Source organism: Pinus tabuliformis, chromosome 3_2, assembly GCF_031772625.1.
Source record: "Pinus tabuliformis cultivar Carrire ecotype Pingquan chromosome 3_2, CPIR1, whole genome shotgun sequence".
NCBI lineage: Eukaryota > Viridiplantae > Streptophyta > Pinopsida > Pinales > Pinaceae > Pinus > Pinus tabuliformis.
In genome coordinates this window covers 734,030,088-734,174,266 of record NC_142302.1, presented here as the reverse complement: position 1 = coordinate 734,174,266, position 144,179 = coordinate 734,030,088, and the positions used below count along the sequence as shown (strand labels likewise).

Here is a 144,179-nt window from a genome sequence, read left to right as displayed (position 1 = left end):
CTGCCATTTGTCCACTCTCATCCATCGCACCCCATAGACGGTATTTTCAGTATGCATCGCACCTCCCGTGTGCATTTAGGTGGGATGAAGTGCACTTTGACCACGGAGCAGGTGAGATGGTCCAATTTTGACCAGTTCTAAGTAGTTTTTCATGGAGAACTTCTGGGAGATGATGTAATCAGCTGACCTTGTTCTTTTAGGGGTTGGAACAACACTTTTAGGGACTTAAGAGCCCTTGGTTTCTGGACATTTATGATTGGGGTTGCAATGCCCAAAAATGTCTATAATAGTTTCCCCCTAAAGCATGAGGTCGTTCATCTTTTGATGTTGGATGAAATGATTTATCATGAGGATCCGAAGTTTTTTCGAGCTGGAAGGCGACCTGTAATAAGATACAATACAACACATTATATTCATTATATTTTCATGATTATTCCCATGCTCAACTTTATAAATTCATTTTCATGTCCATAAGACAGAAAATTGTCTGAGTGCAGACTGATGATTTTGGTAGAGCCATCATCCCTTGGATTGGATGATTATCTGTGCAGCAATGATGTAAATTTGATGTATTTATTTTCTTGAATATATATAGCAGCTCGGATGGATGAAACTAGATCTGGGGTCTTCAATCTCGTTTGATCTTCACTCAAAGTACAAGTCGATCCATGTGAGAGATGTTCTAGAGTCAAACATGGAAAGACATTCCCTTATTACCAGCCAATGATGTAAGCCATTAATAGGCGTGAGAGGAATCACTGATAATGGTGATGACCCTCAAGGTACTACAATACAATTCACGTGGTGTGAATAAGGGACTTGGTGTTGAACACCACACAAAATCTTTCGGTTGAAGGCCATTGATGTAAACCTATCACCGGAAGTGAGAAACTTGCCATTGAGGCATGCAAGCTTCAAAGTACTAAAAGGGTTGTTCCTAGATCGACTTCCTGGATAATGAGTTGATGTCGACAAGAAGCAATTTGTCATAGGAGGGCCTTAGTGAATACCACATCAATGACACGGAACGAAGCAAATGATTTTAGTGAAGGTGAAAATGATCTGATGACATAAGGTTCAGGGTGGCAGTCATGAAAGAATGGACCGTAAATGTATTGCAATGGATGAGACACAGGCGAATTCTCTGAGCGACTTCTCTTGAACATACCAGCGACATTGACATGATTGATTGGTAACGTTAACACCAAATATGGATGGTGTGTTGGACCAATGGAGATATGACCAGTGAACAAAACAACCCAACTCGACTCGGATGCAGACTGAAAGTGTCATGTTCAAGAGCAACTTGCTACCAATAAAGTTTCTTGAAGTTTTCTTCCCAATTTTTTCCCCAGTCATCGCTGAACAACACCTCTTTATTTTTTTCAAGCTTGAGGAGGATAACATATGCTTGTTCTATAATTTTCCCTTAGGGTAAACCCATCGCTATGTTTTAACAAGCCTAGCGATAGTGAAACTCGTTCTTGTCTATATGGACAACTTTGTCGCTATTCGGTTTTAACGAGTTTAATGACAAGGATAACTCGATCCTTTTCAATTTTAGAGAGTCTAAAAAGGTACGTAAAGAAAACTCCAATAATCCTTTTTCGTCATATAATCCCTTGAGTCTGAAAAAGTATAAAACAATACAAAAGGGATGAATTTTCGGTAATTTTAACGGGCCGAACAAAACAAGAGCTTGATCGTTTTGTTTTATAATCCCTCAAGTCCAAAAAGATTAAAATCTAAAGGAGGGATAGCACTTCTGGTCACTTTAACAAGCTGTAGAGGCCAATTACTCAACAATCTTTTCATATTTTACGAGTCAGTTGAAAAGAGCTTAAAGGAGACTCATTTTTTGAGGAACGAGTGATAAATTTGGGTAGCAGCTAATTCCAGGTAAGGTTTGTAATTTTCCAATCCTGGCAGTGTCACAAGGATGGCTAACCGGATCACTCTTCGCAACTGTTCCTCAAAAAGGGTAAACAATCAAATGGAGGTGAATGATCGGCCAAAATAGAGTGGAGGTGATGATGAGAACATGACCAAGGCTTCAAAGGCTGATGATAATACATTCACAATGGTTATTTACCGGAAATTGGTTCATTTTTTAATGAGCTTAAACTCTGGGGGAACGTTTGCTCATTGCTTATGTTTATTTTTTAATGAGCTTTAATTCCGCGTTAAAACTGCTCGATATAATGGTCATTGATTATCTTGATTTTACCATTGACAACTTTGTTCATTCAAACGTTGTACTGCCTGCTCAATTGCTTTATCAAACTAGTTAGAAACAAATAATATATGTTTGAAAAATGAGTCAAAACACTAATATTTTACTTGAATTACGTGAAAAGTAATTTAAAAGTGGTTTTTACCTCTCATTTTACCATTTTATTTGAACTTTGGTTTGTTGGAGCTTTGGAGGTGTTTCCCCCCTTGATTTTCACCAGCTGATTCTAGGAGATTCTGTGGACGATTCTTAGCGTCGTGTGGACCAGGTAGGAGCTAAACCTGAGCTCTTCATTTTCATCCTTTCCTTTTTGAATTCTGAGAACGTTTTCTGTTTTTTCTGAGCCTCTGGGGTTTGAAAAACTCGCCCTGGCTCCATCGTACCTATTCTATATCGAAAGGTGCGATGCATGCTAGCTTGGCCATTGGCCAGTAAACATGCATCCCACCCAAAACACTGCTGGGGGTGTGATGGGCGCAACGAGGGAAATTTGTGCATAGTTTTTCATGAAAATTTTTTCCTGTTTTTTGCCAAATCAGGATCCTGACTCTTCACTTGTTTGTTTTCAGAGATTCATTGGAGCAAAATTCCTGTTACATGGCAAGAACGTGAGCATGAAGAAGAGGACATGCTTGCTTCAAATGATCTGGTTACGGTAAATGCACTGGGGAACTGTGTCCTGTTCAAGTTTTTCCGCATCTCTAGCATGAGGCAACAAATCAACTTGTTGCAATATTTTCTCGATGCATTGGATCCTACCACCCAGGTGTTCCAGATCAGGGGCAAGTCCATCCCCTTGACTGTCGTGCACATCTATTTTTTGACTGGCTTATTGAGGCGTGGTGCCCCTATCTCATTATCAGGTTTGGCCCATGGTGGTGAATCTGTGAGAGATTACATTCGCAGGTATTGTAGAGAGGGATCTCAGTCGAGTAAGGATGACAAGATCAATATCCGAGATGTCACTGACAGGTCCCTGAGGACCATTCTATTCACTTTTTCTAGACTGGTTGGTAGTGTGGCTCTTCACGTGGCCAACAGGTCTTATATGCAGTATGCCCTGGAATGCCTTGAACCAAAGGTGTTCAACTGGTGTGATGCAGTACTCTTTGTGATGAAGGAACAACTCACCAAGGTGGAAAACGGAATATTGAAGAACTTTGGATATGGTCCTATTTTGACCGCTTTTTCCTTGGAAAAGATCCCACTGATGCAGCCGCAGTATGTTTCACTTGGTTTACCTCCACCGACTGAGCCACGGATGCAGAGATGGGTTGACCTTATTGCTAAACATGCTGATCAGTCCCAGGTTTCCTTTTCTGATACTTTCTTCGAGTGGTTCAATAATCAGGATATGGTTTTTTCCGAGTATCCATATGCTCGTATGGATTTTCGGGGTGATTCGGATTTGGTACTACCGGCTGGCGAGCAGTGGGGTGTCATCGGTAAATTCTCTGACCATATCTCTGTTCATTGTTTCTTTTTATAATGTTCTTGTGCTTTCTTCTATCAGGACTAATCAAAACTCATGTGCTCCTGCAGATGTTGGACCAGTTCCGCCAGTAGTATGCCTGAGAGTGCCAGCTACCGCTCCAGCAGGAGAGGCTATGGGAAGGGCTATCCTTCGTGACCTTGATGTGGCCGAGACTCTCTCAGCATTGCAATATCAAATCAAAGGCCTCACTCTTGGTATTCCGGACGTGAGGACTGATGAGCTGCCTCTGAGGTTGCAGCTACATACTACTGGCGTGTCGAGTCGATGGACTACGCTTTTACGCATGATTGCACAGGCGGTGACTTGTTATCACCAGCATCATTAGACTAGGTTGCCCCCTAGCATTTTGAGTTTTGGGTCATCTGACCAATTTTTGTCTTGGTTACAGAACATTATGTGTAGACCATAAACAGTTATATATATATATATATTTTTTTTTTTTTATTTTCGGAGCTTTATTTTGGTTAAGTTACATGATCCTGATGCAAATACAGATGAAATGCTTCTTTTTATAAATGTTTCAAATGTCTAACACATAATTTGCCAATGAATCCGTTAATGTGTTTAAGTTTCTAGAAATATGCTGATATTGAATAAAATCAAATTGCCTTTCAAAAATCTTGACCCTTAGGAACATGCGATAGATAGATGGATTTTGGACGGAGTAGATACCAGTGAGTTGTAGCATGACGAGTTGTGAGTTTATCCTGATGACAATTCGGTGTATGCCATGTGTGATTGCATCAGAGAGGAGTTCTATCAACGCACTATATTCAGCGATATTATTTGTTGACCGACCAATACATACCCCTCTGAAACTTACTAACTCGCCGCTTGGATCAAAAATGGCCCAGGCCGCAGAAGATAGGTTCCACGAACTACAACTCGCTCCATCGGCATATCCAACAAAATATTCCAATAGGTTCGACATCTGCGACAAATGTAAAAAGTGGATTACTCGACCAAAACAATTACTCTTAGCGAAAACAAAAATGTAACAAAAGCATAGGGGTAACTACACTGAATCATGCGTAGTAATGTTTAAGGTGCAACACGTTACTGGGTTGCGCCAGTGGAATCCTGTCATAATCCACTAACTCATAGGCTCCTTTTGCTAATACATGTTTAACAATATAGGGGCCCATCAACAAAGACTTGAATTTTCCTGCTCCCAATTTATCGGATTCTTGGTCGTAAAGTAAGACCAAGTCACCTTCTGAGAAGACACGGGGTTTGAAATTTTTTTCGAACTGCACCTTGACTCGTTTCTTATGGGCTTCGTTAGCCAAAGAAGCATCACGATGGGATTCATCCAATTGGATTAGTTCCAAGAAATGAGCCTCCTCTTCTGAAGTTCCAGGGAGGAGGTCGACTGCGAGTTTGAGGGACGAGATCTCACACTGAACTGGTAAGGTTGCTTCTAGGCCATACAGCATTTGAAAGGGTGTAAACCCAGTTGCATTCCTTACCAACGTTCGGTATGCCCACAAGGCTGAGTACAGGATCAGGTGCCAACTCCTTTTGTGGACTCCAATCATCCTTTACAGCATCCGCTTCAGGACTTTCTTGATTGCTTCAACTTGTCCATTGGCTTACGGGTAATATGGGGTAGAGCTGTCATGAGACAACCCTAATTTGGTAGCCAATTCAACCATCATGTGATTGCGAAAATGTGATCCATCATTTGTGACTATGGCCTGTGGAACGCCAAATCTGGCAACTACATGATTGAAAAAGAAAAGGGCAGTTGTTTCGGCGGTGTTGTTTAATGTAGGCATCGCCTCAGCCCATTTCGTAAAATAGTCTACCACGACTACGATATACCCATGCCCCCCGTCGAGGTGGGATTACACGTCATAAAATCTATGCCCCATTTAGCAAATGGCCCAGCAGCAACTATGGGCTACAAGGGTGCAGGTGGTCTTCTGGTTTTGCTATCGAAAATTTGACATGCATGGCAACTTATGACTGCGGTTATGTAATCTTTGAACATTGTTGGCTAGAAGTATCCTACTCGTAAAAGTTTTTGCACCGTAGCGTAACCCGATTGATGCCCCCCATATGCGCCTGAATGGCAATCATTCAGGACTTTTTCGGCCTCCTCATGGGTGAGGCACCTCCTCAGAACTGTATCGACACCACGACAGTAAAGCGTATCACTAACGATCATGTAGTCTTTTGATTGGTATCGAATACATTTTTGTTTCGAGCGAGAGGTATTAGACCTATATTTTTGGGTTTGTAGATAGATGATTATATATCTATACCACGGATTGCTTGAAGATATCAGAAAAAAGATTCATCCACCATGGTTTCTTCGGATGTTTCATCGTTGGACGATGATGGGAGATCACATAGTAATTCTGCGAAAACCAGGGATTTCTTCGATTTGGATTTTACAAATTCCAGATCAAACTCTTGAAGAATTGCCATCCACTTTGAATATTTCCCCCCCCAGAAACTGTCGCGACAATATATAAGTCATGGGGTTGCAATCTGACAAAATGGTAGTTTTTGGAAAGAGGACATAGTGTCAAAATCTCTATATCGCTGTGTCGTATAACCTTTAGCAAGTTCGGCATAATTTGGAATTAACATCCTTAGAATGTTTGCTTTCCCTTGGAGTTTTTGAATCTGAAGCAAATTTGGTGGAGGAAAATTTATGATTGCCTGAACCTTACATGGGTCGAGATGAATCCCGTCCTTTGAGACTACAAAGCCAAGTAAACAACTAGAACTGACACAGAACATACATTTGCGTGGATTGAGTCATATCTTGTAGTGTCGGCAACATAGAAATATTGCTCTTAAATGCTGCGGATTATCGGTCCACTTTCACGAATGAGCCGGAAGATCGTCGAGATACGGTTGAGCGATGTTTTTGATGTCATGGAAGGCATAATTCATTGCCCTCTGAAATATTTCCCCTACGTTCTTTAAACCAAAAGGTAACTTGCGATATGAAAGTGTGCCCCATGGACAAATAAATGCAGTCTGTGACTGGTCCTGTGGGCGGATATTTATTTGATTATACTGGGAGAATCCATCCATAAATGAAAAGATTTCACATCCGGCGCATTCGTTAATTATCTGGTAAATAAAGGGTGTAGGGTAATTGTCTTTTGGACAAGCTTGATTTAAATCCCTATAATTGACGCACGCTCTAATCGTTCCTTGTTTTTTCATTATAGGAACAATGTTTGATACCCAATCGGTTAGAGGATCCGGGTAAATAAAACCAACATGGAGAATTTTTTCAACTTCTGCCTTGATGGCAATGACATTCTTGGGGTGCACCTGCCGTAGCCGTTGTCGTACTGGTTTGACATCTAGATACATCTTTATTTCGTGTTCAACTATACTCGAGTCAATGCCCGGCATTTCATCATATGACCAAGCAAAGAAATCTCTGAATTCGCGAAAAAGAGCGTTATATATTTCCAGTTCTGAAGGTGAACAACATTTGCCAACATAAATATTCTCTGCAACATTTGTTTTGGTCGAGATATTTATGGCCATATTCTCTTCAATATTGGACAAGTTTCGCTCGGAATCCACCGTGTTTACAGTATTTGATAGGAAATAAAAAACTAAAGGATGATGAAGGTCATCAGGAGTATCTTCTTGACAATCTGGAAGATGGGAACGATGGTGGTAATTTTCCCATGGTGCCCCGTCAGTTATCATTGAATCAAGAATTCCTTCATCGGTGTAATGCACTTGTGACCTAGGATCTGAAGGGGTGCCATATTCCTTAGACCTATCTATCCAAATGCTTGATGAGCATTGATTTGGGTCTACCTCCCATGCCAAAAATATTGATTGCTACAATATTTCTATTGGGCTTGGAGGCAATACCTGCAGATGGTCCATGTTAATATCGTTTTCTGAGATCTTCTAAATAGAAGATATCATATTGTAGGCTCCTACCATTGCCACTTCCGCCAGATTGATTGGAGGCGGGAGGGAAAAAGTCCCCATTAATACATGGTCTTTTAGTAGGCCTACTCCGATATTTTGAAGCGAATGGGAGCTTCCATGGATCATCAGAATGCTTCCCGTAACTTGGGAACTATTGGGGAGAAATGTTTGTTGGTCGAAGATTATAATTCCTCCCTAAAAGGGAAATGCAATCTTCCTAAAGTAGGTCGACACAACCGCAACCATAGCATATATCCAGGGCCTTCCCAGTAGGATGTTGTAATCGAGGTTTCCGTCGATTACTTCAACATCTATTTCTACTGTTTTCTCCCCTAGTTCAACTTGCAAGTTACTTAAAATCCCATATGGGGTATATGTTCGTCCATCAAATGCTTTTAAAGTTGTCGAAGATCGTGACAAGGTTGGAGATCCTAAAGTTTTCATGCAACTCATCGACATAATACATGTAGATGCCGCCTCATCAATAATTGTTCAATGAACATTTTTGTTGAGGGCTTTCACTTGAATGAGGAAAGCTAGCTGAGCTGGTAACTGAGGATCATATTCTTTGTGATTAAAGGACAAAAGATTAGAATCCTTTGGGTCAATCCCACCTATTGCTGATAATAAATCCTGCTTTTGGGAGGGGCAATTTTGTAGTACCTCAAATGTCGACATAGCAGATGGCGATTGGGATAGATATTCCACTATATTATAATGTTGTGCTACTCTAGTACGCGGATTAAATGTCGACTTGTGTGCTACTCCCTTTTGCGGTTTTACTGTCAGCTCTGGAATGATGGGCGACGCAACTTCTGTCAAAGTTGTTGTCGAACTACTAGGTTGATCATTATCCTTGTCCAATGATCCACATCACATATAAGACATGGACGATTTGATTTCTTATCTCCATAAGGGTTTGCAAAAGATTTTTCGGGTGATGATTCCTCCTGTTTCTTCTTCTTCCCTTTTTTTTTCTTCTTTCCCCCTAGTTGCTTGGTTTCTTTGCCTTTGTCAGTTGAGACGGGATTTACTTCCAAGGTGAGAAGTTCTTCTTTTGAATTTTGACTAGAAATCTTACGGGCCTTTTTAGATGTAGCCTTTGTTGATTTTGTGTCTGTTGTACCAATCACGCCATCGCCGGCATGAGAGTCATTGTTCGAGTTAGGAGGAGAAGGAATGGTAAATTCTGGTCTGGGAGCGTCAGGGATTTTATCGTACAGCGTGCCAGACTGAGTATAAATCAAGTCTATATATTGTGCACGAGCAATAACTTGCTCTTCAGTGACAACCCCCCCCCCCCTTTGCCACATCTTCTGTAATAGAAGGTAACAATGACTTAATAAACCATTCAGCTAAAAGCTGATCAAGAACATACGTTTTTACCATTCTACGGTGACATCGCCACTCATGAATATGATCAAATATGTGAGTGGCCATCATTTGTTTGAAATTGGTAAGAAGTTTTGTTCCCATTTCGTACCTTATGGGTAACTAAAATCGGTTAAAAAGGTTGTGTCTAGGGTACTGAAGTTATCAAACGAAGCTCTAGGTAATTTGATATACCATTTTGCTGCCAGACCAGTTAACATTCTCTGAAAAAGGCAAAGCCTAATCGAATCATATTTTAGGGTGTGTGATGAACACCACAGATGAAATTTCATCACATGATTCGACGGATCTTGACCTAGATTCCCATTAAATTTAGGAATATCTGACGGAAGTTTATGCGGAATCGCTGGCCACCAAGGGGTGTAAGAAATTGGATCGTTCGTTGGCTGATTTAGATCCGGTAACTCTAAAGTTGCCACGAAGGGTAACTGTTGATTCAGGTTTCGTGAAGCATACCCAGGATAAAATGGAATTGCCTAAGCAGTTGCTCTTTGCATACCAACATAATGCATTTGATGCTGGTAACTTTGATAAGATTGATGGGCATAACCATTGTAGAATGGTTGATTTTGACTTTTTTGAATATACGGTTGCCCATTATTTGCAAATATTTGTTGCTCAGATCCTTGGTAAACTTGTTGGAATTACGGTTTTTGATATTGCACCAGCCATGGTTGTGAAGTCATGTGTTGTTGTCCAATACTGGCTGTTTGACCAAGATGAGGTGTAATTGTACCCATTTGGGCCTGTGTCATTCCACTAGTTGGCAATTTTGGTTAAGTCACAGGGATAAGAGGTTGTTGCATTACAACCTGAGAAACCTGAGGTTGGCATACAACAGGCAACACTTGTACTTGCGACACAGTCACAATAGCCATCGTAGTTGGTATATTTGACATAGGTAAACATTGTTGCATCGAATATACAACTCTTGGTTGTTGAGGTAGTATTGGCACCCAACCGCTAGAAGTAATTCCAATATAACCTGAATTTTTTTATGAACTCTCGTATGGTTGTCCTCCCGGAGGAGACAATGAAAGGGTATATTGTCCCCCATACGACGGTAATCCGGTACTCAAAGGAATGGTTTGTCCTTGAGGACTAGACTACCCAAATTGACACTGTGAAGGATCAATTTGCTAAGACTCAACATAAGAGTTCCCGGATATTATTTTGGATGAACAAACGGTAAGGGACCATACTGTCGAAATAGCCCCTAAGTTGGCCCCATCTAGCAATTGAGAGGTAGTTGGGACAGATGGTATGCTAACAAACATTGTTGGAGTGACAACAAGAAGTTCTGCCATTGCTGTGTCGGATGACACAGTCCTAGATGTCGACAGTTGTTCAGACATTTCTAGTCTATCGAAAATATTTCCTAGCAATTCTACAAGAGCTTCCAATATCGATAGACTAATTTCTAAAGAAGAAGGATATAGTGTGATCCCGACTCCAAATTGCGATGGAGTACTAGATGGAGGATCCTCCACAATCTCTTCTATAGCAATCAGACCAGGTGGAAGAGGTAGACTGTCAGGTCCGTAAAATATTTCTAGTGCCGAAGAAGGTTTAGAATTTGCAGTGACAGATGTTTGGGGAATAGCACCTTCCGAATCAGCCGTACATGGAGCTGGTTCAGTAATACAAGTGTTTACCTTCACAGTAGGATCAGATCTACTATCCTTTGGTTGCTACAGAACTTCTTCTGTAAAGGCAGGGATACCAAAAATGTTTGGAGTAACCAGAGTCTCCAATGGTGTCGGAACACTTGTTCTAACTTTACCAGGGGATTTGGAACTGGTTAAACAAGTTCGCTTTGTCCGTAGCAGTTTTGATTCTGGAGACAAAGACGGTTGACTCGTAAGCCTCCATGAACGACGGGGTTTCAATTGACTTTCTTCCACGATTGCGGATTACTTGACCAGCTAAAAATGAAGGGGAAATATGTTTCTGAATTAAATGAATTTTAGATGCTTTGACACAACATGTTTTTTCAATTTTTAAGAGTCGAGAAAAAACAAAAGATGACTCTAGTCGCCTTTAATTTTTAATGAGATTGAAGTGACAAGTGCTTAGATGGACCTTTTCCTTTAAGGAGTCTGAAAAGGAACGAAGGAGACTACTCTGGAAATCTAGATAGAGGGATTACCAAACCAATCGAAAAACTGCAGAATACTTTTTACGGTACGGCAGTCAATATTCGCGAATGTTGTGTTCAGTGCATTGCGATCGATAGGGCGGTAGACATGGCTTCCTATGGATAAAGGATAAAGCCTATTGTGGTCTCCCAATATATACTCGATGGTACGTGGGAGCACAAGTCCGTACTGGCACTTATCGTCTCAAAGTGGAGGAATCACCCAACCAGCAATGAAAACAACAGTTACCAGGCTTTACGACGCCAGAATAGTCTCTAGCCTAGACTTCTAAATGTTTACATTAGGTTCCAAAGTGTTTTCAGATTCATTAAATTTATTTTACAGTTGATCTTGCTTAAGAAATTTTCCTTTTAGGTTCACCACATTTTGTAGATATACAATTCCTAAAATGCAATCTAAGATGATAAACAATCATTTAATCTTCTTTTTGCAATGAAAATCCTAGCTACTAAGGAAAGAGAGATGATATTCTTTTAACATAAAGCAGAGAGCACACACTATATGCACTGTCCTAAATCAAACCAACAAACAGTCTAAATGAAAATTCACATGCATGTATTTGTTTTCAGCCTTCTTAATGTGTGAATGATAGAAATAAAGCTAAGCGCAAATCTGAATTATTTTTCAAAGTGACATTACTAACAAGTTTCTTTTCAAGACAAAATGAAGACAATGACGACACTTTGCGATTTGGAATTGAAAACTTGCTTTCGACACTTGAAAAACTACTAATTCAAATCAAATATCAAGAACAATTGGGTTCTCTTCTATGACTGAAAATGACACTTGCGACACTTTCAAATCAAGAAACGACAGGTCATTTATGCTACTTCTTTGTAAAAGAGAACTGAAAATGCCTCACAATACATAAAAAGTTTTACAGTTCTTTGCACAATGGAGGCTGAATAATGGCAAGGAAGGGGGTTTCCAATAGAGGTATACTGACTACAGACAAAAAAACTCCTGAATAGAGCTGAAAAGAGTGAAGAAAAACCAAAGTCTGGAAGCAAAATTAGCCTTTTTTTATTAGCGCACTTGTTACACAGGGATTCCAGTATGCATCCCACCTACAGCACATGGGCAGTGTGATGCATACTGATATCCTTGAAGAGAGGGTGTGATGGTACAGTGTGAGACTTTTGATCCAGTTCTTGATCACAGTTTGCAACACAGTTCAGGGATTTAGGCCGGGCAATTGATAATCAATAATTAAATCACAGGGGTAGATCTAAGGAGGTTACTAGAGCCACCACAAGGGAAATTAGAGAGTTTGTAAATCGATTTTTCAGTTCATAAACAAAACCCATAGATAGACTGAAGCAACATTGATCTACTTTGCACTTGCATAGCAAATGCAGTTTGAAGGCTAGCTGGCTTGACTTCAGGCTCCGTCTGTAAGTTTATAAAGCAAACAAATATAGACAAACAAATAATCTATTCCCTCCCCAGTGGAGTCGCCATTTTTTTATCAGGAAATCTGGTGTCTATGTAGAGCTTCTAGTCCCACTAAGGCTGGTAGCTACCTTAGAAACAAACAAACTAAAACCACTTTTGTTTTCCTTTATGAGAAGTAGATAAGAGGGGAACAAAGGAGACCAACCTCTATCATGCGCTTGGTTCCTTGCTTGATTCCTCTCCCTTCTGATAGATCTTTGCCACTTGCTTCCTTGTCTACCTAGTTTCAAAGAGCACATGTGGAATCAAAGCACCATAATACTATCCAAGAACAGAGATCTACTATCATAAACAATATAGGACCATATATATATTGACCACACAAATGCATATATCATCAATCATACAAGAATGTGGAGGAAAACTTGAATAGCTTTATTAATAATCAAGAATAGCAAAGAGGATTACAACGAATTGTTCTGACCCAGTGTCATCCTCTCAGCAAGAAAGCCCTTCTTCACCTCATGAAAAGCTTAGATCACCCAACACTATGATGTTACACCAAGAAACTAGAAGCACTTCCTTACAAGATACAAAATTCCAGCCTCTGGATCTCTGGGATGAGGGATCCATATATAGATGTTTTTGCAAGGGGGGTGAGTTAGCTTTTGAGATTTGATTAGTGTCCTCTGTCTGATAATTCTTGATTCCACTTGGAGATTGATGATCTCTTACTCATCCCTGGGCAAATGCAGAGAGGCAAGTGTCACAGGAGAAGTTTCTGGAAGATTCCATGATCCTCCACCTCGCAAATTGACCCAGCCATTTGTCTACTCTCGCCCATCGCACCCCATAGAAGTCATTTTTAGTATGCATCGCACCTCTCATGTGCATTTAGGTGGGATGCAATGCACTTTGACCATGGAGCAGGTGAGATGGTCCAATTTTTACCAGTTCTGAGTAGTTTTTCATGTAGAACTTCTGGGAGATGATGTAATCAGCTGACCTTGTTCTTTTAGGGGTTGGAACAACACGTTTAGGGACATAAGAGCCCTTGGTTTATGGACATTTATTATTGGGGTTGCAGTGCCCAAAAATGTCTATAACAACCAATATACCCCTCATCTCCAATTGAAAAACTGTGTTGGCTTGGCTTGGAATGTATGTCGACCAACCAAGAGCTTGGAAGATGCTGCATCTTATAGTCAAGCAAGTGTGGAAACCGAGATGAACATAGAACTGAACAATACTTCCGGAGGTGTTAGACTTGCTTTTCACAAACAAGGTCCATTCAGAAAGATGGAGTTCTACTAGTGTGTCACCAAGTGTTGTAGTGGCGACAACCACCCTCCAAAGTTATTCCTTAGCTTCGTTTTGGAGCCTCCCTACCAACCATCCTCAACAACATGCCTTGCACTGCAAAGTACACAAGCTTTAGTGGTTTTCTAGTAGCATGATAGCCGTGCATGATAACTTGTTGCACTACCCTGACACACAACTTCCCTGGACTTGGTCCAGCTGCTGGCTGGGAAAAACCCTCAAGAAACTCTGGAATTATGGAGGGGAACCATTCTTCTCTCCAGAAATTGTGCAAATCTTACTAGCAGCCTGTTAGGGTCAGAAGTTGCGCAATCCTATCAGTCAGCCTTCCCTAAGAAATTTGCGTAATCTGACCCAACAGGACTTCTCAACTTAGAAATTTTGCAATTCTAGGCAGTAGTCAGCTACTCACCGCAGAAGTTATGTAATCCCTCTAGGAAGCCAACCCAACTCCCTATTAGAATTCCTCAAATTTCTCCCTCACTCAAGCAGGCTATTGCATGTGAAATGAGGTTGACCAGTTCCACCCTTGACTGAGAAAACTTGACTTGCATGCATGGGCTTATTTTTCCCGAAATAGAAAAAGGAAACATGTAAAAATCATCGCTAGACTATCGGGATCTATTTTTACCAGATGGAGGTTACATGCAAAGATTGTTTTAGAATCTTTCCTCCAAGTGTCGCTTTTTCCTAGATTTGTGGCATGCACATCATGAGCATCAAAATTATTTAGTTGATACTTCAGAGCTCACATATTCACATTGACATTAAAGCTCTTACATCCCACAGCACATCCAGGAGTCTTCGACACATCTAGCTTAGCCATTTCTGGGTAAGTCCACTTAACCTGTCTTTTGAAGCATTTCTGTTGCTTTTTTTGTTTTGTCTTATGTAAGTGTTGTCTTCTTGATTTCTGTGAATTCTTGTTGTTGTTTACATGCATATTAGTTTCATGAGCACCATTTCAGTTTTCATTAGCATCTCACTCATGTCACATGCATGACACTATTTTGCATGAACAGTCATCAATTCGATGAATTGCTTCACACACATGCATATTGTTCCATTTTCTCAATCTTGCATTCATTGTTTGCATGCATGATCATTCACTCTTGCTTACAATTAGTATCACCATGCATTCAAATCCCCATTTTATTTGAGTTGCCCCTCAGTGGGTCTGGGAAACCTTGGCCTGGACTCTGCCTCACTAAGATAGCATTATGTAATCCTAAGAGGGAGGGCTCTACCTTGCTCCCAGAAAATGCACATTTCTACCCAGTGACTATCCTCTAGTCTTGCATTGTGCAATTCTGAGGGGCAGTGACTGTTGGCCAAGAAAATTGCGCAATGTAGTCACTGGGTCTGCAACCCCTGCCAGTTGAAATTTCACATTGCGTAATCCCAACAACCATTAGGCTAGTCTAGACTTTTCATTGCATAATTCCAATAGTCAACTAGCCTCCCAATAGTTCGGACTACCTTTTTCGCAGTTCCAGCAGTGAGTCTCCTAGCCTCGCAAGAAAAATTGTGCAATCCTTGCGAGTCAAACCCCAGGTATGTTGCATTTCATTCCTCAAGTTTTCTTTGGTTTTAGCTAATCGATTTCTTTCCATGCATGTTTCCATGTCTCCAAATCTAGCAGTTGTTCATTTTCCTCTCAGTAGTTAACGATCAATGACCTCCAAAAGAGCAGGATTAAAGGGCACCGACAGAAGTGCAACTAGACTAGCAGTTGAGCAAGTGTCTACAAGTTTGACGATCTATGAAGACACTAAGCTGATTGTAGACAAGGACATCAAGTTGAAATGGTGAGAGCTCAACGATGCATTCGAAGATATATTTGGGGAAGATCTCGAAGGCCGCCAAGTCTATGTAAATATTGACAAGTCCAGCTTGTACTAGATTGTATGTAGGTATCTTGTGTTCTCATGTGTGGACATGATACATTTCATCGCCTCACACACTGATCCCAAGATGATGACACTGAGCAATGTTAGCGGGACAGAGATTGCTACCTATAGGGCAGAAGATTATGAATAGATGTACCATATGTGGAAGCTAATGATCTCCATGGACACACGCTTTAGCATACCCAACAACAATGCAAAATCCAGGGATATCTTGAGGAACTAGATGAAGGAGCTAGCCAAATTTAGGATGACACCCAACCATGTTTACAAGACAAAGATACTATAGAAGGCATCTCAATACTTGGTCATCTTTTCATGTCCCTTGTATGGCCAAGAGAGCATGAAAACCTTTCTGCAGACTTGGGTGATCTGGTTGGACCATTCTAACCAATGAAAAAAGCATGCAACTGGTCCGACATGTCATATCACAGGCTGAAGCAACATGTAACAAGATCTTGACAAACCCCCAAAGGTCAGCAAGTAGAAATCTACATGTCATCTTACATCTTGGTTGCAATCTATGCCCGTCAAGAGTTCTGAGGCTTGAAGTGGGCATGGATGTCAATGAAGAACTTTGTGAACACATTGTAAAATGTTGTCAAAATGCATCTTTAGAGGATTCGTCACACAACTGTCATATCATTTTTTTCACCCCGCTATATAGGAAGATATTTGAGCAAGATCCACCTTGCATGTTGAAGGTAGCAATCAAGGCACTAATTGAAATAGCATATTGCTATGCGCTAATTTTGCCGAAGTTCGCCATGGACAAGCTTATCATGCGAGAAGTATCATACCACATCTTGGCAGGATTATCAGCTAGGCTGCACTGGAAGAAGAAGGCACCTTGACTTGCTCTTAAGTTATGGATCAGGTTAGATGAGATATGTAATTTCAAGTACGTGGATGTCGAAGTAGAGTAAATCAAGAAATATTCATTCGATTCCCAAAGCTACAATCCGTATGACCCACATTGTTTTGTAAAATATCACTGCACGAGAATATAGTTTCAGTGGATCCACGGGGCGTTTCATTAGGTGGAAGAGGATCCATGGAGATATTGTTAGAGCTTCTCTAGGCCTAATGGACCAGTCGAAATCATTTTGGAATGGTTAGCGAAGCAACGTGATGCAACGTCTAAGAGAGCACAAGTAGTAGTAGTAGCAGAGATAAAAATACTAGCGCATGACCAAAGCAAGAGGAAGATTTTTGACAGCATGGAGGTAGAATAAAGAAGCAATTTTAGAGCAAACCAACACGTGCGGAAAGTAGCTTTGGAAATAGAGGTGAAGAGGCAACAATGTGGTAGGAGGAACACACAAAGGCAGAGAGAAAAATGGAGAATGGTGGAAATAGAGAAGGAGTTGCATAAGTTGAAGGAGTAACTCTGGAATGAACAGGAGTTTCACAAATAGGAGAAGGAAGTGCAACAAGAACAGGTACAATAGGTGGCGCAACATGTAAAAATAGATGAAACTCTGCCTGCATAGGTAGTGGACTCATCTAAACAACTAGCACTAAGTAGACAGGGTGAGGAGTCACAGGAGTAGGAATTTGCTCAAAAGACTGAACAAGAACTTGAGTAGATGTATATGAATATGGAGCAGAGGAGTTACAAAAAGACATTGACCTCATGCCTTATCATCAAGAGGTTTACCCACTAGCTTCACTAGATTTGGAGGCAGAGCAAGTCCCAAGCAACCAAGGAGACACTAAGATCCTTGGAGATCAGCCCGAAGGAGATATGCACAAAATATCATTCGACGAATCATAGCATAGAGTTTTGAAATCTCATAGAGTGTCCACTCCAGATGATCACACATATCTTGTGCAATTTGAGGAATGAGTGATCGTGTCTAACCTGTGCAAGTAGCTAGCAACATTGGCTAATGCTACCAGAGAATATGTTAAAGCCACTAGCTCAAGCATTGGATTCTTGATAGCTGTGAATGAGTGAATGGCTAAGGAGTTCTAGACGGCTAAGCAGAGTTGTAAAAAGAAATACTAGATGAAGTATTGTCCCTTGAGACAGTCATGTGAGTGCTGTATTCCAAGATTGGCACCGTGCATAAGGAAGTTGTCCATCTCAATAGTTGGCAACATCGATGTGCTTTGAGAGAATGTATCTTGTCAAACATGCATGCTATTGTTGATCACATGAAAGCATGGACGATGAGATACAAGAGAGCCCCATTACACTTTCCCAAGATGATGAAGCCCAGAGCGATCGAGCTGAAGGCACGAATCCAGAGTTAGACATGGAACTATGAAAATCTCTCGTAGCTCATCACTAGTCTACAGGCTTCCCATGCGCGAGAATTCAGGAGTATGGATGTTGTTGCTTGCTCACACATGATCCCATCTATTAGGACACTCACCAAGGCAAAGAAAAAGGCACAAGTTTGACTAGAGCTTGACTCGTACTTTGAATAGTTGATGCGCATAGCCAACAGGGCAGACTTGTTGATCAGTGCAGACACCATGCATCAATATGTCACTAGTCGGACTGCACTCAAGACAATGGTGCACATGCTATCAAATGATTTGGACAAAGGAGCTCGAGAAGTGTACCTGGATGATATGGAGGCAACAATTTGTTTCTAGAAAGATGTCACCATAGAGTACACCGACACCATCGTAGACTACCAAGCATGGCATTAGTTCTCCATCGTCGACCACCATGAGGATGTTGAAGAGCATGTATTCCCACAGTTGTGGAGTCATAGTGATGTCTTGCATGGCATTCTCAAGCCTATTTTGTCTCACATGGGTACATGTGCTTATTATATGTGATGTCTTGTCAAGTGGAAGTTCAAGTGTCGATAGTTGGATGTAATAGTCGTAGAGTAGATGAAGAGAAATGAGGATAGATATACATTCACAAAGAGGAATGTCAATGGCCACCCATCCCTTTGCTATATATAGTTCCTCATAACTCATTGTATGGGCTTTTGGTCAGCCAATCTTCCAATAGGAGTATCTTAGAGAGAGCTTGGATAGTATTGTAACAAGCCTTGGCTTGTCCTCTATGCAAAGCTAGTATATCTCTTTGGAGGATCAAGCGGCAATGATTGTAACGTTCCGCTATCAAAACTAGTGGTTTCTCATGGTCGTATTGTATGACTGGAACTTACACTTCCTAATATAACAAAGCTAGCATGTTTCATGCATATGTCGTATTGTATTTCATATATCTTGTTTAATCTAAATGATATATGTATATGTTTTATTATGCATGCATTGTAGATATTTCTTGTATATGTATGTATGAATTTTATTAAAATTTGTTGTTGGTTTAACCATCACTTTGGATTGGCAGCTCACTTGCCTTCCAGTTTGTGATGCATCTTAGCCTCTGTGTTCCCTTCTTAACTTCATGTTTTCATAGGTTTCCAAGGGGTGCACACACCTCACCCTTCATGTGTTAGAACCTGTCATGCACCTTCCTTAACTTACTACATATGTAAGACCCTCGCTACAAATAGGGACATATTACTTGCCTCTGTGCGAAACTGTGGTCAAGGCAATACTGCATGACCCAGTGCTAGGAATCCTACACCAAACGGTTTGAGGTCTAGATGGGAATTCTTACCAAGGATATCCCCTGACATGTTGGTGTGTCTGGCACCGTCAACACCATGTAATAAAAAAATCTCTAATATTCCCTTCATGTGTCTTCCTCTCCCACTTATTATTGTCCTCCTACTGTGTGACGTCCATCTTCATCATACCCCAATTAGTGAACCGACCCTATGTTGTGCTTTGCTTCCTTTGCCAATCCTGCACTGCACCTTACCTTTCCCCTCGTATACACCTCACTCTTGTTGCGCAGTCCTACTATGCCAAAAAAATTCAAAAAAATTCTAGGTCCCAACAGTTCCCTGACAAAAAATGTGGCCCATCCTTAAGACACTCTATCCTTATTTTACCACCCTGGATATAGGTCCTCCATTATCACTAAAGTTGTTTATTTTCCTTTGTTACGATTGTCACATGAAGAGACATAGGATTTGGTCACCTTGGAGCTCTTAAAACACCCCAAGGGGAATCAGCCAAGTCCTCTTCCCAGATAATGGTGCTCTAATCAGATGGTTATTTGGGTGCATAATGGTGTTGGCATGTTAGGAGGGCAGAGTATGTTAATTTTTCTTTAATTATTGCATTCTGGCCATTATCCCACATGCATCAGGAAAATAGTGTAAATGTACTTCAAAAATGTGTTGTGTTTTCAATTTTTCTAAGGAATATCATATGTAAGGGTACCTTGGTTGGTTGTGTTGTGTATTTTGACTTGGTGTAAGCGTTATGACATAAAATGAATTTTCATGTTTCTGTTATTTTTTGGTGTTTTATCTCACAGATTCCCCCCACATGGGTCACATCAGGAGAGTATGTGAGATTTAGAAATGTAGTGAATCTGGTTTACATAGCAAGAAACATGAAAATAGAAAGGTATAGTGATAGTTTTGATGTTGGCGTCTAATAAAGTGGCCCCTCAGTGGCTACAAGCACATAGGTCTTAATTTTTTAATAAAAAAAATTATATTTACAATATATAATAAACTATATTATATGCATAATTTCAATATAAAATGTGATTATTTTATGTTTTAGTATATTTACAACAATTGTATATATGTTTATTTTTTTATTTACAATATTTTTTTATTTACGAATATAAATGTTAAAATATTTTTGTTTTATAATAGGTTAAGTAACTGGCTTTATTCAATACGATAATGTGCCAATTGATGTGGAGGAGACACAAACAAGAAAAAAGTGAGATGTTGTGACAACCAAAGAGGAAACCCTTTAGGAAGAATATAGAAAATAGTAACCAAGGAAAGGTGGAAAAAAAGGATAAACAAACCAAAACGTCATGTAAATGACATTAACCAAGTTTAATAGACTGTAACAAAACAACAAGTGAAACCTAAAGGTAAAATCTATATGATGTTATGTATAAGCTAAACATGACGATCCACATATTTTATCGATAAATGTGCGGGTTATTGTGACCACAACAATTGGCGACTCATAAGGAAGAAAAAATTATCCGTGGTTTCAAAAGTGATGGGTTTAAATTTATAAAAAGGACAAAGTGATAATTTTTTTCATGTATTCAAGTACTAAAACATTTTCCATGGATCCCACCTCAACATATATAGAAATAAAGGTTCTAAAAATTAAGTACTTGATACAAACTGAGTAAAAAACCATTAATCCTATTTTTTGAGAGAAATACTTGAGGGATAGAAGAGTTACATATAGGAAGTTTAGAGAAGGTATTCATCCATAAATATACATAGTCTCCCCTACTCGACATTGATTCACTTCCAATGAGCTTGTTCAGTACCCTAGGAAATTTGTATTAGTACTACACAAGCATAGCCTTGCTACCAGTAGATCTATTTTGTACCCCAATGGGTTTTCTACCACTTCCCATATTTTCTATGTCTTCATGCCAAAAAATGTTTTGGCTCAACATGTGAGGAATTTCCCTGTCACATTCATGATTATACTCTTTTTCATTTGAAATAAAAATCTTGATTGCTTCAATGGGTCTCTAGTTATCTTTGCCTTAAGACTACCATAGTGTTATGCTAGTATAAACTAACTACTATGTACAATATGCACACCAACAACCTTTAGTTTGTTTATGACTGGTAATTATTGAGATTAACAAACTAAAGGGAAATGAATTGTTTCTATGGCATTTCTTTAGATAAGATGATCTTCTTTCTAGTGATTGCAACTAGGGCTCACTCTAGCCACGAGTGGTTTTCTCCTATGCGAGGAGGCCTAACGAATAGATAACTAAAATATAATATGCAAAACGTAACCTAGTCTAGTGAAAGAAAATAAAATTCTATCTTAATTACGAGAAGGACAACCTCAGTTGTAATCAACAACTATTTATCTAAGACAAAGGGGAATGGATTGTTGGATCTAAAGTTAAAATTGACCTACATGTAAAAATAAATAAAAATCAATGTCATATAGATAGTTCAATCAAAGATGGAGAGGATTTGTTTTAATAAATAAGCTAATAAAACCCTTTTCTAAATATATTTAAATGGAAATATAAAGATGAATTCACTGTAAAATTTATATTGTGGAGAAGAAATAAATTTTATCTACAAAACATAGGATAGCGAAGAAAAATATGCAATAAACAAATAAATAAGTTATCTTCTATTGAAAATTACCATCAATAAATTAATTAGCAGTACAAATCTAAAACCTAATAACCATGGAATGATAACATCAACAAGAAAACAATTACCGGAAGAAAAAACATTTCAATAAAATTTGCTAAAATCAATCATCAGTATACCAATTGATGCAAAATTTAATCTAGAATCCACTTTTTTGGTAGATTCGAACCCCCGTCGTCTTTAGAAAGGGCTAAAGATTTATTTAAATCAGTTTTTGGGCGATGGGGATGAGATTCCTAGCCTAATTGTTGAACCATAATTAAATTTTGACAGATCTCCACGATGCTGAAATTTGATAGATAGTTATAAATTTGGAAATCTCTAAATAAATTTGAAGCCAATTGTTTGTGTGTAGAGAATGAGAGTCTTTGGTTGTAAACAAGTGGTTTAGAAATCTCATGCTCATTCACTGTTCTCAATTTTTTATTTTTTCTTAAAATTTGAAATTGTTAATCCCAAGAATTAAGAAAAGAACATGCTTAATGCTACATTTAGAAAAGTTACAAGACAGAATTGCGGATGACTCTAATATACCTAAGGTATAGGGAGAATGAATCTATGTGGAGTTAGGAGGAGTAAATAACCAACCAACAACTCAATTTATAGAGATCCTGAGAATTTTACAAGAAGATTTGTCTCACATCATAACCATTAATGAATTGATGTTGAAGGCTAGTGAAGAACAATAACGAACAGTAAAAGATTGAACTAAAAATCTAGTCACAGGCCAGTGGAGACAATGGGAGATGGAGAAAAAATAGAACCATGAAAATAAAAATTGTTGAGATAAAAATAGGAAAGTTTAAATGTGGGGATGAATCAAAAAAAAATTATTCAAAGAAATAGAAAAGGAAGAAGAAAGTGCAGTTACAAGGGGAGTTCAAAAAAATAAAACCCCCTATTTTTGATGTTGAAAAAGAGGAGGATGCGGAAGCATGGCTTCTCAATATCTCAAAGTAATGCCAACTTTATGAGTATGAGAGTAATTTGAAGGCTAGATTGACCATTCATTAGCTAAAGGGGAAGGTACCCTTAGTTGGGAGGAGGTCAAAATAGTGCACATGTTGAATGAAAAGACGGTTTCTTGGGAAGAGTTGAAGAAAAAATTCAAGTCTAGATATTTAATGGAATGATACTATGATGATCAGGAAATGAAACTTCATCAGTTAATACTGGGACAATTAACTACAGATGGCTTTTGGTCTAAATTCACCAATTTGTTGTGTTATTCTCCCTATATCGAGGAAGAGAAAGCGAAAGTGCAAAGGCTTTTAAATTACTTATCGATTTATTATAAATAAAGGATAGGGTTTGAAAATCATCAAAATAATGGACGAAGCAGTGAGGAAAGAAGGACTATGTTATCAATAGTTTAAAAATAGAGGAGAAGGACAAAAATCTTGGTAATGTAAGGACAAAAATACATCTGCAGTGGTGACAAAAAGACAAAAATCTGCATATTTCAAAATTTTTGGAAGGGACCAATAAAGGAAGAAATTCAAAAGAGGTAATTCAACCCAGAATGCACAATCTCAAATTGTGTCCAAACCCATGGATCTAAATAATAAAAAGACAGATGGGATCCAAGGAAGAGAACCTTTGAAATGTGAGGGTTGTGGAGAACCTCACTTGTTAAGTCATTGTTTGCATAACATCAGTTGTCTTCAAAACATATAAGCAATACATGACGCAAAAATAGTAAATGATATTGCAAGGAATATCATGAAGATAATTGCAGCGCTCACAGATAGATGAGTGGATCACTAATCCACTATTATCAAGATTCAAGGTACTATCTTGAACCAGCTTGTCTATGTCTTAATTGACCGAGGGCCTACTCTTAGTTATATTAATCATCAAATTGCATAAAAATTTAAGTTAAACAATGAAACTTTTATGAACACAATGTTGGTATAGTTAGAAATTGACACAAAAAGGAAGGTAACTAGCCATGCAAAATAGTGTCCCATAGATTTAGATGGTTGTCCCACTGAAGTTAACTTAAATATACTTCCTTTAGGTTCATATGTTGTGTTAATAGGTATGGATTGGATGGGAAAACACAAATTGGTAATAAGCTGCTTAGAGAAAATAGTGAGTTGTGTAAATGAAGAAGAGAAAATCAAATTAATAAAAGGAAATCCAAAACCAATTTGTGTTAGAAATATTTCAGCATTACAACTGAAAAAGAGTTCGAGAAAAAGGTGTCAAATATTTGTTGTGAGTGTTTAAGCAAATGATCAGAAAACAAAAAACCAAAACATAGATAAATTTTCAATTATTACAAACTTTAAGGATGTTATTTTAGAAGAGATTTGAGGTCTACCTCCCAACGTAGACATAAATTTCTCCATTTATCTAGTGCTAGGATCTTCCCCAGACTCTGTAGCACCTTACTGAATGATCATTCCAAATTTATTAGAACTGAAAATGTAGTTGCAGGAAGTTTTCAATAAAGGCTATATTAGACCTTGTATTTCACCGAAGCCTGAGTGCTATTTGTGAAGAAGAAGGATCGAACATTTAGAATGTGCATAGATTACTGACAATTAAATAACTTGACCATTAAAAACAATTCCCACTACCTTACATTCAATGTGATCTATTTGATAAAGTAAGAGGCAAAACCATATTCTCAAAGATTGATTTGAGAACTAGGTATCAAAAATTAAGAATAAAGAATGAAGAGATTCATAAAACAACCTTTCAAACCACATATGATCACTATGAATTTGAAGTGTTACTTTTTGGTCTTACCAATGCACTACTAGTGCACCGATAACATTTATGTTTTTAATGAATAATGTGTTTACTAAGTAACTTCATAAATTTGTGTTGGTATTTATAGATGACATTCTAGTGTATTCCAAAAATGAGGAGGAGCATAAAAAATATTTGAGACTTGTGCTACAAAATTTGAGAGAGCATCAATTGTATGAAAAATTTAGTAAATTTGAGTTCTACGAAGATAAAATACAATATATGGGCTATTTCATTTCAAAAGAGGGATTTTCTATTGATCCGGAAAATGTTAGGTGCATTTTAAGCTCGCCCATAACTAAGGATGTGTTAGATGTTCAATCTTATATGGGAATTACAGGATACTACAAAAGATTCATTGGATTTTTTTGAAAACCGGCATATCCTATCACTTCATTACAAAAGGAAGGAAAAAAATTTGAGTGAAAAACCAAGTATTAGGAATTTTTGACAAACTAAAACATTTATTAATAGTAACACCTATTTTGATAAACGCAAATCGAGAAAAGGAATTTGTTGTATGAGCGGATGGTTTTTTGGAGGGTTTACATGGAGTCTTCATGCAAGATAAATTTGTAGTGGCCTATGAATATAGGAAGCAAAATCCAAATGAAAAGAACTATGCAGTGTATGACTTGGAGCTGTTTGTTGTAATACATGACTTAAATATGTGGACATTTGTTGGCTAAAAAGTTAACATTGATGATATATCACATTAACTTAGAATATATTTTCATTCAGATATATCTTAATGTTAGGCAATCTAGGTGGATAGATTTATCAGTGAATTTGAATTTGATATAAATCATATTAAGGGTAAAGAAGATAAACTATGAGATGATTTAAGTAGAAGCACAAATTCACTTATGGAAATTTTTGTTAGAGGCATCATTACAGTTTTGTTGAGAATATCATGAATTCAATACAGGGGGATCAAATTTGTCAGGAAATTTAGTAAAAGTTATAACAAATAGAAGTTTCGGGATATGATGAAAAGTCAAGAAAAATGTGAACTTATAGAAATAGATTGTGCATTCCAAATGCAAGTGCTTTAAAAGAGTTGATATTAAATTAGAATCCAAACAAGCCGTAATTTGGACACCCCAGTTATAAAAACATAATAAATGTACTAGGAAATGAGTTTTATTGTCCTGGTATGAAAATGAAGTAGCAGGATATTTTTCCAAATGTCTAAACTATCAACAGGTGAAGGTAAAACAACACCCATTTGGACTATTAAATCCACTATGCATTTCAGAATTGAGATGGGAATTCATTTAATTATATTTTATTATAGGACGTCCAAGAACAAGATGACAACATTATTATTTCATGGTGGCTACAAAAAAACTAATAAATGCAACACACTTTATACCTGTAAAGTCTAAATTTGGGACAATTCAATTTCCAAACATCTTTTTGAAGATGATTTTTCAATTGCATGTGGTACAAAAAATAGCAATATCTGACAGGGATGCTAAATTCCCTTCTAGATTTCAGAAGGCTTTGTTTGGATGGATGGGTGCTTAACTTAATTTCAGCACAACTTATCACCCCCAAACTGATCGATAGATAGAGAGGACCAATCAAATTCTAGAGGACATGTTAAGAATGCATGTTAGGGACAAACCTACTAAGTTGGAATATTTCCGATAGCTAGAAGAATTTTGATTTAACAACAATTATGAAGCCTCTATAAAAAGGAGTCCCTTTGAAATATTGAATGTAGGGAAATGCCACACACCTTTTAACTAGAGTTAGCCCAAAGATAGGCTTACCTTGGGACCGTATGTATTCTAGGAAATGGAATAAATAGTGCAAAAAAATAGGTAGAACATAAAAATTGCACAGGGGAGACAAAAAAGTTATGCTGACCAAAGAAGAACCCATATGGAATTTAAGGTCAAACAACATATATACATAATATTTAAACCAGGGAATTCACCTTGAAGATAGGGACCTATGCTAAATTAGCACCATGTTTATGTTGGCATTTTAAACTTTTAGACAAGGTTGGAACAATAGCATATCAGTTGGCATTTCCCAGCCACATAAAACTACACAATGTTTTTCATCTATGTTTCTAAAAATAATATGTCCATGATAATTGTCATATAATTGGTTGGAAATTGATATAGTTGGAACAAGAAGGATATTTCAAACTAGAGCCACTTCACATATTAGATTGGAGGGAGATCTTGCTCTGGAATCGAGCCATTCCTTAGGTTAACGCGCATTGTAAACACTTTGCACTCAACCAGGCCACCTAGGAGATGGAAGAAAAAATGTGGGAGGCCTCTCCATCACTGTTACAAAAGGAAAAGACTTCAACATACAACATTAAGGATGGTGCTGAATAAAAAGGGGGGGAATATGTAACAACCCTATGTTTTCTATGTTAATGTTTACTATTTTAGACACCAACTTTTTTAGATTGGATGGCTAGGGATGTAATGTTGAAACTTTTGAGATGATTTGATCGATTTATTTATTGTTATGTAATCAATTATTTATTAATAATAAATAAAAATGTTGTAAACTACTTAGGAAAAGAGCACTAGAGTTATAATATTTTTTGCCACTTTTGAAGTGGTTTTTGCTGGTTAAATCCAAAATGAATCTTCCCTTAAACTCTCCTAAAAATCCCTCAATGAAGGAAAAGAAAAAAAAATGATTTAATTTGATGGAGAGAAAGGTCATATTAAATCACTTAGTTGGAGAATCATACGAAGTCTCAGTGTAATAAAGCATCGTTGGAGAAAAATATAAGTTTTAAAGAAAAAGAAAACAACCTTTTTTGAAAACAATAGAAGGCCTAGTCAAATGGGTTGGCAAACCTAAAAGAGGGACATTGCTAAAATCTGTTAGGAAGGAAAATTATAAACAAACCACCCAGGAATTAATGAGTTTGTTAATTCTGAAGTCAAGACATATTAGCTCGGGGGGAGTTGGCATCAACAATTTATGGTCGAGAAGAACGTGCTTGCTTCTAAAATTTTACAAACTACTAAAATTTTATAAACTTCCGAGGAACATGCTCCGTCATATGGATTATTAGTTCGTAAAATTTTAGAACGAAAGGTTATTAGAAATAATATTACACTTAATATTATGAAAAGTGTGCCATTTATAGCTTTAGCACCTCAGTGTTCCTTGAGGAAATAAACTGGAGATTCTAGCTATAATAAAATTATATAGACAGCTCGCAACCAATACATCAAATCTACATGTGTGAAACCACAAAGAAGTATAGTGGAAGTGAATAATCCAACATGGAAGTTGGAGATGAAATTAATATGTGGTTCAATGAGAAGAAGTAAAATAAAAAAACAAAATTTGTTGTCGAAATCCCTAAAAGAAATATACGCTCCGAGAAGAAAAAGTACTGTGAGGAATTCATAAGCTGAGTTTAGATACAAAAAATAAGAATAATGAAGGATAAACTTCAAAAATGATACTTTAAAATTTATAAGGAAATGAAGTATTCAAAGGTAAGAGGTTATTGGCATGTACAATAGTTTTCCTCTATAATTTTTTCCATCAATAAAACTAACAACAAGGAAATAATCCATAAACCAACAAAATTATGAAGTAGAAATAAAGTAGAGTCTTACCCTAATTCCAACGTCTGAGAGGTAATAGTGAGTGAAGTTACTCACATGAAAATTGACCGAGACAACTGGAATCAAAGCGTTGAAGAAAAAAATAAAATAAAAGAAGAACTCTTCCTTATAGGTTCATCTAAATACATTACAGAGACAACGATATCTACAATAATCAATAGTAAAAGGACAATACAATTAGGTTACACTATTCTTTTGATTAACACATTTAATGGATTTATAAGGAATACCCTCAAACCAAAATTATAAATGAAACACCTAAACACAGGGTGCAAGTGAGTGATTAAACCTTGAAGGGTTTCACCTATAATAAATACTAGAACCCAATTCTTAAAAATTCTTGAATCATATTTAAATGGTTAAGGAAGAGAAATAATATATGCCTAGTCATAAAAATTCTACGATTAAAGTGGGAACACCACTGCATTCACAAAATAGGGGTAGAACCCCACCAAAAAATGTCAGGGTTTCACCCTATCAAAAGCACAAAGAGGAGAAAAAAAATATATATGAGACCATGAATATTGTTGAGCACGTAAAATGAAAGGATTCCAATTCAAAACATTGTAAATACAGAGTGAAAGGTTACCAAATTAACAAAGCTAAAACCTCCACTATGTAATCAGTTTTATGCTTAAGAACCGTAGCTAAATTATGTTAGACACAGTTAGTACATGAAAGAAAAACTCAAGTAAGACAACACCAAACCGATGCCATTGTTTTGTAGAAATACCAAATGAACTCCAATTACCAAAATTACAATGAAAATGCCATAGGGTTAGTTCAAAAATTCACCACCATTCAACCATATCGAGGAGGTTGCCACCATCCATTGCTAATGTTCTATCACATGTGGAATTCACATGGGCATGATCATGTGGCTATCCTTTGTTAGTCAAAGCATACAAATGAATAGATGTGTGGAGAAACCAAAAAGGACTCCATATTAAAATCGACACGAATGTATGTATACAATACCAAAAGCTTGGAATGAACCCCAGGATAACCAAAAAATATTGTATTTATATATAAAGACCATGAAGTTAAGTTAAATGTGCCATGTAATATATGCAAGAGATAGGTAAAATAAATTTGAATAATGATTGATCATTGAACTATATTAATACCATCTGGGAATTCCAAAAACATAGGTAGTGCTCATATTATAACATTATGCATGAGGAATAAAAAAATGGGATACTTGTAAGAAGAACATAATCTAGTTATATTGTGTTCTCATTCATAACTTTTCTAGCCATTAGATTGGCCTTACACAATTGATCATTAGAATTTTAATGTGATGAATAAATACAAATAAGTCCTAAGAATAGCAAATAGGGCTAGATGCCACATGGAGTATAGATAATGGACATAATGACAAAATCAATTGAACAATGAAAATTTGTAATTGATAACTAAAGTTAGTAACATAGAAATACTTATACATGTGTAGAAATCCACCAATGGTTAAAAAAAAAAAAAAAAAAAATTGTAGGAAAAAGGGGTATGTGGCAAATGTATCGAACAAAGCATATGGAGAGGGTTTCCTTTCTAAAAATTTTCTTATCACTTGTTGACGTGAGTGTTACAAGGGTAGTCACATTGTAGCCCATGTCTAGAAGCCTAGTGGGGAGCTAGTGCTTCTAGTATACCTCACAAGGGATTGGTCACCCCCTGAGGAATTTTAGTCTATCTTTTTTCCATTAGGGTTACACTGTGATGATATTTACCCTTGCATTTGTGGCAATTCGTTCACTTTTCTTTCATAGGTGTTGTTATGAAACTTGATCATTTCTACTGATTTTTTCATTCCCATAGATGATACTAGGTTGTCCCCTTGGAAACCCCTTACAAGCATTTTAACTCTCTTGTTACCCTATTGTTTTGGAAAAGGTATTACTATTTTTAAAAATTATTGCCAAATTTCTTTTTCTTTATTAACAAGACTTTTATTTCCCAATCACATGGAAGTCATAACTATGGGATGGCTTCTCGATGACCCTATTTGAATTCTCGCGTAGCTAATAAGAAACCTTTAAGTTCTCATACTTGGATCTTCCTACCCATAAGCTCAGTGCACTACGTATTTTTGTTGAATCTACATGTTTCCTTCGTAGAATATTCACACTCCCTAGACTAAAGTTTATGTCTTTATTTTATGGTACTCAGAGGCATGCCTATATAATTCTTCGATGATTTAATTTAGGCTCTCTTATTGTTAGCCTCCTGTTGCAACAGGGTATCATCTTTCATGATTGACATTTTTACATGCCAAATATGTCATACTTTGCAAGCTGCAGCGTTCCATATTTCCAGAAGAGACCAAAGAAGAAGCCATGAAGTGTGCTAATCCAAATGACACTGCTGCATTCCATTTGATGAGTTGTTCCAATTTTGAAGAATTTCTTAAAGGGGGGTCCAAACAGTCTAATCCTGGTCTCCCTAGGTTTCAATTTCCTGGTGTAGAATATAGAGAATGATATCTGTCCAAACAGTTTAAGCTTGGCAGATCTGTAGATAGGTAGAGAAACTAAGGGACCCAACTGTTTAATCTGGGCCCTGGCAGAAATAAGTGTAGATTTAGATAGAAATAAAAATAAATAAATAAATAAATAAAATTGCAAACGTGGGTCTGTAAGTCTAAGTGCACCCAAAACAAAAAGAAGAAAAAATGTTAGGACAGTAGGCTGGGTAGGTAGCTGTTTGGTGGCAGAATGATAATTGATGATCAATTTTGTATCTCACAATGTCTTATCCTTTCAGATCATAGTTATCAGGCAGTTTTGCATTCAAAGGAGGTACTCAAGCCAGAACTCACTAACCTCCCCTTCTTCTCATTTCCCCCAAGTCACTTACTAACATCCCCCAAGGGGTCAAGGTCTGCTTGAGCCCCTCAGTTTCATCATTTCCATGACATTCGCCTTGGTGAGGATTTGCTTCACTCAAGGACTGCTCACTCATCATCAGTGAGCCTTCTTTTGCCAACATAGCCTAAGGTCTTATACCTTAGCGCCCTCTTTTCATTTCCATATTAACTATTAACTTTATTATATAACTCCCTAACAATTTTCCCCTTCCCCTATTAAAATCATGTATATAAAACTCCCCTATGTAAATACCCCTCCCTGGCAATATAGCCATATTTCCTATAAGTCCGGGAAATCACAGTCCATCTGGGGCTGTCTTTAGCCCATCCGAGTCACTAAGGAGCTAGTCTGACATCAGGTCAGCTAGTAACCGCTTCCCTAGCTCTAAAACCCTCAAAAACCTTCAAAAAAACCCATTTTTGCACTTTTTGCCCAAGTCCTGTGCATAAAACACTAACCCCGCTTGGCAAAAACCCATATTTCGCCCCTATCCCTAAAACCCAAGTGTAAATATGCCAACCCGCGCTCATAATATTCATACAACACGCCAATCCCGCCATTCCCTATGTTTAAACCCACCGCCGCGATATATTAAAAAGGGAATATTCCCGCGAATATCCCACCCACTAACCCGCCATCGCTACCCATCTACCGCCAGCTGTTAGATCTGGCCTGCCACAGATCTACGGTGGGCGGGCTTTTCTATATGCAACACGCCCGGGCTTTAGCGTCTGGGAGTGGCAGTTTTGCCGACGTACTCCCGCCACGCGTCAAGCTCTGGGGTGTGGCGGAGGTCCCCCTCACGAAACCTCCATCCCCGAAAAGAGGTGCGCCACAAAACTGCTTACCACCCATGACGTCACACCCCACGTCACCCCTGCACAGTCCCTGCTTACGTCACCCCTTTGTCCAGTCACCCGATGAGTCACCTGCCTGTGTGGCCTCCTGCCACGTCACTGCCACGTGTCCCTGCCACCGTACCTGCCATGTCATCGTCTGTATGTGATGATGTCATGCTGACGTCATCCCGCCACGTTGCCCTGCTGACGTCATGCTGACGTCACCCGCCGTACAATGTCACATCATGCTGATGTCATGCTGACATCATCAGCACTTTTTGGGCGCAGAGGCGTGAAAGTCGCACTTCGGAACCCCAGAATCCAATTCTAAGGCAGTTTTCGCAGAATTTTTTAGGTCAAAGTGGAGAATCTTCAGGGAATCTTTAGGGAATCTTCTCATCATGCGGCCCCAGGAAGCCCGAAAAGGCGCAAAAATGACTCGTTTTCTTCACAGAGTATACCAAAAGGAGCAGAAGACAATTCCAGATGATACAGAGGCCAGACAATGGCCATTTACTGGTGATTAGACCCACAGCACATCAGATCAGCAGTCCAGATTTTGTCAAAGAGTATCAGTGGAAGAAAGGATGCCAAAGAGTATCAGCAAAGATTTGTTTAGGGGCTCGAAGCACCTGAACATTGATGAAGCCCCCATAAAGTCAAATCAATAAGCATCAGCCCATCCTTGCCTTCAAATCACCATTAAGGCATTCAAAGCACCAAGACAGTAAGGAAGCAGAAACCCATGCATATTTATTTCAGAAGACATTGCCCCAAGGCACCCAGGACTACATCATTTATTCATTTCTTTTTACGGCCGCCCCCAGCGCAGCCTGAGAATCTCCATGCATTTTTTTCAGATAGGAGTAGGTCAATAAATTATTTTTTATGACCTAATTAGGTAAAGATGTAATAAAAGTAGTAGATAGAAAGTTTTGCCCTATATATACCACCCTATGTATAGTTTTAAGTGTTGGTAAATTGAGAATTCTTCACTAGAGACTCGTTGTGTATACGTGAATTTTTCTGTAATCAAAGATTGTTGAAAGCTTGGAGAGCGAACTGTCTGTTGTTGATAAATTCTTAGGAGACTGAAGAAGGAACTCTTGTGCTGCGGCTTGAAGCAATAAGTGCCTCTTATCTCTGTTTATGTGTTTGCCATTATCTAGATAGTAGGAAAAAAGAATAGCCTAGAATTAGTTTAAATACTCTCTATGCTCAATTTCTGTGGTTTCTTGATGTTTTCCTCTGAATGAATTGGTTATGAATATTGAATTCCTTCTGGCTCATGTTTACCCCAATTCACCTGTGTTGGCCAATTATCTATGGATTCTTAGCTGCCCCTAGATAGCGCCTTGTTACTTTCTCTGCTAACCCGCTGGAGAGATTCTTAACTGCCTCTCTTTCTTTAGCATTCATTTCATCCTTTAAGCCTGAAAATTGCTTCAATTTCAGCTATCTTGCTCCATGTTCCCTCACTGTTATTAAGGAAACGCACTAGCAGTTCCCCTCCTCGACTCCACGCCCAATGGTTTGAAACATTTAGACTATACTCTGCCTCTCTACCTGAAAGTGTCAATTTTCCCACCAAAACAAAACAAAAAACCCTCTGGACCCGAGACCTAGCCTAAAATCCTTTCAAACAAAGCTAAATCTAAAAGAGAGAGCCCTCTCTGATTGCAGGTTGGCTAGAACCTGCAGTCCAAAGTTGGTTTGTGGTTACCTCGGCCATATCCCTTTCTTAACCTTCAGGGACAACCTGAGTGATAACATAATGGCGACTCCACTGGGGATTTTCCTCAGTTAATTTTACAAAGTTTCACGAAGAAGGTTAAAAATCCCCTGTAGAAATCGATTTTCTAATTGCTGTATATTTCCTAAAACTACAGATGAAGCCTGAATGTCAGCCAGGAAACCTTTGAAACTGTTTTTGTTTTACATTAATAGGTTTAGATAAAAGCTGCTTCAGTCAATCTTCATGCTAGTTTTAAGATATACACAGCCATTCCAAAATCTTATCTGGCCCTTGTGAATACAAAAAATATTCCAAAAAAATAAATAAAAAAAATCAAGTTCGGAAGCTGGCTCCCAAGAAAAGTTCACGATATACAAGGTCAAACCCAGACCCAGATCCTTCAGCTTTTTCTGAAAATCCTAACATAATCCCTAAAATCCTTAGGAAGCAACAAAGACAGGAAAATTTTGCTGATAAAACCCCTGAAACAGTTTACCCTAGCTCTGTCCCAACCCCTGTCAAGGTTTTATTCCGGTCTACCCCTGCTTCCCCTTGTTCGTCATCTCCATCTCATAGCACTCCTTCCACACCTTCATTCATTGCACATATTTCCATTACCACTATTGTTATCCCTGTTATCCTTGTTGTCCCACTTATACCGGCCAATATGGCTAATAGATATGCTCCCCTGCAGTTACCTGCTAACGCTGCGGCTTTACCCCAAGATTACCAATCGAAAATTACATATTTTGATTCCACTGGTCCTTTCACAGCCATTCAGCATGCCAAAAAGATGCAAGACTATTTTGAGAACTACGAAATAGATGATGACAGTGTGAGAATGAGAATTTTTGTTTAGAGTCTAACAGGTGATGTGAGAACTTGGTTCAGATCACTCGCTGCAAATTCCATAACCACTCCTGATGAGCTTTACCTATCCTTTACCAACAGATGGGAGAAAAAGAAAGATCCCTTCCACATACTAGCTGAATATGATACAATTAAACGAGGTCCTCAAGAGACCGTTTTAGAATACTGTGCAAGATTCAACAATGTATATAATGCGATACCACAGAACTTAAGGCCTCCACCCGACCTTGCCTTGTACAAATTTCCTGATGGTTTTGACCCTGATATGGCATATCAGTTGAAGGAAAGAGCTTCTGAAACCCTTGAAGACGCGCAAAAGGTTGCTGTCATGGTAGAAGCCAACCTAATTGCCAAAAGAAATAGAGCTCGAATGGAAAAGAGAACCACCTTTAAGGAAGAACCCTCAGCCTTCGACCAGAAGCTTGATGCTATCATCAATGGCCTGCAAAGACTAGGAGAGAGGGTAGAAAATGTGGAGAGAAAGGCATCATGGGAAGGACAACAGTCTAATCCCATAAGAAACCCAAATTTCAGAAAAACGCAGAACACAAGTACTGGTAGGTCTAACCAAGACCATGACATAAGACCCCCTTTTCAAGATAACTATGTAGAAGGATCTACTTCTAGTCAACCCATAGAAGACGATCATATGAATTTAATGGATCTAAAGGGTGAACATCAAACTTTCCTGACACAAGAAGACCAAAATGAGCATGACTGCAATCAATTTCAGACTAAATCTGGTGAGTCTTTTGATTTTAAACAAGGTTATGATACTGCTGTGTATGAAGTACACAAACAGTATAAGCTCAGAACTAGGACCATTGACATCTCTAAGCCTAGCAAGACAAAGGAAAGTAAACAGCCCAACAAGATTAAAAGAAAGCTGTTGTAACAGAACCAGCTGATATGACTGTCCCAAACCCACATCAAGTGATTGTAGAAGATATAACGGAAATACAACCTCCCAAAGATCGACCTTTGCCACCTCCTGTCTCAAAAGAAAATTCAAACAGCGTCCCAAAAAGTACTCCTGAAGTTGCAAAGCCGCAAGCAAATACTCCCCATAGCACTGATAAACAAGAGCAAGTCGCTGAAAATTCAAGTGAAAAGGAAAAAACTGCCAATGCCAATACTAAGACTCCATTGGAGAAGCCTTTTAGTTTAGAAACAGAGATTGGAAAACTCAAGATAGCCATTCCTCTTTCAGAATTGGCTAGACACGATGTATATAGGCAACAGATTCAAAGGTCACTGCAACTCCCAGAAAACAAAGATGATGTAAATGTTTTGGATGATTTCCCTGAACTATTGTTTGGGCCAGAAGTTAATGGAAAGTCAACACAAGGACCTGTCCCACCCTTTTATGTCAGTCTGCATATACATGACAAAGTTTTACACAACGCTATGTTTGACTCAGGGGCATCGCACAATCTTATGCCCAAAGCAGTTATGGAAAAATTGAATCTCGACATCACAAGACCTTACAAAGATTTATACTCATTTGACTCCAGTCAAGTGAAATGTTTAGGTCTCATTAAAGATCTATGTGTCTCCTTAGTTCAATATCCCAACAAGACCATCCTCATGGATGTAGTAGTGGCTGACATCCCACCAAAGTATGGTATGCTCCTCTCGAGATCATGGGGAGCAAAGCTCCAAGGATCCCTTCAATTAGACCTTTCCTACGCTACCATTTCAGTCTTTGGGCAACCAAAGAGACTGTACAGAGAAACGCTGATGAAATATGTAGTAAGTAGTGAAAGCAAGCCTGAAAATTTTCCCATTTATTCAATTCATTCCGATATGGATTCTTTCATTTTATTCAATGATGATTCAAATCTGCCCACTAATAAGGAGCCTTTGGCTCTAGAACAACAAGTGCACATCAATGAAGAAACAGTGGCCCATAATAGAGAAATTTTCAAAACAGTAAATGCAACCAGCATGTTACAAGAACCTCCCCAAACAGAAATTTTAAATCTGCCCAACCCTGATTCAAATAACACTCCTAGCACTATCAATAAGCAAGAAATCACATGGTTCTTAGAGTTTGATGGTTCTGTCAACATGTTAGGAGCAGGGGTAGGTGTTTGGATTCACAATACAGATGATAACCATGCAGAAGGACATGCCTATAGACTGAATTTCAAATGCACAAATAACATGGCAGAGTATGAGGCTCTGTTGTTAGGCCTTAAACTACTGAAATCTCTAGGTGCTGTAAAAGTGTCTATCTTAGGTGACTCTGATCTAGTTATTCAACAGATGAAAGGTAATTTTGTTACCAATGACAACAGAATGAGATCCTATAGAACTACTGCTACTAACGTACTCCAGGCATTCACTGAATTCAAGCTTGACAAGATTTCCAAAAATCACAACATTCATGCACACAACATAGCCACCTTCGCGAGTACATGCAAGCTCCCTTTTGACCTGAATCATCACTTCACAACCGAAATAAAACATAGGCCCACCGTCCCAAATAATGTCAGAGATTGGCAAGTATTCGAGAATGATGCCCAGATTAATAATTTCCTTACCCTCGAGCATGAATTTTCAAATATTCACATTGACATGGATGCCATGATAGATTCTGAACAGCAGAGAAATGAAAGTCAGCAAGTGCTAACCGCTGCAACAGCCAAACAGATTCTGAAGCCAACCATTTTTGACAATGAAAACAATGAACAGCTAAAACAAACACAGGCAGAAGAAGTAGACAGAACAGAGGCAAAGGTCATTGAATTAAAAGATAATTTTTTGCCTGCAGGATTAACTCCACTAGAAGACATGTTTGACTCTAATGACGTTCGCAGAAAACCAAAACTGCAACCAATAAACACGGAAATTGAAGAACACAACATTGGAACACCAGAGAACCAAAAAATGATCAAACTGTCCAAAAATTTGCCACCTGCTCAAAAGCCCAAGTACATTGACTTATTCAAAGAATTTCAAGATGTATTTGCTTGGAGATATGAGGATTTGAAATCCTATGATACATCAGTTATTCAGCACACGATCCCATTGAAGCCCAATCAGAAGCCCTTCAAACAAAAATTGAGAAGAATCAACCCTGTGCTGCTTCCCCCGATTGAAAAAGAAGTAAAAAGGATGTGGGAAGCAGGCATTATAGCCCCTATCAGATTCTCTGAGTGGGTGTCCAACCTCGTGCCTACGAGAAAAAAGACAGGTGAAATCAGACTTTGTGTAGATCTCAGAAATTTAAATCAAGTCTCCTTAAAAGACCACTATCGCCTGCCCAAAATGGACCACATATTGCAGAGAGTAGTGGGAGCATCTAGAATTTCCCTGCTAGATGGTTTTTCAGGTTTTAACCAGATACTTGTTCACCCAGACGACCAAGACAAAACCACCTTTACCATGCCCTGGGGAACATTTAAATATGTAAAGATGCCATTTGGACTTAAAAGCGCTGGTGCTACCTTTCAACGAGAAATGGACATTGCATTCGCAAAAGAATTACATGACTTCCTAGTTGTGTACCTTGATGATTTAACCCCATTTTCCAAATCTAATGAAGAACATCTCAAGCATCTCAGACAAATTTTCATGACATGTAGGAAATATGGCATTTCCTTGAATCCAAAGAAGTCCTTATTCGGCCTGGAACAAGGACAATTACTTGGCCACATTATATCAAAGGATGGGATCAGAATTGATCCTGAAAGAATACAGGCCATCCTCCAAATTCCACATCCGAGAAACATAAAAGGGATACAAGCGTTCCTTGGGAAAATTAACTTTTTGAGAAGATTTATTCCAAATTTAGCTGAAGTAATAAGACTGTTAAGCAACCTGCTAAAGAAGGATGCCAAGGTAAGATGGTCCCTTGAGGCCAAGCAGGCATTCAAGAGTATCAACACTGCATTAACCCAAACTCCTGTTCTAACCAGTCCACAGTTTGACAAGGATTTTATCATATTTTCGTTCGCATCAGACCACACAATTACTGCTGTCCTGTTGCAAAAGGATGAGCAGGGGGCTGAAAAGCCAATTGCTTTTTTCAGCCGAGCCTTAAGAGACGCCCCTCTGAAGTACCCAATAATGGAAAAGTAGGCCTACACACTTGTTAAGGCCATCAAGGATTTCAGAATGTACATTTTATATTCACATGTGACTGCCTATGTCCCACACACTCTTGTTAAAGATATATTGACTCAAGACGGATTAGAAGGCAAAAGAGGTAAGTGGATCACAAGTATCCTCGAATATGACATTGAAATAAAACCAACCAAGCTGATAAAGGGACAAGGTTTAGCCAAGCCGATGTCCGAAACAAACCTTCAGGCCTTAGACATTAACCAGCTGGACAATGTACCAGAGCTGGCGACTCCACAGATCAGTGAAATATTTCTGCAATGCCCCTGGTACACTGATATTTGCTTTGTATTGTTAAACCTGTGTGCTCCCCCAGGATTGTCTAGAACAAAGAAAAGATTTTTAAAAATGAAGTCTTTGAGATTTTGTGTTATAGATGGTGCATTATTTTGGAGAAATCATGAAGGTATATGGTTAAATTGTTTAACCATGAATGAAATTAACAATGTCATGAAAGAATTCCATGCAGGTGATTGTGGAGGACATCTCTACTGGAAGTCCACAGTAGACAAAATCCTAAGGGCTGGTTTCTGCTGGCCCACTCTTTTTGTAGATGTAAAAAAGTTTTCCATGACATGTCACAAGTGCCAAATTTTTGAAGGCAAGAAAAAATTGTTGCCCCTGCCCCTTAAACCCATCTCCACCGAAAAACCTTTTCAACAATGGGTTCTTGACTTCATTGGAGAAATTCGTCCCTCTTCCTCAGGGCAGCACAAATGGATCCTAACAGACACCTATTATTTCACCAAGTGGGTTGAAGCCATTCTTTGTAGACAGGCCAATGATACCATCATTATCCAATTCCTTGAATGCAACATCCTTTCCAGATTCGGCTGCCCTGAGAAAATCATCACTGACAATGCCGCTACCTTTAAGTCTAAAAAGATGATCAGTTTCTGGCATAAGTTTCATATCACCCTGGGCCACTCTACAACATATTACCCTCAAGGTAATGGATTGGTCGAATCATCTAACAAGAGCCTCATCAACATCATAAAGAAAATGCTAGAAGAAAACAAGAAAAACTTGCACAAAAAGCTGGTGAACGCCCTATGGGCAGACAGACTTTCAAGCAAAAGATCAATTGGAATGAGCCCTTATGAGCTGGTATATGGCATGGAAGCTAGATTTCTTTCATCCCTCGGCATTCCTACTATCAAGCTGTTACAGGAAATTCAGGCTGAACCAAATGACATTCAAAGAAGAATTAATCAGACAATTCACCTTCAGCAAACCAGATAACAAGTCTATGACAGAGCAAAAATCTTACAAGAAAAGCTCAAAAAGTTGTTTGATAAGAGAGCTAAAGCTGAAGATTTCAGTATTGGTGACAAAGTTTTGAAGTGGGAGTCAAGAAGAGAAGACAAGGGCAAAGATGCCAAGTTTGACTTTCTGTGGAAAGGTCCATTTGTAATTTCTGCTGTTCAAGGAAATAACACCTATTTCCTTGGATCTATGGAGGACAGCACTGTTGAAGAAGGCCCTGTGAATGGTAGGATGTTGAAACATTATCACGATCCTTGTTGTTGAAACAATGCAAGTTCTGTAACTATCTTTGTACAATATTATTTGTATATATCACCACTCAGTTTAAATTTTTTTAAACAGGCCGATTGTTAAGGAATAACAGTAAATTTGGAAAGGACGCAGCCGATGCAAATTCTTCAATCTCAAAAGCATCAAAACAGAGCAAGAACTTTCAGTTTATATCAGCATAGTTTCTCAAGCATTGTACATAAAGATCAAGCGCGCAGAAGAAAGCAGGCATTGTTGTACAGCTCACAGAAAGCTCTGTTGAGGAGGAGTTGTTCGTAGTTCAAAGTTTAATATTTATAACAGCCAGAACAAAGAAGTTTTCTGGTCCACAACAACAACAGAAGATCAAGGCAGTCTGACCTGCTGTTCTTGACTTTTCGCAAGGAAAAGCCATCCCCAAGTGGAGCCACTGTTAACCTCCTGTTGCAACAGGGTATCATCTTTCATGATTGACATTTTTACATGCCAAATATGTCATACTTTGCAAGCTGTGATGTTCCATATTTCCAGAAGAGACCAAAGAAGAAGCCATGAAGTGTGCTGATCCAAATGACACTACTGCATTCCATTTGATGAGTTCTTCCAATTTTGAAGAATTTCTTAAAGGGAGGTCCAAACAGTCTAATCCTGGTCTCCCTAGGTTTCAATTTCCTGTTGTAGAATATAGAGAATGATATCTGTCCAAATAGTCTAAGCTTGGCAGATTTGTAGATAGGTAGAGAAACTAATGGGTCTGCAAGTCTAAGTGCACCCAAAACAAAAAGAAGAAAAAATGTTAGGACAGTAGGCTGCGTAGGTAGCTGTTTGGTGGCAGAATGATAATTGATGATCAATTTTGTATCTCACAATGTCTTATCCTTTCAGATCATAGTTATTAGGCAGTTTTGCATTCAAAGGAGGTACTCAAGCCAGGACTCACTAATCTCCCCTCTTCTCATTTCCCCCAAGTCACTTACTAACATCCCCCAAGGGGTCAAGGTTTGCTTGAGCCCCTCAGTTTCATCATTTCCATGACATTCGCCTTGGTGAGGATTTGCTTCACTCAAGGACTGCTCACTCATTATCTGTGAGCCTTCTTTTCCCAACATAGCCTAAGGTCTCATACCTTAGCACCCTCTTTTTATTTCCATATTAACTATTAACTTTATTATATAACTCCCTAACAATTTTCCGCTTCCCCTATTTAAATCATGTATATAAAACTCCCCTATGTAAATACCTCTCCCTGGCAATATAGCCATATCTCCTATAAGTCTGGGAAATCACAGTCCATCTGGGGCTGTATTTAGCCCATTCAAGTCACTAAGGAGCTAGTCTGACATCAAGTCAGCTAGTAACCACTTCCCTAGCTCTAAAACCCTCAAAAACCTTCAAAAAAACCCATTTTTGCACTTTTTTCCCAAGTCCTGTGCATAAAACACTAACCCCGCTTGGCAAAAACCCATATTTCGCCCCTATCCCTAAAACCCAAGTGTAAATATGCCAACCCGCGCTCATAATATTCATACAACACGCAAATCCCGCCATTCCCTTTGTTTAAACCCACCGCCTTGATATATTAGAAAGGGAATATTCCCGCGAATATCCCACCCATTAACCCGCCGTCGCTACCCATCTACCGCCAGCCGTTAGATCTGGCCCGCCACAGATCTATGGTGGGCGGGCTTTTCTATATGCAACACGCCCGGGCTTTAGTGTCCCGGAGTTCGGCATTTTTGCCGTCGTACTCCAGCCACGCGTCAAGCTCTGATGTGTGGCGGAGGTCCCCCTCACGAAACCACCATCCCTGAAAAGCGGTGCGCCACAAAACCGCTTACCACCCATGACGTCACACCCCACGTCACCCCTGCACAGTCCCTGCTTACGTCACCCCTTTGTCCAGTCACCCGATGAGTCACCTCCCTGTGTGGCCCCCTGCCACGTCACTGCCACGTGTCCCTACCACCGTACCTGCCACGTCATCATCCGTATGTGATGACATCATGCTGACGTCATCCCGCCATGTTTCCCTGCTGACGTCATGCTGACGTCACCCGCCGTACAATGTCACATCATGCTGACGTCATCAACACTTTTTGGGCGCAGAGGCGCGAAAGTCGCACTTCGGAGCCCCGAAATCCAATTCTGAGGCAGTTTTTGATGAGCGATTTGCGCTTGCAGGATTTTTTAGGCCGAAATGGAGAATCTTCATGGAATATTTAGGGAATCTTCTCATCATGCGGCCCCAGGAAGCCCGAAAAGGCACAAAAATGACCCGTTTTCCTCACAGAGCATACCAAAAGGAGCAGAAGACAATTCCAGGTGATACAGAGGCCGAACAACGGCCATTTACTGGTGATTAGGCCCACATCACATCAGATCAGCAGTCTAGATTTTTTCAAAGAGTCTCAGTGGAAGAAAGGACGCCAAAGAGTATCAGCAAAGATTTGTTTCGGGGCTCGAAGCACCTGAACATTGATGAAGCCCCCAGAAAGTCAAATAAATAAGCATCAGCCCATCCTTGCCTTCAAATAACCATTAAGGCATTCAAAGCATCAGGACAGTAGGGAAGCAGAAACCCATGCATATTTATTTCAGAAGACATTGCCCCAAGGCACCCAGGAGTACATCATTTATTCATTTCTTTTTACGGCCGCCCCCAGCGCAGCCTGAGAATCTCCATGCATTTATTTCAGATAGGAGTAGGTCAATAAATTATTTTTTATGACCTGATTAGGTCAAGATGTAATAAAAGCAGTAGATAGAAAGTTTTGCCCTATATATACCACCCTCTGTATAGTTTTAAGGGTTGGTAAATTGAGAATTCTTCACTAGAGACTCGCTGTGTATACCTGAATTTTTCTGTAATCAAAGATTACTGAAAGCTTGGAGAGTGAACTGTCTGTTGCTGATAAATGCTTAGGAGACTAAAGATGGAATTCTTGTGCTGCAGCCTGAAGCAATAAGTGCCTCTTATCTCTGTTTATGTGTTTGCCATTTTCTAGATAGCAGGAAAAAAGAATAGCCTAGAATTAGTTTAAATACACTCTATGCTCAATTTCTGTTGTTTCTTGATGTTTTCCTCTGAATGAATTGGTTATGAATATTGAATTCCTTCTGGCTCATGTTTACCCCAATTCACCTATGTTGGCAAATTATCTAGGGATTCTTAACTGCCCCTAGGTAGCGCCCTGTTACTTTCTCTGCTAACCTGCTGGAGAGATTCTTAACTGCCTCTCTTTCTTTAGCATTCATTTCATCCTTTAAGCCTGAAAATTGATTCAAGTTCAACTATCTTGCTCCATGTTCCCTCACTATTATTAAGGAAACGCACCAACAGTTCCCCTCCTCGACTCCACGCCCAATGGTTTGAAACATTCAGACTATACTCTGCCTCTCTACCTGAAAGTTTCAATTTTCCCACCAAAACAAAACAAAAAACACTCTGGACCTGAGACCTAGCCTAAAATGCTTTCAAACAAAGCTAAATCTAAAAGAGAGAGCCCTCTCTGATTGTAGGTTGGCTAGAACCTGCAGTCCAAAGTTGGTTTGTGATTACCTCGGCCGTATCGCTTTCTTAACCTTCAGGGACAACCTGAGTGATAACACTTATGACCCTCTTTAATTATTTTTTTACAGCTTGTGAGTTGGTTGATGGTACTTGTTCAAGCACATTGGAATCAAACATTTTACTAAAACCTATATAATGGATTGATAATATTTGGCATGCATATCATCTGCGGGTTCCTTAATTAATTGTGAGTTTCATTCATTGGTTAAATTATCTTATGCACAATACTGAAACTCTTATAATTTTGTCTTAGATTATAGTTTCATTTTTATTTTATGTATATAAATTCACTTTTATTATCAATGTATTTCTTTATGTGTATGTGTGTGTGTCCTTCAAGTTGATACAACCCTTTAATTATGGTCTACCCTATTCCACGATTTAGTAATTCATATATTATGGTGCACTTACTTGAACTATTATACTATAGTGAATTAATATCCACTAAATGTTAGAGGTATAACTTTTCATGCTACAAACCTAGCTACTATCCTATTTATGTAACTCTACTTGATCAAAACCTAGTTTATTTCGTTTTTCCTAAACAAAACTTAGATGTTTCTCTCATAGGAATTTCCTTAATTTTAGTCAAAAATAGATATCTATATATTTTGTGGAATTATCCTTAATCAAATTTTACATGTTATGCTTATATCCTTTAATTAGTTCTTAATGCTCAAAAGGCTAGTTCTACTTATGACTTTATATATATATATATATATAGATATATATTATGAATGATACAAAATCCATATTATAAAAGCTCCTTCTCTTTTTGTAACCCTTTGACTTCAAACTAAACTTAATCTTGATTTGTCTCGATTGGTTACATGTTATACAACTTCATAACCTTTGAAACCATAATTTTCCAAGATAACATAGCTAGACAACATTTTCTTATAAGGAATCCTAAAATTATGGTCCTTAATAATAGTTTCCATTCCTAGATAAGTCTGCACTAATAGGTATATGACACTAGCTTCCCTTGTTGACTTTGTATTCCATATTTCCTTCACTAAACTAACCAATACATAATTACATTACCTATTTGTCATATTAGTTTAGTAGAAATCCTAATTGTCCATATAACATGTTGAATTAAAAACAAGCATCCTTATGATTGTAGGTTTTCTTTTTTTAACTAATTATCATTATTTATTTAGGTGAAACCCTATGAATTTCCTGTAGATCCTTGTTCTCATGTTCATTTTCTTGTTTTTATCTTTTACTCTCTAGTTCTCGTGACCCTAGTTTTTTGGAAAGTGTTATTTTTTACCCTATACCTTTTAAATATTCTATTGTGGATAGGGTAAGTGACACTCTATTTTTTTATTCTACTATAAAAGTTATATAGGCTTTCTAGTTGGTATTATTTTCTTCCTAAAATCAGTTTGCGAAATTTACAGACACATGTTGCTGCATATGCAGGAGACAAATTTTTCTAGGTAAACTCCTTTAGTATCTATTACAATTTAAGAGAAATAGACTACATTTTGTTGCTCCCTTAAATATTTAATTTTGAACCTAACTCAGATGAAATTTCTTGGCAAGTATTTTACCTCTTCCTAAACTGTATCACAATTTTTTCAAAAATACTCTGGTCACCATATTAATTTTGTCTAAACTTCCTAGTTGGAATTGTAATTAAATTTTTCTTCCAGGAGATGCACACCTCCAAAATGACTACTTTGATTTCAGTTGTATTTATAATTTTATGTTGTAATCCATTCAGTACAATCTCAAGGCGAGACCAAAAATTGTCAATTTCTAGGTTATATATATCACAAATATTGGTTATTCACCAAAACCTTGGTTCGACTTCCTTAAGGGACTTTATATGTACGAAGGCTTCAATTTTCTTGTAGGGTTTAAAATTCTCATTTATTCAACGAGATGTTTGATCTTAGTAATGAATCTACGATGTATATGTGTTAGCTTTCTTGATAGTTCCGCAATAGATGGACTATTTGTTATATGAGAAGTTGATTTATTTTATGCATGTTACTATCATATTAATTGTTATTCGTTGTTAGACTTATTTCTCCTCTGGTATCTACATAATATATCTAATTTATAATTGGGTAAATGTTGGTAGTTGTGGGCATAATTATTGTGAATTTAAGATATATATTTGAGGTAATATGCCACCAATTAGCTATCTATGGTGTTAGTTTTATTGCTTCCACACATAGGCTTACCATCCACCCTTTACGATAATATCAACCATCATGTTTTCACTTCTTTAATTGTTTTCTTTTCTCAAGTACTAGGAAACAATATAATTGAATCTACTTTTATTTTAAACCCCACTCGCCTAGAATGGAGTTCTCGTAAACTAGCATAACTCGTGCTACTCAATGTCAGTTGACATTCTTATTATATCCCTTTTTACCTAGAGTTTCTTTATTCCCCATTTTACTCTTGGTATTTATCAATTATGTTTTCATTCCTTTTCCCATTATATAAATTCTTCTTCTATCACCATTTTTTCTAATTTCATGAACGCATTCAATTGTCCATAAGGTGTACCCATTAATAAAAGAATTAAAAAGATTACCTTGTTGTATCTTGAGTAAGAAGTTCTTTATTTCTGATCTAAAAAATAGTTGTGTGACTTCATCTAGGCCGTTGAGGAAAATTTTCCCTGCTCGCATAGGACCGACTGATCCCTATCTATGCGTCTATTATATGGTATTAGGCATAAATCCAGACTATAATTGTTTCCAAAATTGTTGATTCCTTTCAATATGTATGTACGTATATATATATATATATATAATTTAAGATTTCTAGATAATTGTATATGCTAGTATCTGTAATACATTTTGCAACTAATATATAATTTCCAACTCAAGTTTTTCTTTTTGATACTCGCATGGTGAGATTTGTGTACCAATCCTAAAAACATATTAAAGAACATGAATATTGAGGATATGACATTAAATTATTATTTGTCCATATATTCATTGACATTTTTAAAAAATGACTAGTTATTATACAAAAGCATTAAAAAAACATACATATAGGTAGGTAAAATGAATTAATTTTCCTATTAATTATAAGAAGTTATAACTAGGGTTCTAACAACAATGGCTGCTAGACATTTTTCAAGAATGTAACATGTTCCTCCTGACTTTAAACTACTTCCACTAGTTCCCCCCAAGCTAAGACATGTTCGACAATGGAATCAACAATGCTTTGATTCTGAAGTGGTGTGTGATTCTATAAGTTTTTCCTTCCCTAGCATATTTTAGCAATGTCCTACTTCCTGGGTTTGCCAATCCGCCCACTTAAACTTATTTTTTTTCAAAAAACGTTCTTTTCCTTTTTCCTTAAATCCTATATTTATATTCTGTAATGATTTGTTTCACCCAACTGAATATCTTTCTCCAACTAAGTGATTTAATAGATATTTCTCTCCCATCATATTAAATCATATGTATTTCCTCATAGTGATTTTTAGGAGCTATTAAAGGGAAGATTTATCTTGAATTTAACCAGCAATGATTGTTTCCAACTTGGAAATAATCTTCTAACTCTGGTGCTTCATTCCTCAGTAATTTCCAAAAATTTCTTTATTATTAATAATCTATTAATTACATCACAAAGAGTTTTGTAGATGACATTATTCACAACTATGATATTAATTTCCTAGCCATCCAATCCAAAATATACTCCATGTCTAGGAACAGTAAATTACTAACATAGAAAATGGAGGGCTATTACATCAAACATATACGTATAATAATAAAAAAATGTGACATTGATGGCCTCAACTAGAGGTATCCTATATCCATCTAATTATGAATAAATCATGCACTAAGAGGTATCAAATACAATGAAGTACAAACCTTTCCTCAAGTTATACTGGAGGTTTGCACCTCTAGCGATTATATGAGTTCTATGTTGAGAAAACACATGCTTACACATCACCCTCATAATAGGTTGTACAATACCTCTCCCCAATAAATCAATAAAATTTTCATTTAATTCCATACTTACAATAAATTTTATGGAACAAATCACAACTAATTTATACCACCCCCTCCTCCTAGGTCAACCTAAGTAGCCAACCAGTCAGGAAAACATGTGTTGAGAGAGGCTACTATAAGGGATTCAATCTCCTTGGTGACATTAAGGAAATTGTTTTAAAATGTTTGGAAAAATTGTTAATGCTATGCAAGCTCCCTCATCAATAATTTAAAATGTGTTTAGGATCATCTCATATTAACCCAAATTTGAAGGATTATGTGTCAAGTATTGAGTGTTTTTTATAAGTAATTTATGAGATTAATTAGTTGTTTTAAACACATATACAACAAGTAAAATGAAGACAAATAAAAGAAATACTCATAACACAAAGCTGATAAAGTAGTTCACCCCTCCTGGGCTACATCTCCTTGGACCTGCTTCACTAGCAAGGCCATCTTTGGATTAATGGACAATTCTCTAACTATATGCACCTGCAGTGCTCCAATGGAATTTGAAATTGCTCTATTAGATTCATAAGACCAAAAAACCTGAAAAATGACATTCCAATCTTTGGAATTGGGCTTCAGCTAATATAGGATTGACCTCCTCTCGTGGTGGCCCTAGGCTTCCTTAAACTTCAATGTAGAAAAATAACGCATATGAGTGCCTCTCTACCTCTACAACCTATTGGATTTTCTTCAAAGCATCCGAATATTCTATTAATGACTCTTTCTAAGCTAAAATTGGCCGAAAATATAAGAAGTTATGGTATCTTCTTCTTTTCCTAGGAAAACGCAACTAAAATTGGAGAAACTCGATTTAATCCCACCAAATTTGGAGTTAGCGCTAGATTTGTCGGAGCAACAAAAATCTTCAATAAGTTAAACACGAATTTAATTAAGTGATAATCATGGTTTTATTATCATTAACCTCCACTTAACGCATTAATCCGTGGGTTAGCATTAGTTTTGGCCTCCGATCTTTGAGGTTGGTCACATGGGAGGGGGCTAGCCCTCTCTTTCTTCGAACCACTGACACTTAAACTTTAAATTGAATTTGCACCCACCATATGTTAAGTAACATGGTGGTGGTATAATGGTGGATCATTGGTCTTATGCAGGTGAGGCCGCGGGTTCGATTCCCTGTTCTTCCAATAAACATTTACACTACATGCCGATTCTAATAGGCCACTGGGGAGGGACATGTGGTGGCCTCTAGGCTTGCAACATGTCTCCTTCTCATTGGTCCTCCCATGTCCAATGTAATAAATCCAAATCATCAAACTATAGACCAACCAAAACATTCCACTTGGCATGACCTCATTGGCCATTGGCGAAGCCTTTGACCTGCATAGTCACCTGCCACATCAACAGTACAGACTACTGACTGTGCAGTGACTATATTTTTTTCTTTCAAAATTCCTTTGTCTAGCAAAGCAGACAGAACGAGATATCTTTCTCATACAAGCTCCATTTTGAGTGAAACAAATTGTGTTACAATCGTATCTCCGAGATGGACGCGGTGATTTAGGTTTTGAGTGATTCTGATCACTTTGATTTTTGAGCAAATTTTTTCCCCTAATCCAGATTTCAATCCCTCCTTCCCACTGATAGGATTTTGGACCCACAAAAGTTGGTTTTCTAATGAGATCTTAATACACTTCTCCTTCCCAAGTTCTATCAATTTATTCTACTTGGAAAAATATCTATGACAACCACTTGGGTTCACCGACATGCCTTGCCTTACAAATGACTTGACACTTCAACCAATTTTCTCGTTTTGCTACTGATCCAATCCAACAATTATTGGCTGCTTGCTGATTAAACACCCTAGTGTACCAAAGTGATCCCTCGGTGCTTGGAAAGTTGAGTGATGGCCTTCCCACTAAAAATAGTATTCCTCCTTTTCAACACATGCATTTGATGCAAGCTTCTCCTTTGAAACCACTTTTCCAAGTTAATCCCATTTGAGTGAACTATAGAAATGAGTTCCAATATCATTAATAACAAGAAAATAAATTACCATTCTTTTACCTCCATGGTTCCAAATTCCACATCCCAAAGAATGGTTTCGCCATCTGTTTCACTTCTTGGCGTCAACACATCAAATGGTCTACAATGGTTGCAAAACATTTTACCATTTTTTTCCACTTTCACTGCTTGATTCCATCATCCTCCAGTATTAACATGCTTCTCATGCCATGATTTGAGAATGAAGGCTAATCATGAGCCTCTTACTCAAGCATGGACCTTCCAAAATCCTGCGACATCTTGTCACAAGAAACACCATTAGCCTTGAAAAGACACTCATGCAACAATATAACTTGAAGACCTCTTCCTTTTGCTTATTCAAAGCAACAAATGTCACATCATTTGAACATTGCCATGTACTCTTAAATCTTGGTTTAGAAACCATCGACTAAGCACAAGTCAACAATGCATGCTTCTGCAAATAATTGACTTTCAAATGAAGCAAAACCATGTATAACAAATTAACAAATTACAACAAGAATTTCACATTCTCATGAAACAATTCATTACATCTCACTTTCATCTTTGGAGAAAAAATCAGCTCTTCCAATTTGATATAACATACATGTAAAAATCAATCAACCAACAGAGGTCCATCACTCATGCATTTCAAGCATAATGAAACTATTAAAAATTCCACTATTCACACACACAAACTCTCATGCATGGATAACAATTCTCAACTCTCTCACAAGTATAATCGGAATTAAAAGAATACCATTGGTAAGTACGAGTAATTAAAGAGCTGGAATGACCAAATCTTTTACAATAAAGTGAGTCAACATACTCCACTTTTGAGCACCTTCCTGGCATTAACATGCAAGCTTATGAATGCAACATGCATGCAAATTTGTAATTGAAAATTGTCATCTTTGCTGCATCTAAGTGAGTCAACATAACTCTACTTTTCCAACATCTTGCTTCAGGCAATATGCAACATAGTTTCAGGAGGAAAGAAATGCATCCAAATAAAAAGGAAATGCATCAATAATGCAAGATTTACATCAATTATCAAAAGAAATGAAAGTACTTAATTGCTTAAGAAATATAACCATCTCTTTCCAAAGCATTTCAATGGAGCTTCTTTCAGCTACACTTCATCATGTGTATCATCTTGATGCACATCAATTATGGAATCCTCTTTTCCATTCTTGCGAAAATCTCTCTCCAACTCCTTCAACTTTCTTGGATGACTTGTTAGATGCAAAGTACAACACTTTTCCACAAAATGACCCTACTTATGGCAATAAGTGCAAAATAATTTCATCTTCTTTTCAACATGGTTTCCAGTATCCAAAGGACCTTTGGATTTCTATCTCTTTTGTTTTGAAAGTTTCTTATTTATGTCTATCCTCTTCCAACACCTTGAAACAATATGGTTATTCAAACCACCAAAGGATTATGTAACTTTTCTCCAAATTTTATCTGAGGATTTACCATGTTTATCATAATCAAAACAAACATGACTAAAGGCATATTTATACCTTGAAGATTCACCTTTTTGGTCTTCTTGAGGAGGTGAATTTGATGAGGTAGTGGCTGCCTTCGGAATACCAACACTCGTTTCAATGGCCTAAGTTGTTTCAACACCCTCTTGTTTGCCATTTCCACTATTTGGATGCTTATGAGCATCTTCTTGCAAAAGGGGTTTCAAACTTTTGCACGCCTCATGAACACAAACTTGAGGTAATGAACATGTAATAAAAGTACTTTTTCGAACACCTTCATATGCTTCCTGAGCTTTGGAGCATTCTCCATTATGTTATCCATAACCAACACCCAAATACCTATGCTCAACTATGCCTTGTGCATGTTTTCCTAACCCTTTACCTTCATAGCCCATCTTCATCAATAATTTGGACCCTATTCCTCTAGTGTGTCTTTCAAAAACACCAAAACATTCATTTTGAGAGGAAATTGAAGATAAAATTGAATTACAACCTCATTTTCATGCACATACTTGTCTAGGGTTTCCTTGGCATCATGGAGTTGAATCTCCATCTCATGCATCTTTTAAAGAATATCTTGCTTCTCCTCATTCATGGCCACCAACTCGTCTTGAGGCATATTCTTCTCCTTCCTATCTGCATTCATCTCTTGCACCATATCTACCATGATGATAAGCTCTTACAACATCTCTAAATCAAAGAGTCTTGCTAAGGAAGATGAATTAGAAACATCACTTGTTGAAGTTTCCATCACATTTGTAATGCATCAAAAATCTTCACAAAACTTCAAAAAGTTTCTCAACAAAGAAGCATCTCAGACCATCTCCTTTCTTTAGCTTACACACATAAAATTTCACACAATTAAATTCTCCTTGAACAAATACAAAACGAATAGCTAATTTTCTAGCTAACCTTGGTAAACCATCTTAGGGTTAAAATGAGCTAACAGTGCTCTGATACCAACTTGATCTAAACTTTTGGGGAATTTTTTTAATGATATGAAAGCTCCCTCATTAGGAATTTAAATCGTGTTTAAGATCATCTCAAATTAACCAAAATTGGAAGGTTTATGTGTGAAGTATTGAGTGTCTTTTATGAATAATTTATGAGATTAATTAGTTGTTTTAAACACATATACAAGAAGTAAAATTGAAAGAAATAAAACACAGTAAACTGATAACACAAAACTGATAAATGAGTTCACACCTCCTTGGCTACATCTCCTTGGACCTGCTTCAGTGACTAGGCCCTCTTTGGATTAATGGTCAATTCTTTGATTACATGCACCTGCAGTGCTCCAATGGCTTTGAAACCTACTCCATTGGATTCAAAATTCCCCAAAACCCCAAAAGTTACTTTCCAAGCTCTGGAATTGGACTTCAGTTGATCTAGGCTTGACCTCCTCTCCCGGTGGCCCTAGGTTTCCTTAAACTTCAATGTAGAAAAATCACATACAAAAGTGCCTTTCTACCTCTACAACCTAATCCATTATGTCCAGAGCGTCCAAATAATCTAAGAATGAATCTTTCTAAGCCAAAATTGGTTGAAAATAGAAGAAGTTATGGTCTGTTGAGTTTTTCCTTGGAAAGTTCCACTAAAAGTAGAGAAACTCTAGTTAGCCCTACCAAATTTGGAGTTAACGCAAGATTTGTCAAACCTGCCAAAACCGCTGACAAGTTAAACATGCACTTAATTAAGTGATAATCATGGTTTAATTAGCATTACCCTCCACTTATAGCATTAATCCACATGGTTAGAATTAGCGTTGGACTCTGGTTCTTGAAGTTGGTCACATGGGAGGGTGCTGGCCCACAAGGCCGACCCTCTCTTCCCCCAAACTATCAGCACTTAAACTTTAAATTGAATTTTTTTCCCACCATATGTTAACTAACATGCTTACGACATAACGGTGGAGCATTGGTCTTGTGCAATCGATGTCATGGGTTCGATTCCCCGACCTGCCAATAAACTTCTACACTGCATGCCTATTCTAATAGGCCGTTGGGGAGGGACACATGGTGGCCTCTGGGATTACCACATGTCTCCTTCTCATTGGTGCTCCCATGTGAAATGAAAAAGCAAAATAATCAAACTTTAGACCAACCAAAATGTGCCACGTGGCATGACCTCACTGCCCATTGACCAAACATTTCAGCTACATAGTCAACAACCACATCAACATTATGGATTGCTAACTGTGTAGTGAATGTACTTTTTTTTCAAAAATACTTTGTTCGAAAAAGTGGATAGAACATGATATATTTCTAATATTACCTCCATTTTGAGTGAAACAAGTTGCATTAGAATCATATTGTCAGGTGGATGAGGTTGTTTAGGTTTTGAGTGATTCTGGGCACTTTGATTTTTGAGTAAATTTTTGCCCCTAATCTAGACTCTGATCAGTTATGGAATCATCGGAACTCGTCAAAAAAATTCATCCACATAAGAAAATAAACCAATAGGAGACATGTCAGCCACTTAGACATCTTGTCCTTGGGCCTTACTAATGTTTTAAGCCTCTTAAACCAAAATCTCTCTCATGTTATAGGGAAGACAATGATCAAAAACTCAAAGTCGCTATCATAAACCTCTGTGCCAATGATTGTGGATGTTTCTTAATAGACCTATGTTAGTGACCCTAACATTTGAGTCACTTTTCTAGCCCAGAATCTTGGCTTCTACCCAAAACATGATACAACCTTCATAGTCCATCAAATACATGATAAAAATGCGAATAAATGAAAAATAAACCTGAAGACTAGGCTTGAGCATCCACATCTAGGACTGACATTCTATCAAACACTTAGCATCATTGCAACCTATAGGACTAGGATATAAGACAAAGCATAAATAACTAAAATAACTTATGAAACATGACCAAAGGGATCACCTCCTTCTCCATTCAACAATTATATCATCAAATAGGTCTTGCATCCATCCATTTAATAATTACAAGTAAATATATGAAAGAACCATGACATGAATGGGTCATATAACCATGCATATAACCAGCATGAAACCACATAAATATGAGAGATATGACAACCATTTGTTGGGTTGTGTTATATTCTTTCCGCGTAGTCAACAAGGGGTTTAAATGGCCTTGGAAAATTTTGGTTTTGGACCCTATGTTAGGTTGGGTAGACCCACCTATGGTTTTGTGCATGATTTTCGCACATGTTTTTTTGGACGCGATGTTTTTTCGGTCCATGGTATTGGATGTGATGGTTTTTGTTCCATGGTATTGGACGCAATGGTTTTCGGTCCATGGTACTGGATGCATCGACATGTATAAATATGTATTGTAACATTGAAAGGAACATAATGAAAAATCAAGTTGGTAGTCTTGGTTTTAGGATCTAGGGGAAAATCTCTGTGTATATGTGTTTTATGTGTTATTCTCTCGCATTGTTTATTTTCTGTGTTTTAGAATTCGTATGGAGGTAATTTTTGTATGGGGTTAAAACCTATGTTTGGTATCAGAGCTTTTTTTGCTTTAAGGGGACGCCTTTTTTGCTGAGGGGTTTCGCTCGGGCCTGTGGTAGACCCTGCTCAGTGGGAGATCTACGAGATTGATTTTGGTGGTGAAAGAAGATGGCAAGCAGTGGAAAGATAGAGATCGAGAAATTTAATGGTTAGAGATTTGAGTTGTGGAAACTCAAGATGGAGGATCTATTGGTGGATAAATATCATTGGATCATGATAGATCCGGGTACTAAACCAACGGGAGTGTCCTATGAAGAATGGAAGAAGTTGGATCAGAAGGAAAAGAGCACAATACGATTTTGTGTCTCAGATTCAGTATTGTTGAATGTATTAGGGGAAGCTACGACGAAAGTTTTGTGGGACAAGTTAGGTTCTTTGTACCAGTATAAATCTCTAGTGAATAAACTGTTCCTGCGGAAAAAGCTATATAACCTACGGATGAAGGATGGAGACTCAGTGACAGAACATCTGAACACATTTAATGTTGTGGTAAGTCAGTTAGAATCTATTGATATTAAAATTTTAGATGAAGATAAGTGCATCAGTTCCTTGTGTTCTCTACCAGATTCGTGGGATAGTCTGGTTATTACAATAGCTAGCAATGCAACTGCCTTGCAGTTTGATGAAATAGTCTCATCCTTGCTGACGAAGGAGATGAGAAAGAAAAATATGGAGAGCCAGAATGGTGATGCCTTATCTGGATGAGGACTGTCCCAAAACAGAAACAAAAATACGTCATTGAGTGGGAGATCTAAATATCCAGGAAAACCTATAATGGTGGTGTGCTAGAAATGCATAAAGGAAGACCACTTTAAAAGGGACTGTAGATCTAAAGTTCCTGACAAAGGAAAGGGATCTAATGAGGCTTCTTCTGCAGAGGCAAAAGCCACCTCAGAAGAAGGTGGGGATGTGTACTTAACTTCTTCAAGTACACATGTAGATCATGAGGCATGGTTGATTGACTCTCGTGCATCCTTTCACTTCACTCCCCGTAGAGAGTGGTTCTGTGAGTACGAGAAATATGATGGTGGTGATGTCTTCTTCGGAATGACAGGAAGGCTAGAATCGTTGGTCACAGAAAAGTAAAGATGAAGTTGAAAGGTGGAAGGGTTAGAACACTTCCGAGTATTCTACATATTCTTGCATTGGCCATAAATCTGATTTCTGTAAGCAAGCTGGATGATGCACGTGTAAAAACAGTGTGCGAGAAGGATACCTAGAAGATGGTTCAGGGAGCACTGGTATTGATGCGGGGAGTTCGGATTGGAACTTTGTACAAGCTTCAAGGTAGCATTGTTATTGATGGGTGAAATAGTTCTATGGCTCCTGAAAGTGGAGCAGAAAATCTAGTGGTCTTTGGAGAGAAGACCATGTTGTGGCATCAAAGGATTTGACATATTGGAGAGAAGGGCCTTTGAATAATTCATGGTAAAGGTATGGTAGAAGGTATGAGTAATAACTCTCTGGATTCTGATTTCTATGAAAATTGTGTATATGGGAAGCAGAATCAGGTGAGTTTCCCCACTGGTGGTAAGAGGGCGAAACATATATTAGAACTTGTTCATAGCGACGTGTTTGGACCTGTGAAGGTTACATCACTGGGTAAGTCTATGTACTATGTATCATTTATAGATGACTTCTCAAGGAATACATGGATATATTTCCTTCAGAAGAAATTTGAAGTCTTTGACAAGTTTAAAGAAGTTAAGGCTCTGGTGGAAAACCAGATAGAGAAGAAGATAAAGGTGCTGAGGACAGATAATAGTGGAGAGTTTTGCAGCAAGGAATTTGAAGAATTCTGTAAGAAGTGTGGTATATCAGGGCAGAAGACTACTCCATATACACCTCAACAAAATGGAGTTGCATAAAGAATGAACAAGACGTTGATGGAAAGGGCAAGAAGCTTGCTCAGTGGTGCTGGGTTAGGATACGAATTCTGAGCAGAGGCAGTGGATATTGCATGTTACCTGGTCAGTAGGTCACCTTCATTAGCATTGGAGGATAAGACTCCACAAGAGGTAAGGATTGGTAATAAACCCTCTCTTTCACATCGAAGTGTATTTGGATGTGATGCATATGTACATGTTCCAAATGAGAAAAGAACCAAGTTGGATACTAAATCTGAAAAGTGCATCTTTATTGGGTATAAGGATGGTTTAAAGGGTTATAAGCTTTGGAACTGAGTAACAAGGAAGGTTTTGTACAACTGAGATGTGGTGTTCAGAGAGGTGAAAGGTTTTATTAAACATGAAGTCCAACCAAAGGAACCTGAGAAGATAGATTTTGAGCTAAAGGAGGAAGAATCAGAATCTACAGCAGAGGAGGAATTAAAAGATAAAGAGCCACAAACTCTGGCTGTGAGAAGATCAGTTCGAGAAAGAAGGCAGCCAGAAAGGTATAGTCCATCTGCTTTTTGTTTAGATTTTGCTTTGTCTGTTACTGATGATGATCCCAGAACTATGAAGGAAGTAGTGGATTCAGAGGATGGAAAACTCTGGAAAGTGCCCATGGTTGATGAAATGGCATCTTTGCAAAAAAATGAGGCTTGGGATCTGGTGGAGTTTCCAGCTCGAAGGAAACCCATTGGCAGCAAATGGTTGTTCAAAAGGAGGACAAATGAAGAAGGAAAAGTGGAGAAATACAAAGCTCGGTTGGTAGAAAAAGGTTATTCCTAGGTGCTAGGAATTGATTTTGGTGATATTTTTTCTCCTGTTTCCAAGGTAACTTCTATTAGATTACTTTTATCTGTTGCCGCTGCTTTTGATTTTGATGTAGAACAGATGGATGTAAAGACAACATTTCTTCACGGGGATCTGGAAGAGGAAATCTATATGAAGCAACCTGAAGGCTTTACAGTGAAGGGTAAGAAAGAACTGGTATGCAAGTTAAAGAAGTCTCTATATGGGTTACAACAGTCACCAAGGGTGTAGTATCAAAAATATCATGCATTTATACAGGGACTTGGCTTCGCCAGAAGCAAAGTAGATCATTGTGTGCATTTTAAATTAATTGCTGATCGTGTTATTTATCTGGTCTTGTAGAAATTATCCAGGATTTGAAGACCCAATTTTCCTCTGAATTTGACATGAAATATCTTGGTGCTGCAAACTATATTTTGGGCATCGAAATTAAAAGAGATTAGGCAAAGAGGAAGCTCTTGTTAAACCAGAGGAAGTATGTCAAGACAATACTATAGAGGTTTAATATGTAGGATAGTAAACCAATGAAGGTTCCTATTACTGTAGGGATGAGGTTATCTGCTGAACAATGTCCCAAGACACAAGAAGAGGAAGAGGACATGTCTTGTGTTCCATATGCAAGTGTAGTTGGTAGCCTGATGTATGCAATGGTCTATACTAGACTAGACATTGCACATGTAGTGGGAGTATTAAGCAGGTTCATGTCAAAACCAGGAAAGGAGCATTGGACTGCAGTGATGTGGATTTTTAGGTATTTGCGTGGCACTAGTGATTATGGTCAGTGCTACCAAGGAAGACTAGGATTGGACAGAGTGTTGGATATTCATGGCTTTGTTGATGCAGATTAGGTTGGAGATCTCGATCAGAGAAGATCTACAAGTGGGTATGTGTTTAAGCTATTTGGAGGTGCAGTCAATTGGATGAGTAAGAAACAATCTGTAGTGGCACTATCAACTACAGAGGTAGAATACATGGCAGCCACTCATGCAAGCAAGGAAGCAGTTTGGTTGCAGAGATTTTGTTCAAATATGGGGTTAGTACAGGAAGCTATAAGGATAGACTGTGACAACCAAAGTGAAATTTTGTTGGCAAAGAAACCTGCATATCATTCAAAGACAAAGCACATTGATGTTTAGTATCACTTTGTGAGGGATATGATAGAAGACAAAAAGGTGTTGCTGGTAAAGGTGGACACTTTGAAGAATACTGCAGATGCATTGACAAAATTTGTGAGCTCTGAGAAGTTCTCTTGGTATAGAGAGACAATCTGCATTTCAGGGCTGGAAAAATGACTAAGCTCTCTTGTGGCCCCTTGTGGAAAGAAAACAACAAGTGGGAGAATGTTGGGTTGTGTTATATTATTTCCATGTAGTTAACAGGGGGTTTGAAGGGCACCCGTAAAGGTGGACCCACCTATGGTTTTGTGCATGATTTTCACACATGTGTTTTTTGGACGCAATGGTTTTTCGATCCATGGTATTGGACGTGATGGTTTTTGGTCCATGATATTGGACACAATGGTTTTTGGTCCATGGTATTGGATGCTTCGACATGTATAAATATATATTGTATCATTGAAAGGAACATAATGAAAAATCAATCTGGTAGTCTCGGTTTTGGGATCTAGGGGAAACTCTTTGTGTATATGTGTTTTATGTGTTATGCTCTCGCATTGTTTATTTTCTGTCATTTAGAATTCATATGCAGGTGATTTCTGTACAGGGTTAAAACCTACACCATTAAATTCACATATAAATCAGTGCAAAAATGAGACAACTTAGCTTTTATTAATCATAGGAAAATCTGACCAGGTTCAAGACTTCCATGTACCACCCAGCTGTAGACATAGCTGAACCAAAATCTCTCTTTTAGCCAATCACCCATGTTCCATATTCAAAGCATCAATGTGGGATCTCATAGAATAACCAATCCAAGAGCAACCAAGGGAGACCAGAGGTTAAACCACCTCCACCCTCGTCCAACCGTGATCACACCAAAACGAGTGCTCTGATCACAACTGTACCGATCTTTCCATGCCATCTGGAATCCATCACTGTCCTTGAGGTATTCTTTGTCTCCTTGTCTCTCAGGTTTTTCCGCAATCAAATCCCAGTTCACTAGGCCCTAAACTGAGACTTTTCCCTTAGGCTTTAACATGTATCCCACCAAAACTGGTCAAGGGATTCCTAGGCCTTTGGGAATGAACCTTGAGACCACCTCTGCCCTAGATTCTAAAATACATCCAGCAAACCAAAGCTCAAAATTGAGATAAACATCACAACATACCATGGAATCTAGAAAAAGGCAAGACTTGACTGAAAACCACGGTCATAACCCAGCAAAACCATGCCACTGACATCAAGAGAACCATACACCAAAATGCAAGGCCATGCATGCCCAAAGTAGCTAGGAAATCACACATGAAGAAGGCTAGCTATAGGTATTCTTGATAAAGCTACTTGATCCTTCTCTTGTTCCTTGATCCTTACTTTCCTTTCCTTTCCTTTCATTTCCTTGATTTCCCTTCCTTAATCCAAAGCTAGAGTGCTCCAAGAAACTCTAAGTAACCAAGATTGAGAGAGATAGATAATAATAAGAGAGCTTCAGACTTCACCTAGCCAGGAGCTTAACACTAACTAAGCTTGCAAACTAATCCTCATAAGTATTTTTATGAATGATTCCTCTATTTTATTCATTTTCCATTATTATCCTTTAGTTTCCTCGTCACATGCAACCTATGACCTTTTACCTTCCTTCTCTCTTATTTTCTTTTATTTTCATAAATAAATGTGCCAAAAATGGCTTTCTGTCTTTTAATGCCTTTGCCAATTTTTCCTAGCCAAAACACACATCTTGTGATGCCCACTAGGATTTCTTTGTCCAACATTCAACTTGGAATATATGTTCCTTACCCTTGGGCTTATTTTTTCTTTATTAACTTTTATTTCATGAACTATTCACTAGGGCTATTATAAAACCCTCCCCCTTGGGGATCACCACCCTCAATGTTAAACCACACCAAGATCTCAACAAAACCTCTGAAAAACAAACATATTGCTCAGGAGATTGACGACTTAGCTCATTGTAGTATTTACAATGAATGGAGCTTTATGACTTAGCTTGTTGCAGTATGTACATACCTTGGAGCTTTATGACTTAGCTCATTGTAGTATTTACATACCTCACACTAGAGCTTTATAATCCATCGCATTACGGTATGTGTAATAACCACATATACACATATTTGCAAATAAAAGGATACGATGACGGTATCAATCAACAAGGGAATCCAAAGGATCACACTTCCACCCTCAAAAGTAGTACCATAATTCACTGCCATAGTCAAAGTTGTATCCAATTTCTGATTCTATAATCCTACACAACCTGTCCCCTCATCGAATAGTTATTGGCTCATTATTCTAGAGCGCACTCCCAATATGCATATCCATCTATCTAGAAATTTTAATGACCGAAACCAATATATCTACGACCTTCCCTTCTCTACTACACAGTCCCTCAGGAAATGGAGTCACCTCCTTTTGTGAAGTGACTCACCTTCGAAGTTACATGAAAACCCCTGGACACTATTGGGTACTAGTGTCACACAATGGCCTTGCTCTTGAAGTTCTTTACCAACATACTACTACATGTTCCAATTTCTTTCATTGTTGTTGCAATTCTTGCAGTCGATTTCAACCACTCAATTGGGCATGTTCATGCATTCTGATTCCAAGCACATAATTTCCATTAGATTCAAATAAATTGAAATAACTGAAAATCATTACTCATTGGAAGATCATCAATAAGGTACACTTGCAATCCTATTCACTTCCTATCACAGCAATTCAAAATGACTATTTGATCAAAACATCATGTATAAACATATCACTTTTGATTAACTCAAAACACAACCATCATAGATCAACATCCCAAATTGCATGTAACCATCATAGACCCGAATCATGCATCATATATAATCATCGTATACCATAGCCATAAATCACATGCATAATAAAACATAAATAAAATATTGTTACTTATCCTTTAATCAATCATTAGCTTCTACCTTTTTCTTTATTTTGTCTGCACTCTAGATTGGTTTCCACACCCAAAAAACAGCCAGTGCGTTCTCCTCAACCATGTGCACATACACATAGTGATGATCACACACATACAACTACACATGTCATAGAACACCATGCAATACATGCATCTACATTAGTACCATATGTACCACATGCACACAGTACCACCTATACACTACAACCACCTGCACAATGTGTGCACAATATCACATGACATGGCACCACTTGCACAATGTGTACACAATACCACATATACACAGTACCAAATGCACAACATGTACACAACACCACATGTACATAGCATCACATGCATGACATGTACAAAGCACCACCTACACACAACACCATGTGTATAACATGTACACAACACCATATGAACATAACACCACTTATACAATTATACACACAAAACCATACGTACATAGCACCACATGTACAACATGCACGCAACACAACATGTACATAGCACTGCATATCCAACATGTACATAGCATCATCTATATACAACACCACATATCCAATATGCACAGAGCACCATATGCATTAAATGCCACATATACCTCATGCACATAGTACAATATGTACATACCACCGCACATCCAACATCTACATGAACCCATCTATATCGAGCACTGCATATGCAATATCTGCAAAACACTACATGCACATAACATCATATATGAAACATATGCGCAAAAATAGAGCCACACGTCTGAAACCATGCTGTCATTACCAAGCAACCTTTCTTCCAATGTCTTATCCTTGCTTGTCCTAGCATGTTGCAGACCACGCTGCTTTCCTTTTTTTGTTGTATCCATCGGTATAACCTGTCCATAACATAGACATAATATAGTCATGGAATATCAACTCATAGCCATATTATACTGACCTTGTATATTTTTCATGAATACTCTTCTCAATTGATTCCTCATATCTAGGAACCTCTTCATGTCATTCGTCTACATAAGAAATTGTTCCTCCATAAGGAAAACTCGTGATAACCCTATTAGACAGTGACATGGATACATACACACACACACACACACACACACACAGATATATAAAATAATTATCATAAAACAATCATCATTATTTTAGACAACGACATACATCCATACATGTATACATATATAAACATCAGCATAATCATGACCATAACAGAATTACAAGATAACATTAGGTCTAGGTTAAGAGAACTTTATTTATTCATGCAGACCATGGAAAACATTGAGAAGAATCATTCCCAACATAGCCAAGGCATTTTACAACTAAAACCCATTTAATTTACCTTTCATGGTTACATTTTAGATGTCTAAGTGCCATTGTCCATTTACCACTATGGACTAACCAGTCCAATCGAATGTCATTGTTGTTGGCATTATGATGCATGTGTTGTACTTGATGGAAACCCACTTGTAGAAGAAAAGCTCACTTGTATATGGTAACTAGATGAATCTACGTAACTACATAAATCTAAATGAGAGATATTAGATGTGACAGAATGTATGGCAGTTGTGTTTATAGATTTGACAAAATGCATGGTAGTTCAAAGGAATCATTTAAGAAGTAATATGGGAAATCACATTATAACATTTCTATTCATAGGGAACAAAGTAATGATACAAAATAGTAGAATGAAGGAACAAAGGACTACATATCAAAATCAAGAAATTGAAGAAAGAGAATGGTTTAAGAAGTATACACTGGTTCACCTTGTCTAAGTAGCATATACACACAGGTTCACAGAATAAAAAGTGCATATACGTATGCATACACTTTCACAAGAGGAAAAGTGTGTATAGGTTGGAAAATCAAGCAATTTCAAGAGTAGAGAATACCACAGGTCAATACCACGGTATTACCCAACAATATTGAGCAGAGTAATGACTATTTGATCCCATCCAAGAATACCATAGGTCCTAAGTGTGGTTTTGGTCTTAAGTATTGGTCCGAGGTTTTTGGTCTAAGGTATTAGTCGAAGGTTTTTTGTTTGAGGTATTGGTCTGAGGTTTTGGTTGGAGGTTTTGGTATGAGGTATTGGTCTGAGGTTTTTGTCTAAGGTATTGACAAAGGATCTAAGTATATAAGGAGGAGAAGATCAAAGGGTTAAGTGCACAAGTAATGAATATCTTATGAAGTGTTAGATCAAAAGAAAATATGCGTGTTATGTGTTTCTGATTCTTTTCCTGATCTAGACTAAGTATGCACCTAAGTGTTTGATGAGAGATAATGATGGGTTAGGATCATAATGACTTATCACTATGTGATCTGATAATAGATTGGCTAGATCTGATTTCTAACACATGTTTTATCATATTTATGTGAAGATCTTGGTATGTCTAAAGTTGGGAATCACAACAAATTTATAAGTAAGTATTTGCAGATCTATACGTTGGTTTGATTTGGTAAATGTGCGTATACACGATGGTTCAGCTCTTCAAAGTAGCATATGAAAAATAAAATCTTGAGGTTCAGGGATGACTGATCTATCAGATCACTGCTACTATTTTAATTTTGTTTATTAATGATGTCTTCATTAGATCTGAAAATAAACTTGATTGTATAAGGAGATTGATTCTGGTTGATTGATTGATTGAGAAAGAAGGGTCATCCTTGTTGTTATCTATTTAGAAAAGTGTAATATGACATTAGATCTTCAAAATGTCACTGATTGGTATAGTTTTTGGTTCATAGGTTTTATGATTCAGTATCTTATAGGTATACGTAGGTTGAGACAAAGGAAGTAGCGCATAAACATAGGTTTGCTTCATTGAATGAGCATATACATTCTAACACATACCTTTTGAGGTTATCATTGTTTTCGTTGTTGATGCATTATTTTGGGTTCAGATCTATGTACTTTTTACAGTGATCTGTTAGCTCTAGTTGATTAGTTGAATTTGATTAAGTTTGAATGAATGGCTGACTTATTTGTGTCAAAGGTTGAGTGATTATTTGATTCAGTTGTGTTAGAGGTTCAGAGGTTTCAGTGATTGATTGTTTCAGTTATATCAGAGATTGATGATTGGGTTTCACTGATTGGTTGATGTAGATGTATTTGATGGTTGTATTGTAGTGGTTATTGATTTTGAGCTTCAATGTTACTAATGGGTCTAGTGTGAAAATTTTATCAAACATGGCCTTCATATTGTAGTGTTGTGTACCAAGAGTATCCAAACTGAAAATTCATGAAACGTGGTTCTTAGCGGATGCTGAGGGTTGGAGCCTTCAGTGAGGAAGTAAAAAATTCCTTCCAATAGTGGTTGGTGATTTGATCAGGGGATTGTAGCTCCCTTCTAGTAGCAGCTAGAAAATGAGTGAAGGTTGTAGCATTTTGTAGGCCAACAACTATGTACTAGTAAACATATCAACTAGTACAAGAGCTAGGGGGCTGTAGCTCCTTTCCAATAGAATATGGAGAACCAGATATAGTTGTAACCTTCTACATGTGGGTGCCTACATACTGCTATGAGCCTGTATGAGTACAAGATTATAAATAGATTATTCTTTATATTAAGAGAAGACAGAGACAAGAACAACAGGCGGTTTTCTCCCACATTAGGTTTCCACCTTAAGTCTTGGTTTTCAAGTCTGTTGCTTATGTGTGATGGTTTATTCTATTAATACTGCACATTGTTATTGTTTAATAAGTTATTGATGCACTGATTAAAGATTAACACATGATAAATTGACTAAATCATAAGTTCTTTGGGTATACATTGGTTTCTCTATTCACAGTAGCATGCACACACAAGTTCACTTCACTGAAGTAGCATATATAAATATGTTTGGGAGATGAAATATTATTGAACTATAAATACTTATTCACCCCCCCTCTTAGTATTATTTCGTAAAATTTGTATCAGAGTAGGTCCTTTGGCAGAAGCTTGATCACTTGAAGGAGATCTGTAGTAACAATGGAAAAGAAGCAAAATAAGGAAGCACCTCAAAAGAAGAAGACATATCAAAGGAACTATGGCAGCGGGATAGTTGATTGGCCATTATGTGGAAGAAACTCTTTAGATTTGGAATCACCTCAGAATGAAGATGAACAAGAAAAAGCATTATTAGGTATGAATTTTTTGTTCTCTGGTTAGAAATTTCTTTGTTCATTTGAAAATAATGAATGTGACAACAAAACATCTGAATTTTCTCTTATGGGTGAAAGAGAAAGAAATCAAAAAGAGGCAGAGTTTAAAAAGATCACAGACACAATTAGAGATCAAAAATATCTAATTGATAAAAGGGAATGTGCTTACAAAGAAGAAGTTACTAGATTAAAATTTCAGTCGGAGGAAGGAAACAAGGTAAGGAAGCAGTGCAAGGAAAACGGAGATCAATGTCAAAGGTTGTAGGATGAAGTGACATCATTGAGAAATGAAGTGAATGGAAAGGACACAACAACCAAGGAACTTATAGAAAGAACCAGCTACGGTGAAGGTCTTGAAGCTATGGTCGTTTCTCTAAAAGAAGATCTCAAAAATTCAAATAACCAAAATGAAGAACTACTCCAAGCATTTGAAGAACAAGAAAATGAAGTTCTCAAATCAAGGCAACAAGTGGAATAAGGAAGAAAAGCTAAAGAAATAATGAAGAAGCAGTATCTTGAAAAGGAAGAGAAATATCAAGTTGAGGTAAATATACTAAAAGGTAAATTAGAAGAAAACGATAAACTTTTACGATTTCAAGATAGTACTGAGATTTTGGATGACATTCTTAGTAGTCAAAGGTCTCCTTCCATCAAATCTAGTCTTGGTTTTCATGTAACTATTAAAGGTGAATCTAGCTTATAAACTGAGGCAAGGAACTCTAGTGAAAAATATGAAATTCTCAACAAGGAGATAAGAGGTCAACCCCATCAGCAACCAAGGAAAGAATGCCTTCAAAGAAAATAATTTACTCCTAACTATGGAAGTGTTAATCGATTCTTTCATCTAATGAATAATGTTGAATGTTTGATATGTCATAACTTTGGACATGTTGCAGCCAGATGGAGAAGTAGAATGGTTCAAGCTAATAACTGTCACACAGAAAGATCATCAAATTCCAAGTAGTTCAAGGGATATTGTTTTTCTTGCAATATGTTTGGCCATAAAGCCATTAACTTCTATAGAGGCCATTAATTTCATGTAATTGGATGTATGATGGTACATTATTTTTAAAGTGATTGAATTAACATTGTGCACTGATTTCATTGTAAGCACAATTTTTTTTAAAATGCACATTGATTTTTTTGCTGCAGTAATTTGACCTATTAATATTCAAGAGAAAGAGAGACAAGGTATGATGTTTAGTCAAGCTAAAGGTTTAAATGGTTTATGATTTAACCTATCCATGGTATGTAACTGATATGAAAATATGACAATTGATATGAAAAGATGAGAAAAGTAACAAGGGTGAAAATAACAATAGTAGAAGAAAATAGTTTGAGATTAATCACAATGAAGAGTATTTGTAATTGACTATATTCTTATTATTCACATTTTATATGATTGAACACTATTACATTGTCACTTTACATTCCAAAATTTTATTTCATCATTTTTCATCATTAAAGTTATTAACAATAGGTATCATCTCAACAAACTGAGACAACTAAGAAAATTTAGAATTAAAATGGCCATATTAATCTGAGACATATTTAGCATAATTAAAATGATTATATTAATATTAGATGAATTTACATATTATTGATAAAATTAATCATATGTTCGTTATATTTTATATGGTCTTCGTTATAGTTATGCATGAATAGTAGGTCAAGCATGCCTTTTGAAGTCATGGTATGCAATTTAGGTCATCAGGGTCATATTGGTATGTTATGATGCTAATGTGTTCGCTAAGGTAAAGCAGGAGATAGAGAGCATCATAATAAGGTTGCAGTTTTATGCTTTGGGGTACGAGCAGATCGTCATACATGTATTGTATGTTGACATGCAGGTATCTAGGTTAAGAATTTTTATATGCATTAGGGTTATATACCTCGGGTTTATGTACATGTATTTTGATGTTATGATTGCATTCATGATATATGTTAGTTGATTAGTGTAGTTATATGAACATGTGCCAGATAGTCAAGAATGACATTAACATACATTTATATTGTTGTTTTACATTAGATAACATGATGATTAGGCTATATGTTGTTGATGAACATGATATATAACTTATTGTTGTTATATGTTATGAACTTGATGATTAGGGTTATCTAATTGAGATATTGATATTTAAATTGGATTGACCATATGTGTGATGGTTATGTTCATTGCATTGAAGATATTGATGTTATATGAATTTCGTCAACTTGGCTTGGCCTATGTAGATGGTTATGGTTGTGATAGTGAGGTATGAGCCAACATGTTTGCGAGCTAGTGTCATACTAATCCCGATTGATTGTAGAATTGTGATTTCTATTAATAAATGCCTATTGTTTATGAGTTAGGATCTGAACATGTTAGTTAGTGATTGTTATGGATAACATGACCTTATTTATATTTAAGCTGACGTGTTGAGAAATTATATTGTTTTCGCTAGCTTGATTGCACAGAAAAGATAGCCTCCACTGAGATAAAGTAAGGTACGAGCTTGCTTATGTCATATATTTGGTGCTTGACTATTTGATTATGACCTCTAGTTAATTTATTTAACATGCTATGTTGCAACTTGGTTGAATGTTTGGTGAATTGCATAATATGAGTATGTGTTCAAATGATTTTGTTTTAAGATGATTTTACTAACACATATATGTTGAAACAATTTATATGTAGTAGAGTGTAGTAGATGATAGTTGTAGTCTTGTGTCTAAGGACTATGCATTGACTACGGATTGTGACATGATTGTTAATCATGGTAAGGGGTTATTTCAAATTGATATATATGTTTTTTTTTTTATATTTAGAACATGATACTAACATGTGTGAGCAAGTTGCAGGGGAACATGATTTTTATTAGCATAACAAGGTAACAATTGATGTGCCTATATAACAAATAGTTTGGTGATTTGACAGTACTAGTAAGCCTCGATTACAACCAAGTAAAAGGGTAAAGGGTAAGAGGAAGGAATTGGATAAGAATTCCTTTGGCTATGCTTGGAAACCCTAATCACAATTGAGTAAGTCCTTTGCATACAGGAAGTCTAATTAACCTTGATTTTTTCGAACATTATGTGGATATGCGCTAGAGTCATTAACATGTACTTAATTTCTGAATTAGCTAGAGATGGATCTATCAAAGTGATTGCAGTAACTTGAGACATGGTGTGGATTTGTTTAATTGCTAGCAACGTGCGTGGAACAAAAAGATAAGGTAACTAGTGTATTGCTATGTGTATTTATGCATTGACAGTTATGTGTATCTGACAGTGTGTTGCAAGGAGTTACATGACAAGAGAAATTTTCATAAAATCTTGAAGAAGGTTCAGGTTTAGCTTTTCTTGGGAACCATGGGGATTGATTCATAGTGTCCGTAGTTAGTCTTTTTTTTTTGGTTTTTTGGGATTCTTGTGATCGATTTTCAATTTTCCATATGTTTGGTGCATAGATATGCCACTTTATTGCAATTTCAAGTTGTTATTGGTTTTCATGGATTTCTTCTTATTTGTTTCTTGGCTTTCCCTTTATGTTTTGACTCTTGGGAATTAGTGTGTGGAAGAGGAAAAGTTGATGGAGATTCAGGAGAGATGTGTGGTACCCAACCAGTAATGAAAGACTCAGATGAAGCTCTTTTCATGAGAAAGCGCAACGAAAGGTAAGACTATTGTTGGAAATAATAGTGAGAGGGGGGGAATCGGTATTTATAGTTCAATAATATTTCATTTCCAAAATAGATTTATATACTCTACTTTAGTTAAGTGAAATTCCGTGTACACGCTATTATAAATAGAGAAACACCCGTATACCCAGAGAACTTATGATCTAGTCAATTTATAATGTATCGATTCTTAATCAGTGCATCAGTAACTTATCAAATAGTAACCATGGGCATTAATAACTAATAAACCACCAAACATATAAAACACAGATGAACACCAAGATTTAAGGTGGAAACACAATGTGGGAGAAAATCCACCTCCTGTTGTTGTCTCTATATTCTTTTAATATAAATAATAATCTATTTACAATATTGTACTTGTGCAAGCTCGTACCAGTATGCAGGCACCCACGTACAGAAGGCTACAACCTTCTCTCATTCTCTAGCTTCTACTGGAAGGGAGCTACAACCTGCTAGCTCTTGTACTAGCTGAAATGTTACTATTACATAGGCGCCAATCTATATAAGGCTACAACCTTCACTCATTTTCCAGCTGCTACTAGAAGGGAGCTCCAACCCCCTGATCAAATCACCAACCACTACTGCCAGGAATTTTTGACTTCCTCACTAAAGGTTCCAACACTTAACTTCCTCCACGGATTGTGTTTCATGAATTTTCAGACTGGATACTCCTGGTACACAACACTGCAATATGAAGGCCATGTTTCATCAAATTTTCACACTAGACCCATTAGTAACATTGAAGCTCAAAATCAATCACTGTTGCAATACAACCATCACATACATCTCCATAAACCAATCACTGAAACCCAATCATCAATCTCTGATAGAACTAAAACAATCAATCACTAAAACCTTTAAACCTCTGACACAAATGAATAAACCATTCATTCAAACTTAATCAAATTCAACCAATCAATTCAAACAGATAGATCACTGTAACCAGTACACATATCTAAACCCATAACATTACATCAACAACCAAAACTAATTGTAACCTTAAAAGGCATGTGTCAGAATGTATCTGCTCCTTCAATGAAGGAAGTGTGTGTGTATACGCTACTTCCTCTTGCCCAACCTGCATATACATGTAAATATAGTGAATCATAAAACATCTAAACCACAAACCGTACCAATCAGTGACATTCTAAAGATCTACTATCATATTACAGAGTTCTAAACATATGGCAACAACGATCACCCTTCTTTCTCAATGAAATAATCAACCAGACTCAATCTCCTTATACAATCAATTTTGTTTTCAGATCTAATGAAGAAATCATTGAAAAACATCCATAAAATAGTAGTACTGATACAATACATCAGTAATACCTTAACATCAAGATTTTTCTTTTGCATACGCTACTTGGAAGAGATGAACTAGCGTGTATATGCACCTTCACCAAAGCGAACTGGCGTATAAATCTTCAAACACTTGTAATTTTGTTGCAATTCCTGACTTCAGACATACCCAGATCATCTCATATAAAGGATAAAAAGTGTGTTAGAAAACGAATCTAGAATATCCATTATCAGATCACATAATGATAATTCATTATGATTTGGGTCCATCATTAGATCTCATCAAACACGCAGGTGCATACTTAGTCTAGATCAAGAAAAGCAGTAGAAACCCATAACATGCATATTTTCTTTTGATCTAACACTTCATAAGATATTCATTACTTGTGCACTTAACCCTTTGATCTTCTCCTCCTTATATACTTAGATCCTTTATCAATACCTGAGACCAAAACCTCAACCAATTCCTCAGACCAAAAACCTCAGACCAATACCTCAAACAAAAAACCTCGGACCAAAACCTCAAACCAATACCTCAGACAAAAAACCTCACCAATACCTCAGACCGTAACCACACTTAGTATCTATGGTATTCTAGGACGGAACCAAATAGTCATTACTCCACTCAATATTGTGGGCTAATATCATGGTATTGACCCCTAGTATTCTCTACTCTTGAAATTCCTTCGTTTTCTAACCTATACGCGCTTTTCCTCTTATGAAAGTGGGTGCATACATATACGATCTTTTTGTTCTATGAACTCAGGTATATACGCTACTTGGACAAGGTGAACCAATGTATACTTCTTAAACCATTCTCTTTCTTCAATTTCTTGATCTTGATCTGTAGTCGTTTGTACCTTCATCCTATTCTTTTGTACCATTACTTCATTCCCTCTAAATAGACTTGTTATAGTGCGATTTTTCATATTATTTTTGAAATGATTCCTTTAAACTACCCTGTATTTTGTCACATCTGTAAACACAACTACCATACATTCTATCACATCTAATATATCTCCTATAGGTTCATCTAGTTACATAGATTCATCTAGTTACCATATACAAGTGTGTTCATTTTCTACAAGTGGGTTGCCATGAAGTATAACACATGCATCATAATTCCAACAATATCCCCCTTTGGACTTGATTACAACCATGTTGGTGTTGATTACTACAAGGTGTAGAAACTGTTACAGATCACATGAAACACCAAAATACCCTCCCCTTTGACATCAAGGTCAAAGAGTGGACCAAGATCTTCTCCCCCTTTGATATCAAGCGCAAATGGGTGACCAAAATGAAGACTTTCATATCTAAACAACTGAATATGAACATTGATCATGCTCCCCATAGGCACATGCTGAATTCTCTTATTAAAATCCCCCTTTGTACATGTTGAGATGCATTATACCATCCATGCTCCCTATGAACACATGCAGAGTCCGCAAAAATATTTTTTAAAAGAACAAAATGACTCTATAACTCAACTATGTGAGTATGACCTTCCTATCACCAATGACTCATACATAGATCAATCTCCCAACCAAGTGGGGATATACCAAATTTGACTCATTTACCCAACCATGTGGGGACATACCAATTGTTTATACATGAGTAAAACATACCAATTATTACATCATCCTTCCCATTCATAGTGGGGGTACAAATTACATCAGATGACCAAAAAGGATGCATTAAATACTATGACAGACAGAGACATATTATGGGCCCTTATATGACCTTTACATTAAATGATATACATGACATTTATAACAAAGACGAAATATCTAAACAGGATGAGGATAGTCATCTGCAACTATCATACACCATATATGATTTGCTCCATAAGCATCTGTCAGAAACTTCCAGAACAAAAACCTATATATGTCCATAATCAGTTCCCAATATATGAAAACATAAATATCATCAAGCTATGACAAAGTATGCCGCATATAGATATCAACTCATCCTCTTGATCTCATCAAGATCAACTTTCTTTGTTTCCTTAGTAGAAAGAGCCTTATCATAACCTTCTGTGAATCAAGTAAGAATATGTCATATCTCCAAGAAGTAACACAAAATCATATCATATGTATGTGAAAACACCATAGTCATCATCTATGATCATACCATCATCATCAAGAACTACATCATCTTTCCACAAGATCCCTCAATATATCAACAATGTATCATCACTAGGGAACATCCCACATTTGATAAGCATTAATCAACATATGTGAGTATCAAACCTATCATCATGTCATCATTATGTGACTAAGTAATCCATGTCTCTAAATATCCATGTCTTCAAATAGCTATGTCTTCATGAGACCTGAAATAACACCATTCTCTTGGCTAGCCAACAATATTTATCAATATGCAACTTAAGTAATCATCCATGTGTCCATCATAATGTATATCCAACAAAGAGATAACAATATGTATCTAGAAAACCATGAGCTCATAGTCATTTGTCAAGCTTTCTTGATACCATCAACAGCAACAATCCTCAACCATGTGAGAGCCAAGAGCTATAGGAATCCTGCATCATAACTACACCATATGAACTTTATGCATCTTTCAAGGCATGATGACTACAACATAAAAGAAATGAGTGACTCATCATCAAATAATGAAGTTGTGTACTCAAGCTTTGTACTTGTCCTTGTCCTTATGAAGATCACCATGTAAGCAACATATATGTAGTGTATGCATCATCAAAAAGTCATCCACAATCATCATTAAATCTTATCTAAATAAAAACTATGTAAGCCCAAGCAATATAAGCATCATCTGAGACTTCATCATAGGAAACTCATAACCACAACATAGCATGATGTATCATTTAAACACTTTAGCCACATAAGCATCATCACCATTGATAAGAATCATTGGGTACCAAAGACTTCTAAATGTAACGCCAATAATGCATTATTAGAAGCATAGTATATTCTTTCCCCGAACCTGTGCCACCTGTTCACTGTCAGATCTAATCATTGCATATATCAGCAATAAATATCAAGCCATCATCATCAATTAGATATACATCAAGTCATCAACAACTTATGAGGATCAAAAGCACTTCTAAATAACATCCACAGACTGTAGTCATCAATCATCAAGACATAAAGGATAATTGATAATGGTATGAACCATATCAAGTCATTTTTCTGAGTCTGTCCCATTGTTTCTTCATCAAACCAACATATATGTGACTATACAGTTTCTAACTCGCATATATAGGTGACTTATCTTCATGATAACTGCGTATGACAATTAGAACACTGGGATTTCATACTTTTAGTTTGTCCTAAGACTGTTCGATCTACATACTGAGCTATGCCACATATTTCTAGTTGTACATCCTTCTTCTTCCATACCTTGGAGTGTGATATTGTTATCTCTTTGTTGGATATACATTATGATGGACACATGGATGATTACTTAAGTTGCATATTGATAAATATTGTTGGCTAGCCAAGAGAATGGTGTTATTTCAGGTCTCATGAAGACATAGCTATTTGAAGACATGGATATTTAGAGACATGGATTACTTAGTCACATAATGATGACATGATGATAGGTTTGATACTCACATATGTTGATTAATGCTTATCAAATGTGGGATGTTCCCTAGTGATGATACATTGTTGATATATTGAGGGATCTTGTGGAAAGATGATGTAGTTCTTGATGATGATGGTATGATCATAGATGATGACTATGGTGTTTTCACATACATATGATATGATTTTGTGTTACTTCTTGGAGATATGACATATTCTTACTTGATTCACGGAAGGTTATGATAAGGCTCTTTCTACTAAGGAAACAAAGAAAGTTGATCTTGATGAGATCAAGAGGATGAGTTGATATCTATATGCGGCATACTTTGTCATAGCTTGATGATATTTATGTTTTCATATATTGGGAACTGATTATGGACATATATAGGTTTTTGTTCTGGAAGTTTCTGACAGATGCTTATGGAGCAAATCATATATGGTGTATGATAGCTGCAGATGACTATCCTCATCCTGTTTAGATATTTCGTCTTTGTTATAAATGTCATGTATATCATTTAATGTAAAGGTCATATAAGGGCCCATAATATGTCTCTGTCTGTCATAGTATTTAATGCATCCTTTTTGGTCATCTGATGTAATTTGTACCCCCACTATGAATGGGAAGGATGATGTAATAATTGCTATGTTTTACTCATGTATAAACAATTGGTATGTCCCCACATGGTTGGGTAAATGAGTCAAATTTGGTATATCCCCACTTGGTTGGGAGATTGATCTATGTATGAGTCATTGGTGATAGGAAGGTCATACTCACATAGTTGAGTTATAGAGTCATTTTATTCTTTTAAAAAATATTTTTGCGGACTCTGCATGTGTTCATAGGGAGCATGGATGGTATAATGCATCTCAACATGTACAAAGGGGGATTTTAATAAGAGAATTCAGCATGTGCCTATGGGGAGCATGATCAATGTTCATATTCAGTTGTTTAGATATGAAAGTCTTCATTTTGGTCACCCATTTGCGCTTGATATCAAAGGGGGAGAAGATCTTGGTCCACTCTTTGACCTTGATGTCAAAGGGGAGGGTATTTTGGTGTTTCATGTGATCTGTAACAGTTTCTACACCTTGTAGTAATCAACACCAACATGGTTGTAATCAAGTCCAAAGGGGGATATTGTTGGAATTATGATGCATGTGTTATACTTCATGGCAACCCACTTGTAGAAAATGAACACACTTGTATATGGTAACTAGATGAATCTATGTAACTAGATGAACCTATAGGAGATATATTAGATGTGATAGAATGTATGGTAGTTGTGTTTACAGATGTGACAAAATACAGGGTAGTTTAAAGGAATCGTTTCAAAAATAATATGAAAAATCGCACTATAACAAGTCTATTTAGAGGGAATGAAGTAATGGTACAAAAGAATAGGATGAAGGTACAAACGACTACAGATCAAGATCAAGAAATTGAAGAAAGAGAATGGTTTAAGAAGTATACATTGGTTCACCTTGTCCAAGTAGCGTATATACCTGAGTTCATAGAACAAAAAGATCGTATATGTATGCACCCACTTTCATAAGAGGAAAAGCGCGTATAGGTTAGAAAACGAAGGAATTTCAAGAGTAGAGAATACTAGGGGTCAATACCATGATATTAGCCCACAATATTGAGTGGAGTAATGACTATTTGGTTCCGTCCTAGAATACCATAGATACTAAGTGTGGTTACGGTCTGAGGTATTGGTGAGGTTTTTTGTCTGAGGTATTGGTTTGAGGTTTTGGTCCGAGGTTTTTTGTTTGAGGTATTGGTCTGAGGTTTTTGGTCTGAGGAATTGGTTGAGGTTTTGGTCTCAGGTATTGATAAAGGATCTAAGTATATAAGGAGGAGAAGATCAAAGGGTTAAGTGCACAAGTAATGAATATCTTATGAAGTGTTAGATCAAAAGAAAATATGCATGTTATGGGTTTCTACTGCTTTTCTTGATCTAGACTAAGTATGCACCTGAGTGTTTGATGAGATCTAATGATGGACCCAAATCATAATGAATTATCATTATGTGATCTGATAATGGATATTCTAGATTCGTTTTCTAACACACTTTTTATCCTTTATATGAGATGATCTGGGTATGTCTGAAGTCAGGAATTGCAACAAAGTTACAAGTGTTTGAAGATTTATACGCCAGTTCGCTTTGGTGAAGGTGCATATACACGCTAGTTCATCTCTTCCAAGTAGCGTATGCAAAAGAAAAATCTTGATGTTAAGGTATTACTGATGTATTGTATCAGTACTACTATTTTATGGATGTTTTTCAATGATTTCTTCATTAGATCTGAAAACAAAATTGATTGTATAAGGAGATTGAGTCTGGTTGATTATTTCATTGAGAAAGAAGGGTGATCGTTGTTGCCATATGTTTAGAACTCTGTAATATGATAGTAGATCTTTAGAATGTCACTGATTGGTACGGTTTGCGGTTTAGATGTTTTATGATTCACTATATTTACATGTATATGCAGGTTGGGCAAGAGGAAGTAGCGTATACACACACACTTCCTTCATTGAAGGAGCAGATACATTCTGACACATGCCTTTTAAGGTTACAATTAGTTTTGGTTGTTGATGTAATGTTATGGGTTTAGATATGTGTACTGGTTACAGTGATCTATCTGTTTGAATTGATTGGTTGAATTTGATTAAGTTTGAATGAATGGTTTATTCATTTGTGTCAGAGGTTTAAAGGTTTTAGTGATTGATTGTTTTAGTTCTATCAGAGATTGATGATTGGGTTTCAGTGATTGGTTTATGGAGATGTATGTGATGGTTGTATTGCAACAGTGATTGATTTTGAGCTTCAATGTTACTAATGGGTCCAGTGTGAAAATTTGATGAAACATGGCCTTCATATTGCAGTGTTGTGTACCAGGAGTATCCAGTCTGAAAATTCATGAAACACAATCCGTGGAGGAAGTTAAGTGTTGGAACCTTTAGTGAGGAAGTCAAAAATTCCTGGCAGTAGTGGTTGGTGATTTGATCAGGGGGTTGGAGCTCCCTTCTAGTAGCAGCTGGAAAATGAGTGAAGGTTGTAGCCTTATATAGATTGGCGCCTATGTAATAGTAACATTTCAGCTAGTACAAGAGCTAGCAGGTTGTAGCTCCCTTCCAGTAGAAGCTAGAGAATGAGAGAAGGTTGTAGCCTTCTGTACGTGGGTGCCTGCATACTGGTACGAGCTTGCACAAGTACAATATTGTAAATAGATTATTATTTATATTAAAAGAATATAGAGACAACAACAGGAGGTGGATTTTCTCCCACATTGTGTTTCCACCTTAAATCTTGGTGTTCATCTGTGTTTTATATGTTTGGTGGTTTATTAGTTATTAATGCCCATGGTTACTATTTGATAAGTTACTGATGCACTGATTAAGAATCGATACATTATAAATTGACTAGATCATAAGTTCTCTGGGTATACGGGTGTTTCTCTATTTATAATAGCGTGTACACGGAATTTCACTTAACTAAAGTAGAGTATATAAATCTATTTTGGAAATGAAATATTATTGAACTATAAATACCGATTCCCCCCCTCTCACTATTATTTCCAACAATAGTCTTACCTTTCGTTGCGCTTTCTCATGAAAAGAGCTTCATCTGAGTCTTTCATTACTGGTTGGGTACCACACATCTCTCCTGAATCTCCATCAACTTTTCCTCTTCCACACACTAATTCCCAAGAGTCAAAACATAAAGGGAAAGCCAAGAAACAAATAAGAAGAAATCCATGAAAACCAATAACAACTTGAAATTGCAATAAAGTGGCATATCTATGCACCAAACATATGGAAAATTGAAAATCGATCACAAGAATCCCAGAAAACCAAAAAAAAAAGACTAACTACGGACACTATGAATCAATCCCCATGGTTCCCAAGAAAAGCTAAACCTGAACCTTCTTCAAGATTTTATGAAAATTTCTCTTGTCATGTAACTCCTTGCAACACACTGTCAGATACACATAACTGTCAATGCATAAATACACATAGCAATACACTAGTTACCTTATCTTTTTGTTCCACGCACGTTGCTAGCAATTAAACAAATCCACACCATGTCTCAAGTTACTGCAATCACTTTGATAGATCCATCTCTAGCTAATTCAGAAATTAAGTACATGTTAATGACTCTAGCGCATATCCACATAATGTTCGAAAAAATCAAGGTTAATTAGACTTCCTGTATGCAAAGGACTTACTCAATTGTGATTAGGGTTTCCAAGCATAGCCAAAGGAATTCTTATCCAATTCCTTCCTCTTACCCCTTTACCCTTTTACTTGGTTGTAATCGAGGCTTACTAGTACTGTCAAATCACCAAACTATTTGTTATATAGGCACATCAATTGTTACCTTGTTATGCTAATAAAAATCATGTTCCCCTGCAACTTGCTCACACATGTTAGTATCATGTTCTAAATATAAAAAAAAAAACATATATATCAATTTGAAATAACCCCTTACCATGATTAACAATCATGTCACAATCCGTAGTCAATGCATAGTCCTTAGACACAAGACTACAACTATCATCTACTACACTCTACTACATATAAATTGTTTCAACATATATGTGTTAGTAAAATCATCTTAAAACAAAATCATTTGAACACATACTCATATTATGCAATTCACCAAACATTCAACCAAGTTGCAACATAGCATGTTAAATAAATTAACTAGAGGTCATAATCAAATAGTCAAGCACCAAATATATGACATAAGCAAGCTCGTACCTTACTTTATCTCAGTGGAGGCTATCTTTTCTGTGCAATCAAGCTAGCGAAAACAATATAATTTCTCAACACGTCAGCTTAAATATAAATAAGGTCATGTTATCCATAACAATCACTAACTAACATGTTCAGATCCTAACTCATAAACAATAGGCATTTATTAATAGAAATCACAATTCTACAATCAATCGGGATTAGTATGACACTAGCTCGCAAACATGTTGGCTCATACCTCACTATCACAACCATAACCATCTACATAGGCCCAGCCAAGTTGACGAAATTCATATAACATCAATATCTTCAATGCAATGAACATAACCATCACACATATGGTCAATCCAATTTAAATATCAATATCTCAATTAGATAACCCTAATCATCAAGTTCATAACATATAACAACAATAAGTTATATATCATGTTCATCAACAACATATAGCCTAATCATCATGTTATCTAATGTAAAACAACAATATAAATGTATGTTAATGTCATTCTTGACTATCTGGCACATGTTCATATAACTACACTAATCAACTAACATATATCATGAATGCAATCATAACATCAAAATACATGTACATAAACCCGAGGTATATAACCCTAATGCATATAAAAATTCTTAACCTAGATACCTGCATGTCAACATACAATACATGTATGACGATCTGCTCGTACCCCAAAGCATAAAACTGCAACCTTATTATGATGCTCTCTATCTCCTGCTTTACCTTAGCGAACACATTAGCATCATAACATACCAATATGACCCTGATGACCTAAATTGCATACCATGACTTCAAAAGGCGTGCTTGACCTACTATTCATGCATAACTATAACGAAGACCATATAAAATATAACGAACATATGATTAATTTTATCAATAATATGTAAATTCATCTAATATTAATATAATCATTTTAATTATGCTAAATATGTCTCAGATTAATATGGCCATTTTAATTCTAAATTTTCTTAGTTGTCTCAGTTTGTTGAGATGATACCTATTGTTAATAACTTTAATGATGAAAAATGATGAAATAAAATTTTGGAATGTAAAGTGACAATGTAATAGTGTTCAATCATATAAAATGTGAATAATAAGAATATAGTCAATTACAAATACTCTTCATTGTGATTAATCTCAAACTATTTTCTTCTACTATTGTTATTTTCACCCTTGTTACTTTTCTCATCTTTTCATATCAATTGTCATATTTTCATATCAGTTACATACCATGGATAGGTTAAATCATAAACCATTTAAACCTTTAGCTCGACTAAACATCATACCTTGTCTCTCTTTCTCTTGAATATTAATAGGTTAAATTACTGCAGCAAAAAAATCAATGTGCATTTTAAAAAAAATTGTGCTTACAATGAAATCAGTGCACAATGTTAATTCAATCACTTTAAAAATAATGTACCATCATACATCCAATTACATGAAATTAGATATCAACACCTACACTGAAATCACTGCATCTCATGCAAGCAATAAAATAAGATTATAATTCAACATTTACACAGAAATCAATGCTTCTAACACAAGCAATCAAATAGGAATAGAAATCAACATTTGCACTCAAATCAATGCATTTACTACAAGTAAGCAAATAAGAATATAAAACAACATCTATGATGAGACTAGGTATTGCAGCAAGAATGTTGCAACTCCCAGGGCTACCAGCTTTACTTATCAACATACAGTTTTTACAAACTTGGAGGTGACTGTGCTATATACACAACTAGAAGTGAAGGTGCTACTTGTTGTCATTGCTCATGTCGAAAGGGACCCCAGGGGTTCCAAGCTAGACTTCTATAGGGTTAGAAGAAGCTTGATTTTTATGGAAGGACATAAATCCTAGTCTAGGGGAGACCCATTCTACTGCATAAATGAAGAAAGAAATCATGTAATGCTAGTTTCCTAGGTTGTAGAAATAAAAACGTCAAAACTTAGACTAAGGGTTAAAGAATGGAAACTAGGCTAGGTTTGTGTATAAGCAGAAGAATGGTCAGAGATCAAAATGGTGCATAGGGGATGTAATGAGCAACATAGCATAAGAATCGTTGGATCAGGCAGGTGGAAAGCGAATGAATGGCTGAGATCAGATTGCGGTATGGTACGTAGGCAGATGGCCGAACATGATCAACTAACAGGATGGATGACTGAGATTATATCATGAAACCAATTAGAAGATGGACATAGGAGATCGCGAGAAAAACGAATGTGCATAAATGGTATCGGGTGAAGCGATAGCCATCAGATTGGGAGAAATATCGACATGCAGATGGAAGCAGGGGATTGGCTTACCACCCTCTAAACCCCCTCTCCCATTTTTGAACTATTACAAAGCAGAGTTCCACAGTAAAAGTTCAAATCCTGACTAGCTGACTAAAAAAAACTGAGGTCCTAAGCCTCTCTATTTATACATCTAAAGTCTCAATGGCTTCCCTCAAAATTAGGGATGTACAACTCCCAACTTAATGGTAACTTGTTCTTTCATTTTCACTAGCTCAGCTGCCTTCTAGTAGGGAGGCTGCTTGTACCTCCACTTGCTTGGTTGTATTTTTGTACTCCTAATTTGGTTGTTTGTACTTTTAGCTGATGGAGGGATATCCAAGTGGATGGGTAGTAAATGAGGAGGATTTACCTCCTGTAATTCCAATCCCTTATCCCATCTGAGTTTTTACCAAAGTCTTTTATGATAGTTCCTTGCTTTTACCTTTTATCCCTGCATTTCTCTTGCTTTTATCCTTTATTCATGCATTACATGCACATTAGATCTCGAAACAAAATATCCAACTCTAACTCATCTCATAAGCAAAGCATAATCAAAAGTATGCAATAAGTTACGAGAATAGTTGGTTTGACTAAGCTAGGAGGTGAATTAGGGCCAATTAAGGCCCATATAATTACTCAATAATGAGGCTTACCAATATACACTAAAATAAATGCATCTAATGCAAGTAAGAAAATAGGATTACAAACCAACATCTACACTGAAATCAATGCATTTAGTGCAAGAAATAAAATATTATTAGAAATCATTTATGTTGAAATTAATGCATCTGATTAAAGCAATCAAGTATTATTAGGAACCAACATCTACATTCAAATTAATGCATCTAGTTCAAGCAATCAAATAGCAATATAAATCACCATCTACATTGAAATCAATGCATTTAGTGCAAGCAATCAAATAGGATTAGAATTAATCTATAGTGAAATCAATGCATCTAGGGCAAGCAATCAAATATCACTAGAGATCAACATCTACACTAAAATTAATTCATCTAGTTTAAGAAATCAAATAGGATAAGAAATCACCATCTACAACTGTAATCACTAAAATCACTTTTCATCTACATCTCTATCTCCCTGTGTCTCTGCATATCACCCCCAAAACATACACTATCTTTCTCCAATCTATCTATCTATCCCTCCCTCCTCCTCTCCCTCTCTATCTCTTTTCCCCTTCTCTCCCTATCCCTCGCTTCTATCTCTCTTTCCTCCTGTTGTCTTCACTCCCTCTCTCTCCATCTTCCTTATCACTCCCTCTCTCTCTCTCTCCACATTTCTCTCTCCGTTTCTTTCTTCTTACCTCCCTCTCTCTCCCCCTCCAACTCCATCTCCATTTCCCTTCCTCTCTCCACTCTCTCACATCCTCTCTCTCTTGCTTCCTCTCTCTCTCTCTCTCTCTCTCTCTCTCTCTCTCTCTCCCCAACTCTCTTACTATATCCCTCACTCTCTCATCTCTCCTCTCTCCCCCATTCTATACATCTCCCCTTCTCTGCCACTTTATCTCACCCCCAAACATACACACTCTCTCTCCATCTCTCCCTTGTCACTCCATCCCTATCTCTACTTCTCACTCTCTATGTATCTCTTCTTCCCTCCCTCTCTCCCCCTATAACTCCATCTCCCTATCCCTCCCTCTCTCCTCCTTTCTCCCTCCCGCTCTCCTCCTCTCCCTCAAGAATGCTCTCTCCTACTTCCTGTCTCTCCCTTTCTCTCCTATCTTCCTCTCTCTTCCCCTCTCTCTCTCTCTCTCTCTCTCTCTCTCTCTCTCTCTCTCTCTCTTGTGTGTCTCTCTCTCTTGCCTCAAATCTTAACTCTTCCCCCATCACTCTTCTCCTCTCTCTCAAGTCGTGTCTCTCGTTCTTCCTCTTTCTCCCTTTATCTCCTATCTCCCTCTCTCTTCCCCAATCAATCCTTCTCTTTCTTTCTCTCTCTTTGTGCCTCCCAATCCTATCTCTTCCCCCATCTCTCTCTCTCTCTCTCTCTCTCTCTCTCTCTCTCTCTTTGCCTTTCAATCCTCTCTCTTCCCCCATCACACACACTCTCTCTCTCTCCAACTATGTGACTATATCCCTCCCTCTCTCCTTCTCTCTCCTCTCCCCCATCTCTATATTTCTCCTTATTTGTCTCTTTATCTCACCCCTAAACATACACTCTCTTTGTCCATCTCTCCCTTTTCACTCTCTCCCCTTCTCCACTTCTCACTCTCTATGTCTTTCTTCTTCCCTCCCTCTCTACCGCTCCAACTCCATCTCTCTATCCCTCCCTCTCTCCCCCTCTCTCGCAAGTCCTCTGTCCCATCCCTCATCTCTCTCCCTTCCTCTCCCAGCTTCCTCTCTCTTTCCTCGTCTCTCTCCCTCTCCCTGCCCTCCAATCCTCTCAATATCTCCCTCCCTCTCTCATTCTCTCCCTCCTCCTTCCATCTTTGTCTCTCCCTCTCCCTCCCCTCCAATCCTCTCACTGTCTCCCTCCCTCTCGCATTCTCTCCCTCCCCCCTCCATCTTTGTCTCTCCCTCACTCTCTCTTACCCTTCTCTACCTCTTTCGCTCCTCTCCCTCTCTCTCTCTTCATTCATCCTCTCCCCTCTCCTTAAGTGTATTTTCGTCTCTCCCTTGTTACTCCCCCTATCTCTCCTCCTCTATCAATCTATGTCATTGTTCTTCCCTCCCATATATATCTAGAGTTAATATATATCATGATATATTAATATATTTTATACTATGACAAATTTAATATTATATTAATCAAAAGTTATTAAATTTAAGAATATTAATATTATAATATATTAATATGAATATTAGATTTAATATTATTATTATTATTAATCTTTTAATACTAATATTAGGGTTAATAATATTTGTTTTTCATGGAATTAATAATAAATTGGCCAATAGGTTTCACCTAAATAAAACCTCTTTTTTAAATGTTACTAAGTATAAAGAGGTTTATTGAGTAAATACAAAGGTAGGTTTTATTTATTTACCATACCTCTCCCTTATTCATATTTATATTTATTTAACATATCTCTTTTATTTACCACGGTGTTTGGTTGGTATATAATTAAATATTGATTTCTAATCTTATTTGATATATTTTTATTTATTTACCATACTTCTTTATACCTCTTTTATATTTATTTATTTACCATACCTCTTTTATAAATATCGTTTTTAGCCCATGGTATTAATAATTATTTGTCCCATGGTATTTGGCCCATAGGCTTCCCCCAAATAAAACCTATTTTGTGAGTTTTCATAAATATAAAGATGTTTATGGAGTAAATATAAAAAATTATTTTATTTATTTACCATACCTATCAACCAAATATAAAAAATAAAAAATAAAAATAAAATAAAAAGTTTTATTTTTTTTGCAAGTGGAAAAACAAAAATTGTTTTATTTATTCACCATATTTCTGGTTTATTTATATTTATATTTATTTACCATGCCTCTTTTTTGAGTGTTAATAAACATCTTTATATTTTAAATTTACATTGTGTTTAGTTGATCTTTAAATAGGAAATTATATTTAAAATGTTAAACATTACTTTTACGTTTAACATTTACGTTTACATATTTATACAAGATCTACTACCATACTGAACTGTAAAGCACGTCTGAACCCAATAAAAAAGATCATATAAAAAAAAACATTAAATATTACCGATTTCTATGTTCCAATAAATATATTTATATATTGATAATGAAATTGGTAACATTTTTCTAAATATATTTTTCTTAAATAAGTGGATTTATGTGTTCCGACATTTTAGGAGACCGATTTACATCGCCAAGCCTGGAAACACATTTATTATCTCCTCTCGCAGTCCTCGACGATGAAATCGGGTAGTTAACACGCGGAAGGAGTCCAATGGTCTTCTCGGATTACCCGGAAGCGATCCTGAGTCAAACATCGACCGCGGTCACACATTCCTATTCCTCCAGGAGATCCCCTACGCTAATCGATTCAACATAGATATTCAATAAGTGGAAGATCCAAATGGTCTCTATGAGTTCCTCATGAACTCAGATATCGCAACCTCAGATCTTGAAATTCGGATCCGCCTCCCCTCCACTTCTCCGTCATGTATTTATAGACTATGCGCCTTTGTGAGTATTGTATATGCATGAAATAGTTTATGTGCAATTGCAAATCAGCCCTACACCGTAATGTATTTATAGACTATAACCCTACGCAGCATTTCTGCCATATTTTTTCTTATGTCCAACCAATAGCTAGGAACCATCTATCGTTATTCAACATCCGATCTTTTCAGCGATATCCGATTAAGGGCATAAAAGTTGTCATTCCTGACACATCGTTTTTAACGCAGAAATAAACTGATAATGTCATTTCCCATTCAGATGAAAATCAGTATGTCTGTTATTGTAGATGCTGCTCTCCTCTTACTTGTGATGACGTTGTTGTTAAAGGAAGTCTCCGCCACATGCAGGCAAATGCATGGGATTACTGATAAAAGAATGAATGTTCATTCTTCCGTTGAAGCGGCAGTAGCAGTAGCTCTATGGGAATCACTTGCAGACGGTCAACCCGAGAACAATCTTCCAAAACCGCCACCACCGCCTCAAAGCAGCATTGTTGGCTGGTCGTTGGAAGCGGGGTTAGCGGGAAAATCTTGCGGGCCTCATCACGAACTGAAAAGTACAAGATGGACATGAATGGCAAGGCAGAGATAACAAGGAATCATCGGACCTATATTATGGCTGCAAAGAACAAATCAGGAGATACGCCCGGTTTAAATATTTAATTCTATTATAAAACCCACGGCCTTCTCGCACTAGTATATAAAACTTAGGGCCTTCTCTCACTAGTATGTATTGTGATCTTTTGGGTGTTCTTGTTGGTCATAGGATTTATAGTATTTTCTTTCAGGTTCAGATATATCTCTTACCTATTCCGCAATAAAATATAATTTTATTTTTTATTTATTTATTATAATGGGGAATAATTTTGTTTTTTATTTATTTATTTCTTTATTATTAGTATGTTTAAATTTAAAAGAATTATTGTTTTGTAAAATTTAAAATATAAAATAAAATTAAAATATCATAAAGAAGGTAATTAATCTTAATTTAGAAAGTTAAAAGTGTTTTATTATTTTGATAGGTGTAAAAGAAAAAAAATAACATTATCAAAATAAGAACAAATTGTTATGACATTGAAAGTGAAGCATGGTATTGAAATATAGACCATTATATAGTTTTAGGTCGTCAAAATTATAATGAATTTTGGTTTCTTCTCTTATAGATTTTGAGTCAAAAAATTTAAATTTTAAAGGAACTGGACTCAAAGACTTACTTATTTCATAGTCCAATTTACATAATATTTTTCTTTTTCAATATAGAAATGAGATATATAGATGACCAAGAATTAAAAATATCAAATATGTTTCATTCTTGTCAAAAATAAAATAATAACATCAAAATAGAAATATAGTGTTAATAATTATATTTATTTTTATTGCATCTATTCCTTTCCAATTTTATTATGATTTTAAATATTTTTCACTATAACAGGTGTCTAAATAATTTATAGTCATAAAGTACTTATAAGTGTGTGATATTCCATATTTATAATATTTACCCATGTTCTCTACAAATATCCATTCAAATATCTATTCTAATAACATTGATAGTTTTGAAACAACAAACTATTGAAGTATTTTGACTACTGTGAGATATCTATCATTCGATGCTTGAATAACACAATGCATTAAGAGTTCTCATTGAAATTACCTTATAAATGAAATCCTTGTGTTACATTTATTCTCGATTTCCTAGATGTCTAAACAATTCTTCATATCCAATTACAACTCGTCATATTCTTTCCAAACTAACATTTACAAGAATATTTATAATTTATGATAATGGTAGGGATTGAGTATTTAGAATTAGTCTCTTAACGTGAAATTACATTTTGAAAGTAAAATAGTTTTAGATTTTTTAAATGTGTCCTCTTAAAGCATTTAAATGATTTGGTTTACGATTTGTTCATTTGTGAAACAATGTATAATTTAAATGGTCTTGGGCTCTACATCAATCGATTGGCATTTAACCATTTCTTCTAAATCCCTTTTAAATTCTTACACCTCACAATCTCCATAATAACCAGTTTATTTTTCTTTATTGTTGAATTTTCTAAAATGGGTTTTTTTGTGTGATCTTCAAGAAATAGCTCTTTATTATAAATACTCATTTCTCCATATTGCCATTGATTTCAAAATCCAATGTGGAATGTGATTGTGGTCATCCTCAAAATGTTTGAATCCGAATATTTGAGTTCACTTTAATATATTAGAATTCTTTGTATAGTGTACCAACACTTTCATAAAATTGTTGCATGAACATGGAGAGAATCCCAATTGAAATTCAACTTATTACTCTGATTGTAGTAAGGTTCGTAATACTCCTCACAAGTTATCTATATTTTTTTAGATCTTAAAATATATTTCCCTTATTTTAAGGAGTAAATTAGTTTATTTACCATCGTGAAAAATAATTTTCCATACAATTTTTTTCAATAATCGTCCAACGCGCTACTTTGGGAAACTCAATACATGCCCTGAATTTTGAAGTACTTCAATAACCAACAATTTCCAACATGCTACTTTGGGAAACTGAATACATACCCTGAATTTTGAAGTACTTCAATAACCGAGTAATAGTCAGGATTTGGTTTTTCCTTTATAAATATAATAAATCCTTTATTACTCTTTCTTATCGAAAAATTATATTACATAAAACATAATATATACCATAGTTTCTCCAATATTCTCTCCAATATTCTTGAAAATATAATTACATCATGAAAATTAAAATTCTTGAAATTAACATCAAAATATACTTACATAACTTTCCATGTACATTCTTTTTCATTTCTCCATTCAGGAAAAAGTGTTTTCAGCTCGATATGATAGAACTTCCACCTATTATATACAACGAAACACAATAATGTTGGAATGGTAGTCCAATTTCTTTGTGGAAGAGCCTTCTCATATTCTATACCTTCTTTTAAAACAAAAATCATCTCACCATAGTATTCACTTTATGCTTTTTCAACTTGGCCATATCATTTCTTCTTTTTGCTATGAACCGCTTCATGTCAATTAATAATACCCACCAACCTCCACTCAACAAAAATAGAATAAATCAATAATAATTCCCAAGAAAGTGACATTAATTAAATCCAATTTATGTAGAATTTCCAGATTTTTATAGTGAAATTTAATTTCAAAATGAATACTAATGAATTCTTTGTCTCATGAAAAATGTTAATGAATATTCTTTTAACATGTTTTTTCTTTAATCATTTAGTAAGCACATGAATTGTGATGATGGCCATATAGAATCATTGTATTTTATCTGGAGTTGTAGATTAAACCATTTCAGTTATTCAAATATTTATAATTAATTATGTTAAATTATAGAAAATAACTTTTATTTAAATTGGTTTATTCTGAAGTAAATTAGTATTCGTATGAGAATCTATTAAGGAAATGGTATAGGTTAGTAATGTATATGGAGGAAGAGAATAGATGAAAAATGTGATATGTTAGGTGAAGTAACTATAGCCAAATTTGAATGAAAAAAAAAATCTTAATGTTAAATGTAATACAATAAAAGAATCTAGTCAAAACAGAGGCATGCGAAACTTCCTATCTAAGCGCTCAGTGTAAGAGCTTACTTTCATTAAAAATTGCATCCCATACGAGACCATTGTCTTTCATTTCCTCATCCATACTAAAACCTTCACCCCCATATGGTAATGGTTCTATATCATTTTTTTGTACAAGTATTCTCCAACGGCATTTCCATTTATACACATCTCCATTAACATAATCAAAGGCCTCGTTCTTTTGATAAGGATTTGTGGCAGCCCATATTTCCTGATCTGCAATCAATTCTGCATCACATGCATCCATTAATTATTCCTATGAAATATTTTTCACTGGGTACTTGAAAGACAATCCCTCATGTCTGCAAATGGCAGTGTAAACAAACAGTGTGCCTAAAACATTCATCAAGCTCGAGAGAAGCCAAATATGTGTGTTAGATTGTGAATGGACCGAGTTAATCCTTCTTTATTATTTTCAGCCTCAAATACAATATCGTTGAGAGTGTAGTAAAAATTGGGCACAAGTATCATAAGAAACTATTCACAAGGGGGCACGATCTTCCTTTATTCCATTTGTGACCTTGAAGAAAAATTTATAAACCAAGTTTATTCTTTTTACTATGAAATCCATAAATTTCTAGTAGACCTTACCTTGACTTTTTGAGTTTCATTCCTTGTGCGCTTGCACTTCTCATCACATTTTCCTACTCAATGCTCTCTCTTTAGTCCTATGTTAGTTTTCAAAGCATCCTCAACAATTTAATTATTGTTGTTTTATTATTTTACCATTATTGTTTTTCTATTGTTTTACTACTTCCATAAACCTATAAACTCTTCTTGACCTCTTTGGACATACAATGTTTGAAGACATGTTTCTTGCAGTCCATGCCCTAGCTTTCTACAAGAGGAGGAAATGAAGAAGCAACCCCCGAAAGAATTTTCTTGACTTGGTATCCTCCACATTATCGTCATGATTTCCATCCATGGAAAATTTTAGGGGCTAATGTTCGCCCAGTGGGCTAATTTTCCATGATTTTTCCAAAAAAAAGATTCGCCAATTTCCAATTTTATAAAAGACGATTCGCCCAAATTTTAGAATATAAAATTATTTTACCTTAAAAATCGCCAACATTGTATAGAGGCTATATATAAAATCATTATAAATTTGAATAATTTTACAATGATATCAATAAACATTTTATAGTTTGCATATTAGGGATTAGTGAGATTTGCCAATGTTTTTAAACTTCAAGAAATTTTTCCATCCTTAAAATTTTCCTTGTTTCCATCTATTACTCCTTGAAAGTTTTGCTACTGTTTCCATGCCAAAGATGCTCATAAAAGAGAATAGTAATTTTGACATGTAGGGGAAATATAACAAACATCATGATTCCCCCTATGATATTTGAGTCAAAATCTCCATCCTACAGTAAGGAGATGCATTTTCGATCTTATGTGATTTTGTTTCTTTACAGTCTTGTGCAAATTAAGATTATAGTTAACAATTTCTCAAGGAAAATATTCAACATCAAAGGTTTCTCCTTTTGTAGGAGACTTCCATGATTGAGCTTATATGCACCCTAACCTCTTTGTTGTACAAGTTTTCTTTGTGTTAGCTGGGGTTCAATATCATCGTCATCATCTAGAATAAGTATATCCTGAAGTAGCCATAAATTTCCTTTCTTATAAGTAACTTTTCTTCTAAATCCACCAGTAAGATATGGCAGAAGACTACGGTGGGATGTTTTACAATTTTTGTTTTTAAAGAGAGCTCAATGATGGACTGCAAGAAGATCAACTTGGGACCATATTTGCAATGCTTTAATACATTCTACAGTGTTTAAAGTGGAGAAATCCCCAAATCCCTTGTGCTTTGATTACATGTGTGAAATGTTATCTTCAAAAAACTTCATTTTGTATTGACTCATGGTATTGGGTATCTACGTGAAGGTCTCTATTTTAATTAAGAGACAATCAATCATTGAGTTGTTTAGTGTAAACGCAATGCGAAAGTCATCTTCTTTCTGACATTGAAAAAAATGTGAGGTTAAGTCATGTGCCTCACAATGAATTCAACAAGAAAAGGTGTGTAATATTCTTTTGAGGTTAAATATATCCTACAGAGGTTTGAGTCCATAGAAGAATACCTTGAACTTTTTATTACACCTCCCATAGAATAAACGAGCGATGAAATGCACAATATTCTTAAATCCATCTTTGAAGCTACATTTGCAGCAGTAAACTTTTCAGAAAAAAATAAAAATAAAAATAAAAATAAAAGAAAAATAAAATAAAATAAAATAAAAAAATAAAAATAAAAATAAACATAAAAGTAAAAATAAAATAAAATAAAAGATAAAAGATAAAAATAAAATAAAATAAAAAAATAAAAATAAACATAAAAAATAAAAATAAAATAAAATAAAAGATAAAAAATAAAAATAAAATAAATAAATCTACAACCATCTAAAGGTGCAGTGCTGGTATACAGAATGTGGATTTGAGAGAGGATGTAATATAGGAGAGAGGAAGGGAAACAAATATTAATGCTCAACCAAATGATATTCTTATACTCTCATCAACAATACCTTAGTATGTGGAAGGCCTTTGCAACTACATGCTAATTGCAATAAGTAGAATAGAGTGTCAACGTGAAGATGCAGACGGTAAGAATGAGAATATAAATATGTTGGAGATGAAAGAATATGTTCCAGATATGCATCCACTTAGGTTGGCCATTTGGCTAGAAATTTGTAAATATGGAGAATTTTTCTTACTGACTTAGATGATAAAAAAAACAAATTTGGTTGTACTTCCCAGGGTAGTATACTACAATAGAGAATATTATAATGAAACGTTTATTGAGGAAAATGAAAATGATATAGAGAGATTGAGAAGCAAGCATTTTGAGTTCAACAGATTAAATGTTTCTCATAAATATTCTATAGTTGGTACAATGGTTGTTGTTAAAAACACATGGATGGAATGTATAAAGTGGTAAATGCACTGATATTTCTATCTATACATGTATTTAATGCGCTTTATAAAGAGAGTTTGTTACATGGAGGGAATGTTGAATAAAGAAACTACATTCCTTGATCATGTAGTGAAAAATAGAGAGGTGCATGATCTTTGATACAAGCAAGACTTTAATTCAGGACTTATCTATGAAAGGTCAGATATTAGAAGCATTAATGATTTTACATGAAATGCTAAAATAAGTTTTCTTATTTGATATCAATACTTGCAGTGTCTTGATAAATGCTTTTTGTTTAAAGAAGTAGGTGTATGAAGCATATATGATCATTAGCTTATTGCTTGACAAGGATTACATTGTAGATAATGACATTTATAGTGTATTTATAAATATTTTAAGTATGTATGGTAATATTAATGAGCCTCTAAATGTCTTTAATCAGTTTGAATTTGAAGTATGTGCTCCAGATACAGAGACATGAAAGATTTTGCTAGATACATTTCAGAGTGTAGGTAGAGTAATAGAAGTAGGTAGACCTAATGCTCCTAAGATTGCATCCACAACATAATGAAGCAACACTTTCCCATCAAAGTGAACATCACAACCTTTTTCATGAGGAATCTTGATTCCTCTAGTAGTCAAGGGTAGTCTACATCCTTTTCTAGGTTATTCATATGAAGGAATTTGTAGCTCTTACTCTGCCTCAAGCCAGTTATTACTATCCTTCACATTTTCAATTATATCTCCACTATCATCTAACTAAACTGGTAAAGAATTAAGATCATGATGATGAAATCTTTCCGTCCTTTCTCTTCATATTTAAATGTGTTCTTTCAAGTTTACATTTAATCATAATCTTCTCTTTACCAATAAAATCTTCAATACTATCCTTTGGTATAATTCTACCTCTACTTGGCAAGAAATTCAGATCAAAAATTAGATTTTCCTTCTTTCTCTTTATACTAGGATTTTTTTGTTTAATATTACAATTTTCTATAAATTTTTAGGCATCAATAAAAGCTTCAATCCTTTTATATTTGAATCTATTTTCATGCTGAAAATTTTTGTTACATGAATACACGGATACAAATATACATTATGTAGAAAAGAATTTTCCTCCATCTTCCGAGATATCACGATGAAGCTTTTACTATCCTTTTAGACTCACATCTTCCTTTTTCACAAAATATGTAAATTTTCCTTGTGAATACTAGGATTGTCTTTGTGAGCTCTTAGAAGAGATTCACTTTTATGCTCATTATCATTGAAATCTACTAGGAGTCTCTTTCATTTGCTAACTCATCGAGTTTTGGTTTTACTTCTTTATCTTTCAAGCTTATTGTAAGTGTTATTTTGGTACCAATTCTCTTCCTTCCCCCTCCACAATTCATTTCTCTTTCCTCCACCTTCCATCTCATCTCTTTAAAGTATGGTTTAATTTTGTCGAATATCTTTATTTTTTATTTGTTCTATTTTTTCTTAGCATCCTACAGTGCATTTTGTCCACCATAGTTAAAAAACATGTAAGTACAAAGTGAGTTTCAATACATTTTGAATTTTTCATTAAGAAAATGTTCTCAACAGAAACAGACTCCTTTGATATGCACATGGGAGGTCGACCATAACACCATAGATTCCCATGTACGTTGTTCCTCGCCATCTAAGAAATGGTGGTGGGAACCATGAACGTGTTCCACAACAACAATGAAAATTGGTTATCATGGCCATATATAGAGAAAGAGATGCATATGCACATTCCCCATAAGCCTCTTGCTCAATTGATGGCCATGATAACAATTTTCTTGATGTTTTTGTGCAAGTAATCCATCATTGCAACCACCACCATTTTAGTTGTACATGTGAATTTCAGGTGTTACAGTTAGCTGGTCCATATTAAAATCAAAGGAGAAGTGCCTCTTTTGATGAAATTTTCTTGCTAAAATCTTCAACACTTGTTGAAACCATCTCTTACTTACATCTTTTATAACTCTGGTGGATAAAATGAACTTTAAGAAGAGAAAAAAATCTAAGGAGGTGAGACCAAAAGCAAGGGAGAGAACAACCAAATCGGGAGGGATAAGAAAGGGAAAATGTACCAAAATAATAGATACTTAGAAAATCAAAAGATAAATATGTAAAACCACAACAAGGTGAGTCGACAGATGAATCCTTTATGTTTTTATATAGCTTGAGCTCTTTCTTCCTTTGATCAACTTCCTTTGTAACAACCTACATAGAGTCTTAGGACAACAACCTTATCCCTCTTATGGATCACCTCACCATCATTCTTCTTCACCTCATGTATCCCCCACAACCTGATACCTAAAAAGATGTTCTCCACATTCTGACCTGCCTCTAATGAAATAAACATATCTCTGGAATTGTTAGCACTATCCAAATTAGCACAATGAGTATCCACATAACCTCTCAGGGTACTGATATAGGTACTGACATTATTATATAATTCATTCTCTTACACCCCATCATAGCCATAGTGCCAAAGAATCCTCAAAAACATGTAATCATTACATTTATCCTGCCATGATTCCAGCGATCTCCTCACCATTTCCAGCATCTGGGGAGGTACCAAGTTCCAAAATCCTACTATGATCCCCATTAAGGACCAAAAATTGGTGAGAGAATCCATTGAAAAATTAAAATGTCTAACATACATTGGATTTCAAATCTCAAATCAAACTTTCTAATATATTGGTATAAGCTTCCCCAATTTCAATCTTGCAGCTATGACTTTCCCATTTTTTTCTTCTTTTATAAAATGGTTGTTGTCCGATATCAATTATTCATAATTTATACGTCTTTTCTAAAATGGGTATTGTCCTTTTTTCAATGCTTTCAAATTTAATGCTGAATTTATGTTCAAAACATCAAAAAGAAAAAAGGGGCATTGAGGAATTCATGTTAAGTACACATTCTAGGCCTTAGAGCATCATTCTTCATTGTGAATAATTTGATAAAGATTGTGGCAGATCTGTGTGTATGTGTGGAATGGGTCTGGTGGATCCGTATGTATATATTTTCATAGTGAAATGATGCGCAAACATGTTCAAGCCTGCAATAAACAATATATTGAACCCTTCAAGTGAGACACGAGTAATCCTTTAAGTAGAAATAGAACAGATACAGATATAAGTGCTACAAAAGTAGCTGACAGTGATTCTCCTATTGTAACATGTTTTTCCTGTATCATTTGGTTAACTAACATGTCACTATGTAACAAAAAGAAAACATCAATTAAGCATTAAAATATTAGATTAGAGGAACCATGCTTGCATGAGAAATTGAAGACAGTTGTATCTTTCCAAGAATATTCTAAAAAAATAATTTTGTCAAATATACATTGTTCAACCAATCCAACAGTTTCCTACATGTTATATTTATGGTACAAGATGAATTCATTCATGTTGAAATTGAATTACATTTCTTTTATTCCTTATCGTGTACAAAGATTTTGTAATCTATGGCTGGTATGGCTAATGTTGTTTTTAATTTTGACATTAGTGAGCCTTGACATTTGAGAATGAAATTTTTTGTGAAATTTCTCCAACTCCCTCAATCTCCATTGCATCCCCTGCAGGTGTCCCTTCAACTCTTGATTTTCCTCACAAATCATAGTGCTATAATCAAGCTCTTTTGAGTACAAAATTAATAAACTCCTGTGTGTGATTTCTTCTTCATGGAGAAAATGCATCTCGCTATCACTATTAGAATGAAAGGAATATGAAATTTTCACATAATAACTATCATGTGTGCTTCTTAGCTTTGCTTTTTGCAACAATAGGAGTTGTATTTATGTTCTCGATGGAAATATAGAACTTTGTGCAATGAGTTTGCTTGATTGAAAAGAGAGTTTGTGATAATCGATCGATTTGCAAAGGACCATTTCTTCTTCTTCAGAAAATGTTGGGTGTGCGTATTCAAAAAATAAATTTAGATCATTTTGATGTAGGGAAAAAAACCATATTCAAGGACATTTTTTAATAGGAACATAGATTCTCAGAGTCACAATTTCTCAAACGAGCTTTTGTTAAACATACTCAGTTTTACTTCAATTATAACAAATCAATAGAAGTTCTAAATAACCCAAGGTTAAGAATTTTGTTCACGTTATGAATGATTTAGGTCAGATGAAGGAAACCATAGCTATTGATACAGGCTTAGTTTTAAGGTTGATTTCAAAGAAACTAATTGTATTGACATAGATTTTCTGAAAAAAATCTCATGTTCTTAGCATCTGACATTAGCTTAAATTCAAAGAAGTTTTTTGTATTGAATCAGATTTTCTGAAAAATTCTCATGTTCTTAACTTCTGACATGAGCTTAAATTCAAGGAACCAAGTGGCATTGATTGAGGTTGCATTAATAACGCAAGTTAAACAATTCAGGTTTGACTTAAAGAATCTGCAATAGTTGTCAAGAATAAACATGAGAAGGATTTTTTCCTTTGTGTGTCAGTCATAGTGAGAGAACCCACTAGTATAGATTCAGACCAAGTTAAAAGCCTCACTAATAACAACATACAATTGTCACACATTCATGGTGAAATAATGAAGCACATTTTAATAATTTGATCTTGGATTCAAGAAACTCGTGCATATTCTCTCAGGCTAAGATTGAAATAACTTTCAATTGATTTTGACTTAATTCGTGAAAAATTATAGTATTAACTGAGGTTACCATATGGAAGGCATGTATACGATTTGAAAAACACAAACCCAATTGATATGAACCTAGTTTAAGAAACTATTCATATTAATGAAAGCTTACTTGGATCATTTTTTGGAATGGTTGAGCTTATATTAAATAATATATTTGGTGTTAATGCATTCACCAGAGACCCCCTTATATGATTTGGCCTTTAATGTGAGGAATATATTTTCACTATTATTCATGTCAGATTAAAGAATTTGATTTTAGTGTCATGAAAAAAATTGGCATAAACTGTTTACAATTAGCTTTAATACTTGAAAAAACATTTACAATATTAACTCAAGCTAGATTAATGAACGTATTTACACCAATCGAGACAAAAATGAATAGCTCTCGTCTGTATTGTTTTATTTTGAGTTTTGGACAGGTGAAGCTCAGAACTCAAATGACACTCAGAATTTCTTAAGCACCCATGTTCTCCCAGTTCATGGCAGCTTACCCACTTATGGTTCCACTCATAGCAATCTGCATGACGCAGGGAACTCCCTAATCATCTAACCCAATAGCCAAGGTGAATAGTAACCACCCCATAGTGGAGAGGCAGATAGTAAATTCCCATTAATTTATTGTTGTATGTTTATCTGAGGTAATATGAAAGAACCTGACTTTGGTGTTCACTTGAGTTGGATTAAACAACCCATTTAAGTTGAGAATTCAAAGGACCTTTTTTGTGATTAGGACTTTCTTATAGTTAGGCCATTGATAGTGTTTATTCATGCCAAATAGAAAACCTTATATGTGCTAATTCATACAATTTTGATGAACACATTCATATGATTGGGGATTCCTATGAAGATCCATTGTTGTAGGTAAGAATTTAGGGCACATAAAAGAACTTAATTGTAATGGCACATCCTAGCTCGTAACAATTTAAAAAAAAAAAACAAATTGTACCTATGGAGGTGATATTAAAGAGTCTATTTTAGAGAGTGCATCAAGGGCTTACCTCAAGATACATATCCAAGGATTTGTAAAGCACATCACAAGAATCTCTAGCAACATCTGGCAATGATTTAAGAAGAAACTGAAATTTGGAGGGCTTGAGATTAATATCGGAGGCCACCTCTATAATATATGTGTCCATGAGGCTACCTCCCCTCTTTAGCCAACTCTGGTAGAAAATACCAGAAGTGGCTCGATAGTGCTAGTGGAAAATTCAGTCATAGAAACCATCACCTGATCCATGAGGAAAATATGCACATATCTAAGAACAAGATCCATATCATAGAGGCATTATATCCCCTAGGGTGCAAGAATCGGTATGCTATCCAATGTAGCATTATCAAAATGTGATCCAATCATATTGTATAGTTGTTTCTTGCATAATTTAGAGGTATTTAACATAGTGGCCATTCTTAGAATCCCAAAAAGGCTCATTCATGTCATTGTTTCTCTCTACAAATAATGAAACAAACCCACAACAATTCCAAGGACTTCCCTGTGTACTTTCTAGGCATAGTGGTGCATAATCTTCTCATCCCTCCCACATTTTTTCTTGTGGGATATGGAGTTGTAGCCAAGCATGGGAAAGGTAGACTTCAAGTTATGTGAAGGAAACCTATTGATAACCGAGTTGTCCATTTTGTGGGCAATCATGGTTTTCACAAATCCTTCCATCGAATACATACTCAATGATAGAAAATCTTCAAGCCACCATCATATTTCAGTTTTTGAGCTCTTAGAGCTTCTCGTATGACAAGAATACCAAATCCCAATACTATCAGGAGAAGATGAAGCAGGAATGGTATCACATTCAGCATTCATTCTTTCTATGAGTAAACCAATTCATCTATGAATACATCAATACATATCTGAATAATCCTTATAGAATCTGTTGTCAATACCATATCCTCCAAGAGGCCAAGCCCTTCAAAAAATCCTTGGCTCACCTCACCAATTTCCATTCTTGGACCTCTTATGTCATCTCTAGGTTCCCTTCTTAGATGTCCTCTGTCATCTCTAGATACTTGATCACACAACGAAGCTTTCATATGTTAGTGGATGTGATCTCAATGTTGTTGATCCCATTGTAGCAGAACTTTCCCACTGACTCAAATGCCTGAGTACATCCTGGTAAAACATGAAGTATCACTTTGCACGACTTCACTTTCCCTGCCTGACCTCCTCGCATATTCTCTGATGATGATGATCGCTCACTGGATGATGACTTTGAAAAATAACTCATTGTTGATTTTGTTGTGTTTGAAAACTATGCATGGTTGACTTTGTTTTCGGTCACCCATTGACGAATTTGTTGGTACTCACTCACTGTCAACTTCATTGACATTTTCCTCACTTTGTCAGCTAAAAGGAGAGACAATCTTCTTTAAATTACTTTTGAACTCCCCCCTTCAGGTGTAGGAGTGTTTGACTGGTGTGCTCCCCCATTCAACTGCACAAGAGTACCATCTTCATTTTTACTATTGGCTCCAATATGTGTGAGTGAATTCGATTGTAAAACTTATACAATCTTATGACCATGGATGAGCATTCCTAGGGATCAATCCATGAATAATTTATCTTCAATTTGGTTGATTTTTGTTGTTTGTTGCATTGCACCGATGAATGATTTGACTTGCCACAATGGTTACAAGGATGGAGATCAAAACACTGATCTTCCAGATGACTAGTTCTTTGATAATGAAGGCATTTTAGTTTGGCTGGAACTTCAGTTTGCACACATGTCTGTTTTTCTGCAACTTTATCATGGCTTGTTGATGTTATTTGGTTGAGAAACCTTGCACTGATGAACTTGACTGGCTTAAAATAATCATGGATATGCAAGTTTTTGTCATTTTTTTCATATCCTAATCCTGGTCGATTTTTGTTACATTGAAGTTCTTCCTATGTCTTGATGATTGGTTTGGAAGAAATATGAACTGGATCAGGGACCACATCGACACTTGAAGTTGGTTGGATTAGTGACTTGGAATCAATAGTTGTATTTTTATTGTTCAAAGACTTGGAAGCACCACTCTTCTCTGGCAACTCAGTTCTTTGTAGTTGCATCTCAAATTGAAGGAACTCAATCATTTCATGTGCATGTTGAATATGCACTTGAATATTAGTAAGAGTTGTTTTGCTGATGTTCACCATGTCATCGGCTGATAATAAAATCGATTTGTTAAGAATTTGGGACAGATAAATGTGTGTCGCCATGTTAGCTTGCTCACTTTGAATTCTGGCTCGCTTGTGCTATTTATTATTGTTGATGCTTTAAACACTTGCTAGAGTTTTATAACATGGTTACTTGAACTCTTGATTTCATGCTTGCTTGATGACGATCGCTTTGCTTGAAGGCTTCAATAACACTTTGTGAATGATTCAATCAACTTCACACTGTCTCGTTTGTTGTAGATGTCGTGCTTTGAACTTTCACACTTGATATTGACATGCTCGCTTGCTTGGTTGCTCGAATCACATGCTCGCTTGCTTTGTTGTTTGAATGACACGCTCCCTTGATTTATTGCTTATTGCACTTGCATTAAAAACAAGCTTGATTTGATGCTCACATGAAGAATATAAGATTATAATTCACACTCGTTTGATGATAATTTCTTGTTAGATGGCTTTCCTGAACTTGCTTGATTGATTACTGATACTTTGTTCTTTCTTTAATGTACTCATTGAATGCACTGAGTAAAAAGGAAAAGTTGTTGAACACTATTGATAAGGCACCCAAGAGACAAATGACAAGTTCGATCTTGATGACTTCGTTGAAGGCTTACTTGACTTAATGTATTCACCTTAACAATTCAAATTAGGGTTTCGGTTACAACCAATAATGCTCTCATACAATTAAGATAAAACATGTTTATTTGCAAGTGATACAAAAAGTTTTGATGATGTTGATGTCGTCTTGGCTTGAAATGCTTGATTTTGTCGTGTCCTTAACTTGATTGCTTTCATTACATGATATGAAATGTGCTTTCTTGGAATATCATCTTATTCAGTTGATGATGTGACACTTTGTTCTTGTGTACTTAGGCTTGACTATAGGAGCTTGATTAAGTGTTGTTATCCTCAAGCTTGCTTATGTGCATGTAGTTCTTCAAGCATAATACAAAGAGAGTGTTTTGGTAATCTGAACACAAGTCATGCACATGCATTCATTACAGACGCTGTACCCAAGATCCCATTATTCAATTTTGGGTGGATCTAGGACACAAGCACCACAAAATTATGATTTTATTAATTACTGGAGTACATGATTCTACAATGTCACAACTTTGCCGTGGAAACTTCTCAATGAAAATGTCACACTTGCAAATTGTCTTCAGAAATTTCCTGTATTAACTCAATCACTCTCAAAGTAAAATATTACTTGGATTACAATAATCACTTTCAATCAAACAAATTCACTTACCGCTCCAAATTTATGAAAATAATTTCACCTTATCACTCCAAAAACAAAAAATTCACTTATGAATTCATAAAAGCACTTATAACTCAATTACATAAAAAATTACAAATGCTCCTTATCTCTCTAAAATAACAAATTTACAAATAGAATCTCCTTATTGCTCCCAAAATTACAAATAACTATATTACTCCACAAACATTACAAAATCCTTACCACTCCTATCACAATTCTTTCAAAAAAATACGACTAGATCATTATTGAAAGTAGCAGAGACTCTAGACATGAAGAAGAGTAAATTTTAGTGTGGAAAGAAGTTGATCTTGATCTTAGCTTGGAACCTTGAAGTCTTGCAAAGTTGTGTTTTTAGAAACTCAGTTGCAGAGATGATTTCAACCAAAGGAGAGGCTTCATATTTTACCTCAGCACACAGCTGCAACGACTGCCAAAAATGAAGTAATGCTTATGAGTGTCATTCTCTACGTTGCTGCTACACTTGCCCATGCTGCAAGCGCTCCTCCACCTCAGCTACATTTACGACATTTTCACCATAGGCGAGTGAGAAAGGAATCTACGTGAATTCTTTCACCATATTCCAACGAGGTAGGGGACTTCATAGATCTGAAATTGTATGACAATGTGCCTGACCCTCTTCGATTCAATAATTTTCTCCCAAGGTGTGCGTTGAACCTGCAACATACCAGCTAAAATTATGAAGTGTGACTCGATTGCGTTACCTTTCAACATCAATTTATAGTTCTCAGCTTCCCTTCTCAAGGTCGCATTAACGTATTCTTGAATCATTTGATGGATGTTTCTTAAATTCTGAGGATGAAATTTTCTATTTCTTTGCTTCTACATATCTTTGTATGATGCGCCCACGAACGATAATGCCAAGCGTGAACCTGGTTCTGATAAACAAATAAATAATAACACACTCATTCACACTCATAATATAAATATCAGAAATATAGAAAACAGACATGGCGGAAAAGGCCTCAGCCTTACAACATTCCTCACATTCTCATTATTAATTAATCCAATGTACAAAGAATGATAATAGTACAAATAAATACATGAGGAAGTTGGTCTCAAGATAGTATGTCTATCTTGGAGAAACTTGGTTGATATATCTTCTCAAAAAAACACTAATCTAGGAGAATTAGTTGGAGAGAATCCCTCATCCTAACTAAACTCCCTAGTTTGAGGAACTAACTCTTAATTCTCAAGATTTGATATATTTAATTATGATGTTTTGATTTATAATTGTTTTATTATGAGAGTGAGGCTAACACATAGAACCATTCTTTTCTCTTTCCCAATAAAAGAAAAAAAAACAGAAGGATAGGATAACAATAACTTTTCTAGAAAGAATGTTTCTTCTCCATTCACATTCACCTCCAGATCACATACAGGGTGCATGTTGCTCTCCAGTCACATCCATTACTTTGAATTCCTTAATAATCCAATGAAAGACAAATTCCTTCATTATTTAGGTATGAATGATGCAATCTTAATCCTTAATCCAATTGCTACTTCATGGATTAATTAAGAATGGAATGGACCAGACCTGTCAATCCAATGACCTTTACACTAGGGAGGATACATTAGTGCTAAGTCTCCACAAAGCACTCGATGTAAGGCTAAGTTGGTAGAATTCGCTAGAAGTAGGCTAAATTATGGCAGAGCAGAAAGGAGTTTTTATTCACCTTGTGAACTCGGGCGCAGATTATGTTTCACATTACCGCCTCTCCTACAGATGGGATTTATGAAGGTTTTATGGAAGAATATGTATATGAGGTTTCACCATGAAAACACCCAAAAATAAAGATACAGAGGCAAGGAACACTACATGCCCGCTCGTTTGTAAGTTCTTTATGTTTGGCAATGAAAGGGAACCAGTCCTATGATGCAATAAAGTGTATTGCTCGAGTGTTTATATCGATGATGGTTGTATGAATTTTTTCCCTAATTGTGCCACATAACTATTTTACTAACTATTAATCCAAAGGTAGAAAAATATTTAATCGTCTATCATTTGATTTGATGCTCTAGAAAAGGACATTGTGGCAACTTGGGAATTGTTTTCAAAGGGGAATGCCTTATGTTGTAATTATTACAAATAATAAATATAACTAACTAAATTAAACTATGTAATTTTGGTTTAAATTATTTAATATATGAGTACAATATGGAAAACGTATTGTTTCAAAATCTATGCCATCAATTATGAAGATATGGATATCTACGAATATTATTGTAACATATTTTCTAAGACCATGGAAATAGTCATAGTTTTTTTAACGGTTTTAACCAATTATGTTAATTGTTTATAGCGATGTTTTTGGAGTGAATTGTCAATTTATAATGGAAATATAAATAATATAAAATTAAATCGTTAATACAAATTTTATTTATTAATAGCTATCTAACTATTAGAAAGTGTTATTTAAAGATATACACTTTCTTGCATTACTTTTTATAATTTTTCCTATAATAAAAGTATAAGCATTGTAATGGTTTCTACTTGAAATTTTATAAATAACAAGTTAGCTAAATTTTTCATTCCATAATATTATAAAATATGCATACTTAATTATTTTACTTTATTGTTAACCAATTCTAAAAATTTCTACATATAATATGTAGGTTTCTTTCCTTAAGAAATTTCCAACAGTATATAGCATGTAACAATCCACATTTCTTGCGGCTTTGAATAAAAGAAAATTTCCATGAAATTATAAGGCTTATTAATGCTATATGTTTTTGATAAATAGGGTACATCTACACAATTTTACAAGGTTAAGACATAACAACTCAAGCAAATATGACGAACTCAAATAAACAACAACTCACAACACACAAAAAACTCAAAGATCAATGCACCAACGCTTGAAAGGCTAAGACACTCACTGGGGGGAAGAGTTCATTATCATAGTAAGATGAGTCAAATTAATAAATATACAATTGCGAAAAGAGAATCATTTAGATAAGTGTTTCCATAGTTTATTATCTACAAATGAATGTACATTTTCTTTAAATTGATATTGTGAACCAATTGAGCGATACACCATACTTCATATATCAAATGCTATTAACATCAATGAGTAGATGAAACTTCATATCACTTTATCGTTGACCCTATATCTCTCTCCATGTTGCTCCCTCCCTATGTCATTCTCTCTCTCCACTTCTCTCCCCCCTTTATCTCTATGTCTTCCTAGCTCTATCTCTCTCCCTTCTCTTGCTCTCTCTCTCCACCTCTATCTCTCTCCGCTTTAAATCCTTATCTCTCCCCCTCCCTCTCTCATTTTCTCTACAAATTCCTCACTCTCTTACTTCCTCTCTCTTTGTTTCTCTCCCCACCTCCCTCTGCCTCTTGATGTTAGCCTAAGCTGACTTTACCCACAGTATGCATATAAAATGCATAATCTGTTTTTTCCAAGGAATTTCACTTTCCCTGCCTAATCAAACCTTTACAAAACAAGGTCTAAGGCTTCTTAATTAAACCTCATGTGGAAATGTTTATTTTACTATCCATAGTCTAACGCTTAATTAACCTTTGAGTGGAATTTTACCCAGCCTTCATAGACTGTGGTTAATTCTTATAACTCACTACTTAACCCTCTGTTTGATTTCTACCTACCCACTCACTCTTAATCATACCATGGTCTTAGACGTTGGTTACACTCGACTTAAATCTTTTAATTCACTTTATTTATATTATAACCTCATATAATAGAAATATACCAATAACCCACTTAACTTTACCTTTCCACACCCCCCCTGCCTTTCCATATTTTCTGATGCTCACCTTTATCGCGTTCACCCTCCACAATTGATTTCACTCAACGAGATCAATGGTTGTCACATGATCTCCATTCATCCTCCGAAGCTCAAACAAACTTAACTCCAGTCCATAACCTTATCAGGTCTGCTCAGCATATTAACCTACGCACACCTTCTCCACACGACATCCATCTGATCAGTCCACCAACGGATGGTCCTGTTCACCGGATATCAGCAAGATTTAATATCATTGAATAAAACCTCATCAGGTCCATTTTTCAAAGATTCCTCCATACTTTCTTAGCACATGATATCTGTCTGATCACCTCCAGACTTCAACTGAATTAAGATATGGCTCATAAACATTATCAGGTCTGTTTTCTTAGAAATCGCTTCCCGCTTTGAAGCCACGCAAGAATCCACTTACCCCTTTATGAAATAGCTCTTCTCTTTCTTGACCGTTAGGTTTGATCTCCACTGTTCATCTCTTTTTCTTTATTCTACATGATTTAATCCTGCTCGCCCATCACCTTCAACCTCGTTCATTGATCTTGTAGATCCAACTACTCTCATGCATCATTACTCCATTTCTTCGCCCATCACTTTACTTCGTTTTTTGTGCCATTTCTTCAATGTTATTTTGTGGTTTTGGGTTTCTTCCAGGGTTCCAGTATTTAGTTTTTATTCCACATAACTCTCTCTTGAGCTTAATTCTACATACTTTAATCACTGTCACTCCTGAATCTCGACTGTGGTCCTTCGAGTGGACTCAATGATCAAACCCGATCCTTCATCTTCCACCTCTTCTCTGTGTTCTACTCGAACTCCACCTGCATACATGCATTATGCAGAACTACACTAACTCACACACAATTTATCATTCAATTTACTCAATCCACACTTACATAATTCAAGAATTACATAATGAGACTCTTTGTCACTTTCCTGATCTTCTAATTAGTCACCTCTGTTTTCCTACCTGCCCATAGGGTTACAATCAAACCTCTAATTCCTAATTAGTGACTAACTAAATAACTAGCCAACTAGCTAACCATCTAACCCTTTTCTATGCCTTTTAGGCTTACATTTATACAAAAGGATTCTATAACCAATTTCTGGTTTAGATCCATAACCTTCTCAACAAAATCCTAAAATATCTTCTTTATCCCTAAGGATCCTCTTTAACCCTCAATATCATGAAACCTATTTCTCATCCAAGATTTATAACTGATTCTCAAATCTTTCAACTATCCTAAATCTCTCATGTTCTCCAACATTCGAGAACATTTACAAATATGCCTCACAATACTTAATTAATTGCTATTCTCATTAAAATAAATCGAAAGCCTAAATAATTACATTAATTTACCACTGAGGAAACCAACTTCCTTAAAACACAAAACCCCCTATGTCTACTAAAATACAATGATTTTTATTGAGTTGAATGCTCTTGCATCAGACTCGCAAGGTAGAAAACATTCATGTTCTCCTGATCACGTGTCTTCATATGTTGATAGGAAACCTCCAGGGTCCCAAACTTTAGTTTGTAGTTGTCTGAAAGCTCTACACCTTTGTTGTTGCTATATGTCAGCTGTCTTCTATTTCATCTTCCTCTCCTTTTCAATTAGTTTCAAGTTTTGATTGATCACACTTCCTGCTACTATCAATCTCCTCATTCTGGATTGCTTCATCATTAATTGCCATAATTCTTCAATCTCCATCTCTAGCATATCCTTGCATTGGTACATACTCAACCACTTACTGCTACCTCTTTCTCTTTCTCTCAGATTGTTTTTGTTGTTCTCTAACTTCGACACCTTCACATTCTATATTTCACTACACGTTGTCCATTGATATTTAAGCCGCTGATTACTTTATTTAGCTTTTCCTACTTCAGCTTTTTCTATTTTCCTTGAGATTGCTCCAGTTACTGTTGAAGATATTTCTTCCACCTAAACTTCTTGAATATCCTTGAAGATATCTCCCTCAACAACATCTAATTTCTGGATTGAATCCTGACTTCCCAGCAATTGGACATCTCTGTTCCATGGATTAAATACTTTCACAAAATCATTTTCTTCTGTCTTTACTTGGCTGCTCATCTGTCCGAATTTCCTCTAGCATTGGAAACTAAACCTGCACTCACAAAACAATAGTTAAAATCAAAATCATAAGGCCTCATTAGCTTTCATTCCTTTGGCAACACCTTAGTATGCTACTCTGATTTTTCCTCCTCTATTAACACATCAGTATGCTGATTTAAATTCTCAAAAGAATTTATGAGATGGTTAGCTAGTTTCTCCTTCTCACCATCTACTTCAATGATTTCTTCTTGTTCTTTTCCACTGTAGTGAACTCCTTCCTCTGTAATCATACTGTCATACTCTAAATTTCCTAGCAAATACTCCAACAATTCAATTTCTTGTTACACTTCATAAGTACTGCACCACTACTTATGATTCCTCAATTTATACAAAAATTATCAATTTGAAAATTACAGAGTTCAATAGTCTCAACTGTTGTTTCAATTATCAGCTCTTCAGACTGAATTTTAACTCCTCCTTTCACAAGAAATTGTTCTTGTGTTGTAATAGCTTCAAACATCAAGGTTTTAATAAAGTCTTTCTATTGTTCCAAGTCTTCTACATGACTCAGAAATATTTCAATGGTTTTCTCTTTAGCCTCTTCAAGCCCTTAACTTGGTTGCTTAATATCTTTCTCCACTTCTTATTAATTTTGGTTATCATCATGAGTCAAACTTCCGCTGATTTCAGTCCTTGCAACATGTTGAAAATTAAAACTTTCCACAACTATGTACATGCATTTACATGAGACCTATCTATCTCATCTTCTTTGAGAACATAATTTAGATTCTTCCTGTCTTCTTCCTCCTTTATGAAAATATCAGCAAATTTTCCTTCCTCACATGTTTCACATGCAAACATACATAAATCATCATATTCTAAACCATGTAACCTTTTGGTCTCACTTGAAGTTTTAGTCTTCAACTCTTCATCTTCACGTAGAACTTCACCCTGATCTGGTCAACAAATGGACACTTCCATTTCCAATTCAGCTTCTCCAAGTCATTCCATCAACCAATTCACCTACCTTTGTTGTAGCCTTCTCTGTAACATAGAACACTTCACTGGATTTCTCTTCAAGACCCAACCTTGTCTTTGGTTTTCCTCTAGTATCATCCTCAATACATTGAGTTGTTCTTTTATCTTTGCAATCTCCTTATCAAGATCCTCTTGAATCTTTCTCTTGCCATTTGCCTTGGCATCGTCCTTCTTCATTTTGTGGCTCTTTTCAAAACCTCTACAATGACTATCAGTAGTCATCTTCTTCTCCATCTCTATGAGTTCTTCACTTACTCACTATGAGCTGCGCAAGTCTATGCAATAGTAAATCCTCCCTGCTACATGATACCTCTTTAAGCTTCTATCCTCTAAGCTCAGTCTTTCGGCATCTATCTAGTTCTCTCCTCTGGAACGATATGAGCACTCCAAGCTCTAGACTTCAACTCATACACACTTTTGAGAACACAATTGTCCTATGGTATTCCAAATAAAAATGAAATACTAGGTTTTGCCACTCTTTCTCAGAAACCTTTACTGGCTTCCTTCATCACTACTCTTCATGCTGTGATCTTGTTGTTGAGATGCTTCACTAATTATTGTCACATGCATATCAATGATATTTAAACCAAATATCATTCCCAAGATTTCAAAAGCTTGTTGTTCAGCTTCCTTCTGAGAACACTCTTATCCTCTCTTTCCAACCTCCAATCGGATTCCTCAGTTTTGTTTCCACTTGTTCATCCAGTATTTCATTCACTTTGTTCTTTAGAACACATACAACTTTCCTTATTTGTCTAGTTCTATCAATCTTCACTCTGTGTTTAACCTGCAAAACTCAACCTAGAGTTAAATAAAACAGTACCTGTATGGCTTCACAAGCAGTCTCTATCCACTCTTCACATTTGAGTGAATCTCCTCTTTCCTAAAGAAAACAAACATCACTGTGGTTTCTTTATGCTTCTGCAATTCCTTCTTAAGAGTATCACTTACTCTCATCTTATGTCATACCTTCTACTTATCAGATTCAAATAACCTGATCTTCTCTTTCCTTCATATACATCTTTAAAACATAACACAGAATTCCATTATTTTGTTTTGATATCAATTGTTTCAACAACCATTCGGCTCTGATACCAAATGACACCAACCTAAGCTGAATTTACCCACAATATGCATATGAAATGCATGATCTATTTTGTCCCAAGAATTTCACTTTCCCTGCCTAATCAAACCTTCACCAAACAAGGTTTAAGGCTTCTTAATTAAACCTCATGTGAAAATGTTTATTTGATTATCCATAGTCTAACTCTTAATTAACCTTTGAGTAGAATTTTTCCGAACCATCATAAACTTTGGTTAGTTCTTATAACTCATTACTTAACCCTCTATTTGATTTCCACCTACCTGCTCGCTCTTAATCATGCCATGGTCTTAGACTTTGGTTACACTCAACTTAAATCTTTTAATTATCTTTATTTCTATTATAACGTCATATATAGAAATATACCAATAACACACTTAACTTTACCTTTCTGCCTTCCCACTACCTATGAACATTTTCTAATGCTCACATTTATCGCGTTCACCCTCCACCGTTGATTTCACTCCACCAGATCATTGACTATCATGCGATCTCCCAAAACTCAAACAAGCTTAACTCCAGTCCATAACCCTATCAAGTCTACTGAGTGTATTGACCAGTGCACACCTTCTCCATGCGACATCCATCTGATCAGTCCACCAATGGATGGTCGTGATCACCGAATCTTAATAAGATTTAATCTTGTTGAATAAATTCTCATTGAGTTTGTTTTTAAAAGATTCCTCCATACTTTCTTAAAATGTGATATCCGTCCAATCACAAATTCAACAGAAGGTCCAATCACCTCTAGACTTCAATTGAATTAATATATGGTTCATAAACATTATCGAGTTCGTTTTCCTGGAAACCACTTGTCGCTTTAAGGCTACGCAAGAATCCACTTACCCCCTTATGAAACCGCTCTTCTTTTCTATGAACGATACATTTAATCTCCACCGTTCATCTCTTTTTCTTTATTCTACACGATTTATTCGTCGCCTCACATCACCTTCAACCTCGTTCATTGATCTTATAGATCCAATGACTCCTGTGCATCATCACTACATTTCTTCGTCCCTCCCTTTACTTCATTTTTATGCCATTTCTTCAGTGTTCTTCTGTGGTTTTTGGTTTCTTCTAGGGTTCTGGTCTTTATTTGTTCTGCCACACAACTCCCTCTGGATCTTAACTCTACATATTTTAATCATTGTCACTCCTGAATCTCGACTATGATCCTTTGAGTGGATTCAACGATCAAACCCAGTGCTTCACCTTCCACCTCTTCTCTGTGTTCTACTTTAAATCCACCTGCATACATGTATTATGAAGAACTACACTAACTCACACACAATTTACGATTCGATTACTCAATCAACACTTACATAATTTAGGAACTGAATCTCTGTATCTATATATATAGATATATATATAAACAAATGATTACATAATGAGACTCTTTGTCTCTCTAGCCTGATTTTCTAATCGGTGGCCTCCATTTTCCGATCCTCCCCTATGCTTACAATCAAAACTCTAATTCCTAAGTAGTGACTAACTAACTAACCAGCTAACTAGCCAACCATCTAACCCTTTTCTATGCCTCTTAGGTTTTCATTTATACAAAAGGATTCTATAACCAATTTCTGGTTTAGATCCATAACCTTCTCAACAAAATCCTAAAATCTCTTCTTTATCCTTAAGGATCATCTTTAACCCAAAAAATCATGAAACCTATTTCTAATCCAAGATTTACAACTGATTCTCAAATCTTTCAACTATCTTAAATCTCTCATGTTTTCCAACATTTGAGAACATTTAAAGATATGCCTCACAATACCTAGTTAATTCCTATTCTCACAAAAATAACTCAAAAGGCTAAATACTTACATTAATTTAACACTTAGGAAACCAAGTTCCTTAAAACACAAGACCCCCTATGTCTACTAAAATACAATGATTTTTCTTGAGTTGAATGCTCCTACATCACCTCTCCACCACATCATTCTCTCTCTTTGTCTACCTTCCAACTCTATCAGTATCTCTCTCCCTCTCTCCTTCTCTCTCTCCCCTCTATCTCTATGTCTCCCTCTCTCTCTTCCCCTTCTCACCCTCACTCTCTCATCTCCTCTGTATCTTCCCTCCTCTCCTATCTCCCTCACTCTATCTCCATCTATCCCTTTTCACTCCTCTCTCTCTACTTCTACCTCTCCATTTCATTGTTCCTCCCTCCCTTTCTCTCCCCCTCCAACTACATCTCTCTCTCTCTCTCTCTCTCTCTCTCTCTCTCTCTCTCTCTCTCTCTCTCTCTCTCCATTGATATGATGAAGAATTGTCACTCTATGTAATTAATGATATATGTAAGCTATAATATATTTTATATTTATTTTTTTATTGTGGAATGAGTTATGGTTTTTGGTCGTGTGGTAATAATAAGCTATGGCATTGAACCATGATATTGTAATAAAACGTATTTATAAGATAATAATATCCATGGTTAAGAATCTTATTATATTGTAAGTGTATTGTAAGTATTAAGCTATTATGTGCTTATTAATTAAAATTAAAATATGGTTATGGAATCATTATTAGTCCCCATAATGAAAGGACCCTAACAATCATTTTTTTCATTAATCACTAATATTATATAGTTAACCAATGCAAGTTATAATGTTTAACTGTAAAAAATAAATTATTTTTTTCAAGATTATTAAGAAAAATGTTTATTGAAACATTTCATTGCACCATAACTTGAATGTCTTATTGCAGTCTTTGAAAAATATAATGTCACGCAGATAATTGCATTGCATATTTTATGCCATAAGCTATAGATATGGTTGAAATATTAAAGCATTATTTTTAGATATTTTTTGTAGTAATTTTTTATTTTGAATCTTTGTAGGAAAACCATCCATAAATAAAATCCTTGAAAAATTTCTTATAGTCATGTAAATAACATATTTATCATCAATTACTTCCCACAATAATTTAAGCAAGTCTTTGGATAACAAATATACTTATGAGGAGTTCCCACCATTATTCAAGTTTTCCTTAGCACTTATGTTGGAGTAAAATTGTAAATATGTAGGCTTACTAATTCTTGCTACCCACCAAAATTTATGAAAGTTCTTATGTTGAGTAAGCAATTTACATATCCACTTCACATATCAATTTATTAGTCACTATTAAAGAAATACTATAGGATGATTTGTATATTTTCCACTATTAATTTAGTATTGACCAATGTTATAAATATTTATGCAATTTTTCCTGTAACGTAATTTCTAACTTGGGTTGGAGGATTCAGTATCCCTGCAAAACAAAATTACAATATAATAAATTGAATTTTATAATTTTTATTACATTAACCTTTTTATTAATATTTGAGCCAAGATATAAATGTTTACAATAATTTACAAACACTAGAAAATCTCCCCCATACAAGGTTGTATATTACTTTTAACCTCTTACTATTTTCTAACTAAGTTGACATAAAAATGTTCATGTTAAATGTTAAAATTTACAAACATTTATGCCTCTGCATCTCCCACTGTATTGTGTTGTACATCACCTCTCAGTGCAACTATCCTAGATCCATATGAACCCCAAATATATCAAGTGTCGAGACAGACCTATATTGGGTTGTATAGCACATCTCGGTGAAACTAGTATAGATCCATATTAACCCTAAATATATCTAGCAAGATAGATCAAATCTTTTGATGTGAAAAACCACTTTTTTAAGTGCAAAACATGAGGAAATATTTTCACCTTGGGCAATTTGATCCCTCTTAGCACTTGATATATATGGGGTTAATATGTAAATCCCTCTTAATGCTCGATATATATGGGGTTAAGATGGATCTATGTTTGTTATAGAAATTTTTGGGCACTACATCCCCAAACGTGAAATGTCCATAAAAAACGGGCTCCTAAGTCCCTAAAAGTCTTGTTCTAACCCCTAAAGGAACAAGGTCAACTGATTACAACTTCTCCCAGAAGTTCTCCATGAAAAAATGCTTAGAACTGGTCAAAACAGGATCATTTCAGCTGCTCCATAGGCAAAGTGCATTGCATCTCACCTAAACACACTATCTGGGTGCGTTGCATTTCAAAATGCCCTTCTATGGGGAGCGATGGGCAAGAAGTGACAAATGGCAGTGTCATTCCGCGAGGTGGAGAGGCATGGAAACTTCCAGAAACTTCTCCTGTGACACTTGCCTCTCTGAATTCGACCAAGGATGAGTAAGAGATCATCAATCTCCAAGTGGAAGCAAGAACTATCAGAGGGAAGACACTAATCAAATCACAAGCTGACTCATCTCCATTACGGATATCTATATATGGATCCCTCATCCCAGAGATCCAAAGGCTGGAATTTTGCATATTGTAAGGAATTGTTGTTGGTTTCTTGAGACAACATCAGATTGTTGGGTGATCTAAGCTTTGCATGAGGTGAAGAGGGGCTTATTTGCTGACAGGATGATGCTGGATCAGAACAACTGGTTGTAACTCCCTTAGCTCTTTCTTGTTTATCAATAAAAGCTATTCAAGTTTTCCTCCATACTCTTGTGTCATTTATGTTTGCTGCATTTGTATGGTCAATTTACATCTGATCCTAGATTGTTTATGATTATAAATCCATGTTCTTGTATAGTGTCATGCTACTGTGATCTTACAGGTACTCTGTGAAGTTGGGCGTGAAAGGGAACAAGTAGCGAAAGACTATCAAGAGAGAGAGGAATCGAACCAGGAGATTAGCGTAAGACAGAGGTTGGTCTTCTTTGTTCTTCTCTCATCTATACTTCATAAAGGAAAAATGAAAGTAGCTTTACTTTGTTTGTTTCTAAGGTAGCTATCACACCTTAGTGGGATAAGCAGTTCTGTGTAGACACTTATCCCTGTAACAAAATGGTGACTCCACTGGGGACAAATTTGTTTGCTTGTTTATCTTCCTTGTTGTCTATTTTATAAACTTACAGAAGGAGCCTGAAGTCGAGCCAGGTAGCTTTCGAATTGCATTTGCTATGCAAATTCAAAGTAGATAAATGCCACTTTAGTCAATCTCCGGGATTTGTTTATGACTTAAACAACTGATTCACAAACTCTCTAATTGCCCTCGTGGTAGCTCTTAGAAGCTCCTTAGATCTACCCCTGATTGTTGCATTACTGATTACCATTTTCTCGGCCAAAACCCATGAACTGAACTGCAAACTATGACCTAGAACCCAAGAAAAGTCTCGTCTCTGGCCCAACGCAGGTACTGTTCTGTGAATCTGAAATTCAGCGCACTTCCTGAGTGTAGTAGGTGCACTGCATTTCAAATTCCCTATGTTACAGGTGCACAGATCAGACTAGGTATTGTTTAGTTTTGGTTTCTGTGATTCATTCTTTTCAGTTCTATTCATGAATTTTGCTACCTGTAATCAGTATATCTCTGTTTGAAACCCCTTTTCCTTGATGTTATTCCGCCTCCTTTGTGCAAAAGAACTGTAAATGTTTTTGTGTATTTGTTGAGTCATTTTCAGTTCTCCTTTGCAAAAAGTAACGTAATCGTACTGTCGTCCTTTGATTTGAAAGTGTCGCAAGTGTCGTTTTTATTCATAGGAAAGAGTTTGGTTGCTATTGATAGTCGATTATCCTGTTACTATTTTATTTGGTCTGAATTTGTATTTTTTCTAGTGTCAAAAGCAAGTATTCATTTCCAAATCGTAAAATGTTGTGATTGTCTCCATTTTTTATTTTGAAAAGAAACTTGTTAGTAATTGTCACTTGAAAAGTAATTGAGATTTGTGCATTAACTTTCTTTTTACCATTCATCTACTAAGAAAGCCGAAAAATAATACATGCATGTGCATTTGAATTTAGACTGTTTGATTGGTTTGATTTAGGACAATGCATTTAGGGTGTGCTCTTTGCTCCTTGTGAAAGAATATTGTTTCTCTTTCCTTAGTAGCTAGGATTTTCATTGCACAAAGAAGATAAAAGACTGTTTATCATCTTAGATTGCATTTTAGGAATTATACATCTACATCTCGCGGTGAACCTGAAAGGAAAATTTCTTAAACAAGATCAACTATAAAATAAATTCAATGAATATAACAACGCTTTGGGACCTAACGCACAACATCTAGAAGTCTAGGCTAGAGACGTATTCTAGCGTCGTAAAGCCTCGTAACTATTATTCTCACTGATGGTTGGGTGATTCCTGCACTTTGAGACGATAAGTGCTAGTACGGACTTGTGCTCCCATATACCGTCGAGTATATTTTGGGAGACCACAATAGGCTTAATCCTTTATCCATAGGAAGCCGTGTCTGTCGCCCTATTGATCACAATGCACTGAACACAGCATTCAGGAAGATTGACTGCCGTACCGTAAAAAGTATTCTGCAGTTTTGCGATTGGTTTGGTAATCCCTCTACCTAGATTTCCATAGCAGTCCCTTTCGTTCCTTTTCAGACTCCTTAACGGGAAAGGTCCATCTGAGCACTTGTCACTTCAGGCTCATTAAAAATCGAAGGCGACTAGAGTCATCTTTTGTTTTTTCTCAACTCTTTAAAATTGAAAAAACAAGTTGTGTCAAAGCATCTAAAATTTATTTTAATCAGAATAACATCACTGTTCCCTCATTGGTCTTAGAAGTTAGTCTCCCTTCATCGCAAGTTTTTGTAGAATCGCTAGGAAATCCTTTGGATAGACTAGATATGTCTGAACAACCGTCGACATCCAGGACTGTGTCATCTGACACATCAGCGGAAGAGCATCTTGCTGCTACTCCAACGATGTTCACCGGTATACCATCTGTCCCGGCAAGTTATCAACAAAAAGACGGAGTCCAATTAGGGACTGTTTCAACGACATGGTCAGTTCCTATTTCTTCATCTGGATTATCATCTGGTATTTCTTATGTTGAAACTCAACAAATTGATCCAATGTGTCTTTAAAGGCCAATCTACCCTTTAAGTACTGGATTGCCACCATATGGAGGGCAGTATGCCTTTTCATTGTTCCCTCCTGGAGAACAACCATATGGGAGTTTACAACAAAGTTCAGGTCAAACTGGAATTACATCCAGCGGTTGGGTAACAATACTACCTCAGCAACCAAGGGTTGTATATTCAATGTAACCAGTCCACCCTATGTCAAATATTCCCACTATACCTGCTATGGTGACTGTGTCGCAAGTACAAACGCTACCTGTTTTATGTCAACCCCAAGTTTCTCAGGTTGCAATACAATAACCTCTTGTCTCAATGACTCAATCACAACCTTAGGTTAGTGCCTCCTTATCTGGAGCGACTCAGGCTCAAAAAAGTACTATGACTACTCATCTTGTTCAATCATCCAGTATTGGGCAACAACAAATGGTCCAACAACCATGGTTGATTCAATCTCAACAACCGCCATTCGAGCAATCATATCAAGGACCTGAGCAACAAGTCTTTGTAAGTAATGGGCAACCGCATTTCCAAAGCGGTTATCAACAACCATATTATAATGGTTATGCCCATCAACCTTATCAAAGTTACCAGCATCAAATACATTATGCTGGTATGCAAAGACCCACTGCTCAGGCGATTCCATCTTATCCTGGGTATGCTTCGCATAACCAGAATCACCAGTTGCCCTTTGTAGCAACTCTAGAATTACCAGATCTAAACCGGTTGATGAATGATCCAATTGCTTATGCCCCTTGGTGGCCAGTGATTCCGCATAAACTTCCATCAGATATTCCTAAATTTAATGGAGATCCGAGTGAAGACCCATCAAATCATGTGATCACCTTTCATCTGTGGTGTTCATCAAAAACCCTAAAAGATGATTCAATTAGGCTTTGCCTTTTTCAGAGGACGTTAACTGGTCCGACAGTAAAATGGTATATCGAATTGCCCAGAGCTTCATTTGACAACTTCAGTACCCTAGCCACAACCTTTTTAACCCATTTTCAGTTACCAATAAGGTACAAAACGGGAACGAAACTTCTTACCAATTTCAAACAAACAATGGCCACTCACATATCTGATCATATACATGAGTGGCGACATCGTCGTAGAATGGCAAAAACGTATGTTCCTGATCAGCTTTTAGCTGAATGATTTATTAAGTCATTATTGCCTTCCATCACGGAAGATGTGGCAAAAGGGGGAGTCGTCACAAAAGAGCAAGTTATCGGTCGTGCACAGTATTTGGACTTGATTTACACTCAGTCAAGCACACTCTACGATAAGATACCTGACGCTCCTAGACCGGAATTCTCAGTCCCTCCTCCTCCTAAATCAAACAATGACTCTCATGCCAGCGATGGCGTGATTGGCGCAACAAGCATGAAATCAATAAAGGCTACATCTAAGAAAGCCCGTAAGATTTATGATCAAAATGCAAAAGAAGAACTTCTTGCCTCGAAAGTAAATGCCATGTCGACTGACAAGGGCAAACAACTGAAGCAACCAGGGGGCAAGAAGAAAGAGAAAGGGAGAAAAAAGAAGCAGGATGAATCATCTCCTGAAAAACCTTCTGCAAACCCTTCTGGGCAAAGGAAACCCCCTGTGGGGTGTCATATATGCGATGAGGATCATCAGACGAGAGATTGTCCACATAAAGCTGAAGTTAAGAAACTCTTTAAGAGTTCAAAAACCTCAGCAGTATTGACTGATCTGTTTCCAAGCCCGGGAACCAAACTGGTTGCTAATCAAAATGCTTCTCGATCCCAAGTGCTTATGTTGTCTATCTCGGAGCAGAAAAATGATGCTTTGATAAGGAATAAAGATTACGGGAATCCACAGCTGTCGAATAACAAGGCTAATGAACAACCTAGTGGTTCGACAACAACTTTGACTGAAGTTGTGCCACCCATCATTCCTGAACCAATGATAAAGTCGCCAAAGGGAGTAGTACACAAATCGACATTTAATCCTCATGCAAAAGTAGCACAGAATTATAATATAGTAGAGGAACTAGCCCAATCTCCGTCCGCTATGTCAACACTTGAGGTACCACGAAATTGCCTCTCCCAAAAGCACGATCTATTATCAGTAATAGGTGGGATTGACCCAATGGATTCCAATCTTGTATCCTTTAATCACAAAGGATATGACCCTCAGTTACCAGCTCAACTAGCTTTCCTTATTCAAGTGTAAGCCCTCAACAAAACTGTTCATCGAACAATTATTGATGAGGGGGCATCTACATGTATTATGTCGATGCGTTGCTAGAAAAATTTAGGCTCACCACCCTTGTCACGATCATCAACAATGTTAAAAGCATTTTAAGTAACTTGCAAGTTGAACTAGGGGGAAAAACAATAGAAATTGATGCTGAAGTAATCGACGGAAACCTCGATTACAAAATCCTACTGGGAAGGCCCTAGATATATGCCATGGCCACAATTGTATCGACCTACTTCAGGAAGATTGCATTTCCCTTTCAAGGAGCAATTACAATCGTCGACCATTCACAAGTTACTGGAAGCATTCCAATGATCCATGGAAGCAATCACTCGCTTCAAAATATCGGAGTAGGTCTCCTAAAAGACCCTGCCTTAATGGGTACTTTTTCCCTACTGCCTCTGAGGAATCTGCCGGAAGTGGCCAAAGTGGAAACCCGCAATATGAAATCTTCTATATCTAATGGATTCAGAATATTCCTAAACATTTTTTCAGCACGGATCATCGCCATTTTCGAAATATTGTAGCAATCAATTTTCTTGGCCTGGGGGGCAAACCGAAATCAATGCTCATCGAGTGTTTGGATAGATAGGTCTAAGGAATATGGTACCTCTTTAGATCCTTGGTCACATGTACATTCTACAGACAAAGGAATCATTCAGTCAACGATGTTAGGAGAGCCACCATGGGAAGATTACCACCATCATTCACATCTTCCAGATTACCGCAAAGATTACTCCAGTGACCCTAATCATCCTTCAGTTTTAGATTTTCTATCAAATAATGTAAATACGATGGATTATGAGGATAGTTCTTTTACTGTGTCAACCTCATTAAAAAATGAAACAACTCCCTCTCCAAATCGAGTCTTTGATTATAGTCTTGTAAAATCCGAGTAGACTTTCAAAGATCTCGGAGGTAAACCTTCATTCCAACCACCATGTTGAATGTAATGAAGCTTGGGGGGCATGCACCTCAATTTGTGTTATTATGCTGGGGGCATGCAAACTTATCACAAGCAGTGTTACTTGCAGAGTTCAAGCTCGTTAAAAACTAAACCCGCTGCGAGTAGTGTTACTACAGGGTTCAAGCTCGTTAAATAATAAACCCGCATCGAGCAGTTTTAGCGCATAGTTCAAGCTCGTTAAAAAATAAACATAAGCCATGAGCAAATGTCTCCCCCCGCTTTTAAGCTCATTAAAAAATGAACTATTTCCCGATAAATAACCATCGTGAATGTAGTACTTCAGCCTTTAAAAGCCTTGGTCGTGTTCTCATCATCACCTCCACTCTGTATTGGCCGATCATTCACCTCCATTTGATTGTTTACCCCTTTTGAGGAACAGCTGCGAAGAGTGATCTCACTAGCCATCCTTGTAACACTGCCATGATTGGAACATTCCAAACCTTACCTGGAATCAGCTGCTACCCAATTTTATCACTTGTTCCTCAAAAGACGAGTCTCCTTTAAGCTCTTTTCATCTGACTCGTAAAATATGAAAAGATTTTCGAGCCATTGGCCTCTCCAGCTCGTTAAATGGACCGGAAGTGCTATCCCTCCTCTAAATTTTAATCTTTTTGGACCTGAGGGATTATTACACAAAAAGATCGAGCGCTTGTTTTATTCGACTCGTTAAAAGTATAGAAAATTCATCCCTTCTGTATTGTTTTATACTTTTTTGGACTTAAGGGATTAGATGACGAAAAGGGAATTTTGGAGTTTCCTTTACGTTCCTTTTCAGACTCTCTAAAATTGAAAATGACCGAGTTATCTTTGTCATTAAACTCGTTAAAACTTAATAGCGACAAACTTGTCCATAGCAGACAAGAATGAGTTTCACTATCACTAGGCTCGTTAAAACATAGCGATGGGTTTGCCTAAAGGGAAAATTATAGAACAAGCATATGTTATCCTCCTCAAGCTTGACAAAAATAAAGAGGTACTGGTTAGCAATGATTGGGAAAAATTGGGAAGAAAACTTGAAGAAACATTTTTGGTAGCAAGTCGCTCTTGAACATGACACTTTCACTCCACATCCAAGTCGGGTTGGGTTGTTTCATTCACCGGTCACATCGCCATGGTCCCATCACACCATCCACATTTGGGGCAATGCTACCAATCCATCATTTCAGTGTTGCCGATATGTTCAAGAGAAGTCATTCAGAGAATTCACCTGTGTCTCACCCACTACAATACATTCATACTCCATTCTTTCATGACCACCACCCTGAACCGTATCTCATCAGATCATTTTCACCTCCATTAAAATCATTTGCTCTGTTCCGTGTCATTTATGTGGGATTCATTAAGGCACTCCAGTGACGGATCACTTCTTGTCGACATCAGCTCATTATCTAAGAAGTCGATCTAGGAACACCCCATTCAGTACTTTGAAGCTTACATGCCTCAATGGAAATTTCTTCACTTCCAGCGATAGGTTTACATCAATGGACTTCGACCAAAAGATTTTGCATGGTGTTCGACGCCAAGTCCTTTATTCACACCACATGAATTGTACTGCAGTACCTTGAGGGTCATTATCATTATCGGTGATTTCCCTCGCACCTGTTAACAACTTACATCATTGGCTGGTAATCAGGCGATGTATTTCCATGTTCGACTCCAGAACATCTCTCACATGGATAGACTTGTACTTCGAGTGAAGATCGAATGATATTGAAGGCCCCGGATCTATTTTCATCCATCCGGGTTGTGATACATATTCAGGGGAATAAAGACATCAAATGTACATAGATAATCATCCAATCAAAGGGATGATGGCTCTACCAGAACCATCAGTCTACACTCAAACAATTTTCTATCCTATGTACATGAAAATGAATTTATAAAGCTGAGCATGGGAATGCCCACCTCAGCTAGATCATGAAAATATTATGAAGATAATGTATTGTATTATATCTTATTACAGGTCTCCTCCCAGCTTGAAAGAACTTCGGATCCTCATAATAAAGAATTTCACCTGACATCAAAAGATTAACGACCTCATGCCTTAGGGGGCAATTGTTATAGACATTTTTGGGCACTACAACCCCAAGCATGAAATTTCCATAAAACAAGGGCTGCTAAGTCCCTAAAAGCATTGTTCTAACCCCTAAAGGAACAAGGTGAACTGCTTACAACTTCTCCCAGAAGTTCTCCATGAAAAACTGCTCAGAACTGGTCAAAACAGGATCATTTCAGCTGCTCCATAGGCAAAGTGTGTTGCATCTCACCTAAACACACTATGTGGGTGCGTTGCATTTCAAAAAGCCCTTCTATGGGGTGTGATGGGCAAGAAGTGACAAATGGCAGTGTCATTCCGCGAGGTGGAGAGGCATGGAAACTTCCAGAAACTTCTCCTGTGACACTTGCCTCTCTGAATTCGACCAAGGATGAGTAAGAGATCATCAATCTCCAAGTGGAAGCAAGAACTATCAGAGGGAAGACACTAATCAAATCACAAGCTGACTCATCTCCATTACGGATATCTATATATGGATCCCTCATCCCAGAGATCCAGAGGCTGGAATTTTGCATATTGTAAGGAATTGTTGTTGGTTTCTTGAGACAACATCAGATTGTTGGGTGATCTAAGCTTTGCATGAGGTGAAGAGGGGCTTCTTTGCTGACAGGATGATGCTGGATCAGAACAACTGGTTGTAACTCCCTTGGCTCTTTCTTGTTTATCAATAAAAGCTATTCAAGTTTTCCTCCATACTCTTGTGTCATTTATGTTTGTTGCATTTGTATGGTCAATTTACATCTGATCCTAGATTGTTTATGATTATAGATCCATGTTATTGTATAGTGCCATGCTACTGTGATCTTACAGGTACTCTATGAAGTTGGGAGTGCAAGGGAACAAGTAGCGAAAGACTATCAAGAGAGAGAGGAATCGAACCAGGAGATTAGCGCAAGACAAAGGTTGGTCTTCTTTGTTCTTTTCTCATCTATACTTCATAAAGGAAAAACGAAAGTAGCTTTACTTTGTTTGTTTCTAAGGTAGCTATCACACCTTAGTGGGATAAGCAGTTCTGTGTAGACACTTTTCCCTGTAACAATGTTGGTTTGAGTCATGCATGGTCACACAAAATTTGTTGAACATATAATTGTTCTCATAATTTTAAATATGATAAATATTTATCATATTAATCTGGTTATTTTAATTTTAAATTGACCCAATTAACTTATTTTATTAGATATACAGACTTCTAATAACTTGAATGATGAAAAATGATGAAATTACTTTTCTTAATGCAAAGTGACAATGAAACAATGTTGAATGATAGAAAATTTGAATAATACAAATTGAGTAAATTATAAATATTCTTCATTGTGATCATTCTCAAAATATTTTCTTCTACTTTTCTTATTGCCAACATTCTAGTTTTCCCATCTTTTCCTATCGATCATATGAGAAAGGAACTTGAAATCCTAGACCGTTCAAATCTTTAAGTAGAGCTATTATAGTAAATGTCATACCTTGTCTCTCTTTCTCTCTAATATTAATAGTAACTTTCTCCATTATCAATCATTGTGATTCTAGGAAGCGTTAAACCCAAAATAAGATTTAATAGTAATTTCTTTCTATTACCTCGTTCGAATACAAAGGGAATAACAATGTTGAATGAGGGAAAGAAGGAATAATAAGAATGTAGTCAATTACAAATAGTTTATAGTTAGACTTTCAAACATTTTAGGTAAGTGATGATTTTATTTAAGATGAAAAATCAAGTATTTTATTTATGGTTGAATTATTGTAACAAAGAAATCAGTCAATTCGCGCTATTAATTTAATTACTTTGAAATTAATTTACATTATACATCTAGTTACATGAAATTAAAAATCAACAACTGCATTGAAATCAATTCATCTAGTGCAAGAAATTGAATAGTATTAGAAATCAACATATATAATGAAATCAATGCATCTAGTGAAAGCAATCAAATATTATTAGAAATCAACAATCTACATTGAAATCAATGCATCCAGTGAAAATAATTAAATAGGACTAGAAATCAATAACTACATTGGAATCAAAAGATCCATCGTAATAATCAAATAGGATTAGGAATGAAAATCTACACTGAAACTAGTGCATCTATTTCAATGAAAAAACAAAATATTCCTGGCTTTCTAAATCCAACTTCTTTTACCTTTTTTAAAATCTTGATTTCCTGTCTCTCTATGTTTCATAATATTCAATATTATATAACACTATATAGTATATGTATTTTTATTTAAGTGCCTCTTTCTTCTTCCCTCTTTATCTCCCCTCCATTATTGTGTATATCTCCCTCCATCTCTCCTCTGTCTCTCTCTCTCTTTGTGTCTCTCTCCCTCTATTTGTCTCTCTCTTCTTTCCTCTCTATATGATACCATCTATATTCATATTTCCCTCCCTCTCTCCTTATCTACCTCTTTATCTCATTGCCACACACATAAACAATTTCTCTCTCCATATTTTTCTATCTCCCCCCTCCTCCCTGTCTCTATCTCTATGTTCTCCCTTCTCTCCCCTCTCAATCTGTATCGATATCTCCCTTCATCTCTCCTTAATTGTCTCACTAAATCATCCCCCAAACATACACACTCTCTCTCCATATCTATCTATCTCTCACACTCTCTCCACACAGACAAATATATATATATATATATATATATATATATATATATATATATCCCTCTCCCCCTTCCCTCTCTCTCCATCTCTCCCTTGTCACTACCTCCCCCGGACCCCTATCTCTCTACATTTTTTTCTTCCCTCTCCCACTCTCCCTCTCAAACTACACCCCACTCTCCTTCTCTATCGCATGTCCTCACTCTCTTCCTTCATCTCTCTCCCTCTCCCTACCACCTCCATCTTTCTCTATCCCCCTCATTATCCCTCTCTATATACCCTTGAACTTTGTCACTATCTCACTCCCTCTCTCCTCTCTCTCCCCCTCTCTCACCCCTCAACCTCTAAGTCTCCATCTCACTTTTCCACTTTTCGCCCTCCCTCTCTCTTCTTCTTCCCTCTATCCTCTCTCCTCCCCTCCTTGCCTTACACTCTCTCTATCTCTCCCTCGACATCCCTCCATCTTTACTTCTATCTCTTTGTATATTTTGTTACATTCCTCTGCCCCCCCCCCCCCCCCCCCCCCCCCCCCAACTCCATCTCAACCTCCCTCTCTCCCTCACCTTGTGTCTCTCTGTCTCTCTCTCCATATGATAAAAAAATGTCATTTTTTGTAATCAATGATAAGGTATAATATATTTTACAATTTAATTTTATATTGTGAGATGATTCATGGTTTTTGGGCATGAGGTGATGTATTTATCATCTATGGTATTAGCCCATGGTATTGTAACAAAACCTATTTACAGGTTAAAAATATGAATGAGAAAGAGGGGGTGAATATCCATGGGTAAGAATCTTGTTATAATGCAGGTATTGACATTTTATGTGCTTATTAGTTAAATTGAAATATGGTTATGGAATCAATAGTAATAATATCCAAGTAAACACTTTATCAATCAATTTGTTTGTTGATCACTATTAGTTTAGCATTGACCAATGAAAGTTATAATGTTTATCTTTAAAAAATAAATTATAATTTTCAATATTATTAAGCAACAAAATTCCCAAACATTTGATTGCACCATCAATTGAATGTCTTATTGCATCCTTTGCACAATATAACTCCATGTGAATAATTGTGTTACAAGTTTATGTAATAATTTATGGATATGATTGGAATATCCACACATTACTTTTAGATATTTGTGTAGTGATTTCTATTCTCAAGTTTTGTAGGAAAACCATTCAAAAATAAAATCATTGAAAAACTAAATAACATATTTACCATTAATTACTTCCCATGACAATTTAAGAAAATATTTGAAAAAGTAAATGGATAGGAATAACATGTAATTAAATATGGATACCAGGAATTACTTCCCACCATTATTTATGTCTTACAAACTATAAATGCGTACTAGTGATCACAAACCACCAAAATTTATGGAAGCTATTTTGCACAAGTAACCAATTCACTTATCCACTTCACATCTTAATTTATTAGTTCCTTCCAAAGATAGACTAGATGGTCATTTCTATAATTTCTAACTTGAGTTGGAGGGTCTAATTTTCCCTAGAAAAAAAATTACATTATAAAAAATTGAATTTTATTATTTTTATTTTTTAGCATGTTATTAATAATTGAGCTAAAGGTCGTGGAGGCAGCGTAGTGGTAAAGTCGGCCTTGTCATGACGGACCGGTCTTGTGTTCGATCCCTAGCAAGGTCGTAGCTCGTCGTGCGAGTAGTTAGTCTAAACCGGGCCAAGCCCACTACCTTTACTGGGAGGAAGACAGTCTTAAACCGATCAGAAATGAGGTGGGAGAATATATCAGAACGGCTGAAGAAACCAAATCCCGTAACTATATTTCCTATGCCCGAATATGTGTTTTCATTCGTCTCAATGAAGCTCTTCCAGAGTCAATAACTCTTGCCCACCGAGATGAGGAATGGATCCAGCCTCTTGATTATGAACATGTTCCTTTTCGTTGCCGAAAATGCCATGCCCTAGGTCATCTCTTTAGGGATTGTCCTCAAAATGTCCAAACCAGCTTACCTGACTCCTCTGATTCCCCTGCTCCGGACGGCTTCACCAAAGTTCCCAGCAGGAAGCGTTCTCACAAAAAACCCCAAAATGGGTTTAAACCCCAGCCCAACAAGTCTCATGGCCCAGTAACCAAGAACAGCTTTGACATTCTTGGCCAAGCCTCTGAGGATCTCCCACCCCTTGCTGAAACCCACCCTGATCTCCCTTCTTCCTCTTCTCCTCCCCCTGCTTCTAACCCTCCTCCCAAATCTCCGTCCCACATCATCATCCCCACCATTCTCCAAAAGGTTCAGGAAGATGCTGAAGAGATCCTCAAAGATATGGAAGTTGAGGGTAAATCTGACCTCCCCCAGAATCCAGAGACCGGTACCGAAGACAGCGATCAAGTGCAAATCATGGAAGTAGAGCCAGAAAGTATTAATCTGACTGGCTTAGACATCCTGGAACTGGAGCTGGCATGTAAAAAGAAAGCATATGATTCTATTCCAGAGCTCCAACTAGCTAAGCTCGAAGAGATCATTTCGCGAGCTTACCATCAGAACCAACTCGGGATACAACCAAGTAGCCAAGGGGAGGGAAGTCTGCGTCCAAAAGACACAAAAAAAAGAGGAAGAAAGACAGATCTGCAAAGAACGATAGAGATTGGGAAAATCCTGGTAGATTCAGGCAGATATGCTAAGTTGACAAAGTACTACAAGCCCTCTGTCAACGGTTAATCATGAAGTTGGTATCTTGGAATATAAGAGGGCTAAACAGCCCCGGAAAACTCAGAATGTTAAAAAACATGATAAAAAAGGAAAAGCCGCAAATGTGCTTTCTCCAAGAAACTAAATGTAATAGTACTACGCTAGGCAGCATTCTCTCGAAAGCCTGGCCCGGATGTAGTTCGGTTGCAGTAGACGCTTCAGGAGCTTCAGGAGGGTTGGCAATAGCATGGAATACCCAAGCGGTATCCCTTTCAGATTTTCATGCAGCGCACCACCTTATACAGGCGACCTTTCACATCTTGGGCACCAATATTTATGGCAACCTGTCGAATGTTTATTTCCCACAAGACACTGGAAGTAAGGTAGCGCTTCTTGACACGATTGAAGCTCTCAGCAACAGCAGAAGGTACCCTCTCTGGATCGTTGCGGGGGATTTCAACATGATAACCAAGACTGAAGAGAAGCTAGGAGGAAGAAGTAGATTGGAGCCTGAAGTCAATCGCTTCAAGGACTTCATCCAAGCAACTTCTCTTATAGACATGCCGTACTGCAATGGCACCTTTACATGGAGCAATCGCAGAGCTGGCAAACACCAAATCGCCTCCAAGTTGGATCGCTTCCTCATCTCTGACAACGCGATCCACTTAGGAGGTGACATCTCAGCAGCCATCCTTGCCCACACTGGCTCGGATCATTGGCCAATAGCTCTACAATGGCAAAGACCAGGTAACTTAATCAAAAGACCCTTCAGATTTGAAGGATTTTGGCTCACGCATCCCACTTTCAAGGAGTTTGTCAAGACTATCTGGGCCTCGTTCATTCCCCCAGAAGGAGCAAAAATGTATCAATTCCAGCAAAAGCTAAAATTTCTCAAAAGTCACCTAAAAAGGTGGAACAGGGAAACTTTTGGAAATATCTTCAAGGAGCAGCAAAAGCTAACTCAGGACCTGGAGATCCTTCATCAAAAGATCATCTCGGAGGGGCACACGGAAGCCACCCTGGAGCAGGAGCGCCTCATCCACAGTCAGTTGCAGAATAGGAGGAAGCAGGAGGAAATCTACTGGAGGCAAAAGTCTAGGATCAGATGGCTGAAGGAGGGCGAGCGTAATACAAAATTCTTCCACAAAACAACAGTTCAGCGAAGAATGCACAACAATATACCCTTCATCCAAAATCAAACAGGGGCAAAGATGGAGACTCATGAGGAAATTGAAGAGGAACTCCTCAATCATTTCCAACAGATTCATCAAGAGCAAAGAGAAGATCGACGACAGGCCATCCGCAAAATTACCAGCAACATTCCAAAAGTCATAACGGAGGAACAAAATGATCTCTTAATGCGCCCAATTCGACCCCAGGAGGTGGATGAAGCAATGAAGCAACTAAAAGAAGGTAAAGCCCCGGGGCCAGATGGATTTACCACCACTTTCTTTCACTCTTTCTGGGATATGCTAAAGGAGGAAGTTTGGCAGATTGTTGAAGAATCCAGGGCTATGCGCTGGCTTCTTCCCTCTCTTAATGCCACCTTTATTACTCTCATCCCCAAAGAGGAGGACTCCATCACCCCCGACAAATTCAGGCCTATTGCATTATGCAATGTCATCTATAAAGTTATATCAAAAGTTATAGCTAATCGTCTCAAACCACTCATGCCTGGGCTTATATCTCCGGAACAGTCAGGGTACGTGGAAGGTCGACATATAATGGATGGCATCCTTCTCTCTCACGAAATCATTCACTCCCTCAAGCACTCAAAGCAGGCAGGTATGCTTCTCAAATTAGACCTTTCCAAGGCATTTGACAAACTAAGCTGGAATTATATTCATCATATGCTAACAGCTTTTGGCTTCTGCTCTTCTTGGATCCGTTGGATCATGAGCCTGATTACTTCCACTCATTTCTCTATTCTTGTCAATGGTATTCCTTCCCGTCCCTTCAATCCCTCCAGAGGCATCCGGCAAGGGGATCCCCTCTCCCCCTTTCTCTTCGTTCTTATGGCTGAAGGGTTGGGGAGGCTCATCAAGCAAGCCCTCCATTCGCATCAGATCAAAGGCATCTCCGTTCACAACTCCCCTGCCACCTCCCACCAGCAGTTCGTAGATGATACTATGCTTTTTGGTTATCCCTCAGCCCAAGAAGCCCGCTGTCTGAAATCCCTCCTCCAGGTCTTCTCGGAAGCCTCAGGTATGCACATCAATTGTTCCAAATCTCAGGTCTTCTTTTTCCATACTCCGCCCTCAGTTAAGTCCGCTGTCTCTCGCATCCTGGGCTTCCCCGTGGCTTCCCTCCCTTCCAAATATCTGGGCGCTCCCCTCACAGCCTCTGGCATCAAGCAACCCGCGTGGCGGTCCCTTCTTGAGAAACTTGAAAATCGTCTCAGTCTCTGGACCTACAGATCTCTTAACTTAGCTAGTCGAATCGTCCTCATCAAATCGGTTTTGCAGGCAATGCCTTTGTACCTATTTTCTATTCTAGCTGCGCCAAAGTGGGTCTTAAAGAGTATAAGAAACCTGCAGCGCAATTTTCTGTGGAGCAGCTCTGCCACCAATCGCAAATGGGCCCTGGTGAAATGGACCAATGTATGCATGCCTAAAGACAAGGGAGGCATTGGGCTAAGGGACCCTGAACACAGCAACTCCATCATGAATGCCAAGATCTGGTGGCAATGGATCACCAACCCGGATAAGCCATGGGGAAAAATCTGGACAGCCAAGTATGCGGGAAATCGACCTCAAGAAGAACTAATCAGATTCATTCCTACTGAAAAAGGTTCCACAATATGGAACGCAGCCAAGCAACACTATCAGCTAATTCAAAAGCATAGCTTCTGGGAAATAAGGAATGGATGCACTGCAAGATTTTGGACGGATGCCTGGAATCAAATGCCCAAACTCAAAAATATTCTCCACCCTTCCCTAATTCCAGAGAGGCAGGACTTGCAGCAGGAAAAAGTCCACCAATTCTGGAAGCCGGAGACGGAGTATGGCTTCAGGAAATGGAAACAGAGCAACCAAATACTCAATAGCACGGATGCTCGGAAGGAAGAAGAGCTAGGGATTGAGCTAAGGAAAAGAAGTATTAGGCAGGACAACGGTGGGGACATTCTCAGATGGGGATACCTACCCAAGGGATCCTACACTACTTCTGAAGCTTACAAGTTGATATGCAACTTCCCTTCTCCTCCAGACCCGGTTTGGAGCAAAATATGGGAGCTAGGACCCTGGCCAAAAATTTCCTATTTCCTCTGGTTAGTCGGTCATAAAAAAATCCTCACTTGGGATAAGCTTAGAAAACGGAACTTTCATGGTCCCTCGATCTGTCTTAATTGCTCTCAAAATGAAGAAACTCTGCATCACCTTCTGGATACCTGTCCGCTGGCCAATCAACTCTGGGACAAGGTCAGTTTCAGATGCCAAAAAAGAAGTAGAGGGGAAGGCGATATCATCAACACCTTAAGACAATGGCCAAAGCATCCCTACAAAAGCAAGATCCTCAATCATTTATGGAGTATCATTCCAGGGATCGTCCTCTGGAATATCTGGAAGGAACGAAATCAGCGCATTTTCAAAAATCAGCGATCTCCATTAGAGGAAACCTGGAGCAAGATTCATAGTAACATTCAAGAGACGATGGCGCTTCAGGTATGGACCAAGGAAGATCTCCCATCCACTGATAATGAGCATAACATTCTAATTAATTGGCAGTTGCAGTTATCTCAAGAATCTCTCAACACCAGTATTTCTAATAATAATTGCAAGAACATTTGCCATTGGAAAGCCCCTCCCAAAAACTCATACAAGCTGAATTTCGATGGGGCTTCCAAGGGCAATCCAGGAGCTGCCGGATATGGAGGCATTCTGCGGGACTATGAAGGCATACCTATACGGATTTATTTTGGGAACATAGGGTGGGATACCAACAACTCAGCAGAGTTGGAAGGGCTGTGGCAGGGCCTTTTGCAAGCTTGGGATCTCAACCTTCAACCCTTGATCGTAGAGGGTGACTCCCAGATTCTCATCAATATGGCCACACGCATTCAGAACGGATCACAGGCAAGGAAAGTAGCTCCCAGTTGGAGGCTAGAAGCAAGGTTAAGTGACATAGCACAAAAGCTCAGCAATTTTAGAGCCATCTCCTTCGTGCACACTAAAAGGGAAGGCAACAAAATTGCGGACCTCCTAGCCAACATTGGAGCAGAGACTGAACACCCCCTTCTATTTGGAGGCACAGACATCATTCCTAACAGACAACAGCTCCAGGAATGTCTAAGCCTAATCCAAGAAGAGGCTGTCGCCCCGGATGCGGGTGTCATTAAAGCAGCTAATGGCGAGCCACATGCCTAGCACGGGCTGCCACGTGAAGAGCTGGCGCCTTCAATGCCCCTCGCCGCCGAGACTGCAAGTCGGGGGAGGCATAAGGGACGCCTTAATGAGGAAGCTGGTGGCGATGGTAATTCAGCAGAGCGCATTCAATGCGGGCAAGTTACGAGGGAATGACAGTGGGGTTAAGTATGTTGGAATGTTGGGGAGCGGAGTTCAGTATGTCAAGGAAGAAACTCAGAACTCTGAGTGTAGATGCTGTGACTTGGTGGATGAGAGCTCGGACGCGGCCCGCTCCTTGCTTGATTTTTCTGGTTTTTGTCTTGGCTCAATTGAGCTCAGGTTCGATTCAATTGGGGGTCGACAAGCTCCAGGAAGGGAGCGCAACAACAGCACGCCCACCTTTGCTTTGGAACAGAGTAAGGAATATCAAGGGGAAGCACCCAATAGGGGAGCCATCGAATTCAGAGAACAATTCAGAAAGGGCGCCTCAGCCAGCCCCCTCCCGCGCTTGTGAACATGAGAGGCCAGCCCCCTCACAGGACCCCATGGCGATGTGGGAGGGAATCCCAGAGGGACAAGGATGGTGTAGAGTTCTGGAAGAAGAACCAGAGGACTAGCGCACAGTGGCTCTCCTCCGCATTGGATTCCTTCGCGCAGGCCGGGTACGGGGCCTTGGTGGACTTCCGGTTTTCGTCTTATATTTTGGTTTGTTTCCTTCATGTTCTGGGTCGTGGTATCGGCCACTACAGTCTTGCTGGGTTGGCGTCATATGTCTGGTATCCGTCTGAAGACTATGCTTGTTTTTTGTCTGTTCTGTGTAATGCTCTTGGAGTCTAAAGTCTTTCTGGGTAGTATGTCTTTTGTGGGACGCCCCTGCGTGGGCAATTTTGTTGCATCTTTGAAACATCACCGAGTTTTGAAAACTGATCTAGTCTGGATATGTCGCCCTGCGAGGCAAACGTTTGAAAATGATAGAGTCACCCAAGGAGCCACAGTTGGCCCTGGGCAGATAGTCTTTTTGGATGTAAAGTTTACCTGTACATATTAATATAAATTAGTTAGTATTGCTGAGAAAAAAAAAAAAAAAATTGAGCTAAGAATTTAATGTTTACTCTCATTTACAAACACTACAACATCTCCTTGATACTAGGCTCTATATTACTTTTAACCTTTAATTATTTTTTAACTGATCTGACACATAAATGTTTAAATTTTATAAACATTTATTCCTACACATATCCCACTATAGTGGGTTGTATATTGCCTCTCATCCTCTAAAAAGGTGCCACAAAACTCTTATAAAATTTATAAAGAAAACTTGTAAATATTCTATTTATATTTATAAATAAATTTTAATATATAAGAATAGATGATTGGAAATGTAATGTTTTAATAATTAGAATAATGATAATAGTAAATGTGGATGATAGAAAATAAACATCATTTTAATATGTATTTTGACATATAAAATATGGAATATGCTACATATCAACTATATTTACTAATGTGATTGTCCTAGTAAACATCTACCTTCCTCAAGTGGATTTGTAGACCATTGCTAGGTATCGTTTATGTTGGATAAGTGTAGTTAAAAATGGTTATCAAGGTTTGACTATGGTTGTCAATGCTTTAGCAAGATAATCTAAATATGCTCGTGGTTGTTGATGGTTGACCATGTTTGAAGAGGGTTGTTGACTATTGACAATGTTTGAAGAGGGTTAATAGAGGTTTAAGAGAGTTGATTAATTTCGACTATAGTTTACTATGGTTACATTGATCTAACAATGTTACATTCATGTAGATGACTACTTCATTAGTACATTCATGTAGATGAGTACCTCATTAGTACATTTATGTTACATTAGTGTTAACATTAGAGTTATGGTTACATTAATGGATGGAGGGGGATGACAAGGTTGACCATGGTTGATCATGCTAGACATTGATTGACTAAGGTGAGTATAGTTTGCTATGGTTGAGATTAATTGACCATGGGTGACCATAGTTGAACTTCTTTTAGAAAGATATACTATGGATTACCATGGGGAACATGGTTGACCTTGGTTGCCAACATTTACCTATAAAAGTCTATGGTTGACCAAGTAGACGATCTTGCCATATTTGACCATCGTTATTTATGTTAGCCATATTAATTATATGAAACATATTTTTACCTTTAAAAAACCATACCCTATAGGTAAATATCTACCCTTCTTTCACCCAAAAAAAAATTAACACCACACAACAAATAATTTCAATGATTTTGCTAAAAGTATCGAAACTAAGTGAGGGTGCCTTTAAAAAAATTACATCTTCTATTTTGCAACTATGCTTATGTTACTTTTCATGTATTAAACTATAGTCAATTTAGAGCTATGGATATTGACCTTTATTCATTGAATTTGAATTCGAGATTACCTACAGAGAGAATATTAGAGTAGGAACATATCTCTAAATATCTATGATATCAAGTCATGTTATCCCTTGCATTCACCATATGGATTTGGGTAAATGAAACCATGGGAATCTCAACCAGTAGTGAAATGCAGGATCAGAGCCGAATGGTCTTATTGTATCTGGAACAAGAAATGTTGAGTCAGACATGCTAACCCCAATTAGACATTCACAGTCTCTATGCAGCTTCCCACACTCATGGATTTAACATTGTCAATGCAGTAATAGGAAGATTCAAATAGTCTCTCTAGTTTATCATGAGAAATTTTGAGTTGGGTATACTATTTCTAACTAATTATGGATTTCCCTTTGAGAACAACTCCCCTAGTTGTCACTTTGCACTCATTTGCACCACAATATACTATTAAAATTTCTTCCACCATTAGATGTCATTGTTTTAAGTGTCAACCAAATCTTGACTTGAGTAACCATTCAGTTTATTAATCTACCATCCTCTAAAAGTGTCGTTGTTTTAGCTGTCAATAGAACCTTGATTTGTGCAACCATTCAAATTATTAATATGCTTCCCTCTTCCCTTGTAAAATATAAAAACCCACCTAATCGATCAAAATAGTAGCTACAATTGTTAGTGGCAAGAGGTACAAGGTAACCACTATGTTTGTGACAGGAGTGATAGGTTTCTTGGCCTCCTCGCCTATCAATCTCTTACTCCAAAAGTTATACATTGTCCATGATATGCTCCACGATCCAGGTAATTCCATTCACTTCCTCCTCGTAAACCATAAAGGGGTTACAATATTTAACCAGATGAATATTGTCTTTAGTGGCATCTCCTTGAAATTTATTAAGCCGAGGAGAAACTAAAGCTCTTCAAAGCCGATCTATCCAAAGATTGTAGTTTCAATTATGCGTTGATCATGATTCTAGTCTCGTTGACTTCACGCCGAAAGATCCTAAGCTAAGTAATTGCACAAAGTAATTGGCACAATTACTTAGCTTAGGATCTTTCTTTAGCCACATTCATATAATGATCTTTAGTGCTCAAAATAAAATTTCCAATTCAATTTTATTATATTATCAATTTATTGTAATGTTCACATTATTATTCTTTACCCTTTCCCTCTACGCTTACCATCGGTTAACTATGGTTATGTGAAATATATATATATATATATATATATATATATATATATATATATATAGTGATTTCTTTTATCATTTTTTTTGAATTTCAGTATAAACGCCAGCACCCAATATGGAAATGAAGATTCCAATAGTATTATTTTACATTTATACTTTTCTTCCACGTAGACAATTACACCCAAAATGAAAATGGGATATTTTTTGATATTATGGAAAATGAAAATCATTAATTTTATTATATATCAAATGGTTGGCCTAGGTCTAAGCTTAGTTTGATTTCAAATTAAATAAAAATAAATGAAGTGTTGTAAAGTGATTATGATGATGAATGAATTTATTATTATTATGACAATGGTGTATAATATTTAACTATATTGTTTTACTGGAAAAATTAATGTATATATAATAAAATTTTGTTAATTTTATGAAATTATTTCTATGTATTTCTTTTATTTAAATATGTAATAATATATTTTCATACTTTAATGTGAGTGTAATGTGTGAATTTCATTTAGTCATTTCGATATGATCAAATTAGATTTTTCAAACAAATCTTCGTATCTATTGTGTAAAGTAACGATGTATATAATGTATAATCAATTTTGATTTTACCAAAAAAATTGATATAAAGGGTGTTTAATCACAGTTAATATTGTCGAATGAATTTGGACTGTAAATATACATAGTCATATGAAGTTGTAATTATACATTGATTAATGATCTAAGCACTTAGAATTGAGTAGTCAAAATTATACATCTAGATCTTCTAGCTTGATTTAAAGATGAGCATTGTGCATTATTAATAGTGGGTATCCCTCCTAATATTCTACTTTCTTTCCATTATAAATATTGTGTTTCATTTTTTATGTGATTGATTATGTATGTCGTAATAAATTGAATGGTACATTGTTGTTGTTAATTTACCACTGGTATATGTTCTTACAATCCATTTTACCCTAATTCTTATCTTTCATTAGCAATCTTTCAAAACAATTTAATCTTCCAATAATAAATAACAATTTTAGATAAAGTAATAACTGCAAAGAATAATAAGAGACATGAATTTACATCACACAAGAGCCTTTGTAATTTTCATATGAATATTGCTTTGTAGTTCTCTTATAATTTGTTTTCTAAGTGTCCTATATATATTCATTAAGAGAAATTTAAATTTGAATACTTGCAGTTTTATCATTTTAATCTTTTTTGGTTCAATTACGAATTACACTTATTTTTGAAATAAATTTTTATATAAATACAATGTATATGCTTGGTTTATGTTTATTTGAATTCAAAATTCAAAGATTAATTATAAATTTAGTTTTATTATAAAATTTAAATTTAATTTCATCAAATATTGAAAATTTTAAAGTAATATAAATAGTTTTCAAAAAAGGTAGAGGTTGAGACAATATTTAACTCCACCTTTACAAATCTCACCAAAATTTTCAAAGAAGTGTTTCTCTTTAAATTAATTAATAATTTTGAAGGAACCTTTATTTTTACATGGAGTGTTTTTAGGAGAAAATCAGAACCAAGGAGCATGAGCTAACTAATTAGTATATTTTTTGGAGGATGTTTTAACTAATTAGTATCTTTTTTGGAGGATGTTCTTTGTTAAAACTTGTTAGTTAAAAGTGAAGACATGAAGATTTTTATTTGTATAGAAATTTGAATTTCCAAACAAACCTTAATCACTTGTTCATGGGTTGTTTATATCGTCAATTAAAATGGCTTTCGCATCCTAGTCTAGGCTCATAGTCCTTTCTAGGATTCAAAGACCAAATGTGTCGATCTTGGTTATTCAAATTTACCATACTTATGGTAGAGTATGGTAATTTGATATATTCAACATCCTTTAGTTCAAAAGATTCATATTTTGGCTTCAACTTGATCTTATTATAATTTATCCATAATCATTCAATGTAGGACACTATGATCTGGTCCACAAACAAATGAAAAATAGAATGATAAAAAAATTTGCTAGAGTTTGAATTGGGCGAACAATGTAAATGGATCTGAATGAAACCAAAGAGATCTATATCAATTGCAATAAATCTTGAATCCCAATTAAAGTTCGGATATACAAATAGGGTGTGGATAAATTCAAAACATTCAAGTAGTAAAATACTTCAAACACAAGTGTTTCCAGTGAAAATACATATGAATGCTATCTCTACAATGCATTGTCTGGATACTACACTAAATAACCAAAAAGAGAGAACATGATACTATGGATACTCCTATCATGTCAATGATGCAATTCTTGAGACCCCCTTCATCATGGAAGAGTAACAATTTAGTGCTACTCTTTCCAATGGTATTGCCTTATCGTGTTTCCTTTACAACATCTGGCGCAATTTCTAGTATAACCTTATTCCTCACTCTCTCCCTACACTTATTTATTTTTTCCATAAAGTTGAAACCAACAATTGAAAGTCACATTTCTTAATGTGAAATTCTATAAGGCATGACGATATTTAAGCAATTCATATATAAATGTTTTCTCCCATGTCCTCTATGTATGATGACTCTCTAGAGGGTCGAGACAACAATTAATTTGAATTCAATTCAATACTCATGTCTGTTCACCCTCCTTCTCGGATACATATATACTCAGATCCTTCTCTGGTCCTCTCCCTCTCTGGAATGTATTTATAGAAGGCTTCCACCTATGAATATTTTATGTATCGATCAAATTGTTCACCCAGAAGTGTACCCTAGCCATATGTAGTGCTCCATCCATTATATCCAATTTTTTGGAACCATTCATCATTGTTAACCAAGTGATCATTCAGTTGATATACTATTTAAGGCATAAGAGATATCATTCGACAAATATCATCTTTAAAATGATAATAATATGGCCCACAAAACATAAAACCAATGTGTCTATTCTTCTAATTGTTACTATTTCCTTACTCACGAGCTTATATCCATCTAACATCGGATTTATCATGCGCCGAGAGGTATCAAATCTCTTGAGGTGCAAACCTTATATTCCATCCCGAAACTAATGGATAGACAGAGCTCATCAATAGGATGATAGTGCACATACTCCTCATGTACAACCCCAAGCATCTACGAACCTTGGATGACATCCTTCCCTATGTGCAGCATAGTTATAAAAAGTCTCTCCATAGGTCAACTCATCAGAATCCCTTTCAAGTGTGTCTAGGATTTTAACCATTGTATCTTATATATGTTGGAATGCCTCAAGAAATTACAGAAACAAAATCCACACATGTACTCTCTAAGGCTGATAAAGCAACCAAATTTTTTTAATGCATCCAACACATCCGAAAATAGTTTCACAATGCCTTGGAGAAGTCTAATGCTAGCTACAGGCAACAACATGATCAACATTTGGTGCCACACAAGTTTCAGGTGGGTGACACAGTTTGGTTTCATTGGAAAAAAGAATGCCTTACCGAAGCCCACTGAAATCTCAGACCACTCTAATATGGGCCTTACACCATTACCAAGGTTGTGGGAGACAATTATTTTTGGCTCAGCATTCCACCATCCCTTGGCATGCACACATTGTTCAATGTGGATCACATTCAACCCTACTTTCCACGATTACTAGACACATCAAACATTGTAGAACATACCACATCAATAGAGATAATCTGAGAGTGCATGGAATAGGCCACAACTGACTGGATCATGGGCACAGATCAGGAACACTTTCTAGAAAAATATTCAATTGTATTAGGTTTTCAAAGTTGGCTAGCTCCTGCACCAAGGAAAGTGTCTCACCAGGGACCAAGTTTAGAAGAATTTCCCCATCTCATGGAGTCACTAAGCATAATGGGGTGCATTTCATCCAAGGGGGTAGGGCTAATCTAGCTGGATATTGGTGGTCCCCCACCTATTCGATTTGAACCTCCACTATTGTACCATTATTTCTTTCAATTTCCATAATTGTAGCACAATTTACTATTTTTGGCAGTTTTTTAGGTCCTAAACTTCCATAGTCGTTTTGAGGCCCTAAATGACTTTTTTTTTCCAAAAATAGGGAAAACATGAGTATTTGATTAACTTATTTAGTATAAATTTGTAGTGCTCGTTGTTGGTGGATGAAATGGCATGTTTTTACCCAACGTTTTACCTTGTTTACTGTATACATTTTGCACCACTTTTGGTCAATTTACATTCTAAACTGCACAGGTATACCTCTTGTCATGTCATTATGAATCATTAATCAATGAAGCATAGTCATAGGGGATTATTGTCTAAGTGGCTTGCTAATTTGATTATTCTTGCAGATTTAGAGGAAGTATGATCAAGGTCATGGTTCAACAAATGGTGACCATCCAGCTGGTAATGTTATCTTGAGACATCAGCTGCAACAGTGGATCAATCTTTCAATCAACACATTGTTATCTTTACAATTTTTTCTTAAGAAACCAATATGTAATTGTAGGTAGTCAACTACCATAATTATAGGAGTTGTTAGTGTTAACAAATTGTATAGGTAGAGTTACAAGGCTCTAAAAGCTAGTAGTTAAGATCGCAGAGAATTGCATTAACTATGAGTCTATAACAACATACATGTATTATCCTTTTTATTAATGAAAATTTGATCTTTTGAGCATTACATGACTTCTTAATCTTGCGACAGCCCTAGTCATGGAGTTGGGCCCACTCTCATGACCAGGTGTTGTTGGATAGATGTGTGCATATGTTATTTCAGTTAATTTATTTATTATTGTGAATGAATTTTACTGTGGTGTTGTGAGTCTTCTTTTTGGTTACTCTTGTTCCTGTTACAGTCATTATTGTTGTTAATCTTATTCATTGTTACAATTATTGCTTGTTTTTACACATTGTTAAGATTACAATTGAATGTTTTGTACTGGGAAGGGAAATTGTGGGCTGCATATACTTTGCATGATAGCCTTGAAATAACTCATAGAGCCCTAGGTTGAAAATTAATGTGGAAGTGTGTGAATTGCATGATTCATATATGAACACCAATATCTTCATGCCATTTTGGGGAGGCTATTAAGGGTGTGAAAGTACAACCAATATTGATCATAGGACCGATCTCGCATCTTGGGGAGGGAATTTTTCACCGTGATCTAGGTCCTAAGTGTTAGAAATTTTTTGCTTCTTTGATTGCCTTGTTTTATTTTTCATAGGAATCACTCTCTCATCTTTGGAAGGGAAGTTTTTTATGTCACCCTATTTCCTGTCATGAGCTTAATTTTGTGATTGATTTATTTCTTTCTTTTAATTCCTTTTAGGGGCCACTCCCTTGTACCCTCCTCCAAGTCCTGAGATTTTGATTTGCTTGAATGTTTTCCTTTTATTTCCTAATTGTATGAACATAGATACAAATAAAAGGGGTGCAGGAAGACCCTCAAAAAGAAGAGGGAGAGATATCGGTAGAAATACCTACATCCAAGAGATCATTTCAAGAATTTGGTCAGGAGCATTGTCGCATGCTACTGTTAGGGTGAGATCTCATACGCAATCTGGAGGGAAATCAGTTTCACAACCAGAACCCTCCCCAATAACAATAGTACAATTCATGAAAGAAGAAGTAGCAAGTACAAGATCTGAGGAACTGCATATTGCAAGTTCAGAGGAAGAAGATTTGAGATAATTCTCTGCGTCACTTGATCGAGGGAGTGTTGTTAAACAACCTCAAACATCTGTTATAGAGCAACCAAATCCAAAGCCTGTTGAGATTCCAAGTGGGTATTGGAAGATATTCATGGCTCATGCAACCTCTTTGATCAAATTTCCAATTGGATATTTTAGAGGTGATGCCCCTATGAAGCCTATTCCTTTGACAACATTACCTAATTTCCATGGTATTTCTTATGAGTATTTGGACACATTCATTTTTTATTTTGACATTCTTTGTTGGGGGTATGATTATATTTATGATGCTCTGAAATTGAAGATATTCTTCGGTACTTTCAAGGGCACAACTTTGAGATGGTCTATGGGTTTAGGGGGGGAATCTCTTGCTACATGGGATGATATGAAGACCATTTTCATTGAGAAATATTAAGACTACTCCAAATATCGGTATATGAAGGAATAAATCTTTAAGATTATGAAGAAAGAGGATGAGGACATCGAGGACATTGTGGAGCACTTCCAATATTTTTTGTAGAGATCAGGTCATCGTGATTTGGACAAGAATATTTTGAAAATAATGCTTCTCTGGGCACTAAGGGAGAAATCTTTGGAACTATTGAATGTAGTAGGGAAAAGAGACATATCACATGAGGAATTTGATGCCATTTGCGAGTTATACATCAAGTGTTCACGAGGAGCTGTGAGGCATAACAAGGGGATCTGAACTCTAAAGGCATACAATGGTGGAGTTATAAGAGCAGATATTGGGAACTTGCTAGACAATTGGAGAACTGATATCTTGAGCACAATGCCATCACAACTAGACATGTTGCAGTTGAAACAGAAGTAGTTAGAAGCAGAGAAGGCTATGTCCATTTTCTATACTCAATGTAGGAAGAAGCATCCTCTGAAGGAATTCCCATTAAATTCCATTGAGTTTTGTGGAATATGTGAACAAAGTCATTCCACTAGCACTTATCCATCTCAACCTAGGCTGAAGGTAGTTTTTTAGGGAACAAATGAAAAAATGGATCAATTTTATTTTATGGGATCAAAGAAACCAAGGCAACCACAACCACAGAAAATGAGTCAGGGTATTCCTCAAGACCCTTCTCAGTATTTTAATAATCTGAATTTTGGGCCTCAGTCTATACCTTTTTCACCCTCATGGCAATAGTCTTATCAATATCCAATACCCTGGAAACCATGGTACCCTCAATCTGTTCCAAACCCTTCATGGTCCCATAGTTGGCATGTGCCTGCTCCTCCTACTTCAGGAAAATTCTCCCAACCTATACCACAACAACATCTACAACTGACTTCTAATGTGTCTACTAGTAATCCTCCTCTCCGTCTGGAACTTCCTATTAAATCCAATCTGAATCCAAAAAATCAGGGTGCTCAACTGTTTGAGACACTCAACCTCCTTGCATATAATATTACCATCGTGGAATGTAATGAATTAAATATCCAGCCTGGTCGAGTTGTGAATACTTAGACTTCACCAATAATTGTTGAACATATTGATGATGGATTCTCAAAACCAGAACCTAGAGATTCTACTAGAACAAATGGGGATGAGTCAATACAAATTCCTATGAAGTAACAAACCCCTTCACAAACAATTGTTACTAGAGGATGTTAGACTCACCCACCTTATCCTGAGATATTATCATTAAGAAAACCAAGTCCTCGTCCTAAATTCAAAATTTTATGGGAGCTACAAAATTTATTTGTCAAAATGCCGTTACTTTAGGATATGAAGGATGCATTGTTTTATGCCAAAGAAATTAACAAATATTTCTCTAAGAGACCTGGTAGAAAACCGAACGATCCACTCACTATTCATGTTATGGGAAAAAGAATCAAAGATAATGTTGGGGAAGCATATACCTATTAAATACGGGGATCCAAGGAGCCCAAAATATGACAGTACAAATTAATGGTCTTGACATACCAAATGTACTAGTATATTTGGGGGACAAAATTAATGTTATAACCTCTGCAACTATGATTACTTTGGGTCTACAAAACCTTAAACCAATTCCCACTGTCTTAGAATTCGTAGATCGGTCTACTAAAAGATTGGTAGGGAAGCTGGAGGATATAATTATTTCAGTAGACTCATTGCAATACCCTGTCGATCTTTTGATTTTACATACTCAATCCCTAGCCAGTGGACACCCTTTTATTTTAGGAAGACCTTAGCTTGTGACCGTGGATACTTACATTTGGTGTCAGCCTAGGAATATGGTAACATCCAACGCGGAAGTTACAAAGAATCTTATCCTTTACCACCATACCAAACCAAGTTCGTTAGCTAAACTAGGATTTACCTTGATGAAAAAATATCTACCTATGAAAGAGCCTAAATCCAAGAATGAAGAATTTAGACCTATCCTTACCATCAATCAGGCTCTTTGTTTCAAGGATGAAACATAGGATGATGCCATTAAGACATTTCCTAGTAGTCCCAACTCTGTTTTTGAACCAACCTGCCAGCTATTCGAATCTGTCATGAGTTGGAGTGTTTAGGAAAATATGGAACTAGAAATAGAAGTTCAAAATATTCCTATAATTATACCCCATGACAACATTTCTATAGAAATTGAACTACATAAAACATTGAATATTAATTTTGGCCTTTCTCCCTCCCAAATTGAATGGTTAGTGAAGGCCCTTCAGGACATAAAGGAGCATTTTCTTGGGAGTATACAGATATGAAAGGAATCTGCTTTGATTTATGCACTCATCACATATACATTAAATAAGAATTTTGACTTGTCAAGCAGCCACAGAGAAGATTGAACCTTGCCTTTAAAAACATTGTCAATGGTGAATTACAGAAGATATTAGATGTGTGTTTCATTTATTTGATACCAGACAGTTAATGGGTTTCCCCACTAGTCATTATTCCTAAGAAGAATGGAAACTGATGGATTTGACTAGATTACAAGGAATTAAATAAGTCAACCTTAAAAGATCACTTCCCCCTACACTTTATTGATCAGATACTTGATACATTAGCTAGAAGGAAGTTTTTCTCCTTTGTAGATGGATTCAAGGGATACAACCAGATACAAATAGGTCCTGAGGATGAGGATAAAACCACCTTCACACGTCCTCGGTGGACATTTTCCTATCGTGTCCTCCCATTTTGTCTCAGTAATGCACTCGCTACCTTTCAAGGGAAATAGTAGGATTTTTTATTTTTTTTTCTGATCTAATCAAAGATAATGTTGAAATATACATGGATGACTTCACCCCATATGGGGATTCTTTTGAACAAGGTCTACTAAACTTAGATAAAGTACTTAAAAGATATATACATACATTTGCTTATCTTAGTAGAATAAAATGGCATATGATGATGGAGGTAGGGATAGTGTTGGGAGACTTTCTTTCAGCTATAGGAATTTGGGTTAATCCTGCTAAGGTAGAGGTAATATTGAATTTTCCCAAACCAAAGACACTGACACTGGTACGTAGCTTTATTTTTTATGTTGTCTATTATAAGTGGCTTATAAAGAATTTTTGTACGGCAACATTCCCACTTTTTCAATTGTTACCGAAATATGTAGAGTTTGTGTGGACAAATGAATGTGAAGCAGCCTTTAAAGAAATAAAATAACTAGTTTGTAAAGCTTCGATATTACGAGGTCCCGACTGGAAGCTCCCATTTCACATCTATATAGATGTTTCTCATACAACAATAGGGGTATTCCTAGGGCAGCAAGAGGATAAGTATCCATGTGCGATCTATTATGTCAGCAAGAACTTGACTCCTATTGAAATGAACTATACAGAAACTGAAAAAGAGTTATTGGCTCTTATTTATGCTATTAATAATTTTCAACATTATATTATAGGGTATCCTACATTCTTGCATATTGTTCATACAACTATCAGGTATCTGATGAATAAACCAATAACCCGTAGTCATATTACAAGATCGTTGTTGTTGATTCAATAATTTGATATTACCATTGTAGATAAGCTAGGGAAAGATAATGTGGTTGCAGATTTCCTGTCTAGGATGGATACTAGTGATGAAGGTACCCCTATAGAGGATAGTTTTCTAGATGAACATATGTTTGCAATTTATACTTACACTCTCTGGTATGAATATATTGCTCACTATATTGCCACAGGAAAAGTGCCTCAACACTTACCTTATGAGGAACAA

At 36.6% G+C, this 144,179-nt stretch overlaps 1 protein-coding gene across 1 annotated transcript; it reads left to right on the top strand.

Annotated features, from left to right (window-relative positions):
* Positions 1–85,729: 85,729 nt before the first annotated feature.
* On the top strand, positions 85,730–130,858 carry LOC149182709 (uncharacterized). The gene is made up of 3 exons (XM_089414638.1): positions 85,730–86,045; positions 125,680–126,464; positions 126,605–130,858. Exons 1-3 carry the CDS (start codon positions 85,730–85,732, stop codon positions 130,856–130,858), a joined length of 5,355 nt encoding a protein of 1,784 aa, XP_089270764.1.
* Positions 130,859–144,179: the final 13,321 nt, after the last annotated feature.

What these genes read in the sequence shown, in the direction of transcription:
- LOC149182709 (XM_089414638.1), top strand. Translation starts at nt 85,730, where the DNA reads ATGTCATTTCCCATTCAGATGAAAATCAGTATGTCTGTTATTGTAGAT. An exon ending in GCCTCATCACGAACTGAAAA is followed by an intron (nt 86,046 to 125,679) that starts GTACAAGATGGA and finishes AAGCTCTTCCAG; the next exon opens with AGTCAATAACTCTTGCCCAC. An exon ending in TAGAGATTGGGAAAATCCTG is followed by an intron (nt 126,465 to 126,604) that starts GTAGATTCAGGC and finishes ATGATAAAAAAG; the next exon opens with GAAAAGCCGCAAATGTGCTT.